We start from the raw sequence: 121146 nt of genomic DNA on the forward strand, positions 1-121146 counted from the left end.
CCCCCCCCCCCCCCACACACACACACACACACACACACACACACAATATATATATTTCGAAATTTCCCTTACATTTCAGACATATCTGCTTCCACAAATTATTTGACTGGTGTTCTCGTTTCATTTCCTTCCTTCCTTACTCTTCGTTCATGAGAACAAATCCCACACTCTACCTTCACAGCTGATCCTGGATGGAACCATTTGGGATGTGAGGGGAATTATTTATCAAAAAGTTACACATTACCACGTTTAGAGGAAATATAGACTAGCATAATGAAATCTTGAACATGACTATGTTATTTTGATAACAGTAATGCAATACATGTTAACAACATACGTGTGTATTCATTAGAAATAACGAAAAATATTTCCTTGTTGCCCTATGGCTAGACCATTCCAAAGCCAGCTGTTCATAACAATGACCAAATAATATTTAGCTACGATAGCCGTCTAGAGGACCACATTTAATTTATTTCAATTCGATTAATTTCTGCGGACTTGTGGAGAAGGACATCGGTCTACAGAGATATATGTAACTTTGTACTTTTGACTGATGGAACAGTTGACTGTAAGTAGCCTAGCCTACTACAGCAAAGGTAGACATGGATCGAGCAATGTCCCTGTAGCCTAGTTAGGGTGGTTTTAATTTGTTGCGGCTATTATGCCACTCAATGCGACTGATGACCTCTTCCTGTGTTCTAAACAGTAGCATCCCATGTTATAGATGTGTAGGACTCATAAAAATGGAATAGCGTTAATATGTTGCATCATATTTAGTGGTCAAACGTTTAACCTATTTTCTGTCAGAATCGCGGGACTGCGCGTTGACAGATGACGGGTGCGCGCTTCAACATAGGAAAATGTGACACACCGTCCATGCAGGAGGTAAGACAGCTGTTCGTTTAAAATAATGCATTTTCGTATCTTGAGTTTCAGGGACATTGTCAGGGTGATATTTTTTTGCCAAATTTGGTTTTAAAGGACTTGAAGGACATACAGCTAGATTTGGGTCTATGTATGAGAATAACAGTCAGTTTATTGTGAAAATATTCATCCGACAGCTGTCAAGTACAGAGGTTGCTATTGTCTTATTTCTTGGAAATAACTAGGCACCCCTCTCTTTCTTCCTCTTTTATTCACCACTTTAGAGTTCAACGGAACATTCTAGAATGCACTGAACAATTCCTTAGAGATATTTATTTATCGTGTGTGTGTGTGTGTGTGTGTGTGTGTGTGTGTGTGTGTGTGTGTGTGTGTGTGTGTGTGTGTGTGTGTGTGTGAGAGAGACAGTGAAATGACTGATTATTACTATTTTAGGGATCTGGGGCACAGGAGGTTGGCTGTGGATATTTGAGAGTCTTTCCTCTGCTCGCTCGCTTGCTCTGTGCTCATACAATGGAAACAGCAAACCTATTTTTTTCCTAATAGTTGTTTTAACAGTCCTGATAGTTGTTCAGAAAGTATGTGAACAATCATAGTATACATACATTATAATAAGTAGTGGTTCTTGATTGAATGACTCCCAAACTGTATGTAGCAGATCATCCCTTCTTTTCTCTACCAGCTATAAATACATTTTATGGACGCTATATGGTCTTGCTAAGGCATATGTCTTACTGCAGTGATAATTCAGCTGCTCTATAACATTTTGTTAATGTTAAAGCTAACTCTCTGTCAGTCTATTATGAGATGATGTGAACTCTGACCTCTTGCGGTTTGTGTACTGATGATGAGGAAGCTAACTGTTCTAAACTGCTAACCCTTCCTTCTGCCTCTGACCAGGTCCAAGCACCACCATGCCTCAGGTACACAGCCTTGTTATACTTTGTTGTATTATACATTATACTTCATAATATAAAGATACTCCCATAGAAATAGAATGTATTTCTATGGATACTCCATGTCGAGTTGCTAGGTTACTGATGTAATGGGGGCTATTGTACAATATGAGAACTGATAGTCATCTGTCTTTCCCTCTCTCTTTATCTTTCTCTCTCTGGCCTCCTGCCCTTCTCTCTTTGTCTTTCCCCCACTTGCTCTTCAGCCAGGTAGCAGTGGGATGGAGCCTTTCTTTGGTGAGGCGTATGGGACCCATGGGTTATCTGTGACTTCAGAGCCATTCACCGTCTCTCCTACTGGGGGCAGCATAGAGTCAGATCAGGTAGGTGCAGGGGAAAACATTTTATTTTGGCCACGAGTCCTCTTGTCGTGTGACCCACATCTGAATCAGTCCCAAAATTACAGCAACCTTTGGAAGTGAATACCAGATAATACTAAACAATTGCAAGTGTCTTCAATTACATTTTTAACCTCTTCCTGACCAAGTCTGTAATACCCACATTTCAAGCAGACCACCATAGTCCCCGTGCCCAAGAACGCCAAGGTAACCTGTCTAAATGACTGTCGCCCGTAGCACTCACGTCTGTAGCCATGAAATGCTTTGAAAGGCTGGTCATGACTCACATCAACACCATCGACCCAGACACCCTGGACCCACTCCAATTCACATAACGCCCCAACAAATCCACAGATGATGCAATGTCTATTGCACCCCACACTGCCCTTTCCCACCTAGATGAAAGCTATAGCTATGTGAGAATACTGTTAATTGACTACAGCTCAGTGTTCAACACCATAGTGCCCTCCAAGCTCATCACTAAACTAAGAACCATGGGATTAAACAACTGCCTCTGCAGTTGGATATTTCACTTTCTGAAGGGCCGCCCCCAGGTGGTGAGGGTAGGCAACAACACATCCGCCAAGCTTACCCTCAACAAGGGGGCCTCTCAGGGGTGTGTGCTTAGCCCCATCCTGTACTCCCTGTTCACCCAAGACCTCGTGACCGCACACGACTCCAACACCATCATCAAGTTTGCTGACGATACGACAGTGGTAGGCCTGATCACTGGTGACGATGAAACAGCCTTTAGGGAGTAGGTCCGAGACCTGTCAGCGTGGTGCCAGGATAACATCCTCTTTCTCAAGGTCAGCAAGACAAAGAAGCTGATCGTGGACTACAGGAAACGGAGGGCTGAGAACGCCCCCATTCACATCGCTGTAGTGGAGACGGTCAAGAGCTTCAAGTTCCTCTGTGTCCACATCACTAAGGACCTATCATGGTCCAAACACACCAACACAGTTTTGAAGAGGGTATGCCAACACCTCTTCCCCCTCAGAAGGTTGGAGAGATTTGTCATGGGCCCTCAGATCCTCAAAGTTATACAGCTGCACCATTGAGAGCATTTTGACTGGCACATGACGAATAAAAATCGCGTAGCGTGTAAAAAGCGTCTGTCCTCGGTTGGAACACTCACTACGAGTTCCAAACGGCCTCTGGCAGCAACACCAGCACAGTAACTGTTTGTCGGAAGCTTTATGAAATGTATTTGTATTTGGCCGAGCAGCCGCACACAAGCCTTAGATCACCATGTGCAATGCCAAGTGTCGACTGTAGTGGCGTAAAGCTCACCACCATTGGATTCTGGAGCAGTGGAAACATGTTCTCTGGACTGATTAAATAATGGTCTGGGGCTGTTTTTCATGGTTCAGACTAGAGGTCGACCGATTAATCGGAATGGCCGATTAATTAGGGCCGATTTAACAAAAATCGCTTTAACGGAAATCTGTATTTTTGGACGCCGATTTAAAAATATATATATATTTTTTTAAATCTTTATTTAACTAGGCAAGTCAGTTAAGAACACATTCTTATTTTCAATGACGGCCTAGGAATGGTGGGTTAACTGCCTCGTTCAGGGGCAGAAAGACAGATTTTCACCTTGTCAGCTCGGGGAACCAATCTTGCAGCCTTACAGTTAACTAGTCCAACGCAATAACGACCTGCCTCTCTCTCATTGCACTCCACAAGGAGACTGCCTGTTACGCAAATGCAGTAAGCCAACGTAAGTTGCTAGCTAGCATTAAACTTATCTTATGAAAACAATCAATCATAATCACTAGCTAACTACACATGGTTGATGAAATTACTAGATATTATCTAGCGTGTCCTGTGTTGCAAATAATCTGACTGAGCATACAAGTATCTAAGTAAAAGCAGGCGCGTAAACATTCATTCAAACAGCACTTTCATGCATTTTGCCAGAAGCTCTTCGTTGTGCGTCAAGCATTGCGCTGTTTATGACTTCAAACCTATCAACTCCCGAGATGAGGCTGGTGTAACCGAAGTGAAATGGCTGGCTAGTTAGCGCGCGCTAATAGCGTTTCAAACTCCACTTGCTCTGAGCCTTGGGGTGGTTGTTCCCCTTGCTCTGCATGGGTAACGCTGCTTCGATGTGGTGGCTGTTGTCGTTGTGTTGCTGGTTCGATCCCAGGGAGGAGCGAGGAGAGGGACGGAAGCTATACTGTTACACTGGCAATACTAAAGTGCCTATAAGAATAGTCAAAGGTTAATGAAATACAAATGGTATAGAGGGATATAGTCCAATAATTACTATAATAACTACAACCTAAAACTTTTTACCTGGGAATATTGAAGACTCATGTTAAAAGGAACCACCAGCTTTCATATGTTCTCATGTTCTGAGCAAGGAACTGAAACGTTAGCTTACCTAGCACATATTGCACTTTTACTTTCTTCACCAACACTTTGTTTTTGCATGATTTAAACCAAATTGAACATGTTTCATTATCTACTTGAGGCTAAATTGATTTTATTGATGTATTATATTAAGTTAAAATAAGTGTTAATTCAGTATTGTTGTAATTGTCATTATTACAAATACATTTTTTTTATTTAAATCGGCCGATTAATCGGTATCGGCTTTTTTGGTCCTCCAATAATCGGCAGCGGCTTTTTTGGTCCTCCAATAATCGGTATCGGCTTTTTTGGTCCTCCAATAATCGGTATCGGTATCGGCGTTGAAAAATCATAATCGGGCGACCTCTAGTTCGGACTAGGCCCCTTAGTTCCAGTAAAAGGAAATCTTAATGTTACAGCATACAATGACATTATAGACGATTTTGTGCTTCCAACTTTATGGAAACATTTTGTGGAAGGCCCTCTCCTGTTTCAGCATGACAATGCCTGTGCACAAAGCGAGGTCCATACAGAAATGGTTTGTCGAGATCGGTATGGAAGAACTTGACTAGCCTGCACAGAGCCCTGAACTCAACCCCATCGAACACCTTTGGGATGAATTGGAACGCCGACCTGGAGCCAGGACTAATCGCCCAACATCAGTGCCTGACTTCACTAATGCTCTTGTGGCTGAATGGAAGCAATTCCCCGCAGCAATGTTCTAACATCTAGTGGAAAACCTTCCCAGAAGGGTGGAGGTTGTTATAGCAGGAAAAGGGGGACCAACTCCATGTTAATGCCCGTGATTTTGGAATGAGATGTTCGACAAGCAGGTGTCCGCATACTTTTGGTCATGTAGTGTATGTTTTGTCTCTGTGCTGTAGTGTGTGGTGGTGATGTTGGGTCCCCCAGCCCTGTCCCTGTGTCGAGAACAGCAGCGTGGATGTGAGTTACTCAGTGATCTCTTAGAAGACTCTACCACTGATGACACACACACCTCCGAGCGTCGCTGGGACGTCTCGGCCCTAGATGACATTACACGCTATACCAAAGGCAGCCCAGAGAGGACTCCACCGAGCTGCGAACGCTCTTCCGTCTCACCTGAGGTAGGGGTTACTTATAACCGTAGATTACCCAGATTAACATCATCACTGACCTTATCCATTAGATCGCTGGAAGTCACTCCTTAGGAACTCTGCATTTGGGGAATGTAAATCTAAGTCACCCTGGTTTAACGCTCGCACACATCGCACTGATTGTGGCTCTAGCGTTTGTCTGCCGAATGTTAAGAGTGCTGTGTTTTAGGGACCACCTGGTGTAGATGTCTGAGTGCCAACATTTTTCACGTGATTCTACATGTAAAATCGGTGTGCTCTCGGTTCGAAAATTACGTTCAGAGATACTAAGTACTCTCGGCCAGCAAATGCTATTGTTGTGTCTGAGCCCTTAACCTCTACCTACTCTGTTTTGCTCTCTACAGGGAAGCAGAGAAGAACCATGGTTATCCCCGAGACTAGAGTGCAGACAGCTGAGGAAGGCTGGACACCACCCCCTGACTGGGAGAGATCCAGGGCCCTGGAGCCAAGAGGCTAGAGGGCAGGAGAGTGAAGATAGGAAAGGGCTGCATCAGGTGGTTCAGGAGGAGAGGGTATCACTTCCTGTGGATCTGGAGGTCCACAGTGAAGAACATAACTACTCTCTACAGAGTGAGCTAGACACTGAGTCTAGTCAAGGAACAGACTGTGATATTGGAGAGGAGGAGAAAGGGGAAGAAGATGAGAAAGAGGAGGGGAGAGAAGCCATGGAGGAAGTGAAGGAAAAGGAGGAGCTTCAGCCCCATGTGAGACCAAAAAAACGCTGGTGTTACTGGGAATGTAGCCTCTACAGTGAGGCAGACCTGGGGAGAGATGGAGAAAGAGATAGCAGGAGAGATGAGGGAAAGGATGAAGAGAAAGATGGAGACATTATCTGGGGCCCTAGCAACCTACCCAGCACCATGTGCCTGATAGGGGGGACCTCCACCAATGGTGAGACCCCAAGGCCCACAAATGTACAATGGAATGAAAGATGTAAAACATTTTACATTAAATTGAGAACATATACAGTGCCTTGCGAAAGTATTCGGCCCCCTTGAACTTTGCGACCTTTTGCCACATTTCAGGCTTCAAACATAAAGATATAAAACTGTATTTTTTTGTGAAGAATCAACAACAAGTGGGACACAATCATGAAGTGGAACGACATTTATTGGATATTTCAAACTTTTTTAACAAATCAAAAACTGAAAAATTGGGCGTGCATAATTATTCAGCCCCCTTAAGTTAATACTTTGTAGCGCCACCTTTTGCTGCGATTACAGCTGTAAGTCGCTTGGGGTATGTCTCTATCACTTTTGCACATCGAGAGACTGAATTTTTTTACCATTCCTCCTTGCAAAACAGCTCGAGCTCAGTGAGGTTGGATGGAGAGCATTTGTGAACAGCAGTTTTCAGTTCTTTCCACAGATTCTCGATTGGATTCAGGTCTGGACTTTGACTTGGCCATTCTAACACCTGGATATGTTTATTTTTGAACCATTCCATTGTAGATTTTGCTTTATGTTTTGGATCATTGTCTTGTTGGAAGACAAATCTCCGTCCCAGTCTCAGGTCTTTTGCAGACTCCATCAGGTTTTCTTCCAGAATGGTCCTGTATTTGGCTCCATCCATCTTCCCATCAATTTTAACCATCTTCCCTGTCCCTGCAGAAGAAAAGCAGGCCCAAACCATGATGCTGCCACCACCATGTTTGACAGTGGGGATGGTGTGTTCAGCTGTGTTGCTTTTACGCCAAACATAACGTTTTGCATTGTTGCCAAAAAGTTCAATTTTGGTTTCATCTGACCAGAGCACCTTCTTCCACATGTTTGGTGTGTCTCCCAGGTGGCTTGTGGCAAACTTTAAACAACACTTTTTATGGATATCTTTAAGAAATGGCTTTCTTCTTGCCACTCATCCATAAAGGCCAGATTTGTGCAATATGCGACTGATTGTTGTCCTATGGACAGAGTCTCCCACCTCAGCTGTAGATCTCTGCAGTTCATCCAGAGTGATCATGGGCCTCTTGGCTGCATCTCTGATCAGTCTTCTCCTTGTATGAGCTGAAAGTTTAGAGGGACGGCCAGGTCTTGGTAGATTTGCAGTGGTCTGATACTCCTTCCATTTCAATATTATCGCTTGCACAGTGCTCCTTGGGATGTTTAAAGCTTGGGAAATCTTTTTGTATCCAAATCTGGCTTTAAACTTCTTCACAACAGTATCTCGGACCTGCCTGGTGTGTTCCTTGTTCATCATGATGCTCTCTGCGCTTTTAACGGACCTCTGAGACTATCACAGTGCAGATGCATTTATACGGAGACTTGATTACACACAGGTGGATTGTATTTATCATCATTAGTCATTTAGGTCAACATTGGATCATTCAGAGATCCTCACTGAACTTCTGGAGAGAGTTTGCTGCACTGAAAGTAAAGGGGCTGAATAATTCTGCACGCCCAATTTTTCAGTTTTTGATTTGTTAAAAAAGTTTGAAATATCCAATAAATGTCGTTCCACTTCATGATTGTGTCCCACTTGTTGTTGATTCTTCACAAAAAAATACAGTTTTATATCTTTATGTTTGAAGCCTGAAATGTGGCAAGAGGTCGCAAAGTTCAAGGGGGCCGAATACTTTCGCAAGGCACTGTATGTCCATTTCAACAACCACGGTGTTGGAGACCCAACACTCTGGCAGTGTTAATTTATCAACACTCATTCGGTGGGTCACATATACACACTAGGAAATTCAGATGTAAAATGTACTGTCAGTTGCGTATTGAGTGGTTGGTGAAGCATACAATTACATTTAGTAATTTAGCAGATGCTCTTATCCAGAGTGACATACAGACAAAAACCCTGTGTGTTCCCTAGGTAAGCAAGGCCAGAGGAAAGCCCGTCGTACAGACGCCAGTGACCTAACCCCTAGCCCTGTGAAGCTACAGAGCCTGGGGGAGCAGCTCCACACACTCAGCTCTGCTCTGGAGGGCATGACTCCTGTCAGTGACCTGCCTGTTACTGCCAGGGCACCAACACGAAAGGAGAGGAACAAACTGGCCTCCAGGTACACATACACCCCGGGACACATGCACACGCACACTGACTTTCCTGTCTAACTATAGAGACCTAATTTTCTGGTGGCTTTTCCACACAGCACTTTCAGACGTCCATTTGATTTGCACAGCAGGATGTGTATAGCTACAGTAAGTGCTAGTGAGGGTGAGTGTAGTGGAGCATAAGTCCTGGCGATAGGTTGGTAAACTTCTCTCTCTCTCGCTCTCTCTCTCTCAAGAGCGTGTAGGCTGAAAAAGAAAGCCCAGCATGAAGCCAACAAAATCAAACTGTGGGGGCTGAACCAGGAGTATGGTGAGTATTTATGCCGATCATAATCGGTGACCCACCTAAAGCTGTTGTTATGGGGTCTAGTGGTGAACCACGGTGTAAAAATGTGTTTCTAGTCAGGACCATGTTTCAAGTAGTTGAAAAGTTCGTAATTAACCATTGGATTGCTAGACGTTCGCGTTAAGTAACCATCTGTCTTATGTAACCATACCAAACGTAACATATCATACTAATTTGAGTGTCCCGTATTTACATTTACTGTGTTACATCTGGTCCTAAAGACCAGGCTGCCATTTTAGCTCCTTCAGTCAATCCTTCATGTCTCTGATGGTGTAATTCCTTCAGATTGCCTGCTGGGGGCGGTGCTGCAGATAAAGGAGCTGATCCGCCAGAGAGTGGAGAGCAGAGAGGAAGAGACAGAGCGAGGCGCTCTGAGAGATCGACTGGAGGACATTCTGAAGGAATCAGCTGGTGAGTATGTAGATTGTTTGCACTTTCATGGGACCCTGTTAGTGTATGTTAATTGTGTGGATGTTTATGTGCTTCCATGTCTGTGTGTGTGTGTGCAGGGCCACGTGTAGCAGGTCGAGGCAAAGTGTTTGTAGAGAGGATCTTGAAGAACCATGCCGGGGGACAGAGCACCAGAGAGACTCAGGGAGAAGGAGGGTCATCGGACCCTAGCCTCTAACCTCTTCTCCCCACCAGAGTCACTATCCTGTCCGCTTCTCCCTTCACTTCGCACTTTCTGACATGGAGAGAAGGTAGGACAGATAGACGGACACACACACAAACTCTTAGGTAGATAGGATCTGGGTGAACTGTCTTGTTAGGCTTGCACTGTGTCTTGGTCTCTAGCTGCTACAGTATAGTTGATGAGTGTCTCAGAACGGTAACATATGGTGTGTGTGTTTGTGTATAAGGGAGTGTGCATGATTCCAGTGTATTTATTGCATTATGTACTGTAGTATACCCCATTGTGCCTAAAGGAAGACACTGTGTGCTGCTAGCTAGTTGTAGTTATACACTATGTATTCTCGGAGAACAGGGAGAGGAGTGACAGTGAATATGGTGCTTATAACAGTGGACACGATGAGTAAGCTGTTTAGCTTGACGTCCATTTAGAATTGTACTGTAAACCAAAAGGGCATGGATAAACAGACAGACGAGGGACGACTTTGGCATCATGTGAATGTTGCACAATGGTTCTCAAAGATGCTGCTTGCATGGTCGTTTTATGTCTCTGCTATCCTTTAAGGTAAATGCTATTTTTGTCTATCTCTACAGATCCTCTTTAAAACTGCTATCATAATGTACTGTACTGCTCTACAGATGAACCTGTGTAGAAAGGATGATAATAATAACCTTAAACCAGGAATGCGCAACTCCGGTCTTCAGGAAGGCAATGTGTTTACTGGTTTTAGTTTTTTCCTGCAAATCAGTGACTGACTTCTACCTGGGAAACCTGGGCCCATGTTCACAAAGAGTCTCAGAGTAGGAGTTGATTAAAGGCTAGTTTTTTCCTTTTAGATCATAATGGATGGGATTCCATGGACAGGGGGGACCTGATCCTAAATCTGCTCTCCTACTCTGAGACACTTTTTTGACATGGGCCCAGGCGTGTGTTCTCTCAGCAATGAGCGATATTAATTGATAAATTAAGTGCCACAGGAAGATAAGACAACCAGCGGACGCTGCTGCACCCCTGAATACCAGAGTTGTCCATCCCTGTCCTAAACCCACAGTACTGTAACTGTTAGATTCAAAGATTTTGATCTCTCTATCTAGGTCTATGGTACTTTGTGTAGCCTGTGCCTTTGAATGCTCTTTGAGAGTAAATACTAACACGCACAGAACCACATCTCTCTTTGCCTCTCTTTGTGCTACTAATATTTCTATATAATACAATATAGAAAACACAACTTCATCTGTGGTTAAAAAATACTAATTTTATAACCCCTACAAACCTGAACGTTTACTATTCTATCTTTGCAAAAATGGAAGTGAGTACATCTTTCCTGCTGTGATTTCTGAGAGGAAAAGCATAGTGTACCCATTTGATGTGTAGTCTTTATAATCCCAGGGCCCATGTTCATAAAGTGTAATCTGAATAAGATTAGGACAGGGAAGACCTAGATCCTAGACCAACACTCCTACGCTGAGATACTTTATGGATATGGACCTAGAGCTTTCCTGCACTCATAGTCCTGTCATTGTACTTAATGTACTTGAATGTAGGAGCACAGTAGTCGATTTACTTGAACGATGGAGCACAGTGAGAAGTACAAGTTCCTGCTATAGCTTTACTAACACTGCAGTAGTCATGAACTGCCCTGCCACAGATGCCAATAATCCTCAATTGAATGGACGCTTGATCATATCCTCAATTAATCTCAAACAATAATTCCAAATAATAATGGAACATTTCATGACTGCCCACAAAAGTATTATGTCTTAACATGCATGCATAAACACACATGAAAAGAAGTGACATGTATGTTAACATGTCACAGCACAGGAACCATATAAAGGATCATAACAAAAAAATGTAGTATCTTGCACATTTATTGAAGTTGATTTTCAAAGAAGTACTGTATATTGTGATCAAGGGAAAATATTGATCAGGAATGGATTTGTCTGGGAAATGACCATGTATGGAGTCATACGCCCTAACAGACCCGAGGCAGTCGTTTCAGAAAGCTGTGTATTGTCCAGTTATCTGCTAGGATAGTTAATCCCAGTCTTATTCAAGCTGTAGCCTATTCATCTGAGCTTGCAGTAGTTCTTATGTAATAAGCCATTTTGTTATGTGTGTTAACCCCTTTATGAACCATTTATTAGCTCTGACTGTGCATGAAAAAGAAACAAACTAAAAAGATAGTGTTTTACAAATAGAACACATTGTTTTGTTCAGTCTGTGTAAATGTATATTTTACTATGTTGAAGCTGCTGCTATAGTATGTCAATAAAAATCTATATTCTTAAAATACCAAGTGTTTTATGAGTTGATTATATGACGTTTGCGCATTTCATACTATTTATACTGAATTGGAAAAAACAATGGGCTATGATCATCTTCAACAGGGACATCAATGTGAAATATGTCTGGAGTCTGGTCTGTATGCTGTATCATGTGAACTGTAAATGAGATATTATTTTGCATGCTCAGCAAAACCACACACACATAAAGGTACAACGGGTTCTCGTAGACATCGACCAGGTCATCAATGAAGATGGAGAAAACAAGTGGGCCGAGAATTGATCCTAGTGGTACAGAGGCATTAGTGGGAGAAAGTTCTGAGGCTTGGCCAGACAATACAACTCTGCTAGATCTGTTGTAGAGGTAACTGCAGCCATGTCAGAAGCTGTCCAGATACCCCCTTGGAGCAGAGTTTGGTACATAGAGGGCCTAACCTCTGCACTGTGGTGTTGGGTACATAGAGTTAGGGTATCGGCAGTTTGAGACAGTTCAAGGTTGAATTGTAGTGGCTTGAGACTTCTGCTAGACTTTATTAATGAGTCCACATGTTATCTGGTACGCGGGGTGATGGAAAGCAGATAGATTAGCAAATTCAGTTAGGTTAGTAACTTCAGCTAGGTTGGCAAATAAATTGCAGTGCAGGGAGTGATGCTGTGTAAGGAAATGAGCTCCAGTTCTTCTCTCCTTGAGGAATATTTATCCTGTCCTGTCTGCGGCGACATCTTTAAGGATCCTGTCCTCCTGACGTGTAGCCACAGCATTTGTACAGTCTGTCTGCAGGAATGCTGGAAATACAAGGAATCTCTGGAATTTCCAGTTCGCAGGAAAATTAGCTTATTATAGGAATTACCTCTCCCCAACACGGCTCTGAATAACCTGTGTGAGGCCTTCTTACAGGAGAGGAGTCCAAGAGCTTCAGCACGGTCCAAGGTGCTCTGCAGTCTGCACAGCGAGAAATTTAAGCTCTTCTGTCTGGAGGACAAGCAGCCCATCTGTTGGGTGTGTCGAGGGTAAAATAAACATACATCTCATGACTATGTCTGTAGATGAGGCTGCGCAGGGGCAGAGGGTAAGATAGGCATTGAGAAAAACATAAATGGGAATATCTCTCTCTGTTTTCAACCAATACATTGTAAACAAACACTTGGGGGATGTTTCCCGACACAGAATAATCACAATCCTGGACTAAAAAGCATTTTCAATGGACATTCCCCATAGAGAACAAATAGTAATGGTGTCTTTTTGTAGGCACTAACAGAGGCTAACTCCGCCATGGCACGTTGGGCAAAGCCTATGGTGAAATTAATGTTGGAGGTGTTTTGGATGAAAGACTAAAATAAGGTCTGTGGTAAACACAGGTTTACAAGATCTTATACATTTTGTTCTATGAGAATCTTCACATGCTAAGGTCACTTTTTGTGCATTTTTTGCCGTACATCCCAAAATTCCATGCTTTTCTCAAGTAACTTCCCCCATAGCAAAGCTCAATTAACCAGAGGTAGAAAATACTAACGCATTTCCGTTTTTTAGGACTAAAAACTGGTGAGCTCTATTGAGCTTGTTTCTTAGTCCAGGACTAGGCTTAATCAGTGTCTGGGAAACCGCACCTTGAACTACTTTTGTTGTCTGAATGAGTCTGGTAGGTTTAAAATTCGATTTTGCTACATTCATTTCCTTTACTTGTTTTTAAATGGGAAATGTAATTATTGTGATCCTGGCATAATAGCTATTTTGTGTCGCAAAAGCAACAGGATTTTACCTGCTACACTGGAAGCAACATTTTTGGCCAGTGCAAGGTTTTATTCAAATGAATAGGAGTCTCTGCATAATGCATAGCGTAGCAAGCCAGTGAGTGCACATGGGGGCTTCTGACACTGAGATTTGCAGAAAGGAGTTCAAACAATACTCTCCTGTAAAATGAAGAGATTGTCTCCTCAGTGATGTTCTGTTTCATTTCAGGAGTAACTCCAGACTGCCCTGTAGCTCCTTCAGGAGAAGATGAAGGTCTTCAATGAAGTTAAACAAACCTGTGATCAAACAGAATAGCATATTAAGGTACACTGCATGTGGAAAGTATTCAGACCCCTTGACTTTTTCCACATTTTGTTACGTTATTGCTTTATTCTAAAGTTGATTAAATACAAAAATGCCCTCAGCAATCTACACATAATAACCCATAATGACAAAGTGAAAACAGGTTTTTGATGTTTTTGAGACTCGAAATTGAGCCCAGGTGCATCCTGTTTCCATGATCATCCTGATCATCCCCATGAGATGTTTCTACAACTTGACTGAAGTCCACCTGTGGTAAATTAAATTGATTGGACATGATTTGGAAAGGCACACACCTGTCTATATAAGGTCCCACAATTGACAGTGCATGTCAGAGCAAAACCAAGCCATGAGGTCAAAGGAATTGTCCGCAGAGCTCCGAGACAGGATTGTGTCAAGGCACAGGTCTGGAGAAGGGTACCAAAACATTTCTGCAGCAGTGAAGGTCCCCAATAACAAAGTGGCCTCCATCATGCTTCAATGGAAGAACCACCAAGACTCTTCCTAGAGCTGTCCATTTCAGTGGAGATACTACTACTACTTTTTGATAAGCGGTTTAGCTAAAAAACATGTCCATTATTATCGGCATACAGTCCCCAGTTATTGGCCACCTTACTCTTTTGTTCAATTACAAGATATATCCATTTAATTCTGTTTAAAAAAGAGACACCAACCTCGTATCCAAAGTATTTACTAGATAGTTGACTAGTTGGCTAGTCTTTGAGTTAAAAAAAAGACTTGCCTGTCAACTTTTAATTTAATTTCTTCATCAACATCTTCTTCAGTGTTTTATCCAAATAATGCTTCATTATTTGTTTTACAGATTAATCTTATGTTTTGAGAAAGTAGATAACAGGTTAATACTAACATATACATTTGAAGTCGGAAGTTTACATTCACCTTAGCCAAATACATTTAAACTCAGTTTTTCACAATTTCTGACATTTAATCCTGGTAAACATTTCCCAATAACGGTAGGGATGGTGTTCTTCGGCTTGCAAGCCTCCCCCTTTTCCTCATAACATAAAAACAATTCAAACATAACGATGGCCAAATTTTTGTTTCATCAGACCAGAGGACATTTCTCCAAAAAGTTTGATCGTTGTCCCCATGTGCAGTTGCAAACCGTAGTCTGGCCTTTTTATGGCGGTTTGGAGCTGTGGCTTCTTCCTTGCTGAGCGGCCTTTCAGGTTATGTCGATATAGGAAACGTTTTACTGTGGATATAGATACTTTGTACCTGTTTCCTCCAGCATCTTCACAAGGTAATTTGCTGCTGTTCTGGATTTGATTTGCACTTTTCGCACCAAAGTATGTTCATCTCTAGGAGACAGAACACGTCTCCTTCCTGAGCGGTGTGACGACTGCCTGGTCCCATGGTGTTTCTACTTGTGTACTATTGTTTGTACAGATGAACATGGTACCTTCAGGTGTTTGGAAATTGCTCACAAGGATGAACCAGACTTGTGGAGGTCTACAATGTTTTTTTCTGAGGTCTTGGCTGATTTCTTTAGATTTTCCCATGATGTCAAGCAAAGAGGCACTGAGTTTGAAGGTAGGCCTTAAAATACATCCACAGGTACACCTCCAATTGACTCAAATGATGTCAATTAGCCTATCAGAAGCTTCTAAAGCCATGACATCATTTTCTGGAGTTTTCCAAGCTGTTTACAGGCACAGTCAACTGAGTGTATGTAAACTTCTGACCCACTGGAATTGTGATACAGTGAGTTATAAGTGGAATAATCTGGCTGTAAACAATCGTTGTGAAAATGACTTGTGTCATGCACAAAGGAGATGTCCTAACCGACTTGCCAAAACTATAGTTTGTTAACAAGACATTTGTGGAGTGGTTGAAAACCTAATTTTAATGATTCCAACATAAGTGTATGTAAACTTCCGACTTCAACTGTAGATGAAAGGGACTTCATCACTCACTGGAGACCTGAACATAACCTCACTCAGAGAACTATGCATGTCAGTGTGTGGTTAGACAGCCAAATCCTTAAAATAGACCATAGAAATACCAAGCTAGTTCTGGGACAGTTGAAGTTGTACCAAAGGTTTTTATGCTCCTTGTTCTATCTGTGGTTGTACTCTACACAAAACTTATTTTAATATGCTAGGTAAAAGTGTAGGCATACTGTCTTTATAAGAAAATCAATATGATAGCCTATATACAGTAGAAAATGTTTGGTCTTTATAACAAACACACCCATCTACTCCTGGGTTCGAACCTGGTGTTCTGTACCACCAATTAACCCTTTTGTATTTTCCTTTTAACTTTGTAATGTAATTGTGGCATGAATCATTCATGCTGATATGAAAATAAAAATGCATTTATCATTTTTACATTCCTATTAGCGTTTAAGCACTGCATTTTCGAACTGGCACTGATCACCCTCAATAGGATTTTATTGATGTAACAGTGGATAAAGGATTGGTCACACACTATTGTAGGGGAATGTATAAATACAATCCAGTTTAAAATACAATCCAGTTTAAATACAGTATAGTAATAGAAAATCAACATTAGTAGAACTATAAGAAAAGCAGTTCAGTCAGTTCAATTAATTGAAGTTTCCCCTACATGCTGATCAGTTTATGAGCTTTTATATAAACGGTTGGGATCTGGATTGGGCAATAATAAACTGATCCTGGATCTGTACCTACGGGAAACGATGCTCAAGTAGGTGGAGCTTGTACGAGTTCAGTTCGGGTTACAGAGTTGCGTGGAGCAAGGAAGAAAAACGAGGAATCCAGGAAAAGTACACCCAAGTTTGTCATGGCTGCGACGGTGTGGACAGGCCGTACTCGGCAGGCAGTGACAACCCTAGGGACGGTGACAAGAGCCAGTCACTCAGCTGTCAAGTCCCACTACGACGCAGTGATCATCGGAGGAGGTAGGGGGACAAGGGAGACTGGCAAAAGCTGCACCGGGCTGCATAGTGAATGACGCGGGCTTTCCGATTCTAGTGCGACGGTTACTTTTTTTCACGCCGCTTGTGCAATTTTATTGACACAAAGTTGCAGGAGCGCTATACTTGTTCAATGTTGCTGATCATTTGTACGTTTTGTTTAACGGCTTTCTTAACGGTACCCAAAACTTTATTTTATGAAAATGTAAGATAGGCAGGCTACGGTAACACAACACTGTTATAGGCTAATTTGGAGTCGTTGGCCGGTCATACATTGTTATTTTAATGCTTTGTTAAAAACAACCCAATTTTGGATTATTTTGTTACCCAGTGTTGGGTAAATATTGGACACAACATACACTGGATTATTTTTACCCAGCTAGTTGAGTTGCGTGAATAACCCAAAATATTCACATATCTCCCTCACTAACTTTAAGCTCCAGCTGTCAGAGCAGCTCACAGATCACTGCACCTGTACATAGCCCATCTGTAAATATCCCATCCAACTAACTCATCCCCATACTGTTATTTATTTATTTGTTTTGCTCCTTTGCACCCAGTATCTCTACTTGCACATTCATCTTTTGCATATCTATCACTCCCGTGTTTAATTGCTAAATTGTAATTATTTCACTACTATGGCCTATTTATTGCCTTACCTCCTTTATCTTACCTCATTAGCACACGCTGCATATACGTTTTCTGTTATTATTGACTATATGTTTGTTTATTTCATGTGTAACTCTGTGTTGTTGTTTTTGTCTCACTGCCAAAATTCAGTCAACCTTTTTTTTTCTTCAAACTTTCTCATATGTCAACTAGAAAAGTATTATTTGGGCATCTTACCTAAAAAAAGTCTGTGAAAGTAATTACACACACACACACACACACACACACACACACACACACGTACCTCCATAAAGTATTCATACCCCTTGACATATTCCACATTTAGTTGTGTTACAGCCTGAATTCAAAATGGATTAAATATATATATTTTTTTCTCACACCCATCTACACACCCTGTAATGACAAAGTGAAAACATATTTTTGCAAACTTATTTAAAATTAAATACAGAAATATCGTATTTACATAAGTGTTTACACTGAGTCAATACTTTGTAGAAGCACGTTTTGCAGCGATTACAGCTGTAAGTCTTTCTGGGTAAGTCTCTAAGAGTTTTCCACACCTGGATTGTGCAACATTTCCCCATTATCTTTTTCAAAATTCTTCAAGATCTGTCAAATTGGTTGTTGATAATTTCTAAACAACCATTTTCAGGTCTTGCCATAGATTTTCAAGTAGATTTAAGTCAAAACTAACTTGGTTACTCAGGAACATTCACTGTCTTCTTGGTAAGCAACTCCAATGTAGATTTAGCTTTGTGTTTTAAGTTGTAGTCCTGCTGAAAGGTAAATTAATCTCCCAGTGTCTGGTGGACAGCAGACAATACAAGGTTTTCCTCTAGGACTTTGCCTGTGGTTAGCTCCATTTTTTTATCTTGAAAAACTCCCCAGTCCTTAATGATTACAAGCATACCTATAACATGATGCAGCCACCACTATGCTTTAAAATATAGATATTGGTAGTCAGTAATGTTTTTTATTGGATTTGCCCCAAAAATAGCACTTTGTATTCGGGGCAAAAAGTGAATTGCTTTGCCAATATTTGTTTTTCGTTTGTTGCAATGTTAGTTTAGTGCCTTGCTGCTAACTGGATGCATGTTTTGGAATATTTTATACTTTACAGGCTTTCTTTTCACTCTGTCAGTTAGGTTAGTATTGTGGAGTAACTACAATGTTGTTGATCCATCCTCAGTTTTCTCCTATCAGAGCCATTCAACTCTGTAACTATTTTAAAGTCACCCGTGTTATCATGGTGAAACCCCTGAGTGGTTTCCTTCCTTTCCGGCAACTGAGTTAGGAAAGACACCTGTATCATTGTTGTGACTGGATGTATTGATACACCATCCAAAGTGTATATAATAACTTCACAATGCTCAAAGGGATATTCAATGTCTGCTTTTTTACATTGGTATCCATCTAGCAATAGGTGTCATTTGAGAGGCATTGCTACCTGTTCTTTGTTGTTGAATCTGTGTTTGAAATTCATTGCTCTGCTGAGAGACCGTACAGATAATTGTATGTGTGGAGTACAGAGATGAGGTAGTCATAAAAAATGGTAATGGTACAGGACGGCAGGCAGGGTCAGGTCAGGCAGAGGTTGGTAATCCAGAGGTAGGGCAAAGGTACAGGACGGCAGGGTCAGGTGCAGGCAGAGTGGTCAGTCAGGCGGGCTCAGATATCGTTTTCTGAAAATTGTCAACAACCAACTTGACAGAGCATCAGTGGCGACCTGTCATTCAGGGCCGGTGGGGCAGACAAATATTTTATTGAGTTAATAAAGCCACATACAAACATGGTCTCTTTCTTAAGGCAGCTCCAAAATGCAGGTGTTTCAGCCTAGCTCAGTGATTTCTGTGTGGAGGGGTAGCCAGCGGAATATACAGAGCGTAGGCTTTGGTAATCATCTCTAGTTGCGCTGAGATTGGCCCAGTGTTCTGTTGCTCATGGGGACACTATGTCACCGCATAATCTATTAGGAGAGCTAGGCAGTTCAAGCCCCCTTTGGTACTGCCATAGATTGATGGAAAATCACGTTCTATCTACCGTAGCTTTGATTGGACTGATCATGTTACTTTCAAAATCTTAGCACGGAAGCTAAACGAGCAGTCATCATCATGAATCATGTCGACAATCTACTGGCAAATCCTTTTCAAGCCTTGTCATATGAAGATAAATTATATATAAAAGGTATCGGTGCTCATTGGCCATTAGACATAAACATTACACAATAAGTCGGAAAAATCGCAAATTCAACAATGAGTGGTTTGGAGGGAATCAGTGGCTAACTGCAAGCGTTGCAAAGCAATCACTATTTGTCTTCCCCTGACTGCTAGTCGATGGAGAGGGTGTGTGGTAGAGGTCAACCGATTAATCGGAATGGCCGATTAATTAGGGCTGATTTTTAATTAGTGCCGAACACATTCTTATTTTCGAATGACGGCCTTGGAACGGTGGGTTAACTGCCTCGTTCAGGGGCAGAACGACAGATTTTCACATTGTCAGCTCGGGGGATCCAATCTTGCAACCTTACAGTTAACTAATTCAATGCAATAACGACCTGCCTCTCTCATGGTGCACTCCACAAGGAGACTGACTGCCTGTTACGCAAATGCAGTAAGCTAAGGTAAGTTGCTAGCTAGCATTAAACATATCTTATAAAAATTATAAACAATCAATCATAATCACTAGTTAACTACACATGGTTGATGATATTACTAGATATTATCTAGCGTGTCCTGCCTGAGTGAGCATACAAGTATCTAAGTATCTGACTGAGCGGTGGTAGGCAGAAGCAGGCCCGTAAACATTCATTCAAACAGCACTTTCTTTGCGTTTTGCCAGCAGCTCTTCGTTGTCCGCCGAGATGAGGCTGGTGTAACCAAAGTGAAATGGCTAGCTAGTTAGCGCGCGCTAATAGCGCTGAGCCTTCTAGTAGTTGTTCCCCTTGCTCTGCATGGGTAACGCTGCTTCGATGGTGGCTGTTGTCGTTGTGTTGCTGGTTCGAGCCCAGGGAGGAACAAGGAGAGGGACGGAAGCTATACTGTTACACTGGCAATACTAAAGTGCCTATAAGAACATCCAATAGTCAAAGGTTAATGAAATACAAATGGTATAGAGGGAAATAGTCCTATAATTCCTATAATAACTACAACCTAAAACTTTTTACCTGGGAATATTGAAGACTCATGTTAAAAGGAACCACCATCTTTCATATGTTCTCATGTTCTGAGCAAGGAACTGAAATGTTAGCTTTCTTACATAGCACATATTGCACTTTTACTTTCTTCTCCAACACTTTGTTTTTTCATTATTTAAACCAAATTGAACATGTTTCATTATATACTAAATTGATAGGCTAAATTGATTTTATTGATGTATTATATTAAGTTAAAGTAAGTGTTCATTCAGTATTGTTTTAATTGTCATTATTACAAAAAAAAAAAAAAAATAGGCTGATTAATCGGTATCGGCTTTTTTGATCCTCCAATAATCGGTATCGGCGTTGAAAAATCATAATCGGTCGACCTAGTGTGTGGTCCAAGTCTGGGTTGAAGGATTTAAAACATCTGTCTGAAATGGTCTCTTCATCAAGCTTAAAAGGACAAACATTCACTCACAACACCATGGGCCAGTAAAGGTAGAATAAATTGGCCATGCTGTCAATCCAGCATGACTTCTGCCGTGTTTAAAACAACTGGAAACTCGGAACTGGGAAATCTCAGACTTTAGTGAGCTCAAGACAACTGGGAACTCAGAAAACAACTAGCTCCAACTGGGAAAATACATTTTGAGCTGTCATCCAGCTCGGAATTCCAAGCCGAGACCACGGGCCTCTTACTAGAGCTCCGACCTGAAGATCACTGATGTCATGATCCGACCTTGTTTTTTTACGAGTTCCCCGTTCTCAAAGAATCTTTGATGCCACAAGAAGGGCAGCCAGAGACGGACACAGAGACGCGGTTAACCTACCATTTTAACTATTTTATTAGGCCTAGGAAAATACAATCCTAAGGACCTTCCTGAACCTTCCTGTTCAAGTGAGCACAGCACAACAACTGTCAGTCCAAAAATGTCTTGTATGCTACTGTATAAATGGGCTATATGCTTTTCTTCACAAGGAGGTGATGTTATATAATGTTGTTGGGTCTGTAACCATGTTTGCCAGTGACAGTCTCTTTTCAATAAAAATAAAATGTTCAGTAATAGACCCGTGTATTTACAGTTGATATTGCGAGGGTGGTTTTGTTTGCACAATGCGCTCTCTGTGAGTCGGTATATTGTCTATAAAAGTGGATCCTTAGGATTGTATTTTCCTAGGCCTAATAAAATAGTTAAAATGGTAGGTTAACCGCGTCTCTGTCTCTGTGTGTCTCTGTGTCCGTCTCTGGCTGTAGTGACTTAAAGAAGAGTAAAGATAAATTCATCAAGATGTTGAGGCCTTATCTGAAATAACGTCTATGTGAATTTCTGTCGGTGTCCATTTTGAAAGAGCTGACGGAATAGGCCTTATTCGTTGCAGCTTGTTTGCTTGCACTTGCTTACATTTAGAGCTACAGTAAGTGTTAATGATATAAGAACAAACATTAAGAATTTACTGAACATCAATGTAACGTCTGTGTATGGTTCAAATGTTAACTCATGTTGGCGTTCGTTATTATTGAAGGACAAATCGGTTCTTATCGACTTACACAAATCCACAAGGTGTCAGTAGAAACCACATTTGTTTAAGCAAGTCAGCTATGGTTTAAAAAGTCAGTAAATGAGGTTGAATAAACTGTTTCGTTGCTAGATGATAGCCACAGGTGTAGCTGTGGTAATGAGTCACTTCATGGTGCTGAAGGAAAGCCCCGCTGTCAGACAGCTTTAGGCCTAACAGTTTGTGGGCACTGTTTGTCACCCTTATAGGGCAATTAATGTATTGTTTAGTGTTGTTGTTGTTTTTTAGCTTTGCTGGCATGCATCTTAAACAAATGGTTGAGTTTGCCCCACCAAGATTTACATGCTAAAATTGCCACTGCAGAGCATGAATAATAAATAAAAAAGTTCAAATATTGTACAATCCAGGTGTGTAAAGCTCTTAGTGATTTACCCAGAAAGACTCACAGCTGTAATTAAATAAAATCAAATTTTATTAGTCACATGTTGCCGAATACAACAGGTGTAGGTAGACCTTACAGTGAAATGCTTACTTACGAGCCCCTAACCAACAATGCAGTTTAAAAAAAAACATGGATAAGAATAAAAGAAAAGTAACAAGTAATTAAAGAGCAGCAGTAAAATAACAATAGCGAGACTATATAAAGTGGGGTACTGATACAGAGTCAATGTGCGGGCGTACCGGTTAGTTGAAGTAGTATGTACATGTCTGTAGAGTTTATTAAAGTGACTATGCATAGATGACAAAGGTGATTATATCATTAACATGTATTGACTCAGGGGTGTGACATTTCTGTATTTAAGTTTCAATAAATTTGCAAAAATGTCTAAACATGTTTTCACTTTGTCATTATACGGTATTGTGTGTAGATAAGTGAGAGAAAAAATCTCTTTAATCAACTTTTAATTCAGGCTGTAACACAAAGTGTGGAATAAGTCCAGGGGTATGAATACTTTCTGAAAGCACTGTAAAGTAGAAACAAAAAGTATGATATACTGTATAGTCAAATGTACTACTATGATGATGATTATTATGTAATTCTGTTAGGTTCTAAATTCTGGTTCAATAATCTATACGGATACCAAAGAAAGCTCAGGCTAGAATTATTCACCTGACTGGGTTATGCAGCTGCAAGAACACATACAAAGTTACAAGCACATGTATTCATAACCTCCGACTAGGCCCCCCCCCCTTCCCAGCTAGAACCCCCTTCGATGTCTAGAATGAACAATCAGTCTTTATTGCTGGGCAGGTGTTCTTACTCCTCCACACCTTTCATATCAGTCTGGAGAGGCCTTGAGTTAGGGAGTACACATTCTTGCAGTCCACTATCAAAAGTAATGTGAGCATTACATTGTGAAAGGCAATTACTTTATACAGAAATGTATTACAATGTGAAACATGTATTTCTAGATGAAACAATGATTAAGTTTGGTGACAAAGTGACTATCATTTTGTGTGTTGCACTCAGTCAATTGAAAATGTGGTTAAGAGTTTTGAAACAACTGCCTTTTTGTTTTGAGTTGTGTAAATGTACCATATACTTGTGAAAATTTCACCAAAGCGATAAAAACTAATAGTAGATATTGAATATCACTTGACATTCAACATTTAAAAAAAATCCAATGGCAGGTTGTGAGCATGTTGAGAAGTATTTCAGTGTTAGTTTCATTATCCTTATACAGTACATAAGTAGGACATTTAATAGTAAATAAGGGTATTGTAAAGCAGTTGGCTACAGTAAAAACAGAGCACAGTGTTGTATGCCATTTCTGCCCGATGCAACATTGTACAACATCCCCTTTTCTACTTGACTTGTCAACTGATACAGTATCGCCTGTCTCTGTGTGATAAGAGACAGGCAATAATACCAGAGAAACCAGTGTTTGGAGGATAAATTGGCATGGTGGTGTTAGTGCCGAGACGAAGTCCACTCATTATCTGAATTTCATTGATACACCGGCTTCTCCAAACACCGGCTTCTCCAAACATTTATTCATACTATTCCATCCTTCCACAATTAGGGCTGTTGCGGTTCCGTTACCATGCTGACAATGTTCTTATCCCTTGCTTTCTAGCTAGCCAACTTTGGCTAACAGAGTCATGCAAACAGTGCAGCCAAAATACCACCAAAGTAGCTGCATTTGTGTTGTTGTTTTTTTCCCACAATGATACAGCCATAACAATGAGCTAATGATGCACAATTTTGCCTGCCGTGGAACATTTGCTCTCTCGCCACTGTTGAAAGGAGCTAGCCAACTACACAGCTAACACAATCACTTAAAACTTAAGATGGAAAGACAGCAAACTAGCTGAATTTCATTTAATTTGACCTGTTTTTCTATTGACATTTCTTTGTACACATCCATAACAATGATGCTGATTCATGATTTTGACTGGCTGAGAAAAGTTGCCTGCCTGTCTCTCGTCCAAACTCCCGACAAGTTCATTACTATGAGACAGCTAGAGATCGAATTTCAATATTGAAACAATGTTGCAGATGTCAGAGAGACAGAAATGTTTCTAAAAATCTCCTCTGTTGAAAACCAAATGCCAGTCTAAAAGAAATGGGAGATAATGTCTATGTGCTTTTTAGAGTGGAGCTCAAGTTTATAAATTGCCTTGCTTTGCTGATGAGACAGTGGATTACGCAGTGAGATGGAACAGTGAATATGCATTTCAACGTCATAGCCCAGGTGGTGGTAACTTGTGGAATAACCTAACGTAGCAGGTTTAAAATAAACGCCTGAAACTAGATCCCCTTACATAACTGTCCTTAACGAGAGAAAAAATCTGTTCAAATCAGATGTATTTATATAGCCCCTCATACATCAGCTGATATCTCAAAGTGCTGTACAGAAACCCAGCCTAAAACCCCAAACAGCAAGCAATGCAGGTGTAGAAGCACGGTGGCTAGGAAAAACTCCCTAAAAAGGCCGAAACCTAGAGAGGAACCTGGCTATGAGGGGTGGCCAGTTCTCTTCTGGCTGTGCCGGGTGGAGATTATAACAGAACATGGCCAAGATGTTCAAATGTTCATAAATGACCAGCATGGTCAAATAATAGTAATCACAGTGGTTGTCGAGGGTGCAACAGGTCAGCACGGCCAGGTGGACTGGGGACAGCAAGGAGTCATCATGCCAGGCAGTCCTGAGGCATGGTCCTAGGGCTCAGGTCCTCCGAGAGAGAGAAAGAAAGAGAGAAAGAGAGAATTAGAGAGAGCATACTTAAATTCACACAGGACACCGGATAAGACAGGAGAAATACTCCAGATATAACAGACTAACCCTAGCCTCCCGACACATAAACTACTGCAGCATAAATACTGGAGGCGGAGACAGAGGTTCTCTTCTGCACTGTTCAACCAATCCAGTATATATGCGTGTCGCCTTGTTAACGTCCAAAAGCGGAAGTCACAGGCTCTCTTTCCATTTCCCCTGAAAATTGTAACATCCGGTTGTTGGGGCATCTGCAGAGACTACTTGTGGAATAGACACTGGCTGGAATGCGGTTTTAACCAACCAATCAGCAACCAGTCTTTCCACTTTGGCCTATTGAAACACACTGGCTGATAGAGAATTATGATGTAGTATTTACAGCCACATCCATATATGATTTGGTTTTGCCTTACAACATAAATTGATGTCAGATTGATACATTCATGAGATACACATATAGAAATCTACAGTGTTCAGCAGTTATCAATCTACATACATTAACTAGTGTCGTGTCTTTACTATCATTAAATTGAAGAGTTTTAGTTTTTATCAAAGATTCTCTGTAATTAGTATTACACGATCAACTGATTAATCATGTAACTGTAATTAACTAGGAAGTCGGGGCACCAAGGAAAAATATTCAGATTACAAAGTTATCATTTCCCAAAATAACTTTTCAGATATTTTATCTGATCAATTAGTCTTCGAATTAATGAATTATTTACTTTACCTCACGTTAGTCTCATTCCAAACATCATAAATGGTTGGTTATCTGCACAAACCCAGTCTTCACTATGAGTCTTCCATACATCAATTGTCTTAAATCATTTATTTATTACTAACTAAGTAATTCACAGAAATGCATAAACAAACAGTAAATATGGTTACAAGAAATTATAGGAGAATGTGTCCTAGTGGGCTAAACCGGCATGGCGGCTTGTTAGACAAAAGGGGAAGTGGGGGTCGACAAAGAAGTCACTACAGAGTGATAATTATAACAATTGAAACGCTAATCCTTTGCACATGAACGCTCACTCATTAGGGAACAATTGCAATCAATATATATATTTACGCTCAGTGTGTCGTCGGGATCTTTGTTGAAAAGTTTGTTTCTGTTGGAGAATTTTGTCCGTCTCTCTCTCTCTGTCTTGGCTAGAGGGGATAGTTCAGAGTGACATTCATTCATGGTTATAGAATGGATGTTTTGGCGGTTGTCGTTCTTCGCGTTCAATGATACTGAATTCCTAGCTGCAGACTAGTAATTAATATCAAAGACTTGTTCTTATTCTGTCGGTATCGATAGTCTAAGAGTTTAACCACATGGTATGGTTAAAAGATTCAGCAATGGTCTACAACCTTCGTCCTCTCCTAATGGAGAAAAACATGATCTGGTGATAATTTCCCAAAGTTGGGTTTTATTCGGAATTGCAGGCTGATCCAACTTTGATGTAATGTCCTTAAAACAAGTCAAAATGAGGCTCAGTAGTGTGTGTGGCCTCCACGTGCCTGTATGACCTCCCTACAACGCATGGGCATGCTCCTGATGAGGTGGCGGATGGTCTCCTGAGGGATCTCCTCCCAGACCTGGACTAAAGCATCCGCCAACTCCTGGGCAGTCTGTGGTGCAACGTGGTGTTGGTGGATGGAGCGAGACATGATGTCCCAGATGTGCTCAATTGGATTCAGGTCTGGGGAACGGGCGGGCCAGTCCATAGCATCAATGCCTTCCTCTTGCAGGAACTGCTGACACATTCCAGCCACATGAGGCCTAGCATTGTCTTGCATTAGGAGGAACCCAGGGCCAACCGCACAAGCATATGGTCTCACAAGGGGTCTGAGGATCTCATCACGGTACCTAATGGCAGTCAGGCTACCTCTGGCAAGCACATGGAGGCCCCCCAAAGAAATGCCACCCCACACCATGACTGACCCACCGCCAAACCGGTCATGCTGGAGGATGTTGCAGGCAGCAGAACGTTCTCCACGGCATCTCCAGACTCTGTCACGTCTGTCACATGTGCTCAGTGTGAACCTGCTTTCATCTGTGAAGAGCACAGGGCGCCAGTGGCGAATTTGCCAAACTTGGTGTTGTCTAGCAAATGCCAAACGTCCTGCACGGTGTTGGGCTGTAAGCAAAACCCCCACCTGTGGACGTCGGGTCCTCATACCACCCTCATGGAGTCTGTTTCTGACCGTTTGAGCAGACACATGCACATTTGTGGCCTGCTGGAGGTCATTTTGCAGGGCTCTGGCAGTGCTCCTTCTGCTCCTCCTTGCACAAAGGCGGAGGTAACGGTCCTGCTGCTGGGTTGTTGCCCTCCTACGGCCTCCTCCATGTCTCCTGATGTACTGGCCTGTCTCCTGGTAACGCCTCCATGCTCTGGACACTACGCTGACAGACACAGCAAACCTTCTTGCCACAGCTCGCATTGATGTGCCATCCTGGATGAGCTGCACTACCTGAGCCACTTGTGTGGGTTGTAGACTCCGTCTCATGCTACCACTAGAGTGAAAGCACCGCCAGCATTCAAAAGTGACCAAAACATCAGCCAGGAAGCATAGGAACTGAGAAGTGGTCTGTGGTTATCACCTGCAGAACAACTCCTTTATTGGGGGTGTCTTGCTAATTGCCTATAATTTCCACCTGTTGTCTATTCCATTTGCACAACAGCATGTGAAATTTATTGTCAATCAGTGTTGCTTCCTAAGTGGACAGTTTGATTTCACAGAAGTGTGATTTACTTGGAGTTACATTGTGTTGTTTAAGTGTTCCCTTTATTTTTTTGAGCAGTGTACTATGTGGCCATGTGGCAGGGTCTTCTCAGGAATTTACGACCTCTCTCTGACCACAGCACCCTAGTTGAAGGAGGCAAGGGGGAGGCAGTTAGAGGAGGATGGGGCTTGCTATACCCAAAGAGGCCAATGCCACCCCCTGGTGGTGTGGATCTTGTTTGTCCTGCAAGTTACAAATCAACATAAAATCATGAACACATGATGTCCTGTTTGTAGATCATCGTTGCAGTCCCCTCTGGTGGTTGAACTTGGTAGGCTTCTCTGAAAGCGGAGCAGTCCACCACAAGGATGGCAGTTGATGCCCGGTTGTTGATCGCCGTTGCGGTCCCTTCTAGGGATGTACCTTGGTAGGTTCCCTGGAAGCTGCAAAGCACCCCAGGGAGGGAGGGTTGGTTGGTGATCGCCGTTGTGGTCCCCCCCTCTCTGGTGGTTGACCTTTGTAGGCTCCCTGACAGCGGGGCATGCCGCCACAAGGATGGGCCGTGGATGTCCGGATTTGGGGTCGCCATTCCTGACCCGTCATCTGGTCGTCGTCCAGACTGGAAGATCTGGGAGGTAACTTAGGCAGATGTTAACAACGCACACACACTCATGAAATATATATAATTATATTCATTCCCCAATGAGTGGCGTTGTGGCACTAAGTAATGGTTGTATGGGAACTTTGTTTATGGCTCTATCATTTCCTAAGTGTCAAAGGAACTGAACTGAAAAGGAATGAAAGCATAAACAAAAGATATACAAAATATAGTTCTCACACAAAAATCATCTAATTGGACTGTTCTGGTAAAATGACTATCATGGCATTGTCTCTAATGCCATATCTAGGGTTTTCCTACTTGGTGTGTTGCTTAGGCACTATCCTAAGTTGATCAGTTTACGGCTGTAGGGCACTAGTTTTGGGCAGTCTACCGGGATGACCTATGGACTTCTGGGAAGAAAACTGGTGAGTGCTGTAGAGTCAAAGGCCTAGAAGTAAATGTTCAACTTTACTAAGGCTGGTATTTTGCTTGGACCCTTAAGTGATCCTAGCATAAATCCTAATTGGATGTTCCGTTGTGCATGTGCGTTTATGCTTACACAAGCGCGCATGTCAAGGGAAGAAAACCAAGTAACCTGGCAGATTACAACTGGTTCAGAATGAGTCTGACGTAGTCAGGTCATTTTCAGGTCAATAGCTGGAGGTTAGTCAGAATTGGTGTCAAGGGAGTCTGTAGTAGTTTTTACTACAAGTCATAGCTATGTTATCCACGGAGGAGCTAACCTCACGACGGAAGTACTCTTTAAGTATTGGACCAGTCGTACGTGGTGTGATCGTGGTTAATGATTCTAATAATTTTCCTCCTGAATGGAGGATACTACAGTGCCTTGCGAAAGTATTCGGCCCCCTTGAACTTTGCGACCTTTTGCCACATTTCAGGCTTCAAACATAAATATATAAAACTGTATTTTTTTGTGAAGAATCAACAACAAGTGGGACACAATCATGAAGTGGAACGACATTTATTGGATATTTCAAACTTTTTTAACAAATCAAAAACTGAAAAATTGGGCGTGCAAAATTATTCAGCCCCTTTACTTTCAGTGCAGCAAACTCTCTCCAGAAGTTCAGTGAGGATCTCTGAATGATCCAATGTTGACCTAAATGACTAATGATGATAAATACAATCCACCTGTGTGTAATCAAGTCTCCGTATAAATGCACCTGCACTGTGATAGTCTCAGAGGTCCGTTAAAAGCGCAGAGAGCATCATGAAGAACAAGGAACACACCAGGCAGGTCCGAGATACTGTTGTGAAGAAGTTTAAAGCCGGATTTGGATACAAAAAGATTTCCCAAGCTTTAAACATCCCAAGGAGCACTGTGCAAGCGATAATATTGAAATGGAAGGAGTATCAGACCACTGCAAATCTACCAAGACCTGGCCGTCCCTCTAAACTTTCAGCTCATACAAGGAGAAGCCTGATCAGAGATGCAGCCAAGAGGCCCATGATAACTCTGGATGAACTGCAGAGATCTACAGCTGAGGTGGGAGACTCTGTCCATAGGACAACAATCAGTCGTATATTTCACAAATCTGGCCTTTATGGAAGAGTGGCAAGAAGAAAGCCGTTTCTTTAAGATATCCATAAAAAGTGTAGTTAAAGTTTGCCACAAGCCACCTGGGAGACACACCAAACATGTGGAAGAAGGTGCTCTGGTCAGATGAAACCAAAATTGAACTTTTTGGCAACAATGCAAAACGTTATGTTTGGCGTAAAAGCAACACAGCTGAACACACCATCCCCACTGTCAAACATGGTGGTGGCAGTATCATGGTTTGGGCCTGCTTTTCTTCAGCAGGGACAGGGAAGATGGTTAAAATTGATGGGAAGATGGATGGAGCCAAATACAGGACCATTCTGGAAGAAAACCTGATGGAGTCTGCAAAAGACCTGAGACTGGGACGGAGATTTGTCTTCCAACAAGACAATGATCCAAAACATAAAGCAAAATCTACAATGGAATGGTTCAAAAATAAACATATCCAGGTGTTAGAATGGCCAAGTCAAAGTCCAGACCCGAATCCAATCGAGAATCTGTGGAAAGAACTGAAAACTGCTGTTCACAAATGCTCTCCATCCAACCTCACTGAGCTCGAGCTGTTTTGCAAGGAGGAATGGGAAAAAAATTCAGTCTCTCGATGTGAAAAACTGATAGAGACATACCCCAAGTGACTTACAGCTGTAATCGCAGCAAAAGGTGGCGCTACAAAGTATTAACTTAAGGGGGCTGAATAATTTTGCACGCCCAATTTTTCAGTTTTTGATTTGTTAAAAAAGTTTGAAATATCCAATAAATGTCGTTCCACTTCATGATTGTGTCCCACTTGTTGTTGATTCTTCACAAAAAAATACAGTTTTATATCTTTATGTTTGAAGCCTAAAATGTGGCAAAAGGTCGCAAAGTTCAAGGGGGCCGAATACTTTCGCAAGGCACTGTATTTATTAGTGACATGTGTGTTAACCATTGGAAGAGTGCACTGGAGATTCCCTTCCACGTGTTGCACTCTGAGTGACTCCTATGTCGTTATTGTCAAGGGTAATTTGAGTGGTTAGGTCTCAAACCTTCTTACTGATTGTAGCTAGACTGACTGTCGCTGGTATTGGTACTGGTTCTCAAAGGGACCAGTTATCCTAGCGATTTATTCTAAAATATAATACTACCGGAGCACATGATTGGAGCATTTTACTAGTTGTATTGTAGTTGAACCTACACATGGCAAGGAATGATTATTGTTGCCATTTGGTTTGGAGGTGGACAAGTCCACTGGACTTCCTTTACGACCAGTGTGGTACACCTCAGTACTATCTTAGATGTGTTCTAAGATAATCCCCGTCTAGGGGCATGTCTGCTCCTCACTGTTCTCATAGGGGAGTTTACAACTGGATTTGATTTATGCTCTGGCGGCCTCGTACGGTGTTGTCTGTATGTTCGACCCCCCCACGGCCTCGATGAGGCTCATCATGGGTCTGGGCTACTATTCCCCCCCTTTGTGTCTCGGGACCCCCCCACCAGCGGGTGGTGTTGGTGTCCGAGGCGCAAACGAAAAGGTCGGACCCTATGTACGAGTTGTCAGTGGCCGCGTTATGAGAATGGCTGTAATCTTTCAACCAAATCTCCTGGTGTTTGTGTTTCAAAACCCTCAGTGGCTGTCGAGGCATGTCAATCACCACCGCGTCCGCGTGTGGCAACCTATTCAGTACCTGCGAACTGAGACGAGGATATCGGTCTGTGATATCGCAAAGTGTTTCACCAGTGGGAGTCATCGGGTCAGTTGCTGGACTGACGCCATTAGTATCATTGTAAGGGGTGACAGTCCCCAACAAAGCGGAAGGTGTATCATCGGAAGCAGAGTATACTCTGCGCATCAATGTTTTTCTTGCTGAGACGGCCGCAATGCTTGCGGAAGTGTCCGAAGGGCAAGAGGAGTTCATCTCAACTACCGTATTGGACGACTGCAAGGAGGAGGGAAGTTGCGTATTCACAGAGACAGCTGGCTCGAAATCATGAAAAGAATGGTCAATCAGGTTGGCTGATGGAATGTGTCGAGATAATAATATCTCCTTGGGTCGGATTCTGCCCCAAGAGGTTTCTAAACGTCTTTTTCCCAAGGGGTGCTTTCGACAGATACCCCTCTTGAATGACTGCGTTGCAGCTAGCGTTAGGGGAAGACAGTGTTGTCAGTGGAGAAGGCACTGTGGCCTGTGACCATACCTGGTTGGTTTTCCAATCCATCAATGGCAGTAACCGATCCATCAAGTCTGCTCCAAGTAGCAGGGTTACAGTTTCGAGGCTGGTAAAATACACAGGGTGAACGAGCGATACGTCCTTGAAGTGTAGTTTCAGCATGACTCTCAATGTGAGAGACGAGGTAGTCTGAGTGAACCCTCGAAGTGTAGGGTCGCATCATTCCATTTTTAACCAACGTTTAGTTGGCTTCAAAGCCCTTTTGAGATCGTAAAACAATGTTTGAGAGATGAGTGATATTGTCGCACCCGAATCAATTAGCGCATGACAAGTTAAGCAGTCCTCCAGGACTGTTTCCAGATATGGCCGTTTAGATTTGTGGTTAGTGGACATATTTCCCACAAAGTGGAGTGGTCGTTTGCAACGACGTGATGTGCCATTGCTGTTCATGGTGGAAGCAGATTGACATTTCCGATTTTGAGTGGGCTTTGCTTTAACGAAGCGTTTGACCTTTTTCTTCGCAACTTTTGTATCAGAGTCTATAGACAAAGCCCGGGGGCTTGTTTCTTGATCAAGCGGGCCCTGGATAGGGTCTTGAATGAGAGCGGGAGAAATTTGAACTTTAACGTCCTTGAATTGGGTGTTAATTCCTGCGGACCTGGTGTCCGGTAATTTCTCGTCTAGTCCTTGTGACTTATCTTCTACCCTTTTCTCAAATTGTTCTCGCTTTAGTTCTTCCCGTAGTGGAACTTCTGGAGAACATTGATCTACGGTTTGATCGTCCTTCAACCCTTTGTTACCCTTGTGCTCTGACACTTTTTGTGGGCTGGGTGCAGGAACGTAGTGAACAGGTCGATTGTAGCGGTAGTCATGTTCATGGCGACGTACTTTACAGTTATTTCGACCGCAGAGGTTATTGGAATCATGGTTTCATGGTAGAAACTGTTGTTGTGCATCATCTCTCAACGCTTCAATACCTGATAATGCACCCTCTAACTGGGGTGAGTGCTCCTGGTCAAACTTCAAAACCGAGTGGTCAGGGCTCTTAGCGTTGTGAACTTTTGATGCCTCAAAAGCTGTGCTTGCAAGCTCTTTGAGTTGTAAGATAGGCAAGCCAACGTGGGCGGCAGGGCCCAAGTAGGTAATGAAGGTAGGATACATGTTCGACAGGAACATTTGTTTAAAAGGTAACAGGTCTTCCAAGCCTGTTTCAGTGAATAGGCCAAAGTAAACTGAACGAAGCCTATGATAGTAAGCTTGTGGGTGTTCTTTCTGAGCTTGTTTGACGGTGTTAGCCAGTGAGCTATCGTGTTTGCGAGTCGCAGAACCACTGAATTCTAATTTCAAAGCTGTGGCAAGTTTAGCGTAGTCATTTAGCACATGTTGCTGTTGTAGACGAATGAACCTTGTCAAGTGTCTATTCGACGTTCGCTTCAACAGGTAAACCCTGTCAGAACACGTAGCATTCGGGTAGCCATCCAACGCGTCCTCTATGTCAGCTAGGAACATCTCAGTATCATTTGGCTGACCTGGAACGGGGTCAAAGGAGGGGAAATTCTTGATGAGTTTGTCAATGTATTCCGCGCCAAGCGGGCGGAGAGGGTTGGCTTCATCCTGTGGAGAGATTGGGGCCGAAAGGCCAAGAGGAGAAGCCACGTCTTGTTGTTGCTCCGGTTGCTTGGATTGGTTGTCACACTGTAGAGCGCGACCATTCTGGACTTCCTCCAGATGGTACCTAAGGGTGGTATTCTGCTGCATTGCAGTCCACTTGAGCACTTAGAGTACTGATTTTGGACACGTGAGTGTCACACTTGCTCCTTTCGGTCTCAAACTTATCTGTCATGGTTTGCAGATAGAGGTCTTGAGTACGGAGCGAGAGATTTAGTGATGAGATTTCCTCCGCTTGCTTAGAAATCAATATGTCCACCTTCATCACCTGAGTTCTCTCATCATTCATTTGGTCAGCATCTTCAATGAGTTCTGCTGATTTGTCATCCAACTTTGTCATTGTGTTCATTAACTGATCGTCTTTGGTCTGCAGCGTTTTGTGTAGAACCGTGTTACTCTGAGTAACGTTCAACAAAACTGCATGCATTTTATCAAGTTGAGCGCTCCTGTTTGTAGATAACTATTCAGATTTATCTAGTTTGGCGTGAACATCATCGTATTTAGTTTTGGCTAAATCGAGTTGTTCCTGTAGCATTTGATTTTGTTCCTGTAGAAGACAATTTTGTTGAAGAGCTTGTGCTTGTTCATCATCATACGTTTTTGCAATTACATTTAATTGTTCAGTTTTCAAGCGCAGTTCCATAGCTAGCATAATTGATAAATTTTCTGCATTTGTCATTGGTTTCCCGGTTCTCTCCACCTGTCCCTTTATGTCTACCATTACTTGCTTGTGCTTCAGCTGTGCACTGCGGTATTGGACAGATGCCAATCTCGGGTGGCAAGACATCAGGGCTAGACTGGAGAGAACCTTTACGAGGCCTGCGACCAATGGTTGATTTTGGAAAGCGTTGTTGTCTGCTTTTTCTTTATAAACAGATGTTTGACACTCATATCATTTTTCATTGTAGGACACAATGGACTGGTAGCGGTAAGTGGATATTTGCTTATCCAAATATATCCATCTCCATGAATGTGTGACATATCTCACTTAATTTACGTGTGTGTGTCTACATGCATTATGTTAATAGTTGTGAGTGGGTGTGTGTATTCACAGGCAGCCTATCTGCAGAAGGGTGGGCTGAAGACAGCAGTTCTGGAACGCAGACATGTTCTGGGAGGGGCGGCAGTGTCGGAGGAAATCATCCCAGGTGAGGTTCACTCTCTCTGGTGACAGACTCCTGCTACAGAAAGTCCCTCTGGAGGTCATGGTAGTGCAGCAGGGTGTTCAGTAGAGTCAACACAGACACTAAAAGAGTAGAAAACCTGCTCTCACATAAAAAAATTGTGTTCTTATTGTAGAAGCTCAAGTTGTTTACTATGTAGTTAATGTGTTTCCTTTTCATGTCTGTATGTCTGTCTGCAGGTTTCCATTTCTCCCGGTGTTCCTATCTCCTCAGCCTGCTCAGACCACACATCTTCAGAGACCTGGAGCTCAAGGTGAACGACCAGCCATCATACTTGATATATCAGTGATCTTCTATGTAACGTCTATGGTGACCCACAGGGTTTGCATGCTTTTGAAAGAATGAACTGATCATTATGTCTTTGAATATTTAAATCAATCAGGTGTGTTACAGTGGCTATCACAAGTATTCACTCCCCTTTCATCACATTGTATTGTGTTACAAAGTGGGATTAAATTAATTTAATTGTCGTTTTGTGTCAACGATCTACACAAAATACTCTATAATGTCAAAGTGGAAGATGAATTAAAAATAAAACAGTAATATATCTTTATTAGATAAGTATTCACCCCCCTGAGTCAGTACATGTTAGAAACACGTTTGGCAGGGATTACATCTGTGAGTCTTATTAAGTTAGTCTCTAAGCGCTTTGCACACATGGATTCTGCAATATTTGCCCATTATTATTTAAAACATTCTCAAAGTTCTGTCAAGGTGTTTGGGATCATGGCTATACAGCAAGTCTTGTCATAGATGTTCAAGCTGATTTAAGTCAAAACGGTAACTAGGCCACTCGGGAACATTCCCTGTCTTCTTGGTAAACAACTCCAGTATAGATTTGGCCTTGTTTTTTAGGTTATTGTCCTGCTGAAAGGTCTGATGTAAAGCAGACCGAAGCACATTTTTCTCAAGGATTTTGCCTGTGCTTAGCTCCATCCCATTTCTCTTTATCCTAAAAAACTCCCCAGTCTTTGCCGATGTCAAGCATACCCATACCATGATGCAGCCACCACCATGCTATTCTGTGTATTTTATTATTTTTTCTCTGTCATTTAGGTGATTATTGTGGAGTCACTACAATGTTGTTGATCCATCCCCAGTTTTCTCCCACCACAGCCATTGAACTGTAGCTGTTTTTAAATCACCACCATCCCTGAGCAGTTTCCTTCCTGTCCTGCAGTCCAGAAGGCCAACTGTATCTTTGATGTGTCTGGGTGGTTTAATACATCATCCACAGCATACTTATTAACTTGACCTTGCTTAAAGAGATATTCAAAGTCTGATTATTTTTATTGTTACCCATCTACCCATCACTGCCCTTCTTTATCAGGCTTTCGAAAAGCTCCCTGGCTTTGTAGTTGAATCTGTGCTTGAAATTCAATAATTGACTGAGGGACCTTACAGATTAGTACAGTTAAAGTCGGAAGTGTACATACACTTAGGTTGGAGTCATTAACACTCATTTTTCAACCATTCCACACATTTCTTGTTAACAAACTATAGTTTTGGCAAGTCGGTTAGGACATCTACTTTGCGCATGACACAAGTCATTTTTCCAAAAATTGTTTACAGACAGGGACCACGCAGCCGTCTTACCTCTCAGGAAGGAGGCGCGTTCTGTCTCCTAGAGATGAACGTACTTTGGTGGGAAACGTGCAAATCAATCCTAGCTGGAGGAAACAGGTACAAAAGTATCTAAAGTAAAATGAGTCCTATATCGGCCGCTCAGCAAGGATGAAGCCTCTGCTCCAAAACTGCCATAAAAAAGCCAGACCACGGTTTGCAACTGCACATGGGGACAAAGATCATACTTTTTTGGAAAATGTCCTGTGGTCTGATGAAACAAAAATTGAACTATTTGGTCATAATGACCATCATTATGTTTGGAGGAAAAGGGGAAGGCTTGCAAGCCAAAGAACACCATCCCAACCGTGAAGCACAGGGGTGGCAGCATCATGTTGTGGGGGTGCTTTGCTGCAGGAGGGACTGGTGGACTTCTGACCTAAGACAGAGATATTTTACTCTGATTAAATGTCAGGAATTGTGAAAAACTGAGTTTAAATGTATTTGGCTAAGGTGTATGTAAATTACCGACCTCAACTGTATGTATGGGGGACTTATTATGTATTATGTAACTTATTATGCAATTTTGTTAAACCAGATTTTACTCCTGAACTAATTTAGGCTTGACTAAAAAAATACTTATGCAACAACTATATTTTAGTTATATAATTTGTAAAAATGTGTAGCATTTTCTTTTCACTTTGACATTATGGAGTATTTTGTCTAATTAAATCTATGTATTTCAATCTGTAGGTCAACAAAATGTGAAATAAATCCAAGGGGGGTGAATACTTATGATACCCACTGTATGTGTGTGTGTGTTCAGAAACATGGACTGAAGTTGTACATGCGGGACCCCCATGCCTTCACCCCAATGTTGGAGGGGGGGGTAGGGGGTCTCCCCCCTCGGTCTCTACTGCTGGGCTCAGACCTGGCCATGAACCAGAGGGAGATCGGCAAGTTCTCTGAGACAGACGCCAAGGTGGGTAGCAATATAAGATAGACAGCTTACTGTACATATGCTGTGTATTGTAGATGTTAGCTCACTTAGCTCTATTAGCTAGTACTCAGTAGGCTACAGTAAAAGGAGGAAATGTAGGGGAGTAGTGATTGTTTCCCCCTCTCCTTGTTATGTGATTAACAGTAACTCTTTCTGTGCCTCTCCCTTTCCCGCTCCCACTCTCCCTCTTTGCCGCCCCCCCCCACACCAGGCGTACCCAGAGTTTATAACCCACCTGGATAAGTTAGCGGTGGCCATCCACCCCCTCCTGGACTCACCCCCAGTAGACATCGCAGGGTTAACCGGGGGGGCCCTGAGAAGGAGGATGGCAGCACTGAGGAGTGCCTTGCCCCTTGTCCAATGTGGTACTAAGTTGTTTTCCTACATGTTTGTAGGGTGAATAAACACAGCTGAAATGTTAAATAATGACTCTATTATTTATAATACAATACATCTGTTTTTTTATTTTTCAATATATTGCATAATAATACTCACCTTTTCTGTTGTGTGTTTACAGGCTTGAAACTAGGCAAGAACATTCCAGACTTCTATGAGATCATAACTGCACCAATAATGAAGGTTGATAGACCACCTATATCACTTTGTTTCCTTCACTTATCATCGCTTCCATTTAGACTGTGATTAGTAGAATGATGTGAGTTGGCCTACTCACACTCCAGTACTACCCTCTTGCTTAACAGGCATGGTGTCCATTCAGACTGAATTTCTGCTCGGTAACGCCTGTGTTCCCTTTCAGTATATACTATGGGGAGTAAACAACCAATCATATTCACCTGAAGTAAACTAAAATCACTCCCAACGGGCCAATGGATGCAGAGTTTGCCCTCGGAAGCTCTGCCTTCCTGGCTATAATACCAGGGGTCGCATTAATTTCCTAGATTCTCAGCTCTTTAGCTCGCCTGAAGGAAGAATGTGCAACGCAATTGACAAACTTTTCAGGTGTCGATCCAGCAGGACAGCTACTCTCAGACCCTGAAGTATTACGACAGCTCCTCTGGTGCTTTGTTGGGCCAGCCCTGTGTGATGAAGGTCACCAGCTTGGAGAGAGTGGGGTCGTCTGCTGATGCCTTCTGGAGCTCCTGCAGTGTTGGAGTGGAGTGGGGAAATCCCCTCGGCAGGGAGGTGAAATCACACAAACTCAATGGCAGGGTGGAGAAGAAACACTTTTCTCCATTGAGAGTGAGGTTGTGTTTTTGCCAGTGCAGTGAACACACTGTGTAGGTGCTCATCATGGATCCTGATGGTAGGCCTGTGAACAAAGATATCATTGAGGGAGATGGCCACCCCGGGATCCCTGCGAAGAAAGACATCAAGATCTTTTGGAAGCAGCTGGGGGCAGTGCTGAATCCAAATGCCATGAGCTTGTAGCGGAAGACCCCTAAGTGGGTGATGAACGCTTTGAGGTTGTGGCTGCTTCAGTGTAGCAGCACCTGCAGGTATCCCTGGAGCTGTAGAACAGGGCAGTGAACTCTTCTGCAGGGGGTATTTGTCTGGGATGATGGCCCTATTTGCTGCTCTAAGTTCCACACAGGTGGAATGATCTCTTTTTTACCACCACCAGCTTTGCGATAGAGGGGGATGCATCAATAGCCTCGATGATGTCTTCCTCTAGCTGGCACCGGAGCTCGGCATCGATGTCTGCATGCAGGGCCAGTGGGACACAGCGTAGAGGTTGTATGACGGGGGTCTCTCCACTTGAGGGTGGGGCGACGGCGTGTATAGGGTCTGAGCAGAGTGGTCCGTGTCAGTGAGAGCAAGAGGCTGGAGAGGGGAGGCTAGATTTGCAGCAGATCCTGCAGTGGACTCCGCTTGGAAAGCTAACTGGAGTGCCTTTGCCAGTGACAAATCATCAGGTTCAAGTAACAGTCTTTCACATACTTTCTTGTTGTTTGTATGCTCGATTAGTTGGTCATGTACCATTTCCTCCTGCAGTGCCCCAAATTTACACTAGCTAGCTAAGCCCCATAGATTTGCCACACACTGGTATACAGACTCACCAGGCAGCTGATGGTGCCGTCGGAACTGAAACGGATGGAGACGGGCACTTTGGGGTGTAGAGAAGTGTGTCTCCTTGAGAGCCACAGCATCAGCAAAACCCGAGTGTCCCGAACACATGCTGTCCCTCTGCGCAGTGTAGCACCAGTGCTTTTAGCCTAGCGTCACTCACGTCTTGTAAGCCCAGGGCAGTAATGTATGTTGGGGGGCTTTACTTGGCTCATCGCGCTCTAGCGACTACTTGTGGCGGTTGTCAGTTGAACAGTAATTCCTCCGACACATTGGTGTGGCTGGCCTCCAGGTTAAGCGGGTGGGTGTTAAAGAAGCTCAGTTTGGTGAGTAATGTTTTGGAGGACACGTGACTCGACCTTCGCCTCCCGAGCCAATTGCGGAGTTGCAGACAAGATCAAAATTGGGGAGAAAAGGGGGCAAAAATATACAGTGCCTTGCGAAAGTATTCGGCCCCCTTGAACTTTGCAACCTTTTGCCACATTTCAGGCTTCAAACATAAAGATATAAAACTATTTTTTTGTGAAGAATCAACAACAAGTGGGACACAATCATGAAGTGGAACGACATTTATTGGATATTTCAAACTTTTTTAACAAATCAAAAACTGAAAAATTGGACGTGCAAAATTATTCAGCCCCTTTACTTTCAGTGCAGCAAACTCTCTCCAGAAGTTCAGTGAGGATCTCTGAATGATCCAATGTTGACCTAAATGACTAATGAGGATAAATACAATCCACCTGTGTGTAATCAAGTCTCCGTATAAATGCACCTGCACTGTGATAGTCTCAGAGGTCCGTTAAAAGCACAGAGAGCATCATGAAGAACAAGGAACACACCAGGCAGGTCCAAGATACTGTTGTGAAGAAGTTTAAAGCTGGATTTGGATACAAAAAGATTTCCCAAGCTTTAAACATCCCAAGGAGCACTGTGCAAGCGATAATATTGAAATGGAAGGAGTATCAGACCACTGCAAATCTACCAAGACCTGGCCGTCCCTCTAAACTTTCAGCTCATACAAGGAGAAGACTGATCAGATATGCAGCCAAGAGGCCCATGATCACTCTGGATGAACTGCAGAGATCTACAGCTGAGGTGGGAGACTCTGTCCATAGGAAAACAATCAGTCGTATATTGCACAAATCTGGCCTTTATGGAAGAGTGGCAAGAAAGCCATTTCTTAAAGATATCCATAAAAAGTGTTGTTTAAAGTTTGCCACAAGCCACCTGGGAGACACACCAAACATGTGGAAGAAGGTGCTCTGGTCAGATGCAACCAAAATTATACTTTTTGGCAACAATGCAAAACGTTATGTTTGGCGTAAAAGCAACACAGCTGAACACACCATCCCCACTGTCAAACATGGTGGTGGCAGCATCATGGTTTGGGCCTGTTTTTCTTCAGCAGGGACAGGGAAGATGGTTAAAATTGATGGGGAGATGGATGGAGCCAAATACAGGACCATTCTGGAAGAAAACCCGATGGAGTCTGCAAAAGACCTGAGACTGGGACGGAGATTTGTCTTCCAACAAGACAATGATCCAAAACATAAAGCAAAATCTACAATGGAATGGTTCAAAAATAAACATATCCAGGTGTTAGAATGGCCAAGTCAAAGTCCAGACCTGAATCCAATCGAGAATCTGTGGAAAGAACTGAAAACTGCTGTTCACAAATGCTCTCCATCCAACCTCACTGAGCTCGAGCTGTTTTGCAAGGAGGAATGGGAAAAGATTTAAGTCTCTCGATGTGCAAAACTGATAGAGACATACCCCAAGCGACTTACAGCTGTAATCGCAGCAAAAGGTGGCGCTACAAAGTATTAACTTAAGGGGGCTGAATAATTTTGCACGCCCAATTTTTCAGTTTTTGATTTGTTAAAAAAGTTTGAAATATCCAATAAATGTCGTTCCACTTCATGATTGTGTCCCACTTGTTGTTGATTCTTCACAAATAAATACAGTTTTATATCTTTATGTTTGAAGCCTGAAATGTGGCAAAAGGTCACAAAGTTCAAGGGGGCCGAATACTTTCGCAAGGCACTGTATATATATTTTTTATGATAATGCAACTTTCTAATAGAGAATTACATGCATAATCGCATTTGCAGACTTATGTAAGATTGCCTATTATTCCTAATGTGATGAGTAGATTGGATAGTCATAATTTAGGCTAATACTATAACTCAATCACTGTTTGCAACAAAAATCAAATGTTCAATGATGGCTGAGCTCATGTAGCATAGAGCAGGCCTAGGCTATATCAGGTACATTTCTTCTTTCTTTGCATGGGAAAAATGTGGCCTTTTATAAACACATTTCATGCAATTCTGCTACACTTTATATGACTGGAGACATCAGCAGAATATGTTTTATAGGACAAATTATAGGGTAGCCTACTGCTGACGGTGACAAAAAGATACATAAAAACGACGTTGTCCATATAATAGGCCTACGAGAAGGGGCGATACTAATCGAATATGACATCCATCTAAACTGGAGGAGGAAGTTATTGTCCAAAAACAAACTTTTAAGTAGCACTGACCCAATAATGATAAATAGTGAATATGTGCAGTGTGCTTTCACTGGGGATATTGCAAATGCTCTCCGCCGGTGCCAATAAGATAGGCTATACTTTTTGTTCACTCAATTCAATTGAGAATTTAAGACAGATGAGTCTTTTCATTGTTTTCTCTTTACAGCAACAACCATTTTCTTTCCAAAATATGTTTTCCCACATTGTATTTTGAAATATTGCAATATGCCTAGCTTAGCCTCTATTTTTCACAGACAGTCACAACTCAGCAATAATTTGCCCAAATTGCATTCGCTGCCTTTCCTTCTGGCTATAGGCAATTGATTTTAAACAATCCACAAACCTTACTTAAAAAAATAAGAATCAAATCAAATGTATTTATATAGCCCTTCGTACATCAGCTGATATCTCAAAGTGCTGTACAGAAACCCAGCCTAAAACCCCAAACAGCAAGCAAGGCAGGTGTAGAAGCACGGTGGCTAGGAAAAACTCCATAGAAAGGACAAAACCTAGGAAGAAACCTAGAGAGGAACCAGGCTATGTGGGGTGGCCTCTTCTGGCTGTGCTGGGTAGAGATTATAACAGAACATGGTGTGCCAAGATGTTCAAATGTTCATAAATGACCAGCATGGTCCAATAATAATAAGGCAGAACTGTTGAAACTGGAGCAGCAGCACTGCCAGGTGGACTGGGGACAGCAAGGAGTCATCATGTCAGGTAGTCCTGAGGCATGGTCCTAGGGCTCAGGTCGTCCGAGAGAGAGAGAAAAAAAGAGAGAATTAGAGAGAGCACACTTAAATTCACACAGGACACCGAATAGGACAGGAGAAGTACTCCAGATATAACAAACTGACCCTAGCCCCCCGACACATAAACTACTGCAGCATAAATACTGGAGGCTGAGACAGGAGGGGTCAGGAGACTAAGCCGGATTGGGGCGTGCTTTTACTGTAAATCCTCATAGTATGTTACAGTGGGGCAAAAAAGTATTTAGTCAGTCACCAATTGTGCAAGTTCTCCCACTTAAAAAGATGAGAGAGGCCTGTAATTTTCATCATAGGTACAGTCTTCCTATGACAGACAAAATGAGGGAAAAATATCCAGAAAATCACATTGTAGGATTTGTAATGAATTTATTTGCAAATTATGGTGGAAAATAAGTATTTGGTCAATAACAAAAGTTTATCTCAATACTTTGTTACAGTGGGGCAAAAAAGTATTTAGTCAGCCACCAATTGTGCAAGTTCTCCCACTTAAAAAGATGAGAGAGGCCTGTAATTTTCATCATAGGTACAGTCTTCCCAGCCTGGTGCAGGTCTACAATTTTGTTTCTGGTGTCCTTTGACAGCTCTTTGGTCTTGGCCATAGTGGAGTTTAGAGTGTGACTGTTTGAGGTTGTGGACAGGTGTATTTTATACTGATAACAAGTTCAAACAGGTGCCATTAATACAGGTAACGAGTGGAGGACAGAGGAGCCTCTTAAAGAAGAAGTTACAGGTCTGTGGGAGCCAAAAATCTTACTTGTTTGTAGGTGACCAAATACTTATTTTCCACCATAATTTGCTAATAAATTCATTAAATCCTACAATGTGATTTTCTGGATTTTTTCTTCTCCTCATTTTGTCTGTCATAGTTGAAGTGTACCTATGATGAAAAGTACAGGCCTCTCTCATCTTTTTAAGTGGGAGAACTTGCACAATTGGTGGCTGACTAAATACTTTTTTGCCCCACTGTAACGGTTTTCTTCGTGAGAAGGAGAGTCGGACCAAAATGCAGCGTGTAGATTGCGATCCATGTTTAAATGAACAAACGTAAAACACGAATCAATGCAAACACTACAAAATAAAGAACGTGATGAACGTAACGAAAACCTAAAACAGCCTATCTGGTGAAAAACACATAGACAGGAACAATCACCCACAAACACACAGTGAACCCCAGGCTACCTAAATATGGTTCCCAATCAGAGACAATGATGAACACCTGCCTCTGACTGAGAACCATATCAGGCTGAACATAGAAATAGACAAACAAGACATGAAACATAGAATGCCCACTCAGATCACACCCTGACCAATCAAAACATAGAAAATACAAAGTAAACTATGGTCAGGGCGTGACAGTACCCCCCCCCCCAAGGTGCGGACTCCGGCCGCAAAACCTGAACCTATAGGGGAGGGTCTGGGTGGGCATCTGTCCGCGGTGGCGGCTCTGGCGCTGGACGTGGACCCCACTCCATGACAGTTTTAATCCCCCTCCTAAACGTCCCTAAATAGGTTACCCACCACAATGATAACATGGGACAGAGGGACAGCTCGGGACAGAGGTAACTCGGGACAGATGGGTAGCTCAGCCCTGAGAGGAAGCTCAGCACTGAGAAGAAGCTCAGCACTGAGAAGAAGCTCAGCACTGAGAAGAAGCTCAGGCAGGTGGTTAGATCCGGCAGATCCTGGCTGGCTGGCGGTTCTGGAAGATCCTGGCTGACTGGCGGATCCGGAAGATCCTGGCTGACTGGCGGATCTGGGAGAATCTGGACGACTGGCAGATCTGGGAGAATCTGGACGACTGGCAGATCTGGGAGAATCTGGACGACTGGCAGATCTGGGAGAATCTGGACGACTGGCAGATCTGGGAGAATCTGGCCGACTGGCAGATCTGGAAGAGTCTGGCCGACTGGCAGATCTGGAAGAGTCTGGTCGACTGGCAGATCTGGAAGAGTCTGGTCGACTGGCAGATCTGGAAGAGTCTGGACGACTGGCAGATCTGGAAGAGTCTGGACGACTGGCAGATCTGGAAGAGTCTGGACGACTGGCAGATCTGGAAGAGTCTGGACGACTGGCAGATCTGGAAGAGTCTGGACGACTGGCAGATCTGGAAGAGTCTGGACGACTGGCAGATCTGGAAGAGTCTGGACGACTGGCAGATCTGGAAGAGTCTGGACGACGGGCAGATCTGGAAGAGTCTGGTCGACTGGCAGATCTGGAAGAGTCTGGACGACTGGCAGATCTGGAAGAGTCTGGACGACTGGCAGATCTGGAAGAGACTGGTCGACACAGACTGGCTGCTCTGGCTGCTCCATGCTGACTGACAGCTCTGGCTGCTCCATGCTGGCAGACTGCTCTGGCTGCTCCATGATGACTGGTAGCTCTGGCTGCTCCATGCTGACTGGCTGCTCCATGCTGACTGGCAGCTCTGGCCGCTCCATGCTGACTGGCTGCTCTGGCTGCTCCATGCTGACTGGCTGCTCCATGCTGACTGGCTGCTCCATGCTGACTGGCGGCCCTGGCTGCTCCATGCTGACTGGCGGCCCTGGCTGCTCCATGCTGACTGGCGGCCCTGGCTGCTCCATGCTGACTGGCGGCTCCATGCTAACTGGCAGCTCTGGCGGCTCCTTGCAGACTGGCAGCTCTGGCGGCTCCTTGCAGACTGGCAGCTTTGGCGGCATCCTGCAGACTGGCAGCTCTGGCGGCTCCTTGCAGACTGGCAGCTCCATGCAGACTGGCAGCTCCTTGCAGACTGGCAGCTCCTTGCAGACTGGCAGCTCTATGCTAACTGGCAGCTCTATGCTAACTGGCAGCTCTATGCTAACTGGCAGCTCTATGCTAACTGGCAGTTCTGAACAGGCGGGAGACTCCGGCAGCGCTGTAGAGAAGGCAGGCTCTAACAGCGCTAAACAGGCGGGAGACTCCGACAGCGCTGAAGAGAAGGGAGGCTCCGACAGCGCTGGACAGGCGAGGCGCACTATAGGCCTGATGCGTGGTGCTGGCACTGGTGGTACTGGGCCGAGGACACGCACAGGAAGCCTAGTGCGGGGAGCTGCTACCGGAGGGCTGGGGTGTGGAGGTGGTACTGGAAAAACCGGACCGTGCAGGCGCACTGGAGCTCTTGAGCACCGAGCCTGCCCAACCTTACCTGGTTGAATGCTCACGGTCGCCCTGCCAGTGCGGCGAGGTGGAATAGCCCGCACTGGACTATGCAGGCGAACCGGCTGGTGCCATGTAAACCGGCCCAAGGAGACGCACTGGGGACCAGCTGCGTAGAGCTGGCTTAATGGCATTAGGCTCGACGCTCAATCTAGCCCGGCAGACACGCGGAGCTGGAATATACCGCACCGGGCTATGCACCCGCACTGGAGACACCGTGCGCACCACTGCATAACACGGTGCCTGTCCGGTCTCTCTAGCCCCCCGGTAAGCACAGGGAGTCTGCCCAGGTCTCCTACCTGGCGTAGCCATACTCCCTGTTAGCCCCCCCCCAAGAAATTTTTGGGGCTGCTTCTCAGGCTTCCATCCGCTACGTCGTGCTGCCTCCTCATATCTGCGCCTCTCCGCTTTCGCCGCCTCCAGTTCTTCTTTGGGGCGGCGATATTCTCCTGGCTGAGCCCAGGGTCCTCTTCCTTCTAATTCGTCCTCCCATGTCCATACCTCCTCTTTGGGCTGCTCCTTTGGGCGGCTACACTCCCCTGGTTTAGCCCAGGGTCCTCTCCCGTCGAGGATTTCCTCCCATGTCCAGAAATCCTTATTGCGCATCTCCTCGCGCTGCTCCTGCCTGTTGACACGCTGCTTGGTCCTTTTGTGGTGGGTGATTCTGTAACGGTTTTCTTCGTGAGAAGGAGAGTCGGACCAAAATGCAGCGTGTAGATTGCGATCCATGTTTAAATGAACAAACGTAAACCACGAATCAATGCAAACACTACAAAATAAAGAACGTGATGAACGTAACGAAAACCTAAAACAGCCTATCTGGTGAAAAACACATAGACAGGAACAATCACCCACAAACACACAGTGAACCCCAGGCTACCTAAATATGGTTCCCAATCAGAGACAATGATGAACACCTGCCTCTGACTGAGAACCATATCAGGCTGAACATAGAAATAGACAAACAAGACATGAAACATAGAATGCCCACTCAGATCACACCCTGACCAATCAAAACATAGAAAATACAAAGTAAACTATGGTCAGGGCGTGACACCCACTGTATACCGAGTGACTGACTGAAAGGGAGTATACATTTATGAATATAACTACTGTTCCCTAAAGGAGGGAACGAGGTATAACATATTTTGGGCCGCACCTTCAGATGATTTGAGCTTGCTGAAGAGCAGTACTGAATTGAGAAAATGAATGCGAGCCCCGGTATCATAGCTAAGAAGGCGGGGCTTCCGAGGGCACGCTCCTTACCCATTGAACCGTTGGGTGTGATTTCAGTTTTCTTCCTGTGAATATGATTGGTCGTTGAGTCACCCATAGTATGTTATACCTAGTTCCCTCCTTCAAGGATCAGTAGTTATATTAATAACTGTACGTTCTACTCTGTTTCTCAGATCCTAAACCAATGGTTTGAGTCAGAGCTGTCTATATATATATAGCCCAGGAATGGGCCAAAATTCACCCAACTTATTGTGAGAAGCTTGTGGAAGGCTACCTGAAACATTTGAAAGAAATAAAAGCTGAAATAAATCATTCTCTCTACTATTATTCTGACATTTCACATTCATAATCTTAACCTTAACCTGATCTAAGATGGCAGTGTTGGACTAGTAACTGAAAGGTTGCAAGTTCAAATCCCCGAGCTGACAAGGTACAAATCTGTCATTCAGCCCCTGTTCCTAGGCCGTCATTGAAAATAAGATTTTTTTTCTTAACTGACTTGCCTAGTTAAATAAAGGTAAAATTAAAAAAATAAGACAGGAAATTTTTACTCAGATTAAATGTCAGGAATTGTGAAAAACTGAGTTTAAATGTATTTGGCTAAGGTGTATGTAAACTTCAGACTTCAACTGTATGTATGTGTGTATATATATATATATATATATATATATATATATATATATATATATATATATATATATACAGTGCCTTGCGAAAGTATTCGGCCCCCTTGAACTTTGCGACCTTTTGCCACATTTCAGGCTTCAAACATTAAGATATAAAACTGTATTTTTTTGTGAAGAATCAACAACAAGTGGGACACAATCATGAAGTGGAACAACATTTATTGGATATTTCAAACTTTTTTAACAAATCAAAAACTGAAAAATTGGGCGTGCAAAATTATTCAGCCCCCTTAAGTTAATACTTTGTAGAGCCACCTTTTGCTGCGATTATTATATATATATATATATATATATATATATTATTATTTTTTTTTCTTCATATATATATATATATATATATATATATTTTGCTATAATATTGAATAAGAATATTGGCTTTGCTGTCTAACCCTTCCTCATCTGATTCTAGTTGCGTCCATGTTGTAAAGCTTTACAGCGTCTTTTGTGCCTTGCTGAATATCTATACTATTTATTTTTAATTTTCAGATCCTGAACCGTTGGTTTGAATCTGAGCCTCTTAAAGCCACACTGGCTACAGATGCTGTGATAGGAGCTATGACCAGCCCTAACAGCCCTGGCAGTGGGTGAGACACACACACACATACACACCACACACACCCCTCTCAGAATTAAATAGAACGTTATATTATATGTTTTGGACAATAATGTTTCCCCCTTTGTATCTCCCATCCGCAGGTATGTCCTCCTTCATCATGTGATGGGGGAGCTGGAGAAGGAGAAGGGTGCGTGGGGTTATGTGGAGGGGGGCATGGGAGGGGTGTCCAAGGCCATTGCTAGCTCTGCCCGCTCCCACGGAGCAGACATCTTTACTGAACAGGTCAGCTGGCTGGATAGGCACTGCTTTCACATTTGTTCTATTCTATAGTGTTTTTCAGTTCATGTTAAACTGTAATGGTCCAGCTGATTTATAATCCAGTGAATAAACATACATACAGCCAGATAGGACAGATTTAATTTCCCCAGGAGTGGTTATCTAGTGGTTCCCTAGTTGGTAACTCAACCTTTTGAATTTAACAGCTAATGGAAAATATAATGTGTTCTTGTGTGATATCTGTGAGTGGGTGTGCATGCATATGGGTTACAGGATGTGCATCAGGTCTTGGTTGGGTCAGATGGCAGTGCCAAAGGGGTGGTCCTGAAGGATGGCACAGAGATCTACAGCAGAGTGGTACTGTCCAACGCTACACCCTACGTCACCTTTAAAACACTCACCCCTCAGGTAATGCATCTTACAGGTAACACACTTTCACATCTTAACACACCTCAAGACTGGTGATTAACTTTAATCTCCAGTCAGATTGAATATGAGACAATATGGCAATGTGAGACTATCCCATTGGAGAACAAGCTCAAAATTCCATAGCTCATTCACAGTGCCTTCAGAAAGTATTCAGACCCCATGATTTTTTCCAAATTGGTTAGGTTACAGCCTTATTCAACAAAATAAATCCTAATCAATCTACACACAAACCCCCACAATGACAAATCAAAGCAGGTTTTAAGAAATGTTTGCAAATGTATAAAAAAAACAACTGAAATATCACATTTACATAAGTATTCAGACCCTTTACTCAGTACTTTGGTGAAGCACCTTTGGCAGCGATTACAGCCTCGAGTCTTCTTGGGTATAACGCTACAAGCTTGGTAGACCTGTATTTGGGGAGCTTCTCCCGTTCTTCTCTGCAGACCCTCTCAAGTTCTGTCAGGTTGGATGGGGAGCGTTGCTGCACAGCTATTTTCAGGTCTCTACAGAGATGATCGATTGGTTTCAAGTCCGGGCTCTGGCTGGGCCACTCAAGGATATTCAGAGACTTCCTGCGTTGTCTTGGATGTGTGCTTAGGGATGTTGTCCTATAGGAAGTTGAACCTTCAGCCCAGTCTGAGGTTCTGAGCGCTCTGGAGTAGGTTTTCATCAAGGATGTCTCTGTAATTTGCTCTAACCACTAGGCTACCCTGCCACCCCAATTGTCTTAAATAATGTATTTATTACTAACTAAGTAATTCACAGAAATCCATAAACAAACAAACAAGGTAAATGTGGTTACAAGAAATGATAGGGGAATGTGCCCTAGTGGGCTAAACCGGCATCGCGGCTTGTTAGACAAAAGGGGAAGTGGGGGTCAACTGAGATGAGACACTACAAAGTTGATAATTATAACAATTGAAATGCTAATCCTTTGCACATGAACGCTCACTCATTCGGGAACAATTGCCATTAATATATATATTTACACTCAGTGTGTCGTCGGGATCTTTGTTGAAAAGTTAGTTTCTGTTGGAGAGTTTTGTCCTCTCTCTCTCTCTCTCTCTCTCTCTCTCTCTGTCTTGGTTAGAGAGGAGAGTTCAGAGTGACATTCATTCATTTGTTATAGAATGGATGTTTCGGCGGTTGTCGTTCTTCACGTTCAATGATACTGAATTCCTAGCTGTAGACTAGTAATTAATATCAAAGACTTGTTCTTTTTCTGTTGGTATCGATAGTCTAACAGTTTAACCACATGGTATGGTTAAAATATTCAGCAATGGTCTACAACCTTTGTCCTCTCCTAATGGAGAAAAACATGGTCTGGTGATAATTTCCCAAAGTTGGGTTTTATTCGGAATTGCAGAAAAGGGGCTGTCCCAGGATGCCTGACCCTAACTGGGCTCAGGGACGGTCCTCTGATTTAGTTCAAATCAAAAGGGAATTGTATTTTCCTTCATTAAACAGTCAAAAATCATATTACACAATTTTACAAACAGTATCATACTCACTCATTCATTTTATACAACAATTAGATGTAAACCTCATATCTGAGGCTATTATATAAACAGCGTTATGGTAATGTGGCCACACCGTCTCCCATGAGCTTCCCCAAGTTGTAACAAACGGACCAGTTCATAGCTGGATTCTTCACCGATCTTTTATACTTTCTCCGGAACATGAAATTAGTTCGTACCTCAAGTTCTGTGAGGTGGAAGAAATTCCTTTGTGCTCTATGAAAATTTACTCTGCCTCTTATACTATGTGGCCATGTGGCAGGGTCTTCTCAGGAATTTACGACCTCTCTCTGACCACAGCAGCCTAGTTGAAGGAGGCAAGGGGGAGGCATCGAGAGGGGGATGGGGCTTGCTATACCCAAATAGGGCAACATCATGACATGATGCTGTCACCACCATGTTTCAATGTAGGGAGGGTGCCATGTTTCCTCTAGACATGACTCTTGGCATTCAGGCCAAAGAGTTCAATCTTGGTTTCATCAGACCAGAGAATCTTGTTTCTCATGTTCTGAGAGTCTTTAATTGTCATTTGGCAAACTCCAAGTGGGCTGTCATGTGCCTTTTACTGAGGAGTGGCTTCCGTCTGGCCACGGCCTGATTGGTGGAGTGCTGCAGAGATGGTTGTCCTTCTGGAAAGTTCTCCCATCTCCACAGAGGAACTGTAGAGGTCTGTCAGAGTGACCATCCGGTTCATGGTCACCTCCCTGACCAAGGCCCTTCTCCCCCGATTGCTCAGTTTGTCCAGCCGGCCAGCTCTAGGAAGAGTCTTGGTGGATCCAAACGTCTTCCATTTATTAATGATGGAGGCCACTGTTTTATTGGGGACCTTTATTGCTGCAGAAATGTTTTGGTACCCTTCCCCAGATCTGGGCCTCATGTCGGAGCTCTACGGACAATTCCTTTGACCTCATATCTTGGTTTTTGCTCAGACATGCACTGTCAACTGTGGGCCCTTATATAGACAGGTGTGTGCCTTTCCAAATCATGCCCAATCAATTGAATTCACCACAGGTGAACTCCAATCAAGTTGTAGAAACATCTCAAGGATGATCAATGGAAACAGGATGCACCGGAGCTCAATTTGGAGCCACAAAGGGTCTGAATACTTATGTAAATAATATATATAATTTTTTTTTTTTTTTTCATAAATTTGCGCATAATTCAAAGAAACGGTTTTCACTTTGTCATTAAGGGGTATTGTGTGTAGATTGCTGAGGATTTCTTTTTTATTAATCCATTTTAGAATAAGGCTGTAACATAACAAAATGTGGAAAAAGTCAAGGGGTCTGAATACTTGAAAAAGTAGGCTATTGAAAAGACAATAGCCTATATACATTACTTTCAGGAAGACATCAAACATTGTTCAAAAAATATTGTACTCAGAAGTGTAATATCGTGTTTGTGTCCTCTTACCTTAACCCTAACCCTTCTGTTTTGCTTCTCACAGAGTGCTCTTTCTCCAGCGTTCATCAAAGCTGTAGATCAGATAGACTACACCTCCCCTGTCACTAAGATTAATGGTACGACCCTTATCATATCTACCTCATACTTTTCTTTTGTGTTGAACTACCTTTTTTTCTCAAGTACTTACTGAACTTAAGTACTTAAAGTACTTACTTTAAGAAACCCTTAGCGTACAATTTCTGTAGCCACGAGGAAATCGAATTAACATAATAAAACTAAATCGCCATCAGAAATTGTCTGATTAAACTAGAGATATCTGTTTTTTTGCATGGACTGTGTCTCAATCCACTGCCCTTCCGCATTTGTTGTGAAAGTTGGCAGAGCTAGAGTGGTGTTTGTCAGACCATGAGACCAAATAGGTCTTCTCACAAAGTTTTATCAGCTGTATGGGTGGCTGGTCTCAGAAGATCCATCAGGTGAAGAAGCCGGATGTGGAGCTTACACACACGGATGTGGAGGTTACAAACGGCTGGCGCCGTTACAGGTAATCTGCGGTTGTGAGGCCGTTTGTACGTACTGCAAAATGACATTGGGAGACTGCTTATGGTAGAGAACTTAACATTAAATTATCTGGCAACAGCTCTGGTGGACATTCCTGCAGTCAGCATGTCAATTGCACGCTCCCTCAAAACTTGAGACATCTGTGGCATTGTGTTGTGACAAAACTTCACATTTTAGAGTGGCCTTTTATTGTCCCTAGCACAAAGTGCCCCTGTGTAATGGCCATGCTGTTCAATCAGCTTCATGATATGCCACACCTGTCAGGTGGCGGGATTATCTTAACAAAGTAGAAATGCTCACTAACAGGGATGTAAACAAATTTCTGGCCAAAATTTGAGATAAAAAATATTTTTGTGAATATGGAAAATGTATAAAAAAAATGTATAAATGTGTATATATATATATATATATATATATATATATATATATATATATATATATATATATATATATATATATATGTATATATGTGTACGTGTGCACACACGCAGTACCAGTCAAAAGTTTTGACACATCTACTCATTCAGGGGGTTTTCTTTATTTTTAAAATGTTCTACATTTTAGAATAATAGTAAAGACATCAAAACTATGAAATCATACATATGGAATCATGTAGTAACCAAAAAAGTGTTAAACAAATCAAATATATTTTCTCTTTTAGATTCTTCAAAGTAGCCATCCTAGATGACAGCTTTGCACACTCTTGGCATTTTCTCAACCAGCTTCTTGGGGAATGCTTTTACAATAGTCTTGAAGGAGTTCTCACATATGCTGAGCACTTGTTGGCTGCTTTTCCTTCACTCTGCGGTCCAACTCATCTCAAACCACCTCAATTGGGTTGAGGTCAGGTGATTGTGGAGGCCAGGTCATCTGGTGCAGCACTCCATCACTCTCTTTGGTCAGATAGCCCTTACACAGCCTGGAGGTGTGTTATGGGTCATTGTCCAGTTGAAAAACAATGATCGTCCCACAAAGCGCAAACCAGATGGGATGGCCTATCACTGCAGAATGCTGTGGTAGCCATGCTGGTTAAGTGTGCCTTGAATTCTAAATAAATCACAGACAGTGTCACCAGCAAAGCACCATCACACCTCCTCCTCCATGCTTCACAGTGGGAACCACACATGTGAAGATCATCCGTTCAGCTACTCTGTGTCTCACAAAGACACAGAGGTTGGAACCAGAAATCTCAAATTCGGACTCATCAGACCAAAGGACAGATTTCCACCTGTCTAATGTCCATTGCTCGTGTTTCTTGATCCAAGCAAGTCTCTTCTTCTGGATTAATTGTCAGAGTAGAGGACCTTATGCATTTCAGGTAAAATAATAAACCAATGTTTATATCCCAGGACAAATGATTTAGCAACAGCAAGGTAGCTAGCTAAATTGCCATGAATGTTTCATGTGTTTCGACCTGTCCATAAATTAATATAGTTGGTTCAGAGTTTGTTTACATTTTTTAACCTGCGTGTCCTGATCCCATCTGGTGTGGATGAACAAAATCAACATGCGTCTCATTGTCGTCACACGTCATCAGAGTGCGCATCTGAACACTGTGTGCTGGAAAACACCCGGTTGTTATTTTTGATTAAAACAAAACCGCTATTAATTAAATAAGATTTTGAAACCTGTTTTTGCATGGATTCCGCGGCGCGTTTAGCTTTAAACAACTAGGAACCACCGCTAACCAAACAACAGTGCTAGGTGGCTGTACTACAGACACCGGTCGTCATCGTGGGAAAGAAACCAACCTGGATACTAAGGAGATCCTGAGGGAAATCGCCGAATACCAACAGCTTTACACGATGGAGGAACAACATACTCCATCATGGAAAGATCCGACTACCTCGCAAAAGAACTCTACCCCGACAAAAGAAAGAAAAACAGATTAATCTACAGACACGGACGATTTACTTACCGTTGAAGTAGAGGCTAGTGCTCCGGCTGGAATCCATGCAACACTGGAAAAGTTGTGTGAGGAGGTAGCAGGGCTAAGGGGGAGTATGGGGTTTAGCCAGAGTGAAATTCTCACTCTCCAAGGAGAGAACAAGGCACTCAGCCAAGGTAAAAATCCACGATTCCAACATGGATTGTCTACTCAAGGAAAACGTGGTGATGGATTCACTGCTAGTCATACAAAGTCGTAGCATGCGTGAAAATCGAATGTTTTCTGGGATTCCTTAGGACGCATCCAATAATCCAGATGGTGCGATCAGAGAATTCATGTAATCCGCCTTGAAACTTCCTCTAGATAATTCACTGGGATTGATGATCCCTAAGCCAGGGATCATCAACTAGATTCAGCCGTGGTTCGTTTTTTTCTGCAGTGGATGGTTGGGGGGCAGGAACATAATTACAAATAACTTGGACCCATTCTTCCTAACAGTGGCAGTGGATAAGCTTCCTAACTTTTTAGCGGCCCCCACACCAGACGGCAAGCCTGGCCCACACCACCAGTGTTCTATCCATCTCAACTGTGAGAGTGTGGAGGTGTTACAGACAGCCTACGAAGACTGCAAGGAGGGACGGCCTTCGTTCAGGTAAACACAGACACGCATGTACGGACTCACACACATCCAGGGACCCACACAAGTGCATACAGGTTCACATACCACACACACACTCACTCGCTCACTCACTCACTCACATTCTTCCTTTTCTCTCCCCTACAGGCCCATGATCGAGATGACCATTCCATCGGTGTTGGACCCAACTTTGGCGCCCCCTGGTAGTCATGTGGTGTTACTGTTCACCCAGTTTACACCATATAGTCTGGTGGGAGGGAGAGCGTGGACAGACCAGGACAGAGAGGCCTTTGCAGACTCCGGTTAGAACGCACACACACACGTGGAAACACTCTTAGAGCAGTTGTCACTGATGCTAGTAACAGAAACATTGTCACTCACACAGAAAGTCATCATCCTCACAAGATTTTGTAGAACATTTTACTGCTCATCACAGGCATTATTGAACTTATATGAAACTGACTATGTCTCCTTGTGCCTGTGTATCTGTGTAGTATTTAGCTGGATTGAGCAGTATGCCCCTGGGTTCAAATCCTCCATTGTTGGCAAAGACATCCTGACTCCCCCCGACCTGGAGAGGATATTTGGCCTAACTGGAGGGGTATGTGTGTGTGCTTGTGTGTGTGAAAATGTCTGTGTATGCAGTGTGTGTGATGGTTCACATCCACAATGTATGTGCATATCAATATTTCAAGTCGATTTTCTAATAGCTAGTAGTAGAGTAGATAGTATTCCACTGGGAAGTAGCATGTATTTATACAAAGTTCTGATTTGCACACCACCAAACACCAAACCACAGGCTCTGAACCAGGAAGTGATTTATATAGGAGCGTCCCTCTTCTTCCTGCTTTCCTTTTGTCAGAGAGAGTGTGTGTATGTGTGCTAACTAACGGCATTGAACGGTTTATGGTTACGCCAACAGTTACCATGATACTGTCCGTCAGAATCAAAGCTCATATCTGGTATTCAAAGTAGTTCAACCACTTGGGTCTGCGGTATTTGTGTAAGTGTTTCTGGTTCATGGCTCATTTTGCATGCTTAAACTACTGTGCACTTTTACACTGCTGCTTTCACAAAGCCGATGAATGGACTCTGAAAGTGCAGTTTAAAGACTTAAGTCTAAGACTAGTGCAGTTAGTAAGTCCCAAGAGTATTACCAGCTTGACTATGTTCTCATCTACTCATTCACGGACTCAATTCCATTTCTCCTTATTTCATTCAGTCCTGTTCTTTCCATTCTCTCAGTTCCCCATCAGGGAACAACCATAGAGACATGGAGGAGTGACTCAAAGCCCCTGTCTTCTTAGTCATGCCTAAATGAGAAGTGGGGTTAGCAAAGTTATGCCCTAAACCTTACCCTTACTGACCCCCCCTATTCTACTTTAATGGCTAAGAGGGTGGAAACTCCCCCTAGCCCATGATCACCAATCCAATGCAATCCAATGCACTTCAGGGAGAACAGGGCAAATTGGACTTATTTATGTAGTATGGTATTTTATCCTCCACAGAATATCTTCCACGGAGCAATGTCATTGGATCAGCTCTACCTCGCTCGACCTCTGCCCTCCCTTTCAGACTACCGTTCACCAATCAAAGGGCTTTATCTTTGTGGCAGTGGCTCCCATCCAGGTTTGTGATTGGTCATAATTGGTTTATTGGAATTCTATCCGATGCCAGCTCCTAGTCATTCTAGTGTGTGTGTGTGTACCGATGTAGGATCTTCATTTAAGCCCGTTTGCTACAGTGGGAAAATAATCCTGCAGCAACAGGAACTGTGAATTATTATGTGGATCATAATGAATGGATATTTTTGAAGGGGTTGATACATTTTTCATTGGGCAAATCCAGGCTGAAATGTCAAAATGGAAATTACAAACTTTGGAAGCCTTTTTAAACTCAAATACAGTAAAAGTTTGCAAATAAATTCTCAGCAAATAAAGAGTGATCAAATGGAGATCCTATATCTCTCTCTGTGTGTGTGTGTGTGTGTGCGTGCGTGCGTGCGTGTGCATTCACTCTTGCATGTGGACCAGTACAAAAAAAAGAAAATGCACTCTACTGTAAGTCGCTCTGGATAAGAGCGTCTGCTAAATGACTAAAATGCCAATGTATTAGTGTGTGTGTGTTTCTCCTAAGGTGGTGGAGTGATGGGGTCTCCAGGGTGGAATGCTGCTCTGGCTGCCATGGCTGACCTGAAACGTGGCTGAAACCTTAACCTTAACCTTCTGACGGGATGAAGGGCGGGAGATTTGGACATCCATGCCAATACCTTAACACGGCCCTCCCAGTTGTAGGGGCTTCATAGCCCGGTGCACCGTTTGGGCAGTTTTTAAATTTAGGAATACTGAAATGATTTCCAATGTGCAAACTCTTCCCACCCGGTGCCCTTGGTTAGCTAAAATGAACACTCTGTTTCTAGAGGAACGATCTCAGATCCACAAACCTCAACTCTCAATGAAGAATCACAGATCTCCATCCATTTCCATCCACTTGTATGGTACTGTGACACCATGACACACACGTCTTTTATTAAACATTCAACTGATTCCCGACTGATGACATCCCAAAGTGAAGCTAATTCAATCCTTAAGCATACTAGAATTGTAGAATAGAACACTATAAGGAGTTGAAATCTGTAATTAAACATTAATGACTTAACAAAAGCTCAAACTCAAAAGCTCTCAGCCTAATTGAAGAAAATAATGTGCACTCCACATCAGTGTTTCCCAACTCCAGTCCTCCTGTACCCCCAACCGCACACATTTTTGCTGTAGGCTTAAAGAAACACACCTGATCAACTCATAGAGGGCTTGTTAATAAGTTGACAAATTGATAAGGGGGCTTTATCCAGGGCTACATTTGGGGGTACTGGAATTGGTATACACTGCTCTACGTGACACACACACAATTAATCTTCAAAGAGGTAAACAAAACAGAAGTAATAGTATGACATCAATTACTGTTTTGATTGTGTTAAACGCTGAAATGTATATGTGTTTTGTGAACAAAACTTACCAGAGGAATCTTTAAAATCAATTTCTATTGCTTAAACATTTTATGAACATTGCACAAAATTAATCTAGCTGAAATGGCATGCAGATGTGCAGCTATCTATCTCTTTGTCTCTGCCAGTGTCATTCTGTCTTAATTGAATATTCTGGTCCAAATTAAAACCATGTTTTCAGATTGACAGAATTGTTTCCATCCTATCTATTAAATGATGATATATCATACAACAAGTAGGAATCCATAGAATTACATAGTCATTTCATAGGACATCTGTGAGGAATCTCTCTGTCACTCAATGTTGTGTTTCTAAACACCCATCTATAGGTTATTACAGCAGGCCTATGTGTGTTATGGATCACCAAGCACTTAATAATTATGGTAATTGAATGCATTTACATTAACATATGGCTATAGTTGCTTTATGTTGAGTCTACAAGAGCAATTCTTCAACATCTTGAGTTTAAGGCTGCTTTCCAGGCATTAAACTATGTTTGGGAATCCCCCAACAGTCCATGTAAATTAGGGTGTAACTGTAAGGGGTTGGGAGTAGCATAGGCTAAATAGTAAATTAAGAACTATGCTGCGTTCATAACATTTTGTAAATTTGTAAATACCTGCACAGGACTGGGAAAACTCCCCTTGAACGCCGCTCCAACTGGTAATGACTACTGGGAAACTACAATCTATAATCTCTGATTGTTATTACAAGAAAACTTAGAAGGAAATTAGGAAAAAATATAGTTAAAATGTACATTCACCACCATTCAAAAGTTGGGGTCAATTAGAAATATAATTGTTTTTGAAAGGAAAAGCAACTTTTTTTTGTCCATTAAAATAACATCAAATTGATCAGAAATACAGTGTAGACATTGTTAATGTTGTAAATTACTATTGTAGCTGGAAATGGCTGATTTTTTAAATGGAATATCTACATAGGCGTACAGAGGCCCATTATCAGCAACCATCACTTCTGTGTTCCAATGGCATGTTGTATTAGCTAATCCAAGTTTATCATTTTAAAAGGCTAATTGATCATTAGAAAACCCATTTGCAAACAGCTGAAAACTGTTTTCCTTCTTTAGACTAGTTTAGTATCTGGAGCATCAGCATTTGTGGGTTCGATTACAGGCTCAAAATGGCCAGAAACAAAGACCTTTCTTCTGAAAGTTGTCAGTCTATTCTTGTTCTGAGAATTGAAGGCTATTCCATGCAAGAAATTGCCAAGAAACTGAAGATCTTGTACAATGCTGTGTACTACTCCCTTCACAGAACAGCGCAAACTGGCCCTAACCAGAATAGAAAGAGTGGGAGGTCCTGGTGCACAACTGAGCAAGAGGACAACTACATTAGAGTGTCGAGTTTGAGAAACAGACGCCTCACAAGTCCTCAACTGGCAGCTTCATTAAATAGTACCCGCAAAACACCAGTCTCAACGTCAACAGTGAAGAGGCGACTCCGGGATGCCGGCCTTCTAGGCAGAGATCCTCTGTCCAGTGTCTGTGTTCTGTTCCCCATCTTTTTTTTTCTCTTTAAAGTTTTAGTAGGTTTTCTTGTTTTTCAATCAACCAACAAAACACATTCCACGTTCACAGATGTGACAGACTTAAAAAATAAAAAAAAAATACAATAATAAAACAAATAAAAACATAATATTAAAAAAAAACTTAAAAAAAAACTTGCAGCAGCACTATCAAGTTTCTTATTAGCTATTTCCAGCCTTAGCTGAGACGACAAGCAAATAATGAGTTTTTACAGCACCTTACACAACATGTATCTGTCCATTTCCCTAATCATCCCATTCACTCTGTTCTATTAGAAATATAGTTGATTAGTGGAGACCAGAGTCTATCAAACTTGGGCTGTCTCCTGCGGAGGTCATAAGTGAGCTTTTCAATAGGGAGAAAGTCAACAATCCGGTCAATCCACATTTTAAATGTAGGAGAAGTATTAGAAGCCCACAATAGAAGAATACATTTCTTAGAAAAGTATGTGTTAGTCATAAACACATTTTCTCTGTCAGGATCAAGAACAAAGTACTGATGGGCATTAAGAAGATAGATACACTGGATCATATCAAACTGCACATCTAGTATTTTCTGTGCAGCAGTATGTATAGATTGCCAAAATCTGGCAATCTCTCTACAGCTCCAAAATACATGCATATGGGTTCCACTTACAGAGGTACATCTTTTACAGTTAGGAGAAATATCTGTTTTCACTCTATGGAGTCGCATTGGAGTATAATAAAATGTGTACAAAAATGTTTTTTTTTTACATTAGTAGAGGAGCAGTATACCCTGTCGCAAACCTCCGCCTCCTCTTGGAAGTAAATGAGGAAATGACATGTCTAATATACAGTGCCTTGCGAAAGTATTCGGCCCCCTTGAACTTTGAGACCTTTTGCCACATTTCAGGCTTCAAACATAAAGATATAAAACTGTATTTTTTTGTGAAGAATAAACAACAAATGGGACACAATCATGAAGTGGAACGACATGTATTGGATATTTCAAACTTTTTTAACAAATCAAAAACTGAAAAATTGGGCGTGCAAAATTATTCAGCCCCTTTACTTTCAGTGCAGCAAACTCTCTCCAGAAGTTCAGTGAGGATCTCTGAATGATCCAATGTTGACCTAAATGACTAATGATGATAAATACAATCCACCTGTGTGTAATCAAGTCTCCGTATAAATGCACCTGCACTGTGATAGTCTCAGAGGTCCGTTAAAAGCGCAGAGAGCATCATGAAGAACAAGGAACACACCAGACAGGTCCGAGATACTGTTGTGAAGAAGTTTAAAGCCGGATTTGGATACAAAAAGATTTCCCAAGCTTTAAACATCCCAAGGAGCACTGTGCAAGCGATAATATTGAAATGGAAGGAGTATCAGACCACTGCAAATCTACCAAGAACTGGCCGTCCCTCTAAACTTTCAGCTCATACAAGGAGAAGACTGATAAGAGATGCAGCCAAGAGGCCCATGATCACTCTGGATGAACTGCAGAGATCTACAGCTGAGGTGGGAGACTCTGTCCATAGGACAACAATCAGTCGTATATTGCACAAATCTGGCCTTTATGGAAGAGTGGCAAGAAGAAAGCCATTTCTTAAAGATATCCATAAAAAGTGTTGTTTAAAGTTTGCCACACGCCACCTGGGAGATGAAACCAAAATTGAACTTTTTAGCAACAATGCAAAACTTTATGTTTGGCGTAAAAGCAACACAGCTGAACACACCATCCCCACTGTCAAACATGGTGGTGGCAGCATCATGGTTTGGGCCTGCTTTTCTTCAGCAGGGACAGGGAAGATGGTTAAAATTGATGGGAAGATGGATGGAGCCAAATACAGGACCATTCTGGAAGAAAATCTGATGGAGTCTGCAAAAGACCTGAGACTGGGACGGAGATTTGTCTTCCAACAAGACAATGATCCAAAACATAAAGCAAAATCTACAATGAAATGGTTCAAAAATAAACATATCCAGGTGTTAGAATGGCCAAGTCAAAGTCCAGACCTGAATCCAATCGAGAGTCTGTGGATAGAACTGAAAACTGCTGTTCACAAATGCTCTCCATCCAACCTCACTGAGCTCGAGCTGTTTTGCAAGGAGGAATGGGAACAAATTTCAGTCTCTCGATGTGCAAAACTGATAGAGACATACCCCAAGCAACTTACAGCTGTAATCGCAGCAAAAGGTGGCGCTACAAAGTATTAACTTAAGGGGCTGAATAATTTTGCACGCCCAATTTTTCAGTTTTTGATTTGTTAAAAAAGTTTGAAATATCCAATAAATGTCGTTCCACTTCATGATTGTGTCCCACCTGTTGATTCTTCACAAAAAAATACAGTTTTATATCTTTATGTTTGAAGCCTGAAATGTGGCAAAAGGTCGCAAAGTTCAAGGGGGCCGAATACTTTCGCAAGGCACTGTAAAGATATATATATTTTTTAATGGATCTTGGCACATTGAATTCACTGCAGAGCTCTTGAAAGGATTTCAGTATAGTGGTTTTCTGATGAAATAGGTCTGAAAAGGTCCTGATCCCTAGAGTATGCCAAAGATTAAAGGCATCACTCAGGGCTTTTGGCAAGTCTGGGTTGCATACTATAGGCGAGTGAGAACATATTTGGGAGGAAATGCCCAGGTATTTCTTACAGCCCTTCCACGCTAGTAGGGTGCTGTAAATCACAAAGGTTTTGGCTATGTTGCCCACTTCACTACAGTTATTAATGAATATAATTGAGCTTAGGGGCAATGAACCACAGGATTGGGCTTCTATCTGAATCCACGTTGAGTCTTGTCTGTTTGTGATCCATGTTAGCATGTTGCGGATTTGGGCAGACCAGTAATACATTTGAAGGGAGGGAAGGGCAAGACCACCCTTAGATTCAGGTTTCGATAGAGTGGAGAACTTGATCCTAGGTTTTTTATTGCCCCATATAAATTTGGTGATGCTTTGGTTAGTTGTTTTGAAAAAGGAAACTGGGAGATAGCATGGGAGCATCTGAAATAAATAGTTAAATCTAGGGAGGATGTTCATACGGATGACATTAATTCTTCCGACTAAACTAATTGGGAGGGAGATCCAGGTTTGGAGATCGTTCTTGATTCGATCCATAAGTGGAAGATCATTTTCCTTGAAAAGGCTATTCAGATCTGGTGTTACGAAGATCCCAAGGTATTGAAACCCCTGTGTCTTCCATTGGAACGGACACAGTGTCTTCATAGAGCTGGTGAGTGTAAGATTGAGAGGGCAAACAGTGGATTTGTTCAAATGTATCTTATCTCCTGAAAACTTGCCATACTGAGCAATTGTGTCTAAAATGGGAGGGATTTCTAAGGGTTGGATATTTAGAGCAAGACATCATCCGCGTAGAGCGAACTCTTGTGCTGCAGGCCGCCTGTAGAAACACCCATAATACTTGGATTGCTCCTTATCAACTCTGCCAGAGGCTCCGCCCCCAACAAGTAGAGCAGGGGGGACAGCGAGCACCCTTGTCTTGTGCCCCGTCCCAAAGGGAATCTGTCAGGGTTCAGTACGTTAGTAGTCACCATGGCATTTGGATGAGAGTATTGGGACTTAATTAATTTAATAAAGTTCGGGCCCATATAGAACTGAGAACAGTAAGCTCCACTCCATCCTGTCGAATGCCTTCTCAGCATCCAGTGAAGCCAGCAGGACAGGGGTCTTCTGTGCGTTTACTTGATCAATAATATCAAAAGGACAGCAAATGTTATCAGAAGAGTACTTGTCTCTAATAAATCCAGTTTGGTCCGCTTTTTTGGGGGGAAGAACAGTGTCTAGTCTTTTGGTGAGCAATTTGGTAATTATTTTGTAGTCAAAATCCAACAAGCTTATGGGCCGGAAGGACGAGCAGGATAGAGGGTCCTTGTCTTTTTTGAGAAACACTGTAATGCAAGCTGTGTATATAGAGTCTGGGAGAACTCAGTTTTTGCAAAAAATCATCCAGCATTGGCATGAAAATAGGGCTAAGCTGGAGCCAAAAAGCTTTGTAGAACTCTCTGGGGAATCCATCCGGGCCTAGGGACTTATTAGGTGGCATGGAGGTAATTGCCTCTAGGACCTCCTCAGGAGTGAAGGGGAAGTTGAGATCTTCTTGGTCGGTCTCTGATAGTTTAGGTAGCGAGATTCCGTCTAGGAAGGAATGGAGTTCTGCCTCCATATGTTTTCTCTCAGAGGTATATAGTTTGCAGTAAAAATCATGAAAAGTTAAATGTATCTTTTTTGGGTCATATGTGACTTCGTCCTCTGCTGTTCGCATAGCCATGATTGTACACTTTGACTGCTCTTTTTTTAATTGGTAAGCAAGCAATCTACTAGGCCTATTTCTATACTCATGGTATTTCTGTTTAGTAAAGAAAACTTTTTTTTTTATCTCCCGGGTATAGTCCAAGTTCAGTTCGGCTTTGGCTGCTTTAAGTTGACTCCGGGAGGTGCTGTCTGGGGATTGTTTATGTACGTTTTCACAGCGTTCCAGCTCCTTCTCAAGATCTAGCCTGTGTGCTTCCATTGCTTTTTTCTTAGAGGAAGCATATGCAATTAGATGACCTCTTATTGTGGCTTTGGCAGCGTCCCACATTGTGGCCAGAGAAACAGGAGAGTCTTTGTTGTCTTGTGTGTAGTTTTCTATCCATGTAGTTACCAGTGTATGGAACGCTTCGTTTGATAACATGGAGGTGTTGAATTTCCAGCTCTTTGACCTCGGAATGTTTTTGCAGAGGTCAACTAGTCAACGTCATCGAACAGTAATCGAACTCTAGTGCAAGTCATCTCTGGATACAGGTGGATAATAGTTAATAAACGGTGTACATAAAATAACAATCTCTGAACACCCAAGCCGAGTTCCCAAACAACTCGACATATCCCGTTGGATCTATTTCCTCTCCGCTCAGTCTCAATTCTGTGTTCCGAAAAAAAGAAAAAAAAACGGGAACAGTTAGCAACGCACAACGTCTCCCCCTCCCCACCAAAGAAATGCCTCATCCTCTCCGCCCCGCATTGAGTAAGTGATAACATAGCCCCCTGTCCAGACCACATTAAAAAAGAGGGAGAAAATAAAATCAATATCCCAGCCTACATATACCTCCCCCAAAGGACATAAGGCTAATCATTTGGACCAAATAAAACAGAAATCCTTGGTGAAGAATCCTTAGCTCATTTGGGTATTTGAATCCCCTAAAGATGCCTTGGTCAATGGAGTATTTCTTCTCTCTGCGCTTTCAACGTATTCCAGCTGACAGGACCTGGTGTAAAGTGAGTTTGGCGTTTCCCACTATAATAGTGTTGATTTTTGCTGTCTGTAGGACTCGTTCCTTGACGGTGAATCTCAGGAAACGTATGGTGATTGTGCGAGGCGGTTGTCTGGCTGCTGGTGGAGGCCTCAGTGCTCAGTTCTATGGGCCTGTTGGTGGACAGGTGGAGCCACTCGGGAAGTTTGTCTTGCAGGTAGCGGATCAGTGGCATGTTTCCCTTTTCTTTTTCGCCCAGATTTAATAGAACACCAATATTCCTTCATCCCCTGTTTTCCAGGTCCTCTGTTGTCTCTTCCAGATGCTCTATTTTCTTTTTAGCATATGCTATTGTTTCCATGACGTCTGTCAGCGAGTTTTCCATGGATAGGATTCGCCCCTCTGCCTCATCCAGGCGCCCCGCGTTGATGGTTATCTTGTTGTTGATGTCAGGCAAAGTATTTTCCAGGGTTGTCACCTTGCCCCCTATCGCACTGAGCTGAGAATTAATGCCATCTAATTTGATGTTGTGTTCTGTACGTTGGGATCTCAGCTCAGAAAGGATGTATTGAGTGCGAGGTTGGCATTTGTTGGGCCTCTTGCTCCTGGCTAATAGCGCTAGCTTTTTATGAAGCTAGCTGCTTCTTGGAGGCTTTTTCCACCACTAATGCTCGAGTCCGGGTAAAAATGTTGCCTTTTGTAGCCGCCATGACTTTTTGACTAAAGCTAAAGGAGTTTGAACTTGAAGTGGAGGTAAGATTAAGAATTGGAAACTACTTGTGCGGAGCTCTTAGTTCATGCGGCCATCTCGTTCAAGGGTCACGTGATCCCCCTGTTTCCCATCTTAATCTTTTCTTTTTATTGGCCAGTCTGAGATGTGGCTTTTTCTTTGCAACTCTGCCTAGAAGTTAAGCATCCCAGAGTTGCCTCTTCACTGTTGGCGTTGAGAATGGTGTTTGGTATCCAGGCTACTGGTACCCGGGCTAGCTTAATCTCAGTTGAGTTAACTAAAAAAAATCACTTTTTGAAGGTACTCTTCCTGCTTCTAGATTCTATTTCTATGTGAAAAACTTCTGTAAACATTAAACATGCTTAAAATCGACCTAGAATCATGAAGAATATTGCAAATCTCAAAGCCCAAAAGGTAGGCTACCATTATGTCAGATTGTGAAATGCACATTCAAATACATTTCTACCTGCCTGTAAAAACATTACCTGTAAAAACACACAGAAAAAATTCACATGGACCAGATTGACTCACTCTCCCCACTATTTATTGTTTGTGAGGATTCACCATCTTTAGAGAATTATTTTGTAACTTATCCGCACCTCAAACGCAGTAGTACCAGTATGCAAATCAGTGAGCGAAATGAAAGGCTCTTTTCTCCAATGCGATTCGGTTCCCGACGTTCACCAAAAAGATCAATTCAAAAAGAGCAGTTCATTTGCAAGCTACCCATCACAAGTTGGCATTGTGTGGTACCACCAACAACAATATGCCAGGAAGCCCCTACTACTCCAGTATCTCAGAAATTGAACGTGACAAGAGTGAGGATGAATTACCTGCAGTGGCAGGTGCGGTGTAGAACGCCGAGTTCGGGCCTAGTCCCGATGAAGACAAGGATGATTCTGGCCCAGTTGGAGTGAGATTTTTGGAGAGAATGGATCGTTGCCTTCTGGCTGATCCATATGTGGTGTCCGGATTAGAGGTCGACCGATTATGATTTTTCAATGCCGATACAGATACCGATTATTGGAGGACCAAAAAGGCCGATACTGATTAATAGGCCGATTTTTAAAATGGATTTGTAATAATGACAATTACAACAATACTGAATGAACACTTATTTTAACTTGATATAATACATCAATAAAATCAATTTAGCCTCAAGTAAATAATGAAACATGTTCAATTTGGTATAAATAATGCAAAAATAAAAGTCTTGGAGAAGAAAGTAAAAGTGCAATATGTGCCATGTAAGAAAGCTAACGTTTCAGTTCCTTGCTCAGAACATGAGAACATATGAAAGCTGGTGGTTCCTTTTAACATGAGTCTTCAATATTCCCAGGTAATAAGTTTTAGGTTGTAGTTATTATAGGAATTATAGGACTATTTCCCTCTATACCATTTGTATTTCATTAACCTTTGACTATTGGATGTTCTTATAGGCACTTTAGTATTGCCAGTGTAACAGTATAGCTTCCGTCCCTCTCCTCGCTCCTCCCTGGGCTTGAACCAGCAACACAACGACAACAGCCACCATCGAAGCAGCATTACCCATGCAGAGCAAGGGGAACAACTACTAGAAGGCTCAGAGCGAGTGACGTTTGAAACTCTATTAGCGCGCTCTAACTAGCTAGCCATTTCACTTCGGTTACACCAGTCTCATCTTGGGAGTTGATAGGCTTGAAGTCATAAACAGCGCAATGCTTGACGCACAACGAAGAGCTGCTGGCAAAACACAAAGAAAGTGCCGTTTGAATGAATGTTTACGTGCCTGCTTCTGCCTACCACCGCTCAGTCAGATTATATGCAACGCAGGACACGCTAGATAATATCTAGTAATATCATCAACCATGTGTAGTTAACTAGTGATTATGATTGATTGTTTTTTATAAGATAAGTTTAATGCTAGCTAGCAACTTACGTTGGCTTACTGCATTCGAGTGCAACGAGAGAGGCAGATCATTTTTGCGTTGGACTAGTTAACTGTAAGGTTGCAAGATTGGATCCCCGAGCTGACAAGGTGAAAATCTGTCGTTCTGCCCCTGAACGAGGCAGCCTCCGTGGACTAACGCACCGTTCCTAGGCCGTCATTGAAAATAAGAATGTGTTCTTAACTGACTTGCCTAGTTAAATAAAGGTTAAAAAAAAAGTTTTAAAAATCTGCAAATCGGCGCCCAAAAATACAGATTTCTGATTGTCATGAAAACTTGAAATCGGCCCTAATTAATCGGCCATTCCGATTAATCGGTCGACCTCTAGTCCGGATGGGTGGAGGAGAGGTTAGAGACTGTTGAATTGGTGAAAGTACCCCAAAGTGGACTCGTGCTGATTTTTTGTGTATTTTCCATCCAGAGTGCACCATGCGCTTCGGGACAAGACTTGCTTGTTCTCTGGAGCACAACACCATTGGAAGTAGTAATAACTGGAGTGGCGAGAAGTTCTGAGGAGGACCAACAGAAATAGAGGATTCCTGGTGTCTGTGATGCAGTCTTTACCCGACAAAGTCAAGTTAGGATGGGTCAGTTATCTCATGAGAGCTTTTGTTCCGAACCAATTACGGTGTTTTAGGTGCCAAGCATTTGGTCATGTCGTATCAGTGTGTAGAAGGGAGATTCCTAGTTGTGAGAAGTGTGCAGGAGGGCATGAGACAAAGGAATGTGTATTGTCAGTGGAAAAAGCTATGTGTGTTAACTGTAGGGGTACCCATGGTGCTTGAAATCAGAAGTGTCCGGTGAGAGAAAGGCAGGTTGAGCAATGAAGAATAGTAGAGGAAAAGAGGTACAGGGCAAGGGATCCTAAGAGGCTCCATGTGAGTAGGCAGAGGCCAATAGAGAGTGATAGAAATAACGTGTTTCAGTAAGGTTGGCTTCTTAGCGTTCAAAGACATGGTTATCAACTGTATCTCAGAAATTGAACATAAATAACAGAAAATAGATGTTGCGGTGGCAGCTGCAGAGAAGTACTTCGGTGTACAAGATTTTATTGCAGAGGAGTTACAAGGTGTGTTGAATGATAGCGTCCCGTCTTCCCAGGCTGCCGGCCTGGTGTAGGATCAGATAGGCCCAAGTAGTGCAATAGTGGTGAGGTTTTAATAGGTGTAGAGTTAAGGCGTCTGCATGTTTCCCAGCTGAAACAGTTTGGTAGAGTTTGTGCTTATATTATGACATTTTCTGACTTTTTTTAGTTTTGGACTTCCGTGATGTTTTTTTCCGGCTGTTTAGGCAGACAACATTTTTTCTTGAGGCAAGTGATTGGTCAACACTAGGGATTCTCCAATAAAGTCTTTGTTGTCATTCAAAGAGACAAAGTTTTCATGCTATTTTTTTTTATTGAAAAATACTGCACCAAACATCTTAGTTAGATGTAAAATGTGTGACTAGGCTCTTTTAAGCAAAAATGTCAAAATGAATGACCGATTTCTTGTGTTATCTTAGATTAATTCTGTCAATTTTGAGGAACTGTATACTGGCTATAGCATCTCTTTTTTTAAGCAAAGGTCTTTTAAGGGAGTATGGGAGCATACTCCTTTGGTTCAGCTAATGTTAGTCCGAGTTCAGCTAGGTGCCAGCAGGCTGACGCATTTAGTTGGTAGGGCTTTTATTTAAAAACAATTCTGTCCTCTTTTTGTCACAAAGTGTAATGAATTCCAGAACAGTAGGCAGAAACACAGGGTAAGATAAGAGAAATACTGGCCTCACACTCCAGTACAGTAGGTGGCAGTGTACATTTGTGTACATTTGGTTACGATCCGCCAATTCATATTTGTAGAAGAAGGAAGCCCTGACAAAACCTCCCAGATTCCCGCAGACAGCGATTGTTCCCATGTTCTAATCATGTTTACTTTGTAACAATGTGTTTGGTTTTATTAACGGGTATTTGAGACGATAATGCTGGATGGTGGTCGCAGTCATGCGGTTCACACGGGACATTTGCAGGCTGCTGGGGCTTGGGAGCGGTAAGAAATCTCCACTTTTTCCCAACTCTTCGAACTTTCCTCCATAGTCGGCAAACACTTCACACCCTGGTTCGAACCTGGCCTGTATCACAACCGGCCGTGATCGGGAGTCACATAGAGGGGAGGGTTTGGCCGGGGTAGAACGTTATTGTAAAGTAAGAATTTGTTCTTAACCGACTTGCGTAGTTCAATAAAGGTTCAATTACAAAATAATATTTCGCCTTGGAACTATGATATTAAAAATGTCAGGGAGTGTTTGTAACGTGCCAAATTACACGGGAAGAATAGCTACTTTGTAACAAAGTTCGGCTCTTTTGCTGCTTGTTGATGATTAGAAGTTGAAATGCATTAAAAATAATAGGGTTTACACATGCCTGTCCACCTAGCCTTTTTTGCTACATTGGTCTAATGTGGTGGTCGACCGAGCGAAGGGGCAACTCTCACAGTGGTAAATGTTGGTTTGATTCGATATTCGGACCTTCAAACTTCAATAGCTGGCGAACGGTCTGAGCTACATACCTCCGGGCTGGCTCTTTATGAAGGAATACAGGTGTACAACATTGCACAGGATTTATTTTCCCGATTTTGACCCGAGTTAAATAATCTCACACAGCAACGTTGTAGGCAGCCTCGAGCACTGTCAATGCAACTAGTTAGGGACCGTCAATAAAGTGCATTCTCACAATATTACATTTTCAATAGCTGTTTCACCATGTGACTTAGCAACCTAATTTTAAACATTCCCTTATTCCTTACATAGAGGCAAGTTGCACAACTTTTTAGTTCTCAAATATTCATACATTTGTATTTATACAAAATCACTTAAAATTCAATAGCTCTTTGACCATGTGACCTAGACAACACAAACCAACTTTGGAATGTTCACAGGGTAGGGACACATTGCATACCCTTTGGTTTTCCCATTTAAGTGCATATATCAATATTTGAAAATGCAACATTTCAATAGCTCTTCAAGCATGTGACTTAGCAACCTAATGTCAACTGTCCATTATTCGTTATATAGAAAGGCATGTTGCACACCCTTTAGTTTCCTCATAAAATGATTCCTACATAAAAAAATATATATTATAAATACAGCACTTAAAATTCAATAGCTACTTGATTACATGACATAGGCACCTTAAAACAACTTTGTATTGTTTACAGGATAAGGGCACACATCGCACAGCCATGGATTTCCCATAAAGCACCCAACTCTGACTCCCTCAGTTCCACACACCAATAAGACGTTGTGCTCTGCAAAGTTGAACCGCCAGGTTTTGTGTGTTCTCAAGTGTTGTGTTGAACAGTTTGTCAGATTGTCACCTCTTACCTGGACTACTGCAACACTCCTCTCTATAGCCTCCCTGTCAACCCTCTTCAATGTGTTCAGAATTCTGTTCAGTGCTCACCCTGAAAGGTACATCTTTTGGTGTTGCCGTTACGGCTCAATATTTTTTCAGGCATTCTGATGGGGAAGGGCAAAATATGGTGTTCTCCCTCCTCTGGGTCCTTATCTAATGTTATGGTATAAAGTAAGACTGTTGACCATTGGACTTTATGCTACCTTTCACTATTGTGCACGTTGTCTCAAAGGTTTAATAGCATTCACACTCGTTGTTGGTTTCTCTATCCTTGAATCCTTCATTTTACACCAATGGAAACTTCCCTACAACCACACCAAAACCTGGGAAAATATCACATCCACTCCAACTCCTATGCTCACCTACAAATCTCTCAATTTCCTGGTTCTTTCTTACCTCTGACATGCTTCCCACCTAAATCCCCTGTCACTCACTCTACTCATCTGACTCTGGCTTATCACCCCCAACACCAGACTCATGGCCAATGGGGACCTGCAGTGCCTTGAGCTCTGCTTCACTCCTCTGAAACTCCTGGACCATTCATCACACCATTTGCATATTTAAATCCAGACTCACAAAACAGTGCCTTTGGAAAGTATTCAGGCCCCTTTACTTTTTCCACAGTTTGTTAGGTTACAGCCTTATTCTAAAATATATATTTTTACCTCAATCAATCTACTCACAGTACCCCATAATGACAAACTGAAATATCACATTTACATAAGTATTCAGACCATTTACTTAGTACCTCGTTGAAATACCTTTGGCTGCCATTTACAGCCTTGAGTCTTGGGTTGTACACTTGTATTTGGGGAGTTTCTCATATTCTTCTCTGCAGATCCTCTTAAGCTCTGTCAGGTTGTATGGGGAGTGTCGTAGCACAGCTATTTTCAGGTATTTCCAGAGATGTTAGATCGGGTTGAAGTCCGGGCTCTGGTTGGGCCACTCAAGGACATTCAGAGACTTGTCCCGCAGACACTCCTGTGTTGTCTTTGCTGTGTGCTTAGGGTCGTTGACCTGTTGGAAGGTGAACCTTCGCCCCAGTCTGAGAAGCAGGTTTTCATCAACAAGCTCTCTATACGTTGCTCTGTTTCTTTGCCTCAATCCTGACTAGTCTCCCAGTCCCTGCTGCTGAAGAACATCCCCACAGCATGATGCTGCCACCCATGCTTCACCGTAGGGAGGGTGCCAGGTTTTCTCCAAAAGTGATGCCTGGCATTCAGGCCAAGGAGTTCAATCTTGGTTTCATCAGACCAGAGAATCTTGTTTTTCATGTTCCATGCGGGCTGTCATGTGCCTTTTACTGAGGAGTGGCTTCCGTCTTGCCGCTCTACCATAAAGGCCTGATTGGTGGAGTGCTGCAGAGATGGTTGTCTTTCTGGAAGGTTCTCCCATCGCCACATATGAACTCTGGAGGAACTCTGTCAGTGACCATTGGGTTCTTGGTCGCCTCCTTGGCTCAGTTTGGCCAGGCGGCCAGCTCTAGGAAGAGTCTTGGTGGTTTCAAACTTCTTCCATATAAGAATGATGGAGGCCACTGTGTTCTTGGCGACCTTCAATGCTGCAGAATTTTTTTGGTCCCCTTCCTCACACAATCCTGTCTCGGAGCTCTACGGATAATTCCTTTGACATCATGGCTTGGTTTTTGGTCTGAAATGCACTGTCAACAGTGGGACCTTATATAGACGACAGGTGTGTGCATTTCCAGGCAATTGAATTTATCAAAGGTGGACTAAAATAAAGTTGTAGAAACATCTCAAGGATGATCAATGGAAACAGGATGTACCTGAGCTCATTTTTGAGTCTCAAAGCAAAGGGTCTGAATACTTATGTAAATAAGGTATTTCTGTTTTAATAATAAAATAAAAAAAATGCTTTAAAGCTGTTTTCACTGACATTATTGGGTATTGTGTGTAGATTGCTGAGGATAAAAAAAGTAATCCATTTTAGAATAAGGCTGTAATTTGGTAAAAGTCAAGGGGTCTGAATACTTTCCGAAGCACTGTATGTTACCCTCCACCCAGTCTCCCATTCCTTGCAAGAACCCAACAAATATATATTTCTCCTCTGCTAGCCTCTATACACTGGCTTCCTGCTAGAGATGATTTTCAAGGTTTTACTGTTAAATGAACTTATTCCTACTTATCTCTGATTTTAGTCTTGCCCTACATAATGTACCTACACGTACACTACGCTCACAAAAAGCAGGCCTTCTTATTGTCCCTAATTTCAAAGGAAACAGCTGGAGGCTGGACTTTCTCCTGTAGGCTGCCTCTTTTATGGAATGGTCTGCTGATCCATGTGAGAGAAGCAGACTCGAACCTCAACCTTTGAGTATTTACTGAAGACTCATCTCTTAAGTAGGTCCTATGATTGAGTTGCTCAGGGGTGCTAAGGTGGACGTCAAGGCACTGGCAAGAGGAACCACCCTTGCGGTCTGCCTGGCCAGCTCTCCACTCTCTCCTGGGATTCTCTGCCCCTATTACGGTGACCGAGTCACTGGCCTGCTCACATACTCCCATGTCGCCCCTATAAGGGCGTATTACTGCATGCCAGGCTTTGTTCACTATACTATACTTCCTTATGTGGGTTGAGTCACTGACATAATCTTCCTGTCTGGTTTTGCGCACCTTAAGGCTAGTGCGTGGGGGAGAATTTCCTGGGCTATACTCGATCTTGTCTCATGGTAGTAAGTTAGTGATCTGCTGATTTCCCTTGAGTTGTGGGGGCTGTGCTTTGGCAAAGTGGTGTGGTGTTTAACCTGCCTGATTGGACCTTTTTCGGAAGTCATTTTTAACAGCGCCACAGTGTTGCCCAATCCCCAGTATCCATTATGCAATAGCCTATGTGCCGGTGGGCTAGGGTCAGTCTGTTCCTCTGGTGTACTGTGCAATCTTAGAGGACAATCGAAGTGAGCATGCCCATCTGTTTCTCCTTACACACATTGATTGATGTTGTTGTACATTTCTCTTTCTTGGTAGAGCACAGTTTTTACCTAGCACCAAATGTAGTTCACCTATAGGGACAAACAGAAGTAGACTATGTTCTACTTAGCACTTTTTCTCTAAGAGTATACATCAATAATTCCCTCTCATTTGCCGTTCAGTATGTTGCAGGAATTATGTAATTTGTCAGTTTGTCAAATGTTTTGTTGAATTTAATATTTAAATCCAATTTCTAGTGGTTTATTGCTCTTTCAAGTCCTTCCGTAGTTTGATAATGAAAGGCATTGTGGTTAATCTCTTCTATTACTCTGACTCCATTGACTCCTGAAGTTTAATGTTGTGGTGATAAATGTGTCCTATGATTTCACCGGCGGGAATAGATAGGGTTGATGGTACAAGCAGGGAGCCCGGTCAAAATCGAGTTGCAGTAGTCCAGACGGGAGATGACAAGTGCCTGGATTTGGACCTGCATCGCTTCCTGTGTGAGGCAGGGTCGTACTCTATGGATGCTGTAGAGCACATATGTCAGAGTCAAGGCCCGCGGGCCACATCCGGCCCGCAAGAAGGTTTTTTACGGCCCCTGGGATGATCTTGATTTATTATTAGAACCGGCCCGCAGCAAGCCGGCAGCCCGCAGATCTTTTACACGCACCAATACTACATTTCCCACAATGCAAAGGTGACGCACCGAGCAGTAGGCTGCTTCATTTCAATATTTATTGGCACAGCAGTCGTCAGCATCACAGTAAAATTAACTTTCAGATACCCATCAAAAATGGCAAAACGGAAGGTGGATACTGAGAACCGGGGGTTTCAAACAAGGTGGGAGTCGGAGTATATGTTCACGAAGGTAGCTGGAAAACCTGTGTGTCTTCTGTGTGGAGAAAGTGTGGCGGTACTGAAAGAGTATAATCTGAGACGACATTATGAAACGAAACACGCGGACAAAAACAAGAATATGGACATGGAACAAAGGCTACAAAAGGCAGAGGAATTAAAACGAGGCCTCAAATCTCGACAGGCTCTGTTCAAAAAAGCCAAATCACAAGGCCAGGCTGCTGTCAAGGCCAGTTTTATTTTGGCAGAAGAGATCGCTAAATCAGCCCGGCCATTTACGGAGGGGGATTTCATCAAAAACTGCATGATTAAAGTTTGTGACGAAGTTTGCCCAGAAAAAAGGCAACTCTTTTTAAATGTGAGTCTGAGCAGAAACACCATTGCCGAGAGAGTAGACCAGTTGTCCATCAATCTAAAAGAGCAGCTTGTGAAAAAGGGAAAAGATTTTATTGCATATTCCTTGGCTGTGGATGAGAGCACCGACATTTCTGACATTGCCCAGTTGTCAATTTTCATCCGCGGAGTGGACTCCAACCTAAGCGTGACAGAGGAGTTTTTGGCTTTACGTCCTATGCATGGCACAACTACGGGGCATGATTTGTATGAAGAGGTGTCAAGATGTGTAAATGAGATGGAGCTGCCTTGGGAAAAACTCGTGGGTTTGACAACCGACGGAGCACCTGCGATGTGTGGACACAGGAGCGGACTGGTGGCGAAGATACGGGAAAAGATGCAAGAGGAAAACGCGACAGGTGAGCTGACAGCTTATCATTGTATCATACACCAGGAAGCGTTGTGCGGTAAAGCCTTGAAAATGGAGCATGTAATGAGCATCATCACGCGCACAGTTAACTTTATCAGAGCCAAAGGTTTGAATCACCGCCAGTTCAAGGCATTTCTGACGGAGTTAGAAACGGAGCATGGTGATTTGCCTTATCACACAGAGGTGCGATGGCTAAGCCAGGGAAAGGTGCTTCAAAGATGTTTCGAGCTTCGTGAGATTTGTCTGTTCTTGGACAGCAAAGGGAAAGACACAACACAACTCCGAGACGAAATGTTTCTGTGTGAAATGGCTTTTCTGTGTGACATTACGAGTCATCTGAATGCAATAAACTTGCAGCTGCAGGGTCGGGATCGTGTCATCTCTGATATGTACAGTACAGTGAAGGCATTTAAAACCAAACTGACTCTGTGGGAGACGCAGATGCGGAAAGAAAATTTGAGCCACTTTCCCAGCTGCCAGACCATGAAAGAGAAGCTCTCTACCAGTGCGTTCCCGAGCACACAGTTGGCTGATAAAATAGGTATGCTTGCCGCTGACTTTCGACGCCGATTTGCTGACTTTGAAGCACAAAAAAGCAGGTTGGAACTGCTCGGTAACCCATTTGCTGTTGACGTGGAAAGCTCACCACCAAACCTCCAAATGGAGTTGATTGACCTCCAATGCAATGATGCACTGAGGGCAAAATATGCGGCAGTGGGTGCTGCGGAGTTCGCCCGTTTCCTCCCCGGCACAATGCCCCAGCTGCGCATCCAGGCTGCTCAAACGTTGTCTATGTTTGGCAGCACATACCTGTGTGAACAACTGTTTTCTTTGATGAACCTGAACAAAACATCACACAGAAGTCGACTTACTGCTGAACACCTCCACTCAATTCTGAGGATTTCTTCAGCTCAGAGCCTTACCCCGAACATTGATGAACTTGTGGAAAAGATGGGACACCACCAAGTATCACCCTCAACCTCAAACAAGTGAACATTACTGTGCAATCACATATTTAGAGTTTTTACTCAGTTCAAGTTTAAAAGTTAAAATTTTATATTTGTTTTCACTGCATGTTACTTCTCCTTAAACAAAGTGTTGTTTTTGATTAATAGATTTTTGCACTTTATTTTTTTGTATTTCAATCCAATTATATTTTAAAAATATTTCAGTTGAGTGGATGATAGAAAATTGCTATTGATTTTTCTTTGAAGTAAATTTAGCCCACTTTTGCTAAAATAGAAAATATAGTCTACTGATGGTGCCTTGAATACCGGTTTCTTTCATTTAATGTTCATGTTATGGGGATATTTATATAAAGGAAATTTGTCTTTTGTGTCTGTTGAAAATTAAAGATTACTGACAGAGCCATAAGAAAATATTGCTTTATTTATCTGATCATATTGTAATATATTTGTTAGGTTTTCAGTAGGTTCAATTAGGTTCACTAGACTATATGCGTCATTTAAAAATGTTTCAATGAACATTCGAACAGTCCGGCCCTCGTCTTGTAGCTGATTTTTTTATTTGGCCCTCCGTCCATTTGACTTTGACACCCCTGCTGTAGAGCATGAACCTGCAGGAGTGAGTCACTGCTTTGATGTTTTCAGAGAACGACAGCGTGTTGTCCAGGGTCACAACAAGGTTCTTTGGGAAGGGGACACTGTGGAGAGGTCTTGGTTCTGGCAGGCCTTACCCGGGAGGAAGAGCAGTTCTGTCTTGTTGGACTTGAGGTGGTGGACTGACATCCAAGCTAAAATATCTGTCAGGCACTCAGAGATGCATGTCACCACCTACACTACTGTTCAAAAGTTTGGGTCACTTCTTGTTTTTTAAATATTTTTTTTTGTCAATTAAATTAACATCAAATTGATCAGATACAGTGTAGACATTGTTAATGTTGTAAATTACTATTGAGCTGGGAGCTGCTTTTTAAAAAATAATTAAAAAAATAATATATGGAATATCTACATAGGTGTACAGAGGCCCATTATCAGAAACATCACTCCTGTGTTCCAACGGCACATTGTTAGCTAATCCAAGTTTATCATTTGCAAAGGCTAATTGATCATTAGAAAACCCTTTTTGCAATTATATTAGCACAGCTGAAAACTGTTCTGATTTAAGACGCAATAAAACTGGCCTTCTTTAGGCTAGTTGAGTATCTGGAGCATCAGCATTTGTGGATTTGATTACAGGCTCAAAATGGCCAGAAACAAAGAACTTTCTTCTGAAACTCGTCAGTCTATTCTTGTTCTGAGAAATGAAGGCTATTCCATGCGAGAAATGAAGGCTATTCCATGCGAGAAATTGCCAATAAACTGAAGAGCTGGTACAACGCTATGTACTAATCCCTTCACAGAACATCGCAAACTGTCGCTAACCAGAATAGAAAGAGTGGAAGGCCCTGGTGTTCAACTGAGCAAGAGGACAACTACATTAGTGTCTAGTTTGAGAAACTGATGCCTCACAAGTTCTCAACTGGCAGCTTCATTAAATAGTACCCGCAAAACACCAGTCTCAACCTCAACAGTGAAGAGGCGACTCCGAGATGCTGGCCATCTAGGCAGAGTTGCAAAGAAAAAGCTAAGACTGGCCAATCAAATGTTTATTTTTTTAAAGATTGGCGAAAGAACACACACTGGGCAGAGAAAGATTGGAGTGTTATGGACAGACTAATCTAAGTTTGCGGTGTTCGGACCACAAAGAAGAACATTGAGATGCAGAAAAAAATGAAAATATGATGGAGTGCTTGATGCCATCTGTCAAGCATGGTAGAGGCAATGTGATGATTTGGGGGTGCTTAGGTGGTGGTAAAGTGGGAGATTTGTACAAGGTTAAAGGGCCTTCCTTCAAGATCCAAGATCCAATTGGCTTCAAGGAGCCAATTTCCTCCAACTGGACAAGGACCCAAAGTACAGCTCCAAACTATGCAATAACTATTTAGGGAAGTAGCAGTCAGCTGGTATTCTGTCTATAATGGAGTGGCCAGCACAGTCACCAGATCTCAACCCTATTGAGCTGTTGTGGGAGCAGCTTGACCGTATGGTACGTAAGAAGTGCCCATCAAGCCAATCCAACTTGCTTCAGGAAGCATGGGGTGAAATTGCTTCAGATTACCTCAACAAATTGACAACGAGTGCCAAAGGTCTGCAAGGCTGTGATTGCTGCAAATTGAGTATTCTTTGACAAAAGCAAAGTTTGAAGGACACTTTCAATTAAAAATCATTATTTATAACCATGTCAACGTCTTGACTATTTCCCATACATTTTGCAACTCGTGCAGAGCCTTTCATGGAAAACAAGTACTTTTCTAAGTGACCCCAAACTTTTAAACGGTAGTGTAGGTGTCAGAAGGGTGGGAAAGAGAAAAGTATGCAGATGACACTCAACTAGCAATAGGAGAGACCATTTTGAGGGTATGATGGAGCTGAGTGATTTGGTGAGGGCCTAGAACCGAGCCCTGGGAGACAACAGTAGTGAGTGCGGTGCAGTGACAGATTTTCTCCACGTCACCTGGTAGGAGCGAACTGCAGGTTAGGGTGCAATCCAAGAGTGTGCAGAGCCTGAGACGCCCAGTCCCTGAGCGGGTTTAGTTTATTTTTTTATTTTTACAGGGACAGTGCACATTAATCAACGTTTCAGTAAAAGTGCCGGTTTTAGCCAGCCGGCTAATTTTCAACCGCAGTCCCTGGGCAGGTTATTAAAAACAATTACAATATAGACAATAGCAGCATAGAACAAGCAAGACATAGCAACATAGGACAAGCAAGACATAGCATACAGACAGAGCAACATAGGACAAGCAAGACGTAGCATACAGACAGAGCAACATAAAACAAAAAGCAGCAAGACAAAATTCATAAAAGCAACAAAGTGTTTCCACACCTCACAAGCTACAGACAACAGAGGGATAGTTCTAGGGTGGAGAGGAGGATCTGATGTTTCACTGTGTTGAAAGCAGTGAATAGATTTAGGATGATGAGAACAGAGGGTCAGCTTTGGTAGTGAGGAGAGCCTCTGTGACACAGAGGAGAGCAGTCTTGGTTGAGTGACCCTTGATGCTTGACTGGTTAGGGTCAAGAAAATTGTTCTGAGCGTGATAGCGATAGAGTTGGTCAGACAGCATGCTCAAGTTTTTTGTGTAAGGATACTGGTTTATATTTGGATGTTGGAGTGGTCGAATGTTGGTTTCTTGAGGAGGGGAGTGACTGGACGTTTTGAAGTTAGAGGGGATGCAGACAGTGGTTAGTTGAGGGAAGTGAGGAATGGGAGGAGGGGACGGAGTTGAGCGGGCAGGTTGTCGGACGGCTTCTTTCAAGGTAAGAAGACGATAAAGTTGTACATTTTTCATAGAACTATCCCTTTAAATGTCTGCAAGGGGCCCAAACAGACTACAATATTAGCCGTATTATGCCACGATTTTGCCGTCCCATGTTCACGTTTTGGGCATATTCTTAGGTCGTAAACTATTGTCGGACGTCTTTGCTCATTCACTGTGACGGGATCTAGGTCTGCCAATTTAAGAGCCCCTACGTGTGGTTGTAGGCTCCGACAAAGTGTATTGTGGCTGGTCTTCTGAGCCGATCCCGGTGACTGACCAATAGGAACAGGGCCTGCACGGAGTATGCCTACCACAATAAGATTATTGTGACTTGTTAGGTTAATATAATAGTTAAATGTAAATGTTTAGATGCTTTGCAAGAAGAAGAATTTCCTTCATCTTGTTTACATGACACACCTGAATTCAGGATACCTGATGGGATTTTGGTACATGCAAACAATTGGCAATCAAAATAAATGTATACCACAGCGACCTTGTTGTTATTGGGAAGCCTGTTTTGATTCTGATTTCAAACCTGTACAGTTTATATGTGAATTAATGTGAAGATGCATACTTTCAGTTTTTCCAAACTCTCTTCACTCGGGCATAAGCATAGAGGGAGGCTTGCGCTGCTGGAGCTGGCACATGCGGAGATCAAATACACCTTTGCATTTGACACAGCCTACATCGGCTGACGTAGCCTCGCAAGCCAATCACTGAATGTGACGACCGTACTGAAGCAAATTGTACAGTCTGGCAGGTTTAAAAACATATACTTCTGTGTATTGATTTTAAGAAAGGCATTGGTGTTTATGGTTAGGTACAGTCGTCCAACGATTGTGCTTTTTTCGCAAATGCGCTTTTGTTAAATCATCCCCCAGCGTTGCATCGATTATATGCAACGCAGGACACGCTAGTTAAACTAGTAATATCATCAACCATGTCTAGTTAACTAGTGATTAGGATTGCTTTTTTATAAGATAAGTTTAATGCTAGCTAGCAACTTACCTTGGCTTCTACTGCATTCGCGTAACAGGTGGTCTCCTTGTGGAGTGCAACGAGAGGCAGGTGGTTATAGCGTTGGGCTTGTTAACTGCAAGGTTGTAAGATTGGATCCCCCGAGCTGACACGGTGTAAATCTGTCGTTCTATCCCTCAACGAGGCAGTTAACCCACCGTTCCTAGGCCGTCATTGAAAATAAGAATGTGTTCTTAATTGACTTGTCTAGTTAAATAAAGGTATACAAATAAATAAAAAATCGGCACCCCAAAATACTGATTTCTGATTTGTTATGAAAACCTGAAATCGGCCCTAATTAATCGGCCGATTAATTAGGGCCGATTTCAGGTTTTCATAACAAATCGGAAATCGGTTAATCGATTAATCGGTCGACCTCTACTTCAGACCTCCCCTCCCAGAACATTTTTGTTGACTTTGTCCATGTTCAGCAATTGTAGGGCTGTGACGGTCTTGGAATTTGAGGTTATGGTAATTCGACAGGCAAATGTACACTGTAACCGACGGAACAATTTTGTTTGCACACTTATTGACATGGATATGCTTCTTAATTAAACCTATTTGAAACGAGCCTTAACTTTGTTATTATCATGGAATTGCATTGTTATTACTTAAACAATAAATTAAGAAATGCCAGGTTGGAGAGGATCTATGGCATTTTCTTATTGACAACATTAACCCTTTCACACGTACCATCACACAGGTGTGATCATTCTACAGTGGTCCCTGAAGAGTACGATCACACCCGTGGGATTTAGAACGCTTATTTAGAACGGCAAGTTTCAAATGACGCAACAATTAGTATTTGAGTTGGCCACACTTTTTTTCAGGAACTATTTACCCAAACACAGTTCTTACAATGTTTTATGTCCAGAATGTGAGCAGTTTATTTTTGGATGCAATGTTCAGATATTCACAGAAGTATCTATAGCATAACACAATCATCCAAACCTAGCGCTAACTGAGGAAAGATTGACGCAACACAAGCGGTCATATTTGTGTAACTCTCGGCTGTCAAACTACAAAATGAATTAGCTAATATCAATTACTATTTATAATTAGTCACATCACGGGTGAGCTCACCATTGATCGATATAATTGAGTAAAACACTTTCTAGAAATCCAAATTAATCCGACCTTTAGTTTTAGCGCGCCACCATGGTTTTTTTCCTCACAGAAACCTAAGATAAGAGAAGGCGAGATGAGTTTGGTCTGTTTTATAGTATGCATTTTGAAGGGATGTGTCGTCCACCGTTATTCATATCCCACCATTCACTTCCTGAAGTTCTCAAAGAATTTGTGAACCCTTACTCACCTCATTTTGTTATATCATCTTTGGTCCGACAGACGATTACGTGAAACCCAGAATGCGTTGTATGACAACAAACATGGCTCCACACACAGCTGGAATTAGCTTAGCTCATCATAATCAGAACAACCTTCAAAAGTATTTTACACACACTTTACAATCTATTCAAGAATCGGAATACATGATTTATCACAGTTACTTGAAAATGTGAATAAGAAAGTAAATATAGCAATAATTACCACACAAAATAGTGTTAGAGATTTATTGATACAAATGGCGTGTGCCAGCAGTCAATCACGTAACCTCTCACTCTCACTCGGAGCCATTCAGTGTTGTTTATGTATGTAGCTAGTGAGCTAAGCTGTAGTATTAGCAATGTCTTTCAAAAAGGATATTCGTGGATATTCTGGATATTTAAAAAAATTCTGACAGTCTGAGTATGAAAGTCAGGAATCAGATACTGACAGTGACAGTCACAAGCTGCCCCCCCCCCAACCTTGAGAACCCTGAATCTGAGGACCCCTTGTCCACTGACAAAGTCCCAGTTCCCTTTGAAGATGCTGGTGGTGATGGAGGCAGACCGACAATGGATGAAGTACAGGAGTTCTGTGGTAGCTGGAAGTCTGACAGCCATTTCACACCTCCTGGCCCTGCTGTTTGCTTTGATGAGTCCCTGTCTGGAGTGCAACGCCCCTTGCCATTTCCATCTGAGGCAAAGTGCTTCAAGTTGTTTCTGACAGAGGAGCTGGTGGGAGACATAGTAGAGACCAATCGCTATGCCTTGGAGCTACAGGAGAAGAGAGAGCCAGGAGTGGGGGGGACAACTACAATTAGTGAAATGTATACCTTCCTGGTAACAGTCCTCATGGGGATAGTAAAGAACTCCCTAAAGAGAGAACTGGAGCACAGATCCTATGTTTGCAACTCCCTTCTTTGCCACCCTCTTTTTCCCAAGACCGCTTCCTAGTTCTGCTGTGATGACTGCATTTCATCAACAATGCTACTGCCATCCTAAATGAACCATTATACAAAATAAATGTTAACAACTGGCAGTGTAGTAGCATGACAAACAAGACATCCATGTCCTCTCCACTGTCCATAGAGCAACCATGTTGGCCACCGAGAAGAGGGAGAGAAAATCAAACCAGACTGCATGCTTGACTAACCTCAAAATGGGGGTGGTGGATAAGGCGGACATGATAAACAGCTTTGTGGAATGTACTCCGAAATTGACCAAGTGGTACAAGATGTTTTCCCAGGGTAGCTTCAAATTACAACAAGCCAATGCTTCTGACACAATTAGCATTGATTTACAGAGCTAATAGAAGAATGTAGCTAGCTACATAAGCACGATTGAATATAACACCATAAATGTTATGAAATGAGTAACGTTACCTCTGGTGTCCGCGGTTATAAGGAATATACACAAGTATTATGCTACAGTAGTAATGACATAACACGACATGCAGAAACTATTATAATGTAATAAGGCACTTACTTTGATAGAAACGCACACATTTCCAAAGTTGTTATTGGTAATAAAAACAACTACGACTGCTATGCAGGCAACAGATGGGAAATGTGCAGGCCAAGAGATGAGCAAATGTCTGCAGACTTGAACTGCACAAACAATTGGGAAGTGTTTGGGGAATTTTGTCCGGGTCAGAAATGTCAAAATGAATTTGTCCGTAAAAGTATAAATTACTACTTTTTATGTGAGTGAATGAATGAGGCGGGACACCACAATTCAAACTGTTCTTAGAAAGAAAGAAAAAAACTTGCTGGAAAATAATTTGAAATTGACAAGTTGAGAACAGCCTATAAATAAAAACAGGCTGCGTGCCTTGATTTGAGGGCAGTGTGGATTAAATGTACTGTTGGATAACAATCACATTCTGGAATGTTCTAACGTCACGTGCATAAAAAAAACTTGCACTGGGGGCGACCGTTCGAGATATTTGGAGCTCACGCATGAAAGGGTTAATGGAGTCAAAATAAAGACATGCCTACAATGTCCTTTTCTGCTGGCTTTCCTGCATTTAAAAAAAAAATTCAATACACAACCTATTTCGATGCACGAAACCATTCAAACGAAATCTCATGGGTTTTCTCCCACTTTATCAAAAGTATTCGCATACGGTCACAAACCCTGCTGCTGAGGTCATTTGATGGCATTGGCATGAACTCAGCAAAAAATGAAACGTCCTCTCACTGTCAAAATCTGTCAATCAAAAGTATCAGTCAGTGTCTGGTGTGGCCACCAGGTGCATGAGGTACTGTAGTGCATCTCTTCCTCATGGACTGCACCAGATTTGCCAGTTCTTGCTGTGAGATGTTACCCCACTCTTCCACCAAGGCACCTTTAAGTTCTCAGACATTTCTGGGGGGAATGGCCCTAGCCCTCACCCTCCGATCCACCAGGTCCCAGATGTGCTCAATGGGATTGAGATCCGTGCTCTTCGCTGGCCATGGCAGAACACTGACATTCCTGTCTTGCAGGAAATCATGCACAGAACAAGCAGTATGGCTGGTGGCATTGTCATGCTGTAGTGTCATGTTAGGATGAGCCTGCAGGAAGGGTATCACATGAGGGAGGAGGATGTCTTCCCTGTAACGCACAGCATTGAGATTGCCTGCTATGACGACAAGCTCAGTCTGATGATGCTGTGACACACCGCCCCAGACCATGATGGACCCTCTACCTCCAAATCCGATCCCGCTCCACAGTACAGGCCTCAGTGTAACGCTCATTCCTTTGACGATAAACGCGAATCCGACCATCACCCCTGGTGTGACAAAACCGCCCTCATGAGGACAATTTTTACCAGTCCTGTCTGGTCCAGCACAGTGGGTTTGTGCCCATAGGCGACATTGTTGGTGATGTCTGGTGAGGACCTGCCTTACAACAGGCCTACATGCCCTCAGTCCAGCCTATTGCGGACAGTCTGAGCACTGACGGATGGATTGTGCGTTCCTGGTCTAACTCGGGCAGTTGTTGCCATCCTGTACCTGTCCCGCAGGTGGGATGTTCGGCTGTACCGATCCTGTGCAGGTGTTACATGTGGTCTGCCACTGCTAGGATGATCAGCTGTATGTCTTGTCTCCCTGTAGCGCTGTCTTAATCATTTCACAGTACGGATATTGCAATTTATTGCCCCAGCCACAACTGCTGTAAGCTGTTAGTGTCTTAACGACCGTTCCACAGGTGCATGTTCATTAATTGTTTATGGTTCATTGAACAAGCATGGGAAACTGTGTTTAAACCCTTTACAATGAAGATCTGAAATTATTTGGATTTTTACGAATTCTTTGAAAGACAGGGTCCTGTGATTCTTAAGAAATGGATTCCAGACAGGCTACTTTAAGAAACTTTCTGAATGGACAAATAGGCCTATAGAAAGAATCAGTGAACTATTATTTGAATGGATGTTAAGAAAAACAGACTTCATTGACTTACTGTGTGAGGTGAAGAGAACTTAATGGCAAGTCCAGCTTATTAGTGGTGGTGAGTTGAACCCCCTCTGTTCTCATCTTAAATCTATCCACAGACATCCCCAAATGCACTTCAGACCTTTTTTTGTATTGAGCTAATTAAGTTGACTTGTTTTGTGTTGATGCATTTTCTGGGTAAGCTAAATCAAGATCATTTCTATTGTTTTAAGATACTCCTGACTTGTTTCAAGCCTGTTTTATGTTAAAGTCAGCAAAATGTTCTGCCAGTGCACTAAAATAATTTGTCTTGGTAAGACATCAATGCATTCTAATGGTAAGTGGTATCTAGGTAAGATTTTAAAAAATTGCAGTGTGGGCACTTTTCTACATTTTGCATGAAGCAGACCAGGTACTTTTATGCGTGCTCAGGTGCACGCTCTGTCAACAATTTAACAGGACAGAGAAAAGTCTTTACTATGGATTAAATGACATGATATGCTATTTCATAAAATACATTCTCTAATATTACCTGATTAAACAAATTATGTAAATGTAATTAACTAGGAAGTCAGGGCAACACGGAATAATGTTTATGGAGCTGTTGTCTTCCGAATAAACTCTTAAAGACCTGGTAATCTTTTATATCAATAGCAGTCAATTATTAATCGTCACCTTATTCAGTCTGTCTTATCTTCACGAACACTGGCTAACAAGTTGAATCAGCAATACAACATTTGGTTTAATTATTTATTTACTAAATACCTAAATAATCACACAGAATGACATACACAAGATGGATCATACATTGATTAATAATTGTCATACAAGAAAACTACTAGAAAGTGTACCCTCAGGCCTGGAGGGAAGCAAAACTCATTCCGCTACTTAAGAATAATAAAGGCCCCTTTACTGGTTCAAATAGCCAACCGATCAGCCTGTTACCAACCCTTAGTAGTAAACTTTTGGAACATTTTTTTGACCAGTTACAAAATAGTTACCTGTAACAGAACACATAGGGTGTTCTTCACTGCGCCATTTGTGAGGCCCACAAACATGCTTCTTTGACCTTTAGAATAAGGGATTGTCAGCTCTATTCATTGCAATTCTATATAAAACATTTCACAACATTTGCCTGCTGAACATATCCTTTTTTCCCCTTCTCTGCTATGCTGACTTGTGGGAGCGGAGGCGTGTCTCTGAAAGCTCCTCAGATATGCTGTTTTCACTAGAGAATGACCAATGGTCGGCCGAGCTGATATAGTGGGCCGACATTGGCCCTTTTTCTAGTCTATCTGCTATCGGTCGACTTTGCCGATAGTCACTCTACATAGCAAAACTGCTGCTATGGCAGCTGCTACTCACCGCCTGAACCAAGTGCACTGCACAATGCAGAGGAATGTTTAGCTGGGAAAATGAGCAGCAGCAAGCTAGCTCATTCTCCAACAGAAAGGTGCAGTATAGAGAAACGGATGAAATGACAGTGACCCAAATCAAACTTCTGTTGCAAGTTCGAGTTTAAGTCACTAATAACGAGGCTTGTGTCGACGTTCCTGACATGCATGCAATATGCAGATGGCTATGTTCCCTGTTAGCAAAGATTAGGATAATTAACTTTTTAATCTGTGGTATTAACTAGCTAGCTTTATTAGCTACTACTGTATGCTATCTAGCGGGCTAGGATAACATGGTGCTAAGTTATCAGATGGGAGATAATTGCAAATATAGCTAGCATTAACTGGTTATCATTTTGAAAATGCACCATTTTTGGCAACGAGCCATCTGACTTGTGTAACCAGAGTTTCTAAATATTTTTGGTGTAACATATTTACTGGTGTGCTCATCTAACAAGCCACAATCGTATCTGTAAATTGACAGTTTATAGTCGAATTAGATTGTCATAATAGGAAAGAATTAAGTGTGTTTAAAATGCCTAAAATAAAGGTTGGCAATAGGTTTAGCTACCTAAGAATCTGCCTGCATGTTTATGGACCAAGAAAGCTTTAGATCAGTGCCTGTGCCTTCTCACTTCTCAAACTATGTGCAGATTTGAGTCATTCAGACACATATTAGATATTGTGCACATTTATGGCTTGGTAGCAAATGTCATCGCCATTGAGCTAGTTATCTAGTAGCAGTAAACTGCAGCCAGCAAGTGATATGATTGATGAAGAGATATGTGAAAGGGAGCGGTATTACAACCTCGCTCTATCAAATCATAGCAGTAGGATAAAGTTACAACCCGCCCATTTCTTGACAAATAGCTGAACTAGACAATTGAGTCGTTAAAAAAATATATATAAAAAAATATAATTTGTCCTGGCAGCTGAGTTTTTTTTAATTTTTTTTTTTAGAGGTGTCCTGACAGCTTAAAACATTGTTACTTGTTTCATAAGCATCCGTGATCACATTGTGATGTTACATTGAACCATTTGCATTGAATTGATTTTATATTTTCAAACTAACAGCAGTCCCTAAATGATGTTAATATGTCCCAAATGAAAGGCAAACCGATTGTCATCTGTAGCACCAGATTAGCCAAAATAAGCTCAATAACGTAATGCGTGCACACTCTCCTACTGAATATCCATTCACCTGTGTTGTTAGTATGCCATCTTAATTTACCCAGTTTATCAAGAGATTGATTGTTCAAATAAAATTATTACCATTAGGTTGGTTAAAAACAAAGTCAAATTTGTTTGATTTAAAAATATATATGTTTTGTCTGTCTCTGGCAAATTTTGTCATCAACATTTTCTAATTTAATATTGAATATCTGCCTAAAATATCGACCAACTGCCTCCTTGACCCCCAAAAATCGTCATCGGCCCTAAAAAAGTTCATATCAGTCGTTTTCACACACGGCTCATTAGTCCACTGAGATCAACATGGGGCATGGTGTCACAGCCAGGCTATCACTGAAAAGCTAACTGAAAGCCCTGCAAAGTTTATTCCTGTGTAAGGTTATCTTATCAAGGACATGTTTCTAAACCAGTCATATGTCCACCTCTTGATTGCCATTTCACTTCTTTTGAATGCCCTCGTTTTGGTCGTCTATTGTTCTCATCAGAATTCAGAGCTTGTTTGAAATGTAAAAATAGAAAAGATTGACTCTGGTTTGCTTAAGGCACGCTTCGACAGTAAAAACAAAAACGGTTCTCCTTCTGCATAAGGAAGTGTTCAGTCATAAGACTTCTGTGTGTGACTGACTGACATGAATCAGACCTCAGTGAAGCCGTGACCTCGTACAAACCTTTATTTGACTGACCTTTCACTGTTCAGATGTTGAAGTTAGCCTGGTTTCTAACCTAATCGATGTCTGGTGTAGAGAATGGGTTATCTTTGAGCATGTAATGTACAAATAGAACCCTTATGTACTACTTAATGTATGTTGTGCTTTTTACCCAGAAACCTCCAGTGCTCAGCACCAGGAGGAGATGGAATGTGGAGCAGTGACCTCTGAGCCCACCGACATCACACAGGTAAGGTAATGATGTCACACTGTCCAAGGTAAGGACATGTTACACTGAAGGACAATGGGCTGTATGTTTGACAGTGTTCGGTGCATTGTGGTCTTGAAGTTTGGCTAAAAGTATGTGGACAACACTTCAAATTAGTGGATTCGGCTATTTCAGCTACAACTGTTGCTGACAGGTGTATAAAATCGAGCACACCACTATGCAATCTCCGTAGACCAGGGCAGTAGAATGGGCTTTCTGAAGAGCTCCGTGACTTTCAACGTGGCAACGTCATAGGAGGCCACCTTTCCAACAAGTCTGTTCGTCAAATTTCTTCCCTGCTAGTGTTGCCCCAGTCAACTGTAAGTCAAATCAAATTGTATTCGTCACATGCACTGAATACAACAGCTGTAGACCTTACAGTAAAATGCTTACTTACAAGCCCTTACCAACAACACACAGTTAAGAAAAATAGGTTTTAAGTAAAAAATAAGAAATAAAGGTAACAAATAATTAAAGAGCAGCAGTAAAATAACAAAGCGAGGCTATACCGGGGTCATGGTACAGAGTCGATGTGTGGGGGCACCGGTTAGTCGAGGTAATATGTACACGTCGGTAGCGTTAAAGTGACTGCATAGATAATTAAGAGGATAGCAGCAGCGTAAAGGGGGGGGGGCAATGCAAATAGTCTGGTTGGCCATTTGATTAGCTGTTCAGCAGTCTTGGGGGGGTGAGAAGCCTTTTGAACCTCAAATTAAATTTGATTGGTCACATACACATGGTTAGCAGATGTTAATGTGAGTGTAGCGAAATGCTTGTGCTTCTAGTTCCGACAATGCAGTAATATCTAACAAATTCACAACTACCACCTTATACACACAAATGTAAAGGGCTGAGTAAGAATATGTACATATAAATATATGGATGAGCGGAGGCCGTGCGGTATAGGCAAGATGCAGTAGATGGTATAGAGCAGTATATACATATGAGATGAGTAATGTAGGATATGTAAACGTTATTTAAGGTGACTAGTGATACCTTAAGTCCATTTATTAAAGTAGCCAGAGATTTGAGTCTATGTTGACAGCAGCCTATGTTAGTGATGGCTGTTTAACAGTCTGATGGCCTTGAGATAGAAGCTGTTTTTCAGTGTCTCGGTCCCAGCTTTGATGCACCTGTACTGTCCTTACCTTCTGGATGACAGCGGGGTGAACAGGCAGTGGCTCGGGTGGTTGTTGTACTTGATGATCTTTTCGGCCTTCTTGTGACATTGGGTGCTGTAGGTGTCCTGGAGGACATGTAGTTTGCTCCCGGTGATGCATTGTGCAGACTGCACTACCCTCTGGGAAGCCTTGGGGTTGATGGTGGTGCAGTTGCCATACCAGACGGTGATACAGCCCGACAGGATGCTCGGGCTGTAGACTTGTAGAGAAAACAGTCTATGACTAGGGTGGCTGGAGTCTGACAATTTTTTGTTCCTTCCTCTGACACCGCCTGGTATAGAGGTCCTGGATGGCAGGAAGCTTTGCCTCAGTGGTGTACTGGGCCGTACGCACTACCCTCTGTAGTGCCTTGCGGTTGGAGGCTGAGCAGTTGCCATACCAAGCAGTGATGCAACCAGTCAGGATGCTCTCGATGGTGCAGCTGTAGAACCTTTTGAGGATCTGAGGACCCACGCCAAATCTTTTTGTTCTCCTGAGGGGGAATAGGTCCTTTTTTTTCCAGATGGAAAAGTGCAATAGAGATTGTAATTTTTGGATCTGTTGGGGCGGTATGCGAGTTGGAGTGGGTTCAAGGTGTCTGGTATGATGGTTTTGATGTGAGTAATTTCATGGCTACAGATGTGAGTGCTACGGGTTGAAATTAATTTAGACGGGTTACTTTGGCGTTCTTGGGCACATTGACTATGGTGTTCTGCTTGAAACATGCAGGTATTAGACTTAGTCAAGTAGATATTGAATGTCAGTGAAGACCCTTCCCAGCTGGTCAACTCATGCTCAGAGTATACATCCTGGTAATTTGTCTGGCCTTGCTTCCTTGTAAATGTTAACCTGTTTAAAGGTCTTACTCCCATCAGCTACGGAGTACGTGTTCAGTCATCCGGAATAGCTGGTGCTCTACTGCATGGTTCAGTGCTTCTAGCTTGGGAGCAAATGGGAGGTATTTAGTTCGTCTGGTAGCTTGCGGTTGGTTTCCCCTCTGTAATCTGTAAAAGATTGCAAGCCCTGCCACATCCGATGAGTGTCAGAGCTGGCATATTAGGATTCTTTTCTTTTCCTGTATTGATGCTTGGCCTGTTTGTTGGTTCGTCGGAAGGCGTAGCAGGATTTCTTATAACCATTAGGATGTTGCCTTTAATCCATTGCTTCTGGTTGGGAAATGTACTGACTATCACTGTGGGTACAACATTATCGATGCACTTAATAATGAATGTGTGTGTGTTAGGAACAGGACATCAGTGGAGAGGACTGTCTGAGCGAGGAGGAGAAGGCCAAACACAGAGCAGCGCGACGCAGAGCCAAGAGGAAGGTGAGCAACACACTCGCACATTAATTCATACATACTGTACATATGCACACACTTACTCCTATATATATATATATATATATATATATATATATATATATATACACACACACACACACACACACACACACACCAAATCTTCCTGAGCCATAGTGTTTGGTTAAAAACTGTGAGGGACCTGCTCTGTCCATAGTGAACCACATATTTAGCACCCAATCTGTGTATCCTGATGCTGTTACTATGTTCCTCTCAGCGTCGACGGGAACGCAAGAAGCTGGAGCAGGTGAAGAAGCCTGAGGGCACTGACCAGGTTAACGACAAACCAATATTACATGTATTCTGAATTAATCTAAATTATGCGATGCTTAACAGCGTCATTTACAATGATCAGAAAAAATGTCTGTATAAAAAGGAATGGACAGTTTGCATTTCAGCTAATTTATGATATGCTCTCTCTGTTTTCCAGGATGTGGAGGATGATGGTAGATCTGAGGAGGAAGAGGATAAAGATGAGAGTGAGTCTGAGGTGGAGGTAGAAGAGGAGGTAGAGAAAGAAGATAAAACAGCCATCCCTCGCTCTAAGGAACCCTCTTCCTCATCGCCAGCCCCCTCGGGAACTAAAGGACCCCAGAATACCGCTGCACGAACATCTGAAGAGGTAGGGGCAGATTGACTCGTTCATTTGGGCATAGCAATGGCGTAGGTGCCTGGTCCTAGATCTATTTGTGTTGTGGCACCTTAATTGGGGAGGATGGGATCATAGTAATGGCTTGAATGGTATCGAACACATGGATTCCATGTGTTTGATACCATTCCAATTACTCCATTCCATCCATTATTATGATCCATCTTCCCCAGGCTAGTTTTTAGGGGAACTGTGTGTATTTGAGGAGTCTTCATATACAAGCTGATGGGGCACCTTAGTAAACAATTCTCTCTCCTTCTCCCTCTCTGCTGTAGGAACTGGAGTGGGATGTGAGCAGTGCGTTCTTTGCAAACGCTGCTAGCCACATCCGGCCAAAAGGCATGACCAAACCTGGCGCCAAGTCCAAAGAGAATAAGGAGAATGAGGGCAGAACCAGAGAGGTAAGTGGACCCTGAGTTTTGAGATATCTACATTGCTGACGCGTTGCTATCGTAAGAGTGGTGATAGCCACTATAGCTAGCTAACTAGAGATTTGCTGTGGTGGATGGTTTGTCAATAGCTGTCAGTCTGAGGTGTTGGGGCCAAGGATCGCTAGCTACTTTGGTAGCTTTAAGTTGCTATGGTAGGAGTGTTGTTGGCTAAAGATGACTGGCTAGTTACTTTCTGTGGTAGATGTGTTGATAGTGCAATGGCGCGGGAGAAGAAGGCTGACGTTTTACGTGTTTATTTGCATTGTTTGTAACTTAGTTGTAACTTAGTTTACTTATTTTGTACGTAATGTTGCCACTACCGTCTCTTATGACTGAAAATAACTTCTAGACATCAGGACTGCGATTACTCACCATGGACAGGCAGAATCCTTTTTTTTTCTTTAACGAGCCCAACGCGAATGATATACTGCTTTCTCGGGAACAGGCCCAGATCCCTGTGATTTGCGTGGAGAGGAGGCGGAGAAAAGGGGGCCAGAGGGCGGGCTGCCTTCAGCGAATTCGTAGGAGATCGAATAAACCCCTACTTCCTTCCATTCTGCTAGCAAATGTGCAGTCTGGAGAATAAAATCTATGACCTACGCGGGAAGATTAAACTACTAACGGGACATATAAAACTCTATCTTATGCTTCATGGAGTCGCATGGAGTTGTGGCTGAACATACAGCTGGCTCGTTATACACTGTACCGGCAGTTTAGAACAGCTGCGTCTGGTAAGACGAGGGGCAGCGGACTATGTATTTTTGTCATTGGCTTCATCAATTAGTGCATCGATCGTCCCCACAGTGACCGTACGTACATACCCCAACCAGAAGCCATGGATTACAGGCAAACATCCGCACTGAGCTAAAGGCTATAGCTGCCACTTTAAAGGAGCGGGACTCTAACCCGGAAGCGTATAAGAAATCCCACTATGCCTTCCTGTTGAACCATCAAACAGGAAGTGTCAATACAGTACTAAGAATGAATCGTACTACACCGGCTCCGACGCTCGTCGGATGTGGCAGGGCTTGCAAACCATTCCAGACTACAAAGAGAAGCACAGCCAAGAGCTGCCCAGTGACACGAGCCTACCAGACAAGCTAAACTACTTCTATGTTCGCTTCGAGGCAAATATGATGACTGATCACGCTGGATGACTGATCACGCTCTCCGCAACCTATGTGAGGCAGATCTTTCACCTGTTATGGCTGCATCCCTTGTTCTCAATTTCCGCCTGAAGACTAATCTAACTGTCTGTAGCTCAGCCCCAGAGGCAAGGATATGCATATTCTTGGTATCATTTGACTGGAAACATTCTGAAGTTTGTGGAAATGTTAATTGAATGTAGGAGAATATAACACAGTAGATCTGGTGGAAGAAAAGAGAAAGAAAGAGCATACGTTTTCTGTTTTTTATTGTTGTAGTATCATCTTTCACATGTACTAGAATAGGATGCTGAAGATAATTTTGATGGATAACACAAGAGGGTAACTGTAGGTGTGCAAAGTTTGACTGATAACTTCAGAAATGGGTGAGCTACATGACATTTAGCATGAAGTCACCCAGGTGTCCCACACAAGTTGCCCAAATGTACTCAAGTGGCCGAATTGGTGAAATGACATATAACTATATACAACAATGCAAATAACTATATCCAGCATATCAAAAGCAATTCTAACACAATTTTTTAAAATAAAAATGTTTACATTTTTTTTTTTAAATAACATTAAAAAAAAACGGGGGTAGACTGTTTGGAAGTCCTCTACACAATATTTTGCTGCCTGTGCCATGTCCCATAGCAGTCTCTTTCTGATGTAAAGCAGAGGAAAACTGAACAAGTGGTGCAGGTGATGGGGGACTTCATGCGACACAGAACACAACGACGCCTCCATGCTGTGCCCTTTTGGCCCTGAGGCACAGTCATGCCTGCATTAATGAACTGTGGCATGTGAACACCACTGGAGGCAGAGGTAGAGCGGGCAGCTTGGCACCGGGGGCTCCCAGTCGGAGTCGCTATCACTGTGAAAGAAAACAAATAAAAATATTTGTATTGTATGAGCCTTTTATCATCACATAAAATAAACATATGTATTGTATAGAGCAGAGGGAACAGTCACAAAGGTGAAGTGCTGTTCCATTCAACTCCGGCCATTGTTGTGGGCCTGCCCTCCCCCCAACAGCACCCAATGGCTATTTCATATGGAAATGGAGAGGAGTAGCAGGCGCAGTGGCCAGGTGTGTGATTGCTGTTCTACTCCATTCCATTTGAAAATGGAAAATATATATATATCTGACATGGAATATATATGTATATACACACACCCAAACAAACAAACAATACACATACACGCACACACACACACTTTAGCCAATGTGTACTTGTGTACACATTTCATCACACATTTCATTGAAAATTGCAATAAATATATATATTTTTGCACAAAAAAATATATATATTTATATTTCATAAAACGGCATTAGCACCTACCCGTCCAGAAGTACATCCTGTCCTTGCAGAAACACCTCAATGTTTGAATCATAACACTCAAAGATTCCTCAAACAAAAAATCTGTCTCACTTTCCCGATCAATCTCTTCTATAATCTGGTGCAAATCTGTATACTTAGACTTCGCTTTTCCTGATTTATTCGCCATGGTGTATTCAATGAAATCGTTGAAAAAACACTTTCCAAAATACTACTTTCCAAAACACTGCTGTGCGTAACAAGCGTGACTGCAACAACTCTGATGGTCAAGGCAAGGAATGAAGTTCGTTACGCATGCGTTTACAAACAAGGGATGGTGGTCCAACCCATAACCATCACATACTGGTGTTTACCTCAGCTCATGGGCGGTCTACCCAGCTAGATTTCAAGAAGATCATTGGGCAGAAATACAGTCAATCAACGAAGCTTCGCTGATATTATTGGTGCGCAATGAAGTCATTGCTCGTTGTCTTCAAATCAGTTCACTTCGGTCAAAACTCCCCGCAAAAAAAACAATCAAGTTTGGCTGTGTTGCAAACATCCAGAGGTTTGCACTGAAACCAACTGACTAGATAAATGAGTGTTTAGTGTGTGTAGTTACTGTCGAATGCTCCGTAAAAAGTTGATAAAGTTGGAATTCACGACACAAACGGTTTACAAAATGTTACGTTTTAGGCTATAAAAATAGATTTTATCAAAGAAAACGGAAATTCATTTGATCACTGGGACCCTCAGGAAGAGACACGAGCAAGATATCAGAATATAAGTCATAATTTTACCTTCAGATGTGAATGTGTCAATACTGTCATGGCAGAAAATGTTTTTTTGCTGATCGCTCTTCTCAAACAAAAGCATTGTATTTGTTCTCTGTAATAGCTATTTTAAATCGGAAAACATCGTTTGATTACCAAGATTCTAATCTTTTGAAGGGTGTAAGACACTTGCATTTTCAAGAATGTTTAATGTTACGACGTTGTATTTTTAGCTGTCACTCTGAAATTTCCCCTGATGTTGATCCCTGTACAGGGATCGCAGCCATAAGAGGTTTTAAACAAAACAACATTCTCGTAGTACACAGATTACCAGGACGTGTACTGCGAGCATGCGCTGACCAACTGGCAAGTGTCTTCACTGACATTTTCAACCTCTCCCTGTCTGAGTCTGTAATGCCAGCATGTTTTAAGCAGACCACCATAGTGCCTGTGCACAAGAACACTAAGGTAACCTGCCTAAATGACTACCAATCAGTAGCACTCACGTCTGTAGCCATGAAGTGCTTTGAAAGGCTGGTCATGGCTCACATCAACACCATTATCCCAGAAACCCTAGACCCACTCCAATTTGCGTAACAGATCCACAGATGATGCAATCTCTATTGCACTCCACACTTCCCTTTCCCACCTGGACAAAAGGAACACCTATGTGGGAATGCTATTCATTGACTACAGCTCGGCATTCAACACCATAGTGCCCAACACCATTATTAAGTTTGCCGATGACACAACAGTGGTAGGCCTGATCACCGACAACAAGAGGTCAGAGACCTGGCTGTGTGGTGCCAGGACATCTCCCTCAACGTGATCAAGACTAAGGAGATGATTGTGGACTACAGGAAAAAGAGGACCGAGCACTCCCCCATTCTCATCGACGGGGCTGCAGTGGAGCAGGTTTAGAGCTTCAAGTTCCTTGGTGTCCACATCACCAACAAACTATCATGGTCCGAGCACATCAAGACAGCTGTGAAGAGGGCACAACAAAACCTATTCCCCCTCAGGAGACTGAAAAGATTTGGGGCGGGTTCTCAGATCCTCAAAAGGTTCTACAGCTGCACCATCGAGAGCATCACTGGTTGCATCACTGCCTGGTATGGCATCTGCTCGGCCTCTGACCATAAGGCATTACAGAGGGTAGTGCGTACAGCCCCGTACATCTCTGGGGCAAAGCTTCCTGCCATCTAGGACCTCTATACCAGGCAGTGTCAGAGGAAGGCCCTAAAAATTTTCAGACTCCCTAGTCATAGACTGTTCTCTCTGCATGGCAAGCGGTACCTGAGCGCCAAGTCTAGGTCCAGGAGGCTTCTAAACAGCTTCTACCCCCAAGCCATAAGACCCCTGAACATCTAATCAAATGGCTACCCAGACTATTTGCATTGCCCCTCCCCACTCTTGTCATCTATGCATAGTCACTTTAATTACATCTGCCTACATGTACATACTACCCGGTGCCCCCTTACATTCACTCTGTACCGGCACCCCCCTGTATATATTGTTATTTTTTTACCGCTCCTCTTTATTACTTGTTACTTTTATCTCTTATTCTTATTCATATTTTTTTGAATTGCAGTGTTAGTTAGAATTTCACTAAGGTGAAACCTGTTGTATTCAGCGCATGTGACTAATACATTTTTGATTTGAAATGGCATGGGTGACTAAAATAAATTGTTAACATTTTTACAACAATAATGCAGGCACTAGGGATTGGGTTGCGAACATGAGGGTCTGGGCAGATGAGATGTTTGTAAGTTGTTGTTTATATGAATGTTTGTTTTTGGAGTGTAAAAAAAGGGACATATTATAAATAAATAATATTTACCTCTAGCTTCCATCGTGTACATTCAGATAACCTTGTCCAACTCGGCCTACTATCCCCCCAGAAATATTGCTATTGTTGCAGATTGTAACCAATGCCAGCCATAATTAACTATATGGCTATAAGCCTTGGCTACAGGTTAACACATTTACAGCTCTGAATTTATTCCCTAATATTCAGCAAATAGCATTAGCTCTTCCAATAATAAAGCAACCACAACTCTCATTTGGACTGCGTGAGTGGCAACAAATATGAATAAAAGCACACAGCAAAATAGAGCTAATGATGTGATCAGAGCAAAAATGGCCTATTAGAAAGCAAAGATTATCAAACACTATTATTTCTAATTGTGGTAAGTTACAATTTTAAGTGTCATTGTGGCACATCAGTTCAAAAGAGAGAAGAGTGATTGAAGTGACGGCCTTGGAGCTGTGTGTGTGAGAGAGATGGGTCTGCTAAATCAGCCCGAGCAACTGAAATACATTGTCCGCCAATAAGAGGACTGCGTTAGTCTGCAAAGCCATGCATGCTAATGATGGAAAGGAGCCTCATGCCAAATTGAATGTCCATTAGTCTCACGTGGAATTCTCTTCTCGTTACGTTTTAGTCATTTCTAATCTTAATTTTTATGTTATTGTTGACAAAATTAACACTGCCCTGCAGCCTGTTAGATTTCACCCTGACTATGGGTGACTTGTACAATTTTCACTTCAGCCACTCGGTTTACTTTAAACGACTGGTATGTCCTAGAAACGTTGTTACAGCATGTAATGTAAGATTATTAATATTCTTATACAAAAATATTTTCTTAAGTAAGCAAAAGACAAAGTGTTACATTTATTCTCGGTCTCCACTAGTGTTGATGGCTAGTTGTTGGCTGTGCAGGTTCAATGTTCTCCCTAAGGAGAGGTGAATTCTGAACATGGAAGGCATGATAAACACTTCTTTGGAATGTTTGAGTTTTACCTCGTATAGTCTCTCTCACGCACACACACACGGCTGCCTAAGTGTGCAGGCTAGAGCACGGTCGCTCGTGTCGCTGAGTCGGAAGTGATCAACAATTTGATCGATTTATAAATGATTTCTCTGGTTTTGGTCTAGGTGAATGAAACGGATGCTGTGACTAAGAGAAGTGCCTTGTTGACAGGTGAGTGTCTATATGTCCATCCAGGTTACACTCGCACACACAACTTGCTGTGCAAACATGCTCAGATTTTGTTTGTATACTTGAGTCTCTGACTGTGTGTGTCCTGTAGAAAAAGGGATCAAGCTGGTCCAGGAGGGCCAGTATTCTCAGGCAGTCAGTATGTTTACAGAAGCCATCAGATACAATCCAAAGGATTACAGGTAATATCACACCATTACATGTTGTACATTATATCACTCACTATTAGTGCTGAGCGATTAACTGAAATGCCGGTCATTTTTTTTTTTTTTTAAACAACTAATTCACTGATATCACTGAATTTCTTTTATTTTATTTTTCTGTTAGCTCAATGTGCACATTGCGCTGTAGTTTCTCTAGAGAGAAATCCGATCGTGGCCAAGCTGTGCGACATAGTATGGTGTTGTAGCTTCCGACAGGCCAATGTTCTACATCGTTTATTGCGGAAAACGTGATAATTAACTTCAATGACCATAATCCATTGTGCGGCTACTTGTCAGTTTATTTTACGGCTGCTGTGTACGAGACGTGATTGGAGAGTACTTGCTTCGAGCTATTGGTATTCAGCAGTCATAAAAGTATGCCTTATTTTTGAACTACTAAAATAGTAATTTTGGCAGACCGCATAGACAGCAGCTCAATAGAGTTGAGTTGATGACTTTAAATGAAATAATAGTAGTCAAATAAAAACATTTGATATACACAACTGAAATATTTTATGAAAGTAATGTGAAATAATCATGGTTAATAAGTGATAAGCAGTCATGGGCAGCCACTACCATCATGGGACTTTTATTAATTGTTTTATTCTGTTATAGCATCCAACCCACAATGCATAGTGCATTTAAAAAAAGATACAGTTGGGCAAAAAAGTATTGTCAGCCACCAATTGTGCAAGTTCTCCCACTTAAAAAGATGAGAGGCCTGTAATTTTCATCATAGGTACACTTCAACTATGACAGACAAAAGGAGTGGGGAAAATCCAGAAAATCACATTGTAGGATTTTTAATGAATTTATTTGCAAATTATGGTGGAAAATAAGTATTTGGTCACCTACAAACAAGCAAGATTTCTGGCTCTCACAGACCTGTAACTTCTTCGTTAAGAGGCTGTTCTGTCCTCCACTCGTTACCTGTATTAATGGCACCTGTTTGAACTTGTTATCAGTATAAAAGACACCTGTCCGCAACCTCAAACAGTCACACTCCAAACTCCACTATGGCCAAGACCAAAGAGCTGTCAAAGGACACCAGAAACAAAATTGTAGACCTGCACCAGGCTGGGAAGACTGAATCTGCAATAGGTAAGCAGCTTGGTTTGAAGAAATCAACTGTGGGAGCAATTATTAGGAAATGGAAAACATACAAGACCACTGATAATCTCCCTCGATCTGGGGCTCCACGCAAGATCTCACCCCGTGGGGTCAAAATGATCACAAGAACGGTGAGCAAAAATCCCAGAACCACACGGGGGGACCTAGTGAATGACCTGCAGAGAGCTGGGACCAAAGTAACAAAGCCTACCATCAGTAACACACTACGCCGCCAGGGACTCAAATCCTGCAGTGCCAGACGTGTCCCCCTTCTTAAGCCAGTACATGTCCAGGCCCGTCTGAAGTTTGCTAGAGAGCATTTGGATGATCCAGAAGAAGATTGGGAGAATGTCATATGGTCAGATGAAACCAAAATATAACTTTTTGATAAGAACTCAACTCGTCGTGTTTGGAGGACAAAGAATGCTGAGTTGCATCCAAAGATACATTGCATACCTACTGTGAAGCATGGGGGTGGAAACAACATGCTTCGGGGCTGTTACACGGACGACTGATCCGTGTAAAGGAAAGACTGAATGGGGCCATGTATCGTGAGATTTTGAGTGTGAACCTCCCATCAGCAAGGGCATTGAAGATGAAACGTGGCTGGGTCTTTCAGCATGACAATGAGCCCAAACACACCGCCCGGGCAACGAAGGAGTGGCTTTGTAAGAAGCATTTCAAGGTCCTGGAGTGGCCTAGCCAGTCTCCAGATCTCAACCCCATAGAACATCTTTGGAGGGAGTTGGAAGTCCGTGTTGCCCAGCAACAGCCCCAAAACATCACTGCTCTAGAGGAGATCTGCATGGAGGAATGGGCCGAAATACCAGCAACCGTGTGTGTGAACCTTGTGAAGACTTACAGAAAACGTTTGACCTCTGTCATTGCCAACAAAGGGTATATAACAAAGTATTGAGAAACTTGTTATTGACCAAATAATTATTTTCCGCAATAATTTGCAAATAAATTCATTAAAAATCCAACTGTGATATTCTTGATTTTTTTTTTCTTCTCATTTTGTCTGTCATAGTTGAAGTGTACCCATGAGGAAAATTACAGGCCTCTCGTCTTTTTAAGTGGGAGAACTTGCACAATTGGATGGCTGACTAAATACTTTTTTGCCCCTGTGTGTGTGTGGTGTGAGTTTAGTGGATAGACCATATGGTTCAAGCGTTAATAGCCTAATTCATGGAAAAAGTGTCTAAACAGTGGCGATTTCAATTAACTCTGCAATGCTTCAAACTATTGAATTTGTCTTTATGCGCCAAAACATTAACAACAAAGACCTATTCAACATAGTAAAACCAATACGTTTGAAATACAAATATTAAGGGTATTTCATGCTGAAACCCTCATATTAAACACCAATGGTGTTCACTCATCTTATTTGATTATTTTGTATGTTTTACGTGATAAGGTCACAGACGGCCAAAGAATCTGAACTACCCAAAAAGGCCACTAGATGTCAACTGATAAAATGTAAAGTTACCCAAATTCTGGTAGTTTACTGGTAAACTTTGAAAGTTTCAAGTAATATATTCTCCCTTTGCAACCTGACCTCTAACGCCAATACGCTTATTATATATCCGACATCAATACATTGGCAGAAGTGTATATGACATTGATAAATAACAACCATTTTTCCTCTATCTCTATGCATATGTCTGTTTGTCTATATCTCTAGGTTCTTTGGGAACCGGTCGTACTGTTATAGCTGTTTGGAGCAGTACCCCCAGGCCCTGTCTGATGCTGAGAGGTCCATCCAGCTAGCAGCTGCCTGGCCTAAAGGACACTTCCGCAAGGGCAGCGCACTCATTGGCATGAAGGTGGGCCACAGACTACATCACTTTAATGTTCTGACCTGTCCTATTCTATTGTCATGTATTGTAATCTATTCTATAGGACGCATATTCTGCATTTACTGGTTTTTCATCAGTTCTGTCATTTTTATGCCGGCCTTTTGTGTCTTTACCTCTGAACGTGTGCATGTGTGGGTGTGTGTAGAGGTACAGTGAGGCGGAGAAAGCCATGGAACAGGTGCTGAAGCTGGATGAAGACTGTGAGGAGGCCGTCATCGATCTCTTCAACTGCAAAGTCTTACAGCTTATGGTACACACACGCTCACTCACTCTTGTTGAATCCCAAGCCACCACCTTGCCCCTACCAACACTCTTGGAGTGTTGCTGACAAAACTCAGAGGGTGTCTTCCAGAGAGTGGTGAGGGGATCAGTTAACCCATCAACTTCGGGACTCACTCGTGGCTTGAATGATACAATTCATGTTCCACTTTAAAATAATAAAACAAGCATGAAATTCGAATGAACAAATCACCCCTGTTGTTTTACAAGATGTTAACCTCAGTAACAGTTAAAAACGCTTGCATTGGACATTTATCAATTAACAATTAAGTACTGTGATTGTTTTCTATCAAAATGGTAAAAAAAAAGAAAAACTTCTTAGCAAAGAGCAATTTCTCAAGCAAGAATTTGGCTAAAACTATCTGGGAGTGGTCTGAGTGGGGAGGAGGAAACTGAAAACTAGCTGTTATTAGCAGAGAGGTTTGGAACGCTCTATTAACTGCTTCACCTCCTGATGATTGCACCAGGCAGGGCAAAACTCTATCCCACCACACTGAAATCTCAGGCGGTCTTTTCAAACAGCTCTTACACTCCAAGGACATCATCATTTTCACAATTTCACATATTATCCCAACCTCATCGTGTTGGAACATCACATTTTTTACTGCACAGGGTCGTTAAACATTTCATTTTAGAGGCATTTAATCTGTTATGTATCAACTCTGGAAATCAGACATAAACAAATGCATGGGACATATAATTAGGCACACCTCCATTCTCCACACCTCCATTCTTTTGTATCAAATTGTGTGTCAGGATAGCACTTCGCTCTGGAGCCTGCAGCCTTGCTGGCCTGGCCAAAGTGGCTACCGGAGGAGGGTCTAATTAGCTCCGTCACCCTTGATCATTTTCACTCCCTCAGCTTTGGACACTTGTGCATATGGCGGAGGTGCACTTGAACGCTTAAGTGGAGGAGCGAGGTGAAGGAGAAGGGAATGATTTTGGATTCAGCCGCTCGCTCGCACGCGCGCGCGCACACACACACACACACACAGCCTCTTCAACTTCAGAGTACTACATCAAATATTAATACACACACAATTCAAGCCTGCGTACACACGTGCTGATGTGCTGTCCATGGTCACACAACACGTATGTGAAATGGCAGCGTATGGTTATGTTCTAGATCTACTAAATTGGCTAATTTCCTTTCCTTCATGACAAGCAGCTAAGGACAGGATGACTGGAGTTTAGGCCAGGTTTTCAACTCTCCCCTGGGACCCCCAGCCGTTCCATGTATTTTAACTACATCACATTTGATTCAACTTGCTAACTAATAATCAAGTCATTGAATAGGTGATCAGGTGAGTTAGTTCAGGGCTGCAACAAATTTGTATAACATCTAGGGGTGTTACTGTTCATGCACTTATGAGTTTTAGGGTGCATCTTAATAGTCTAAAGTGGTCTCCTACATCTGCACTGATCTGAAAACACAGGACAGGGGAAAGCATTGTGCTGCATTCATAAGTTTACATTTAACTCTCCAATCACTCTCAAAGCAGACAAGGAGAGGAAGCCACTAGACTGAAGGGATGGATCTGTAGTCTTGCCTCCTAACTCTCTCTCTCCTCTCTCTCTCTCGCTGTCCCTCCTTTTCTCGCTCTTTCTAGGAGCTGGGTTTTGAGGAGATGCAGAGTGTGTTGCTGCTGGAGAGATTCACCAGTGTACAGGCTGTACTGGCTTCACCTGAGGCTTCTAGGGGTGAGGACTGGGGCTGTGGCGGTCATGACATTTTGTCGGCTGGTTATTGTCATGCAAAAGACTGCTGGTCTCACGGTAATTGTCGTTAATTAGGATAAACACGATTAGCATTTCCAGGCCTCCGCACACAAGCCGTTGATGTGTGCCTTTTGAACATCTACATTTAAATCAATTTAATATACACATCACAAATGTTTATTTTAGGTACGTCTAAATAATATAATTGAACTTAGCTGAATAAAATAGAAAGGCACTTGCATTGGAATGCAAAAAATAGCCTATAATTTGAAACAGGTCCTATATGTTAGATTTATTTGTCAACTATAGTTGTAAATGATACAAACTTTAGACTCTTAGAAATCAAAACATATATGGGCTGCATGATGCGACTCTAGGCTATTGATGGTTTGAGAGAAAAAAAGCTTGCTCTGTTCCTTGTCTCAGCCTGCACACGATGGTCTCTCATAAAATTATCTTATTTTTGCTATTCTCAATTTATTATTGTCTTTACTAATATTTAAAGTTAGTTTCTTAATTTAGAATGGCCCATTATCAAATGGGCAGGGGAGTAACGATGTCATCCATATGCACTCGAATAGCTGGTTCGTTTTTCAATCATGTCGGTTATTTCACTCCACGCCTTAAACACCGTTGGAGGAGCATGCATCCTCTCGCTGCGCGATCCAAACCTTGTATGCCATGGGCTCTCCAACCTTTTTCCTGCAGCTACCCAGTTCATTTGGGAAACCAAGGGAAATCTGTTCTGGACCATCGATAGTAGCTTGTTTTCACAACAAAAGAGAAAGGAGAAATGAATGGAGAAGGAGATGGAAACACAGTGGTGAGATTTTGTGGCTAAAAGGAATGTGTCAGCCTATTAATTCTGAAAATACAAGCATCGTCTAGGCCCAGACTCATGGATAAAAAGTTTGGAGCATCAGGTCCATCCAGTATGCATAATAATACGGTCCACGCTCAAAGGCAATTACTAGAATTTGTTTAATTTTGAAGTATAGGCAAGACCATTTATGTACCAAAGACATCTTAAATCGTGTGTGAAATGCGGTAGGCTGTGTTGTATAACACAATAGTTATTTTTTTTTAAATGTTTTGGTGGTTGGCTTCGGCTAATAGGTGTATGTGCATAAGCTCTAATATGCGTATGGGTGTTTTGAATGAATCATCACCTTAGAAAGCACTGTTCATTTTGTTGTTAGGTTTTGAAACAACATCCACAATGACCATATTTTACACTCAGTTTCAAACAGTTGTTGAACTTCTTTCTTCAAATTGATCACAGTGAGGTGAGTTTTAAAAGCACATACTGTTTTGATGGGTTTGTCATTTTCGATTTCATTTACATTGATGTCAGAGCGGTTAAAGGGACAATAGAGCCCTGAGTACCAGGCCAGTAGCCTGGGGCGGCAGGTAGCCTTGCAGTTAAGGTCGCTGGTTTGAATCCCAGAGCTGGCAAAGTGGAAAAATCTGCCGTTCTGCCCTTTAACACCCCTTATAAGATCTGGTCGCCGGGTGCCGACGACATGGACGTCGATTTAAGGCAGCCTCCCCACAGATACAGAGCTTTCCATGCAGAACTTTCCATTAGTGACCTGATGGTTGTTAGCGAGTTGGGTATTACCAACGCATGTCCAGAGTGCATAAGAGGAGATTACCATGACTCAACGGTCACGTGGAATTTTACTGCGGTCATGACTGCCAGTGTGGCAGTAATACGGTCACTGCAAAAGCCCTAGTTACGACGCTCTCACACACATTTTAAAAACTTTATTTGAATCCACAAATTACTTTACATTTGAGAAGGATTCAAACATTTCAAAGTACATGACTATCTGGACACTTATGGATATAGATAGCACGTTCTACAGAGCTACACTACAAATGTCACCTGACATGGAGCAGTACCTTGCTAGCTGCTTTGTCTTATCCAGGCACAAACGCCACCCACCCACCATCTAGGCTGTGCCAGTACATGCAATTTCTCGTCTAAACCTAGAGGGCAGCAATGTCAGGAATTTGTCTAATTTCAATGACTGGGAAAGAAAGCAACACATTTAAGTTATTGCTCTGGAATGTGAAGGTTGCACATGTTTTTTTTTAAATGTAATAATTAATTTGTCTTCCCTCTCCTCAGTGGTGAGCCAGGACTCCTCATTCAGCCTGCCAGGGTAGGTGGATATTAGCCAATCATGTTTACCCTAAAGGGGTCATGGCCCCTGATTTTAAAATATAATAACATATACACTATCGTTCAAATGTTTGGGGTCACTTAGAAAATACCTTGTTTTCCATGATAACATATAAGTTGCAAAATTAATAGAAAATATAGTCAAGATGTTTGACAAAGTTATAAAGAATGATTTTTAATTGAAATAAAAATTGTCCTAACTCTGCTTTGCTGCAAATGGAGGATTCTTTGACGAATCACAGCCTTGCAGACCTTTTGCTTTCTAGTTGTCAATTTGTTGAGGTAATCTGAAGTTGGATTGGCTTGATGGGCACTTCTTACGTACCATACGGTCAAGCTGCTTCCACCACTACCTCAATAGGGTTGAGATCCGGTGACTGTGCTGGCCACTCCATTAGAGACAGAATACCAGCTGACTCCTACTTCCCTAAATAGTTATTGTGTAGGTTGGAGCTGTGCTTTGGGTCATTTGTCCTGTTGTAGGAGGAAATTGGCTCCAATTTAAGCGCTGTACACAGGGTTTGGCATGGTGTTGAAAATTGGAGTGATAGCCTTCCTCCTTCAAGATCCTTTTTAACCTGTACAAATCTCCCACTTTACCACCACCGAAGCACCCCCAGACCATCACGTTGCCTCCACCATGCTTGACAGATGGCATCAAGCACTCCTCTAGCGTCTTTTAATTTTTTCTGCGTCTCACGAATGTTCTTTGTGATCCGAACACCTCAAACTTTGATTCGTCTGTCCATAACACTTTTTTCCAATCTTCCTCTGTCCAGTGTCTGTGTTCTTTTGCCCATCTTAATCTTTTCTTTTTATAGGCCAGTCTGAGGTATGGCTTTTTCTTTGCAACTCTGCGTAGAAGGCCAGCATCACGGAGTCACCTCTTCACTGTTGACGTTGAGACTGGTGTTTTGCGGGTACTATTTAATGAAGCTGCCAGTTGAGGACTTGTGAGGCATCTGTTTCTCAAACTTGACACTAATGTACTTGTCCTTTTGCTCAGTTGTGCACCAGGGCCTCCCACTCCCAATTCTATTATGGTTAGAACCAGTTTGCGCTGTTCTGTGAAGGGAGTAGTACACAGTGTTGTACAAGATTTTGTACAAGATGCAATTTCCTGCATGGAATAGCCTTAATTTCTCAGAACAAGAATAGACTGATGAGTTTCAGAAGAAAGTTTTTTTGTTTCTGGCCATTTTGAGCCTGTAACCAAACCCACAAATGCTGATGCGCCAGATACTCAAACCTGTCCGTCTTTAGACTAGTTATTACTTCTTTAATCAGAACAGTTTTTAGCTGTGCTAACATAATTGCAAAAGGGTTTTCTAATCAGTTAGCCTTTTTAAAATGATATACTTGGATTAGCTAACACAACATGCCATTGAAACACAGGAGTGGTGGTTGCTGATAATGGGCCTCTACGCCTATGTAGATATTCCATTAAAAGAATCTGCTGTTTCCAGCTATAATAGTCATGTCTGTATTTCTGTCTACACTGTATTTCTGATCATTTTGATGTTATTTTAATGGACAAAAAAATGTGCTTTCTTTCAAAAACAAGGACATTTCTAAGTAACCCCAAACTTTTGAACGGATATATATATCTATAGATATAGATATAGATATAGATAGATATAGATATATAGATAGATATAGATATATATAGATATATAGATATATAGATAGCGATAGCAGTTTGGACACCTACTCATTCCAGGGTTGTTTAAATTTTTTTTTTTTTAATTCTGCATTGTAGAATATTAGTGAAGACATCAAAACAATGAAATAACACATGGATCATGTTGTAACCAAACATTTTTTAAACAAATCTAAATACACTGCTCAAAAAAATAAAGGGAACACTTAAACAACACAATGTAACTCCAAGTCAATCACACTTCTGTGAAATCAAACTGCCCACTTAGGAAGCAACACTGATTGACAATAAATTTCACATGCTGTTGTGCAAATGGAATAGACAACAGGTGGAAATTATAGGCATTTAGCAAGACCACCCCAATAAAGGAGTGGTTCTGCAGGTGGGGACCACAGACTACTTCTCAGTTCCTATGCTTCCTGGCCACTTTTGAATGCTGGCGGTGCTTTCACTCTAGTGGTAGCATGAGACGGAGTCTACAACCCACACAAGTGGCTCAGGTAGTGCAGCTCATCCAGGATGGCACATCAATGCGAGATGTGGCAAGAAGGTTTGCTGTGTCTGTCAGCTTAGTGTCCAAAGCATGGAGGCGCTACCAGGAGACAGGCCAGTACATCAGGAGACGTGGAGGAGGCCGTAGGTGGGCAACAACCCAGCAGCAGGACCGCTACCTCCGCCTTTGTGCAAGGAGGGGCAGGAGGAGCACTGCCAAAGCCCTGCAAAATGACCTCCAGCAGGCCACAAATGTGTCTGCTCAAAAGGTCAAACACTCTCTCAGACTCCATGAGGGTGGTATGAGGGCCCGATGTCCACAGGTGGGGGTTGTGCTTACAGCCCAACACCGTGCAGGACGTTTGGCATTTGCCAGAGAACACCAAGATTGGCAAATTCGCCACTGGCGCCCTGTGCTCTTCACAGATGAAAGCAGGTTCACACTGAGCACATGTGACAGACGTGACAGTCTGGAGACGCCGTGGAGAACGTTCTGCTGCCTGCAACGTCCTCCAGCAAGACCGGTTTGGCGGTGGGTCAGTCATGGTGTGGGGTGGCATTTCTTTGGGGGGCCGCACAGCCCTCCATGTGTTCGCCAGAGGTAGCCTGACTGCCATTAGGTACCGAGATGAGATCCTCAGACCCCTTGTGAGACCATATGCTGGTGTGGTTGGCCCTGGGTTCCTCCTAATGCAAGACGATGCTAGACCTCATGTGGCTGGAGTGTGTTAGCAGTTCCTGCAAGAGGAAGGCATTGATGCTATGGACTGGCCCGCCCGTTCCCCAGACCTGAATCCAATTGAGCACATCATGTCTCGCTCCATCCACCAACGCCACGTTGCACCACAGACTGTCCAGGAGTTGGCGGATGCTTTAGTCCAGGTCTGGGAGGAGATCCCTCAGGAGACCATCCGCCACCTCATCAGGAGCATGCCCAGGCATTGTAGGGAGGTCATACAGGCACGTGGAGGCCACACACACTACTGAGCCTCATTTTGACTTGTTTTAAGGACATTATATCAAGTTGGATCAGCCTGTAGTGTGGTTTTCCACTTTAATTTTGTGACTCCAGACCTCCATGGGTTGATAAATTTGATTTCCATTGATAATTTGTGTGATTTTGTTGTCAGCACATTCAACTATGTAAAGAAAAAAGTATTTAATATGAATATTTCATTAATTCAGATCTAGGATGAGTTATTTTAGTGTTCCCTTTATTTTTTTGAGCAGTGTATATTTTATGTTTGAGATTCTTCAATGTAGTCACCCTTTGCTTTGACAGCTTTGCACACTCTTGGCATTCTCTCAACCAGCTTCATCAGGTGGAATGCATTTCAATTAACAGGTGTGCCTTAACTTAATTTGTGGAATTCATTTTCCCCTTAATGCGTTTGAGCCAATCAGTTGTGTTGTGACAAGGTAGGGTAATATACAGAAGATAGCCCTATTTGGTAAAAGACCAAATCCATAATATGGCAAGAACTGCTCAAATAAGCAAAGAGAAATGACAGTCCAGCATTACTTTAAGACGTGAAGCTAAGTAAATTCGGAAAATGTAAAGAACTTTGAATGTTTCTTCAAGTGCAGTCGCAAAAACCATCAAGCGCTATGATGAAACTGGCTCTCATGAGGACCGCCACAAGAAAGGAAGACCGCGTTACCTCTGCTGCAGAGGATAAGTTCATTAGAGTTAACTCCACCTCAGATTGCAACCGAAATAAATGCTTCAGAGTTCAAGTAACAGACACATCTCAACATCAACTGTTGAGGAGGAGACTGTGTTTAATCAGGCCTTCATGGTTGAATTGCTGCAAACTACTAATAAAGGACACCAATAAGAAGACTTGCTTTGGCCAAGAAACACAAGCAATGGACAGTAGACTGGTGGCAATCTGTCCTTTTGGTCTGAGTCCAAATTTGAGATTTTTGGTTCCAACTGCCGTGTCTTTGTTAGACTATCGTGGAAATTTAGTACTGAGTGATATTTGGTAATTTCTTCAAATAATCAACTTCATTCAATATCGATGAATTATTGCAATAATGAGGCTGGTCGACTCACCCACAACACTTGAGTGTTGGACCGAGTAACCTAACCTTTACACAAATGCAGAGTACTACATGTAGTTGACGTTAACAATGCTCAGTCATGGTTGGTTCAACCCCCCCCCCCCCCCCCCCCCCCCCCCCCCTCATGCAGACCAAGGAGCATCATAAGCCACCCCTGTCGTTATCTGCAGGTGGGTTGTTGTCTTAACCCCACCCTGTCTTAGTTTCCCAGATTATCCCTACCAGGAAATTATCCCAATCTGGTGAGATTTATCAAAACCAAACAGGACAAACACCTTCATACATCACTCAATACATTTCTATATATCACTTGGTATGTAAACTTCAATCCAAAACCCTCAAAAGACTGGTAATTCCCCCACTTTGACACGATTCACATAGTGACTGTGTTTTAAAAACAATACTACAAATTCAAATTACTACCCTTAACTCCCCAAAAAACATTTCTACCCATAAACTTCATAGTAAAAATAGACTAGAGACAGGTCTATCCTTCTCGTGGTTCTATTAGTTATATAACTTCTCCTTAATTATCAGTATTATAAATTACACTTTAAATCATCATCGAATGTCTCTCGGCATTCCAGGGAGGGCGATTAAACCACACTAGAAAGGACAGAGGTCGGAGTTCATTCAAACTCTTCAAATAAGTGTTACTTTCTCTAATTAGACCAATTATCTAAAAACATTTCATATCCCAGGTTTACACTAAGTTTCTCCAGTACATTCTTTTATCAAAATAATTTGCGTGTTCAAGTAAAACTCTGAAAATAAAAACTTGTGCCCCTTTTTAAGCTACCTCGGCAATAACACGTGTAAACCCTACTAAAACCAAATGAAATAGAACACTCACAAATCAAACATAGCATTTTAAAAAACACTAACAAATGTGTGGGTTCTTGAAACTATGGTAAAAACAAACAAAAATGGTCAGGCCTTATTTAATGAACTCTTTGCCTTCAGATACCTTTTTATAAAACTGCTGTATTTCACTATACTAATCATAATCAGCAACCCAAAGGTATTAAATACAAACAAAACATGATGATAATAAGTCCATTGTACTCCCTCCCAATCACGGCTGGATGTGATGCAGCCTGGATATTCAATACTCATTTCAATCTAGATTAAAAAGATTATAATTTTTTATAATACTATCTGCTGGATATTCCCTTTTTTACTTCACACTCATTAAATGTCTATTTTAAGATGAACCTGTAATGCGCTAAATGTAGAAAATACATCAGCCAAATCTTAATCAAGCCAAACAATTCAAATTTGAAATTCTTACTTTCCAATTTACCTACTTTCCTTTGTTACCTTCACTAGTCTACTTTTTTTCCCCATTAAACTCAGAAAGCCCTCTACAATCTCAACTGTACACTATGTCTGGTTTTCTGTCTAACGCTATGTTACCAGGTAAAAACATAATTTTGTTATTATGGTCAAAACAAACACTTCTCAGAGGCCACTTTAATTACACTCATCTCTTCCTCCCTTTCGTCAATTCAATAAATATATTTGAAAATAAAACAAAGTCTCGAGAGATTAAAACTCCTATGGTTTTCCTGAGTTGCATTGTTCTCGAATCTCCCAAATATGTTCTCTTGTATCGGTGGTTGCACTTTACCATATAATACCTCGTGACCCTGCTCTACCACATAGTTTACTACCACATAGTTTACTACAACATAGTAGCTTCATCCTGTCATTATCTACATGTGGGTTGTTGTCTTAACCCCACCCTGGCTTAGTTTCCCAGATGCAAGGGTGATTTAGAGACACTGAGGAATTGTTCTAAACTCCTCCTGGCTACCTCGGATAAACCCACCACATATTGTCTTTGTAATTCAGTCTTTAGCTCATTTGTCAGCTCAAGCCATCTCTGGTGACCATACGCCCAGATTAGCTGCAGGGAACTAGTGGAGATCATAAAAACAGTGACACTAACAGGACAGAAATATCCTTCTGTTTATTAAGCATTAATTGCTAACTATTAATATCAAACAATTCAGGTAAATGTAATTTTTCTATCGCAAGATGCAAAGATTGGGTGAACGGATGATCTCCGCATATGTGGTTCCCACTGTTAAGCATGAAGGTGGTGGTGTCGGGCGGGGTGCTTTGCTGGTGACACTGTCAGTGATTTTATTTAGAATTCAAGGCACACATAACAAGCATGGCTACCACAGCATTCTGCAGCGATATGCCATCCCATCTGGTTTGCGTTTAGTAGGACTATCCATTTGTTTTTTAACAGGGCAATGACCCAACACACCTCCAGGCTGTGTAAGGGATATTTGACCAAGAAGGAATGTGATGGTGCTGCATCAGATGACCTGGCCTCCACAATCACCCAACTTCAACCCAATTGAGATGGTTTGGGATGAGTTGGACCGCAGAGTGAATAAAAAGCAGCCAATAAGTGCTCAGCATATGTGAGAGCTCCTTCAAGACTGTTGGAAAAGCATTTCTCATGCAGCTGGTTGAGAGAATGCCAGGAGTGTGCAAAGCTGTCATCAAGGGAAAGGATGGCTACTTTGAATAATATAAAATGTATTTTGATTCGTTAAACTTTTTTGGTTACTACATGATTCCATGTTATTTCATATTTTTGATGCCTTCGCTATTATTCTACAATGTTGAAAATAGTACAAATAAAAACCCTTGAATGAGTTAGTGTGTCCAAACGTGTGTGTGTGTGTGTGCTTACAGTGGCAAAGTATGTGAACCCTTTGGAAATACCTTGAGTTCTGCATAAATTGGTCATAAAATTTGATCTGATCTTCATCTAGGTCACAACAATGGACAATCTGCTTAAACTAATAAAACACAAACAATTATACGTGTTCATGTCTTTATTGAGCACACCGTGTAAACATTCACAGTTCAGGGTGGGAAAAGTATGTGAACTGCCCTCGGTCATACCACAGCATCTCAATCGCATTGAGGTCAGGACTCTGACTGGGCCACTTCAGAAGGCGTAAATTCTTCTGTTGAAGCCATTCTGTTGATTTACTTCTGTGTTTTGGGTCGTTGTCCTGTTGCATCACCCAACTTCTGTTGAGCTTCAATTGGTGGACAGACACACTAACATTCTCCTGCAAAATGTCTTGGTAAACTTGGGAATTCATTTTTCCATCAATGATAGCAAGCTGTCCAGGCCCTGAGACAGCAAAGCAGCCCCAAACCATGATGCTCCCTCCACCATACTTTACAGTTTGGATGAGGTTTTGATGTTGGTGTTCTGTGCCTTTTTTTTCTCCACACATAGTGTTGTGTGTTCCTTACTAACAACTCCACTGTATGTTCATCTGTCCACAGAATATTTTGCCCGTAACACTGTGGAACATCCAGGTGCACTTTTTCAAACTTCAGACGTGCAGCAATGTTTTTTTTATTTGGACAGCAGGTGCTTCTTCCGTCGTGTCCTCCCATGAACACCATTCTTAAGTGTTTTGGGTATCGTAGACTCGTCAACAGAGATGTTAGCATGTTCCAGAGATTTCTGACACTAGGTTTCTTCTTATCCTCATTGAGAATTCTGCGCAGTGCTCTTGCAGTCATCTTTGCAGGACGGCCACTCCTAGGGAGAGTAGCAAGAGTGCTGAACTTTCTCAATTTTTATAGACAATTTGTCTTACCGACTGATGAACATCGAGGCTTTTAGAGATACTTTTGTAACCCTTTCCAGCTCTGCAAGTCAACAGTTCTAAGATCTTTGTTTGAGTCATGGTTCACATCAGGCAATGCTTCCTGTGAATACCGAACTCAAATTTTGTGAGGTTTTTTTATGGGGCAAGGCAGCTCTAACCAACATCTCCAATCTCATCTCATTGTTTGGACTCCAGTTTAGCTGACTCCTAACTCCAATTAGCTTTTGGTGTAGTCATTAGCCTAGAGGTTGATACTTTTTCCAACCTACACTGTGAATGTTGAAATAATGTATTCAATATATACAAGAAAAATACAATTTGTGTTTTAGTTTAAGCACACGGTTTGTATATTGTTGTGACTTAGATGAAGATCAGATCAAATTTGACCAATTTATGCAGAAATCTGGGTAATTCCAAAGGGTTCACATACTTTTTCTTGCTACTGTATATGGATGGATGGATAGATTGGTATGTATGCATGCATACCTTTTGGATTTCTGTGGGTGTAACACGACGACTGTGTGGACGTAAGTGATGTCTTTTCCCTATTCGGTCTCACTTTCTTTCCTTCAGGTCCTTGTGTGCGTCTCTCTGGGTGGGGAACGTGACCACTGAGATTGCTGAGAAACACCTGTTGGACCTCTTTCAAACCTATGGGGAGATAGACAGCATACGAGTAATCCACGAGCGGTTCTGTGCATTTGTCAACTTCAAGAACGCCAACATGGCATCGCGGGCCATGGAGAAACTCAACGTGAGTGGCCTTCTGTGACATAAGATGCTGTGGCCTCTTTTCTGTTTTGTATATTGAAGTTCTTGTTAACTTTTTCTTGACATTTTATCTTTCGGATTCTTACAAAAATGCACAATGAAGTATTTTCTATTGATCTTAATGTATTTGTATTTTATGGGTGTATGTGTATTCCCTCACAGGGCTACAGTATAGAGAACACAAGGTTGGTGGTTCGCTACCCAGACCGTAACACCCAGAGGGTTCTGCCAATCCCCCTCAAGAGTAGCCCCCCCGCATCGCAACAGGCAGCTGCTGCTACTTGGTAAGGAACCACACCCTTATAAGGCTGAGATATGCAAAAGGTAAAACGGTGCCACTGGTTGCCCCCAGGCGCATTTATTGTTTTGTTTTTGAAAAGGAGATGAGCATCCAGCAACGTAATAAAAATAAAATGTGGAAGACAGATTTTCAGTTGAATGCATTGTTGTACAACTGACTAGGTATCCCCCTTTCATTGTTGTAATACCGTAAACAGATGTGGCTATTTCACTGCAACTTTAAAGGATCATTCATTAATTCCAAGTTTTTGCCTATTTCAACAACGTAGGTAAATCAAGAATAAGCTAAAAGCTTTGTAATGGTGGAATAGTTATAAAATAACTATTAAATAATAAAAAAAAACTATAAACCAAAAGGAAATCAGTTGAGGATGAGCCTACTTGAAAATGGGTATAATTTCATCCCAAAATCACCTCTACATAACATTCCAACCTTTTTGCCCCTTTTCCAGTCCCAGACGTCGTGGCCCAGTGAACGGAGATGAGTGTTACTTCTGGAGGACCACTGGCTGCCATTTTGGGGACAAGTGTCGCTACAAACACATTTCCGAACAGAGGGGCAAAGACAGGAAGCCCTGGCAGCCCTGAGCACAGTTTCCTCCCCACATCTGGGCTTTTATAGAAACTGGATCATTACGAACACTGACTGAGCCGAAGGACTATTAAATTGGGCCATGTTCTCCCCTCTAGGACAGCAGGAGAACTGTTGTTATGGAGGACAATGTTAAGACTAATAAAATGGTGGACACCATAATTAATGAGTGGACACCATCATTAATAAGAGCGTATTTTGACTAATAATGGACCAATTAACAGCCGTTCCCCTTGACCACAGCTCGGTGTTTAGGCTCATCATGGGAACCAACCTCAAAAGCTTTAAGCCTTAAAACCTTATCAGCCTTTACAGTTAGCATTCGTTAGCCTAACCAGCCATGGCCTCTCTAAATGAGTCTAGTTCAAGGCTTAGAGGAAGAAAGGTGTCATACATTGTCAAGATTCTCTAGGAGGAGCTCTCCTTTCTCTGCTTTGGTGAAGGTAACCAACTGAACAATTTTCTATGACCTCTGTTCGATCATTTATCTGATTTGAGTCTTGATCCTGGGAAAGTGAAAATGGGTGCTGTTTCTCTAGTAAGGGCAAGCTGCAGTCTCGGTCCCTTCAGCCCTGGCTATGCTATGCTATGCTAATCTACAGCCACTACTGTCTGGGTTTTGTGGCCTGTGCTGTCCTTGTCCTCCTTCTCTCATTTCCCAACCACATCTGTCTTACCGTGCCAATACCGTCAGAATGGAATAGGCCCTCCACACCAAAGGAGACCCAGAAGCCATGCAGCAGATTCACCCTGATGTTTCAGTTCCTCCCTAAAAGGATGGTGCCTCCCTTCCACTCTGACTTGGTGCTTAGTAACCTTATAATAGTATAATGTTCATTAGGCACCAAATGTGAGAAAACAGACACAGGGAAGGACTACCTGGATTTCTCCAAAAATAAATGTTCCATTTCCAAACATTTTCCTTGGCATGCCCTAATGAACATGACCCAATGCTTGATCTACCCTGGGCTATGGATCTGTGCTATTGGCCTTAGCTATGTGGTCCATTGCAATGTGCACAAACCCCATAATGAAGATCTAAAGAGAGGTTGGGGAAGTGAGCAGTACCACCAAATTCCATAAAGGTAACTTGTTCTTCAGTGTATTAATGTGTGTTTTCATTTTACTACTGTACCCGATGGTCAACCACTTAAATGCACACTGAATCTGTTGGGTGATTTTTGACACTGAGAATTGATTGACACCTACTTTTCTGTGTTTGTCAAGGTTTGAGTAATTGTAGTTATTTAGTAAGCTAGGTTTTAAAACATCTTGGGAAATAAGCCTCTTGTTTCTTGAATGAACCAAATATATTTTTCTTGCGGTTTCCATCTACCATCTATTCTCTAGAACAAGCACCCTCTTCGTCCTATGAAGGGACAGAATCACTGAATTTACACTGTATTCGGAGGGTATTCAGACCCCTTGACTTTTTCAATATTTTGTTACGTTACAGCCTTATTCTAAAATTGATTGTTTCTTTTCCCTCAATCTACACACAATAATGACAAAGTGAAAACAAGTTTTTCAATTATTTTTTTTTTTAAACCGATACCTTATTTACATTATTATACAGAAGAGGAGGTTCTGCTTTTCTGTGGTTGCCTTGTTTCCAGCCTCGTAGAGATTGGTCAAAGCAAACAAAACTTCATATTGGGGAAAAAGTCACATGAGAAACCACGAGACTATTACCTTTTAAACGACTCGCAGATGTGTATTTTTTTTGTTTGTTTCATGACCAAGTACACAGTTTTCACTCATTTGGGCCAATGCATGTTTAATAATTTTGATAGAAATACTTAATTGTTAATTTCTGTGTGGTGCCCACTTTTTTTTAATTTGGTGTGGTTTTAGTAAAGTAGTCCATTTCGAGACCCTATTTAAAAAAATAAAAAATATTTTTTAAATGATATCCCACAAAATCGGTATACGCACAACTGTTCAACTCAGGCACTGTAATCTCTGTTTATGCTAAATCTACCAAATATTGTGTTAAACTATTCTGCACTGCCAAAGAGTCCTTTGTAAGTCATACATTTATTTGAATAATTTCAGCCTCTGTCTTTATTTTTCTGTTTTCGTCCTGCCGTTATGGTGTATGTAAACCAGTGGTGTCATCACGCACACACCCTATTCTATTCACTGTTTTCATGGAACAACTGTCCTATTATATATTCTGCACTTTGGTTATTTATCAATTTTTATAAAATATGGTTAGGCAGATCTTTGAATGTTTGTGTGTGTATAGAGGTACAGTGATGCAGAGTAACAATTGGAACAGCTTCTGAAGCTGAATTGAGACTGAGGAGGCTGTCGACGCTATCTTCAACTGCAGCTCATGGTTAAACACACACAGATGACTGATAGCGGGTTAGAAGTATACGGGCACAGTGATCCTGGTTCCTCTAGGTTTCTTCCTAGGTTCCTGCCTTTCTAGAGTTTTTCCTGGCCATCGTGCTTCATCTGCATTGCTTACTGTTTTGGGTTTTAGGCTGGGTTTTTGTATAGCACTTTGACATCTGGTGATTTGAAAAGGGCTTTATAAATACATTTGAGTGGTGTGTAGTTTAGCTTGCTTAACACCAGGGGGCATAATGGCATCTATTAAAACAACTCAATCCAAATAGAAAGGAGAGTGGCATTTGTAGCTGGATTGTAAATGTTATTTTCCAAAATAGGTATTGAGATTTTAGTTTGCTCCTTTAACTAGCAGTAACTGCAGAGCTTGATCATCACACGCAATGACGCTGACGTGTGTGTCAGTCACTTACCTGTATGTGAGCGAGATGGAAGCTGACGGTTAGTATTTGCATGGAGGATCGATGGATGGTGTGTGTCACAGATAAAATCTTGTTTTGGTGGATGATCGATGAAGTAGGGAGAACCACTCTAACCAAGGGGAGAATGATAGACGTGTACTATTGGATGCGTGCTGCATACCCTATTTCTTAAGATGTTTAAAGCACCCGTCTGACCCTCCATACAGTGTGTGTTACAAAACTCTTACGAAAGCTCTTGGCAGGAGGTGGTGTCATTTGGATAGACAGTATGTATTCATCCCCTGCCTGTGTAGAGCATCTATGTATGCTCTGCAACAGGAGGCTGAAAATATTTTGCATGGGCCCTCCAGATCATCAAAAGTTTCAACAGCTGCACCATTGAGAACACATTGACTGGCTGCATCACCACTTTTTATGGCAACTGCAAGGCACCCGACTGCAAGTCCCTACAGAGGGTGGTGAGTAGGGCCCAGGGACACCACATCGAGTTCCCTGCCATCAAGGACCTCTATACCAGGCGGCGTCAGAGTAAGGCCCCCAAAAAATTCAGCCTCCAGCCACCCAAGTATTTATTGATCTTGTCACTATTTCATTTTTAAAAAAATCTTAAACTCTGCATTGTTTGAAAAGGACCCGTAAGTAAGAATTTCACTGTTAGTCTACACATTTTGTTTACGAAATGTGACACATTTTATTTGATTTGCCTTGGCAGAGCAGGGCCAGGCTGCATCATTCGAGAAGTGATGAGATAGTGAGCGCTCCACCACAGCAACTAGCTATACTGTTAGTGTGTGTCTCATTCTTACACACACACTGTCCTCCCCTTCCTCACAAATTGTTAGGTCAGCTGTTCGGTGCAAATACATGCATGTGCGAACACGTACACACGCATGCACACACTATTCTCAAACAGTCAGTTCTTTGTCTTCACACACCAGCATTCCTGCCTGTACCTCATTTCTCTCTCTCTTTTCTGTCATCCATCAAGGAGGATCTCAATCAAATGCATTTCTAAAGCCCTTTTTTACATCAGCCGCTGTCACAAAGTGCTGTACAGAAACCCAGCCTAACACCTCAAACAGCAAGCAATGGAGAAGCACGGTGGCTAGGAAAAACTCCTTAAAGGCCAGAACCTAAAGAGGAACCAGGCTCTAAGGGGTGCCCAGTCCTCTTCTGGCTGTGCCGGATGGAGATTATAACAGAACATGGCCAAGATGACCAGCAGGGTCAGATAATCACAGGGGTTGTAGAGGGTGCAACAGGTCAGCACCTCAGGAGTAAATGTCAGTTGGCTTTTCATAGCCAATCATTCAGAGTTAGACAGCAGGTGCGGGATGAGGTAGCACTTACAGTGAACCGGTCAGGGTCAATAGCCACAGGCAGAAACAGTTGAAACTGGAGCAGCAGCATGACCAGGTGGACTGAGGACAATGAGGCATGGTTCTAGGGCTCAGAGAGTGAGAGAAAATACACACACTTAAATTCACACAGGACACCGGATAAGACATGAGAAATACTCCAGCTATAACCAACTGACAGTCCCCCGACACAAATTATTGCAGCATAGATACTGAAGGCTTGAGACAGGAGGGGGTGGGAGACACTGTGGCCCTGTCTGATGATACCCCCATACAAGGCACAGCCCCTACACCCCTAGGGGGATATCTTCAACCACCAACCTACTACCCTGAGACAAAGCTGAGTATAGCCCAAGAAGACCTCCCACACGGCACGAACCCGGGGGGCGGGGGGCAACCCGGACAGGAAGATCACGTCAGTGACTCAACCCACTCAAGTGACGCACCCCTCCTAGGGACGGCATGCAAGAGCACCAGTAACCAAGTGACTCAGCACCCGTAATAGGGTTAGAGGCAGAGAATCCCAGTGGAGAGAGGGGAACCAGCTAGGCAGAGACAGCAAGGGTGGTTCGTCGATCCAGTGCCTTTCCGTTCACCTTCACAACCCTGAGCCAGACTACACACAATCATAGGACCTACTGAAGAAATGAGTTTTCAATAAAGACTTAAAAGGTTGAGACTGAGTCTGCGTCTGTCATATAGGTAGGCAGACCATTCCATAAAAATGGAGCTCTATAGGAGAAAGCCCTACCTCCAGCTGTTTGCTTAAAAATTCTAGGGACAGTTAGGAGGCCTGCTTCTTGTGACCGTACGTGTAGTTAT

The 121146-nt window shown here is 42.3% G+C and overlaps 3 protein-coding genes across 6 annotated transcripts; all 3 read left to right on the forward strand.

Annotated features, from left to right (window-relative positions):
- The first annotated feature begins 392 nt into the window (after nt 1-392).
- Nucleotides 393-11938, forward strand: LOC110502657 (CREB3 regulatory factor). 2 transcript variants are annotated; one of them, XM_021580864.2, is made up of 10 exons: nt 393-568; nt 808-885; nt 1783-1805; nt 2045-2161; nt 5422-5643; nt 6018-6564; nt 8485-8674; nt 8903-8976; nt 9298-9423; nt 9522-11938. In XM_021580864.2, exons 3-10 carry the CDS (start codon nt 1797-1799, stop codon nt 9638-9640), a joined length of 1404 nt encoding a protein of 467 aa, XP_021436539.2. In that variant the 5' UTR covers nt 393-568; nt 808-885; nt 1783-1796; the 3' UTR covers nt 9641-11938. The 2 variants fall into 2 exon arrangements, with proteins under 2 accessions (XP_021436539.2, XP_036816233.1); XM_036960338.1 differs by having other exon boundaries at nt 2049-2161.
- A 4720-nt stretch (nt 11939-16658) lies between these two features.
- On the forward strand, nt 16659-58705 carry pyroxd2 (pyridine nucleotide-disulphide oxidoreductase domain 2). The gene is made up of 16 exons (XM_021580865.2): nt 16659-16883; nt 35000-35019; nt 35146-35239; nt 35455-35528; nt 37665-37820; nt 38050-38203; nt 38356-38417; nt 48731-48828; nt 48941-49082; nt 49350-49484; nt 52473-52545; nt 55377-55530; nt 55663-55817; nt 56010-56116; nt 57024-57144; nt 57652-58705. Exons 1-16 carry the CDS (start codon nt 16766-16768, stop codon nt 57720-57722), a joined length of 1734 nt encoding a protein of 577 aa, XP_021436540.1. The 5' UTR covers nt 16659-16765; the 3' UTR covers nt 57723-58705.
- Nucleotides 58706-69768: 11063 nt separating this feature from the next.
- On the forward strand, nt 69769-118409 carry zgc:123010 (RRM_SF domain-containing protein). Of its 3 annotated transcripts, none has more exons than XM_021580868.2 (15): nt 69769-69963; nt 89360-89433; nt 91861-91938; nt 92189-92245; nt 92402-92593; nt 92896-93021; nt 99227-99272; nt 99382-99472; nt 102288-102429; nt 102608-102712; nt 104352-104517; nt 106595-106628; nt 115097-115277; nt 115457-115578; nt 116047-118409. In XM_021580868.2, the coding sequence occupies exons 1-15, from the start codon at nt 69903-69905 to the stop codon at nt 116180-116182; spliced, it is 1611 nt and encodes a 536-aa protein (XP_021436543.2). In that variant the 5' UTR covers nt 69769-69902; the 3' UTR covers nt 116183-118409. The 3 variants fall into 3 exon arrangements, with proteins under 3 accessions (XP_021436543.2, XP_021436541.2, XP_021436544.2); XM_021580866.2 differs by having other exon boundaries at nt 69770-69963; nt 91855-91938; XM_021580869.2 differs by having other exon boundaries at nt 69772-69963; nt 91855-91938; nt 104352-104442.
- Nucleotides 118410-121146: the final 2737 nt, after the last annotated feature.

Source organism: Oncorhynchus mykiss, chromosome 23 (genome assembly GCF_013265735.2).
Source record: "Oncorhynchus mykiss isolate Arlee chromosome 23, USDA_OmykA_1.1, whole genome shotgun sequence".
NCBI classification, from domain to species: Eukaryota; Metazoa; Chordata; class Actinopteri; order Salmoniformes; family Salmonidae; genus Oncorhynchus; species Oncorhynchus mykiss.

Excerpts from the sequence above, each read along its gene's own strand:
- LOC110502657 (XM_021580864.2), top strand. Across the intron at positions 5,644-6,017 it reads GCTCTTCCGTCTCACCTGAG|GGAAGCAGAGAAGAACCATG; the intron begins GTAGGGGTTACT and ends TGCTCTCTACAG. Across the intron at positions 9,424-9,521 it reads CATTCTGAAGGAATCAGCTG|GGCCACGTGTAGCAGGTCGA; the intron begins GTGAGTATGTAG and ends GTGTGTGTGCAG.
- zgc:123010 (XM_021580866.2), top strand. The coding sequence starts at position 69,903 with ATGGTGGTCGCAGTCATGCGGTTCACACGGGACATTTGCAGGCTGCTG. Across the intron at positions 93,022-99,226 it reads ATGAGGGCAGAACCAGAGAG|GTGAATGAAACGGATGCTGT; the intron begins GTAAGTGGACCC and ends GTTTTGGTCTAG. Across the intron at positions 102,713-104,351 it reads GCAAAGTCTTACAGCTTATG|GAGCTGGGTTTTGAGGAGAT; the intron begins GTACACACACGC and ends CGCTCTTTCTAG.
- pyroxd2 (XM_021580865.2), top strand. The coding sequence starts at position 16,766 with ATGGCTGCGACGGTGTGGACAGGCCGTACTCGGCAGGCAGTGACAACC. Across the intron at positions 49,083-49,349 it reads CAGACATCTTTACTGAACAG|GATGTGCATCAGGTCTTGGT; the intron begins GTCAGCTGGCTG and ends TATGGGTTACAG. Across the intron at positions 52,546-55,376 it reads CCCTGTCACTAAGATTAATG|TGGCAGTGGATAAGCTTCCT; the intron begins GTACGACCCTTA and ends TCTTCCTAACAG.